At 42.3% G+C, this 144,179-nt stretch overlaps 1 protein-coding gene across 4 annotated transcripts; it reads left to right on the forward strand.

Annotated features, from left to right (window-relative positions):
• The first annotated feature begins 35,702 nt into the window (after positions 1 to 35,702).
• On the forward strand, positions 35,703 to 111,817 carry LOC307231489 (cryptochrome-2-like). 4 transcript variants are annotated; one of them, XM_080002225.1, is made up of 14 exons: positions 35,703 to 35,968; positions 50,425 to 50,533; positions 50,784 to 50,926; positions 59,931 to 60,115; positions 68,479 to 68,567; positions 68,694 to 68,831; positions 70,252 to 70,377; positions 70,472 to 70,657; positions 74,997 to 75,148; positions 76,662 to 76,864; positions 91,424 to 91,504; positions 92,234 to 92,690; positions 108,768 to 108,874; positions 111,682 to 111,817. In XM_080002225.1, exons 1-13 carry the CDS (start codon positions 35,811 to 35,813, stop codon positions 108,817 to 108,819), a joined length of 2,079 nt encoding a protein of 692 aa, XP_079858351.1. In that variant the 5' UTR covers positions 35,703 to 35,810; the 3' UTR covers positions 108,820 to 108,874; positions 111,682 to 111,817. The 4 variants fall into 4 exon arrangements, with proteins under 4 accessions (XP_079858351.1, XP_079858349.1, XP_079858352.1 ...); XM_080002223.1 differs by having other exon boundaries at positions 68,479 to 68,831; XM_080002226.1 differs by lacking the exon at positions 70,252 to 70,377 and having other exon boundaries at positions 68,479 to 68,831.
• The last annotated feature ends 32,362 nt before the right edge of the window (positions 111,818 to 144,179 follow it).

Here is a 144,179-nt window from a genome sequence, read left to right on the forward strand (position 1 = left end):
CGGTTCTCGGCCAATAACGGCATTATCTGCACGGGGACCGAGCTGTCCCTCTTTTCCACCGCCGCGGTTATCAGGCGGATGCAGAGAGCACGACAGCACGGGATGTAACAACAACCGCAGGTGATTAACAGGGTTAAGAAGGTGGCCACGGACGTTAAGATGGGAAAAATTATCCTTTTCCACTTGCCAAACAACCCTTCTAACCAGCGGCTAATGGGGTTGTCCACCCCTGATTGTTCTTTCATGGTATCTGCCAGGGCTCGCAGACCCTCCAACGCCCGGGTCACCGACCCGTCCGGTGGGCTCGCAGACCCTCCAACGCCCGGGTCACCGACCCGTCCGGTGCCGTATTGTTGGGGATGAACGTACAACAGACTTCCCCAAACCTGTGACACACTCCGCCCTTCTCTGTCAACAACATGTCAAGGGCCATGCGGTTCTGTACGGCCATCAAGGAGGTGGCGTTCAACTGGGAGGCCAGTCCGGCCACGGCATCTCGGGTGAGGTTGGCCAGCCTTTGGACATTATAATGGACGTAATTAATGCGGTCAACATTCTTATTGGGAGTCACAGGGAATAAGGCGATTATGGGGATATTTTCCAACCCGGTCGCCACCTGGTTGGCTAACATACTCATCGGGCACTCCCCGGGGTATGCCGATGGCGTTGTTGTAGGTGGGGGAACCGCGGGTGAGGTCAAACTGACCCGAATCTCGTTTTCGGAGAATTTACCCGTGTCCTGGAGCGGTCAAGCCCCATTTCCTTTAGAGGGCCCTGGGGGCTGTGTCCTTTCCCCTATCAACGTTAGAGGAGCCACAAGTCTAACCATGGCACAGATCCCTATCGATTTACTAGGGATACGAGTCAACAGCCGTTGACCCCCGCAGTAATAGTAGAGGCCGCCCCGAGCGCAATGGCCGATAGCGCTATTTCCCGCTCAGGTGGTGTTACACCAGTCCTCCGGGATCTGTCCTAGTTGAAACTGGGGTTTATCATATGTCAAATTGAAACAAGTGTAATTACTGGCGCCCTTATGGGGCGTAAACGGTCCCGTATGTGTTTGGTTGTCAATGGGAGGGAATAATCGAGCAAAGGTGGTGCAATTCGGTGGAGTCGCCTCGCGAGTCAATCCTAGCATACAACCATACCCCCCGGCGTCCTGAGGATAAAGCGGCACAGGATCGGTGACCAGGTAGGGACGAGCCGCCGAACACGCTATGCAGTTCCCCAGCCCCTGCTCCTGGGCCGTCTGGGCCAACCAACTCATCCAGAGATTACTCTCTCGGTATCCGGTGGCCATCTGAATCACGTCTAGGGGTTTTAAAGTACCATCGATTATGGCCACGGATCCGGAGCCCGGTCATGCGGAGGCGCGGAATTCCCCCCGCTAGCCTCAGAGATAGTGGGGATGCGCTGAGGGGGCAAGACACAGGGCTAGTCCCCCAACCTTCATTCTTGCGATTAACGTCTAGTGCAGCTGGTTGTTGCCGGTCAGTCCCAATTTCAACAAAGCCAGCGCCAAAATTATACCTACACACCCGCCGGTAACCTAAATCTCGTGATTTGGGCCTTTAGCCCCTAAATGTTTGGCTTCCTTACTAAAAATTATAAAACATCCACTCCCTCTGGGGTCGGGCTGTGTCGTGGTGCTGTAAGGATCTGGTCGTTGACCGCCACCCGTTTCTCTGGGGTCGGGCGGTGTCGTGGGGCTGTGAGGATCTGGTCGTTGACCGCCACCCGTTTCTCTGGGGTCGGGCGGTGTCGTGGGGCTGTGAGGATCTGGTCGTTGACCAACCGGGGTTGGAGGCTGGGGCGCACTGACTCCAGTGATACCACGTGTCTCCTTTCCCCTCGAGCCGGACGGTGCGGGAGGTGTGCTCGGTGACCCGATGTGGTCCCGTCCACTGGGGGTCCGCCCACTTTCGCTTGATGACCCTCAGCAGGACCCATTCGGCCGTGTGTAGTTCGGAGTCACCTGGGCCTCCCCTCATCTCCTCCACCTGTGAAACAAAACTGGCAACAAGGGCTCGCAGGTCGTTAAAGTATGCTTTTCTTAGCAACATTTCAGGGAACTGGCGTCCGGTAAGTAACTCATACGGAGTGAACCCGGTTCCCCTATTAAGTGAGCGCCATATGGACATGAGCGCGATTGGGAGGGCGTCCAGCCAGTTGAGGGAGGTCTGCGCGCATATTTTGGCCAATTTAGTTTTTAGCGTCTGATTCATTCTTTCGACCTTGCCCTGCGACTGTGGGCTGTACACCGTCCCGAACGCGTGTCTAAGACCTAGTGCCGCCTCCACCCTCTGGAGGTCTTTATTCCTAAAATGGGTCCCGTTGTCACTTCAGACTTTGCGCGGGAATCCGTGCCGGGGGATGTACTGATTTATGAGAGCTTTCCTTCCTCTTGGTGGGGCATGCTTCTGGCCAGCCGGTCAGAGCATCCACACACACGAGGAGGTACCGCTGTCCCCTCACCGGAATCACGATTTCTTCCCCTGGGCACTTGGGAAGGGGGAACTTTCGCAATTCCGGCCAGATCCCCGGCCGGGGGTTGTACATGGTGCACACCGGCAGGACCGCACATACTCCTTGATTATGTCGTCCAAATAGGGGTGCCACCAGTGGCAAAGATTCCGTTTCACCTGAGCCACTCCCACATGTCCCAACCCATGGGCTTCTCCCACCACACTCTGTTGGAGTCCCGGTGGTAACACTACCCTACCATCCGGGCTTCTCCACAATTCTCCCGCAAATGTCGCTCCCCTTTGGGCCCACAATGCCTTTTCCTGGTCTGTCGCCCCTTTTTGGGCCTCACTGACCGTGTCTTTGTTTAACTCTTCTCCCATGAGGCCATCCTCACACACCATCTGAACTCCACGTGGTAGCCGGCCGCAGCCTTTGCCGCGGCGTCTGCTTGTCTGTTCCCTCTCGCTACCTCACTGTTCCCTACCTCATGCCCTCGGCATTTCACCACTGCCACCTTTCGCTGGAGGAGGAGCGCCTTTTCTAAGTCCTGCATTTCACGAGCATGTTTGATGGGTTTTCCTCCTGCTGTGCGGTAGTCTCCCCGTTTCCATAATGTCAACTCCACCTGGGCTGCCCCTACTGCGTAGGCCGAATCGGTATAAATGGTCACAGCTTTCCCCTCTGCCCACTCCAGGGCTGCAATGAGTCCCATGACTTCCGCCCTCTGGGACGATTGCTGCCCTTCCATTTTAACTGATCGTATCGTCTCGTGTCCTGTCGGGGTCAGTCAGACTACCGCGTCCGTAGTCTCGAGGTCGAGTCTTATTTTAAGCTCTGTCTGTACCAGCGCCTCATAATGGTGGGGCTTTCCTCCCTCTTCATCCATGTGGTCTGCCATATTGATGACCTTGTATGAACAGTAAGTTTGGTTCGGTCAAAAAACCCCGTGTCCGCCAATCGGTGGAGAACCGTCAATGTGGCGGTTAAGCAGGAGTTGACGTCGGGGGCGGCCAGTAGGAGGTCATCAACATACCTGATCAGCGTGCAGCCCTCCAGGTGGGGGCACTTGTCCTGGGCCTCGCACAGGGCCTGATTTAAGAGGCCTGGGGACGCCGCGAACCCCTGAGGCATCCTGGTTTAACGTAATTGCTCCCCTTTGTAGGTGAACGAGAAAAAAATCCCGGCATTCCTGCACTAGTGGTAGACAGAAAAACGCGTTGGCCAAGTCAATGCAGGTGAAATACTTATGCGTGGGACTAAGACTATTTAGCGCAGTGTAAGGGTTCAGAACCGATATAATCGGGGTTTTCAGAATGCTATTGATTGCTCGGAGATCATGTGCCATGCGGTATTTCCCTGTTCCTGCTTTCTCCACTGGGAGAAAAAGTGTATTTCATGGAGAGGTGGAGGGTTCTAAAACCCTGGATGCTTTCAGTCCTTTTATTTTCTCGGCTATCCCTGCTTCAGCCTCCGGTTTCCTGGAGTACTGAGGGAGCCAAATGGGCAGGACCAGGCCAGGCCGACGTCCGTCGGTCCGGCCGACCACAGGTGGGGAGGCAAAGTTTCCAGAGCCTGCGCCAACCTCGGGTGGTCAGTTCTCTCACAGCCGTGGAGCTACTTCGTCGTGTTCTAGACAGACAGCATCGCGACCTGTTAGTGAGATGCAGTACATCTTGGTCGAGGGGGAGTAATACACCTGGGGGATCTGTGTTTGAGTCCAGTGACACGGCGGTCTTTGTCATGGGCCCTAGGTCCTTAGCGTCATGGTCGGGGTGTATGGCTAAGGATACATGGGGAACCGCGGTGGGAGCCATTTGATACCAGACCACCTGTTCGGGCGTGAGGTCCACCGCGGTTGCGACACCTAGGGGGCCAGCGTAAATATTGTGAGTGACAATTTCCCACTCAGTATCCTCAATTTCTCTGAACAAATCCGCTTATACTTCAGTTTGGTCTCGATGGTAAAATAATGTGACATGGGGCGGATCGGGGGGAACGAGGTAGGGTGCCATCAGAGAAATCCAGGGTTTCCACCGGGTGAACTGGGCGAGGATTCCTTCAGGATGTGGTCTGCCGGGGTAACAATTAAACCCCAGTAGATATCTGCCATCGGGGGTTCGGGGGAGGCCAATAGCCACTGGACTCCTTCTGTCAGGGCATGGCCGCAGGCCAGTTCAGTTCCATCGGGAAGAGTCACAATTAATCCATCTGGAGAGCACAACACGCTGGCCCCCAATCGTATTAGTAGATCATGGCCCATGAGGTTAACGGGTTTGATTCCCCAGTCTGGTTGGTAATGGCTTGGTAACGGGCAGTTGTTGTCCTACCCCAGAGAAACCCACAATGTTCACAGTGTTGCGAGATATATGGTGTGGCGGCACAGGCCGGTTGAGAGTCGAATGGGTGGCCCCTGTGTCTACCAAGAACGGCAGCGATTCGCCTAGCACTTCCATCGGGAGCATGGGGTCTGCCTGGCCCCCTGCTGTTGGCTTTCTCTGTGGGGTGTGTCACTGCTGGTTCTCAGGGTCTTCCCATCCGTAATCCCGGAGCGGGAAGGCTCCTGCCACAGGGCCAGGTGCCCGGTGGGGGTTAGGGGCCACTCGACCCCCTCGGTAAGGTCCTCTGGACCCACGCATTACCCGGGGGTATTGGGGCTCCTGCCCTTGATATGGACATTCCTTTGACCAATGGCCTCTCTCTCCACACACGTAGCATCCGGTTCGCATCGGTTGCCCCGGAGGTCCCTCTCTCATACCTCGCTGTCCCCATGGTCGACCCCCATAGCCCCGCCCCTGGCCCCACCCATGCCCTCGAGGCCCTGGAGGGTAGGGGCCCTGTTCCTCCCATAGTGGGATCTGGTACAAATCAGGAGTGGCTGGACCCGGTGGGCCAGCCTGTGCGGACATTTGCTTAGCGGCCCCTGCCTTCTTTTTATCGGTCGCATCCCGTCGGGCCTTGTCTAGTTCTAATTTTAGTAGCTGCAGCTGCAGGTCCTTGACCGCGGAGGCCTCTTTCTCCTTAGATTCGAGCGCTCGCTGCATGTGGTGTACAAAATGTCTTTCCCAGGTCATGGAAGGGCATCCCGGGATGTCGGAATTGGCCATCAGGGCGTGCTTTACTGTCCCCGGGGCCCCCTCTAACACCGCCCTCCGATACCATTCAATTGAGTTTCGGTCCTTTTCAGGGTGACTACCGGTCAAACGAGTCCATTCGTCCTTAGATGCCGTCAGGTGCTCTCTGGGGGACCGTCCTTTCTTCCAGGGAAACTTAGGGACAGTGGAGGCCACAGTAGGGGGAAACCGCTTGCGTCTGGCGTCATTAAGTGGTAGGGCAATCATGTGTAAAAGTTCCTGATCGGCCGTGAGCGTGGTTTTAGCGTTGTATTCGATCTCTCACGCCTCCCTCATACACCGCGATGCCACCTTGCGGTAATCGCCCAGGGCTAGGGGCGTTAGGCCGCTTAATTTTTCCATCCACACCATGCCGCCCTCCTATATGGGTGGTAATTTGTCCGCTAGGGCCTGGAGGTCACTCAGCCCATATGGTCGGTACACCGGAGGACCTCAACTTTCCTGCATTAGGGGTAACATTAAGTGGGACTGTGAGCCTTTGGGCCCGTAGGGTCATCCGGTACGAGTGTGGGCCGGACTGGTCGCTCCCCAGACGTCGGGTACGAGCAGTGAGTGAGCCTGTCGTCGGGTAGTATCAGTATCTTTGGGGCGCGGGGCGGGCATGTGTTTGTGCGACGTCACTATCTTTTTTTACAAGTCCGCTATTTCCCTTAACACCTTAGTTTCCTCATCCTCTGTGTCGTCATTGGAACTGCCCTCCTGGGAGGAGCCATCCGTCACTGTCACCGCCCCTCCATGTGCACCAGTTGTCCCTCCCCTTTTTTTCTTCCTCAGTTTCTCGTCGTCGGTGTCCTTTGTGTCGTCATAAATGCCCGTCAAAACCCCTCGAACAGTGACTTGCCGGCCTCGTGTTTTAATTCCTCCCATCGGGCGATATTTGCGACGCGCCCTCTCGCGGTCCTCAACTTACCGTTTTTGTTCCCGTGTCTTATTCCTAAGTCTGTTCAACGCCATTTGTTCCCACTTCACAGTACATGGCAGGGGCCCCTGGGGAAAGGCTTCCCCGGGCGGCGCCTCCATTTCGGGGCCCGGCCGGTTTACTGTCCCTGGCCCGCACGGTGGACAGTCCTCGGCCCTCATCAGCGGAGTCCGTGTCCCACACCCGTCAGACCCCCTTTCGGGCCCCTTCTCTACCTCAATTTGGAATCTGCCCGAGTCTTTTCCAATATTGAATACATCGTACTGGGCAACGGAGGCGCGGTTGGCCTCTTCCTCCATCTTACTCTGTTTCTTATTCTTCATCTGATGAGCCATCCCCTGCCAAAACATGGCCCACGAAAACCACTTGCATCTGTGTCTCTCTTCCTCGTCTCTGACCTTCTGCAACTTCCTTTGTGACTAGCCACAACTTGCCCTTGCCCGCCTCCTCCGCTTCTTCTACCGCTTTCCTATACTCTCTTTCCTTCTTCCACAACACTGGCCCCAACGGCAATTCGTCCGTATGGTTTACTCCCTGCCGCGTCAATTCAAGATCTAACTCGCCTTTCATGTCCTTCCTAGGACCCCATTCAGCCTTATTGGCCCCTTCCAGAGCCATCAACAACAACTCTAATTGGACAGTAATCGGTTTATATCCTCCTGTCGACATATTGTCAAACCTTACCTCCCTGTCCACGCCACCGAAAACCAGGGATCCTCCACCCACAGACACACGGCCAAAACCAACCTCTTGATCCACGCCACAGAAAAACAGGAATCTCCATTATTTAATCGAATATTTAATTCATCCAAATTTTTAACAATTTTTTAACAGTATAACCGTATCCGTTGTCCGTCTTTAACAGTATAACGGTGTCTTTGTTGTCCGCCCGTAACAGTATAACAATTTCTGCTGTCCGCCTGTTTTATCTAAACAATTTTAACAGTATAATGGTGTCTGGTGTCCGCCTGCTACAGTATATTGGTGTCTTTATTGTCAGCCCATAACAGTAATTTCTGTTGTCCACCTGTTTTATCTAAACAATTTTAACAGTATAACGGTATCCGTTGTCCGCCTGCTACAGTATAACGGTGTCTTTGTTGTCCGCCTGTAACAGTATAACGATTTCTGTTGTCCGCCTGTTTTATCTAAACAATTTTAACAGTATAACGGTATTTGTTGTCCGCCTGCTACAGTATAACAGTGTCTTTGTTGTCCGCCTGTAATAGTAAAACGATGTCTGTTGTCCGCCTGTTTTATCTAAACATTTTTAACAGTATAACGGTATCTGTTGTCCGCCTGCTACAGTATAACAGTGTCTTTGTTGTCCACCTGTAACAGTAAAACGATGTCTGTTGTCCGCCTGTTTTATCTAAACATTTTTAACAGTATAACGTATCTGTTGTCCGCCTGCTACAGTATAACGATGTCTTTGTCCGCCTGTAACAGTAAAACTGTCTGTTGTCCGCCTGTTCTATTACCCGGCCGGGATTTGAGAGACCCCAAATTCTCCATAACTCTGAAAAAAAGGCTAAGTTTAACCACACGTCCGTGCTACGCCCATGCGCACACGCAAACGAGAGACACCCAATCCTCCGCAATGCGGACAAAAAGGCCAAGTTCCTTGTTTCCAATATATGTTTTCATAAATGTCCTGTAAAACGGCTCATATGTTTATCAATTAAATTTATAAACGTCCTGGGAAAGGCTCATATATTTTGATCAATCAACTATGGGGCAGATTTATAAACGTCCTATAAAAGGCTCATATATTTTTATCGATCAATTATGGGACAGATTTATAAACATCCTATAAAAGCCTCATATATTTTTATCAAAGTCCGTAGACAGGCTCATACAAACAATCATTACCAGAGGGGCACGAGGGAACATGCCGGCTACCACTTCACCACATATGTATTAACAGCCACAAACTTCAAAATTCTTACACGTGATCAACAGACACTGTATGGACGCCATGCCCTATTCTGGGACCTAATCGGCAAACTTCTACAGATTCTGAAGGAAAACTGCCGCCGACTACTGGGGGTTCTATCCCAGTCCGACAAATAGTTTAAATACATGTCTGTGTATTTTACAACCAACGCACAACATTGCATAGACTCAAACATTTACATTGCAACCATCTCAATCTTTGCGTAGCTTTAATTTCTCTCTCCCGGACCCCTTTCTACTTCCGACTCAAAGTCCAATATGCACAGGTTCGATGTAACAGGCCAGTGCTTACCTTTAGATGTGGTCGACCAGAGTCATCAGTAGACAGAGTCCGGGGCAACTTGCGGTCCGTCAATCTCTAGAACCTCCTCAGCATCCCAGACGAGCCCCCAAAACTGTTGGGATCTGGGAAACCGATCCCTCCCAGGTTGGTTGATGTCGGGAGATTCCTCAATAAGATGGAGACGGGTGCAATGCAAAATGGATCCTTTTATTGGTGCAGCGACAAAGATCAAGAGCGGAGCCGAAAGCAAGAGCAAGCCAGAGAGAGAGAGATGACAAAAGCTTCATCCCTGATATAGTCTCTCCTAAGCAAGTTGTCATAAAGGCTATACGGATGTGAGATGTCACAAAGAGACATTTTCTACGTTGGGCGCCATTTTAAGTAAAACGCCCTGTCATTTCTATCAGCCATTTAGAGCGCTATACTATATCCAACAATAGATAGATATTAAAGGCTCTCTTAAAGTGCTGTAAATCGCGTAAGGCATAAGACAAAATCATGAACAAACAAGTCATATTAAGAAATAGCACATTCATAAACTCATAAACAAATAAAACACACAACTCTACCAAATCAATACATTTTGATTATGTCTTGCTATTTGTTCCATTTGTTCATAGATAGATAGATAGATAGATAGATAGATAGATAGATAGATAGATAGATAGATAGATAGATAGATAGATAGAGACACTGAATTTGGGGTTTTTATTATCTATAACCACAATCATCAAAATCTCAAGAAATAAAGGCTTGAAATATTTCACTCTGTGTAATGAATCTATATAATATATGGGTTTCACTTTCTGAAATGAGTGACAAAAAATAATGAACTTTTTCATGGTATGCTAATTTTATGAGTTGTGTGTGTGTGTGTGTGTGTGTGTGTGTGTGGTATATATATATATATATATATATACACATACACATACACTGTATCTATTATTTTCAGGCCTTGCCTTAGTATACAGTGATGATCAGTAGGTGCGCAGTTGAAACCTTCCAAATAGACAAGAAACAACCTTTTTTCTTCCCCGAAGGAATACTGTTTTTCAGTCTAGTCACCATCCTGGCTCACTAAATACAGTGGAGATCCTGCACATCACACCGAATAACTGCTGCAGAGGCAACGACAGGTGTCGCCCCTCGAGGTTGTTGTTGGTTGTTGTTTTTTAATGCCTTGTCCAAAGGAAGGGAGCAGATAGCCCTGCCACTGGCACACTCTTATTGGCCTGAACTTGTCACCTGTCATGAGTGTTTACCTGTTGTAAGTCACTTCACCGGTCAAGTTTTTTGGTGTAGTTTAGTGGATCCTGTCTGCCTTCCTGCCTGCTTCGATCCTGCTTCCCAGCTTTCCAACATCAGAATTCTGCGTCTATTGCATTCAACTGTGTCAGCAGCATAATCACGAGTAACCGAGGACTCAAAGGGTCGATTCATTCGAAGGAATTGACTCATGCTGAACGATGCTGCCGAGCAATTCGATGCTGTGCGGAGGTTGAAGCGTCATATCAATCCCAAAGATCAGTGGTTCTGAAACTTATTTTTAGCTGCGCTAAGATCTTTCCTTTGGCTGAGTCCCCCCTTCACTGGCTTTTAGAGTAAAAAATGAAACTGACATCAATTATGTACTGTATGTGTGTGTGTGTGTGTGTGTGTGTGTGTGTGTGTGTGTGTGTGTGTGTGTGTGTGTGTGTGTGTGTGTGTGTGTGTGTGTGTGTGTGTGTGTGTGTGTGTGTGTGTGTGTGTTTTAAACTTTATTTATAAGCATTATTTTTTAACAGATTTCTTTTTAATTTTCAGAGTACCCCCTGCAGTACCCCTAGGGGTACGAGTTTCAGAAACACTGCCATAGATACTTCTCTAAGAGAAGATAAGAATAAGATAAGTGTGGTTTTGGGATGGTATGGATTGAGCAGCGTCACCTGTCCTGGGTCAAGGTAACTGGGAACCAGGATCAGTGTGGCTGTATACCTGTTGCTCGTTGATTGGTCTAACAAGCAACAGGTAAAACCCCCATCCCCACACACACACAGGAGAGGAGCCCTTGTCATGACATGCTGTCTATCTGCTCCAGGGCTTGTTCCATTTAGCCCTGTCGCTATAATAAACTTGTGTTTAATACCCCGTCGTCTGTGTCTTTGCTGGAGGGACTTGGGTTGCGTGTGGCCAGCGAAATTGCTAATATTAATAATTTGATTCATTTTTTCTTGGCCGATTGACAAATTATATTCTGATTTCCTAATTATTTTTGTTCTTGTCATTCAAACATTATTTGTCCACTACCTCATTAATCAGCATTGAATTACATTATTTCATTTAATTTAGTTATTTAATTGATTTAATGATTTTAATTAGATTTGGTTTCCAGTACACGTTATCCAAGAACCTCCACTGAACTCATTATAATGAACATACTAATAATATACAATACAAAATAATACTCAATAATATACAGTAAACTAACAGATTTACAGAAAGGCAATTCAATTCCAGTTTGACTTATAATCATCAGTTTTTACAGTTAATGTGTTTATGATTTTATGCTGTCATTATGACATTGATATGAAACGTTACTTTCTCACAAGAAAAACAAGCAATAACATCCCTCAAATTACAGACCCTTAGATACAGACCTTCTATTGTAGTACTGTAATATTATATTTTGTATTTGTTTTCATCTGAAAAAAGTTAACTCTGGCTCTCACACTTTGGCTCTCACACTCTTGTTGTCTTGTTTCTTTTAATTTTTTTATAATTATTCACACTGTTGTTATCTTGTTAGTGTTAGAGCTGGCTCTCATACTCTTGTTATCTTGTTTCTCTTTATTTATTTTTATTTATAGAATAGAAACTTTGTTTGAACGTCAAAATGGGAGTCTTCTTCAGAAGATGTATGCTCTTACTTTTCTTTATTCTGTTTTATTCTGTTTCAGTGATTTGAAATATTTTTTTCAAGTATTACAATTCATAATGCCTTAGTTGCCGGGAAGTTTCGAATTCATTGGGGGTTTTTTTTTTATAAAATTTTCCTGGGAAAAAAAAATAGTAATCATCGGAGACAAACATCAACCTCGGGAGAGGCAGCCGACGGCTCAGGAACTGGGGAGGCCTGGACCTTGGGAGAGGCAGCCGACGGCTCGGTAACTGGAACTGACTGAACCTCGGGAGAGGCAGCTGACAGCTCCGGAAGTGGAACAATAGGAGCCGCAGCAGGATTGGCGGAGCTTGGGAGAGGTGGTCGACGGCTCGGGAACTGGAACAAACTGGACCTCGGGAGAGGGAGCCGGAGGCTCGGGAACTGGAACGGGCTGGACCTCGGGAGAGGCTGCAAACGGCTTGGGAACTGGAATGGACTGGACCTCAGGAGAGGCAGCCGACAGCTCAGGAACTGGAACAGGGGGAGCCTCAGCAGGATCAGCCAACAACTCAGGAATGCACTGAGCCTCGGCAGGAGAGGCTGACAGCCTCTAGACTCAATAATTAATAATCAATGATTCAATTGGAAATACAAGAAACCAAGAATTAAACCAGCAACACGACAGAAAAACAAAGACTGTGGAGGCTGAGCAGCCCCAAACTTCAGATACTACGATAATGCAAACCATCCAAAATTTATAATTAAATGGTTACAACCAGAGCAACAATTGGGGCCGTGGATGGCGAGACATTGAACAAACGAATGTCAGGAGTTATCAATATCTGATCTCCCATTTCAAGATTCAAGATTCAATTCTGACTGAACCAATAAGGAAACATAATTGCTTTAAAAAACCTTTCATTGCAACATCTCTTTCAGCCTGGTGGAGATTTCTCAAACTAAGTGGTCACATTCTATCTCCAAACAAATTCATCCCAATCTGGCACAACCCAGATTTTCTGGTTAAAAAACAGACAAATAATCTTCAGGTCTTGGAAAAGACAAAGAATTACTCATCTGGAACACATTTTTGAAAACAATTCGCTTACATCCTTCCCAAACTTAATCCAAAGATATAATGTCGTTGGCCACAGCTTCCTTCAATTTGTTCAACTACATCAGGATTCAAGATTCAAGATTCAAGAGGTTTATTCGTCACATATATACATACTTTCATAGATATATGCAGTGAAATGTAATGCAACGCACCCGGTGATTACAGACAATATGTCCTCGACAGAACACAGTAGCTCACCTAAGAAAATTTCTTTCTACAAGACCAAATAACTGATTCCTAAAACATAATACAGTAAGTCGAATACTTATAGAATAAAATAAAAATATATAGAATAAAATAAAATAAATAAAATAAAATGGAATAGATAAAGGGAATAGGCTTACGTATATGGGATAGACTTATGTATATGGGAAAGAGAATTATGTATATACAGATATGTGCATTAAAGTGGCATGTAAATAAAGTGAGGTAGTGCTTGTGGGATAATACAACACAGTATACAACAGTACGGCGCAGCAATACGATAACACAGAATAACCCAGAACAGTGACACAGTATGTGGTACAGTATGCTACATACAGTACAGTAAGGTAATGGAGCCTGTGTGTGTGGCTCAGTGAGGACCCCTGGTGAGGTCAGCATTGACAGTTCTAATGGCTTGCGGGAAGAAACTCCGTCTCAGTCTCTCTGTTCTCGCTGTGTGACTGCGGAGGTGCTTGCCCGACCGCAGCAGCTGGAACAGTCCGTTGTTGGGGTGATGAGGATCCTTCATGATCCTGCGGGATCTGCTACTACTATCCTGGTGTATAAGTCCTGCAGGGAGGGGAGGGTATTTCCAGTGATACGTTCAGCTGAAGGCACCACCCTCTGCAGGGCCCAAACCAGGCAGGCAGTGATGTTGCCTGTCAGGATGCTCTCCACCACTCCACAGTAGAAGGACATGAGGATCCTCACCGAGACCCAGAATTTCCTCAGCTGCCTGAGGTGGTAAGGACGCTGCCTCGCCTTTCTCACAGAGTGTCTGTAAAGTCAGTGTTTGTAAAGTCCATGTTAAATCCTCTGTGATGTGGACTCCCAGGTACTTGAAGCTGCTCACCCTGTCGACAGAAGTCCCATTAATCACCAAGGGCGTGTGCGGTTGTAATCCTCGCCTAAAGTCCACAGCTCCAAGTCCACAGCTAAGGAGCTCCTCAGCTCCTTAGTTTTGCTGACGTTCAGGTGGAGGCTGTTGTCCTGGCACCAGAGTGACAGGTCAGCCATCTCCTTGCGGTAGGCCTTCTCATCGCAGTCGGTGATCAGGCCCACGACAACGGTGTCGACAGCAAACTTGATGATGGTGTTGGAGCTGGACCTGGCCACACAGTCATGTGTGTACAGGGAATACAGTAGGGGGCTGAGGACGCAGCCCTGGGGGAATCTTGTATTCAGGGTGAGCGAGCTGGACATGTGCTTCCCCACCCTAACCACCTGGGGCTGGGCTGTGAGGAAGTCCAGGATCCAGGCACACAGCGGAGTATTCAGTCCAAGCTCCTTCAGCTTGAGAGCCAGTCTGGTGGGGACTATGGTATTGAAAGCTGAACTGTCATCGATGAACAGCATTCTCACGTAGGCCCCCTTACGGCCATCCAGGTGCGTGAGCGTGATGGGCAGTACCTGGGAGACCGCATCATCCGTGGATCTGTTCTGCCGGTACGCAAACTGTAACGGGTCCAAGGTGCGGGGGAGGGAGGCACAGATATAATCCTTAATCAGCCTCTCGAAACACTTCATGACCACCGAGGTGAGGGCCAACGGACGGTAGTCATTCAGGCATGCAGGAGAGGCGATCTTCGGGACAGGGACGACGGTGGACCTCTTGAAGCAGGACGGGACCACTGATTCAGCCAGGGAGATGTTGAATATTGTGGTGAACACCGGCGCTAGCTGGTTAGCACAGGTCTTCAGTTCTCGTCCAGATATGCCATCTGGGCCCGCAGCTTTCCTGGTGTTCACCCGCATCAGAGCCTTCCTGACGTCATGCACTGACACTGAGAATGCGCGTTCATCCCTGGCAGTGTAACTCCAATTAGCCGGCGAGCTAGCGGTGCTGTTGCCAGACTCAAACTGCGCATAAAAGGAGTTCAGTTCGTTGGCTAGGGAGGCGTCCCAACTCGTGGCTGGGGAGGAGCTGCTCTTGTAGTTTGTTATCGTCCGCAGCCCCTGCCACAAACGTCTTGTGTCTCCCTGCTCCATCTGTAGCTCCACAATCTCTCTGTACGTCCGTTTAGCGTCTTTCACTGCCCTCCACAGATTGTAAGACGCCGCTTTGTAATTGTCCATATTACCGGATACAAGTCCGTCGTTGTAAGCGGTCAGTCTCAAAAACCTCTAATAAAATTGACAAACAACAACAATATCCTACAACCACCTCCGATGATTGAGGTGGTTGAACATCTTATAGGTCATTTAAAAATTCATTTTTCCAGAATATACAAACTTTTATTAAAAACAGATGACACTTTATCTTCACCTACTATGGCATGGGAAAGAGACGTTGCTGTTTCCACCGATACCAACCTGTAGAAGCTTATTTGCAACAACACCTTTTCTATGACCCGCAATTCCAAAATGCAGCTGATCCAACATAAGGTTCTGCACAGACCTCATATCACCCAACACAAAATGTTCAAAATGGGCTTTGTGGCTTGCTGTTCCCTTGATACCAGAGATGACTACTTTCATGCCACTTGGCTCTGCCTGTCTATCCAAACATTCTGGACCAACATCACCAAGAAGCTATCAGTCCTTCTGGGTCACAGCTCCAGGGGGGTGCCTGCGGCTAGTGCCCGTGTGTTGGTTTGGGGTGTGGTTCCGGGTTTGGGGCTCGGGTTGGGGGTGGGGGTGCCGGTTGTGGGTTCAGGTCTTGGACCCGTGGTCGATTGGTCGGCACGCTGCTGGGGTCGACTGCCCCATGGGTGGGTCATGTGTGTCCTTCTGTGTCCCGTGGATGGCCCATGGTGCCGGGGTTGGTTAGACATTTGGTCTGGTCAGACGTTTGGTCTGGTCCTGTGACCTTGGGGCCTGAGACTGGCCGGATGTGTTCGGCGCGGAGCTCTCCATATGGCAACCAACCTGCTTGGTTATATCCCTCTCCTTTTCTTCCTTATTTACTGCCAAAACTATGACAGGGAGAGGCCATGTGTCCAATTGCTGTTCTAGTTTTCCTGGGCTTAATGTATACATTTAATACTTATATATTAAAATTTTAAATGCATGGGTTTATACCTCACCTATCACAAAATAAAAGCAGGATACTCGTTTCTCTTTTACGCTATTGAATGGTTCATTAAATTCAAGGTTAGAAATAGGGTCATACCCTCAGTATGAATTTCATTTATCACAATTTCACTGGATATAAATGTCAGTGTTTGCGCACCTGGGTACCCATCAGGCAGTGCGGTAAATATTTTCATGGCAACAGCAAGCTCCACCAATTAGAGACTCGCTGTTACACTTACACATAGGACTATGGGTAGTGTAGTCTCTATTACTTTGTAAATAAAACATGTTTTTCGTAAAACAAGGTTGATCTCATAAAGGCTTGTGGCTTCTACAGGAGCAAAGACAAATTATGATATACATTGTGTGATATTTACATGTCAATTTACATATGTAATTTGGAAAGCACAATTATTATAAACGTTTCAAACCCTAACCATAGCCAACTACGAAGATGACAATTCTGTGCCATTTTGTTATGCATCTTGATGCAATGGCCTCATGGGTAAAGTAGTCGTATTATTAAAAACCTAAAAATGCAAAGCCCTGTATTATATGTCAGGCCAATTTAAGTGGCCCCTCTTAAAGTACATGTTGACGGAATGTAGTGTACCGATGATACGACTGAGGAAAGAACAAACAAAGTCAGTAAAGGGTTCGTAGAGTACATATATTTATTTGAACAGGTACAGAGCAATGGTGCAGACTGGTCTCGATATCATGACATGAGCCCCAAGACAAAGCTCAGTTTTACCTTTATAGCCTACATGAGTGGGAAATGACTGGGAGGACGGCACACAAGTCAAGTGGTAAATCAGGGGTCACCTTTGAAGCCCTAGATCTCAGTAATTATAAGAGCTAAGAGCTACACATAACAACAAAATGGTACAGAATTAAAGTCTTTGTAGTTGGCTAGGGTTAAGGTTAGGGTAAGGGTTTGAAACGTTTATAATAATTGTGCTTTGCTGATTACATATGTAAATTTACATATTGTAATGACCCTGTATGCGTTGGTGACTTGTTATGGTTGTTAGAATCTGTTGTAGGGTGGGCGCTTCCAAGTCTTGCGAGAAAGGGGGCGGGGGGGTGTTGGAGTTGTTGTGTTGAGTTTGACGGTCATGTTATGGCCCGGACAATGACCTGGAAGGAACAATAAACCACAGTGAGTTATAAACCCCAGTGTGTCTTCTTCGGCCAGTCGGAATGTTACATTGGTGTCAGAAGAAGAAAACAAAAAAGAGTGTAACACCTCTGAGTTTTAGTACCAAGTGCTAATACGAACTGCGGACCATGCTGCCGGAACACGTGCATGCGGAGAGAGAACGGCAAATGCTTTCTGAAGACTTGCCCGAATTTTAGAAGGAGGAGGAGACGGGGCTACGGGTAGAGCGGAGCGTATGGTGGCCGGCTACCCAGAGCCACACCAGGGAACAGTCAGCGAGAGTAAGAGAAATGACTAAAAAGATGGTGGCTGCGGTGGGATTCAGCGCTTCCAGGACACATGTAAATGCGGGAAGCGCTGCCCACATCAGTATCCCACAGACAGTTAAAACCCCAAAATATTCAGGTAGAGTTAACTGGGAAGCCTTCCATTCCCAGTTCAAACGGTTAGCATATGCATGGGGGTGGACTAATGAACAGAGGGCACCTCAGCTGGCCATGTGCTTAACGGACGATGCTTTTTCGTGCCTGCTGTCACTCAGCCCCAAAGAGAGACACGACTATGAGACTTAAGTCGGGGCTCTGCTCCGTTGTTTTGGCCAATATGTGGGACAGGGTCTGCTGCGCTCTGAACTGAACAACTGGCACAGACAGCCAAATGAACCGTTACGGACATTGGCAAATGACATTGAGGGACTCGCCCGTCAGGCATACGCACACATGCCACCTGTAAGAGAAAAATGCATATGATCAACTATTTGAATGATGTTTTACATGTTCATATAGGATAATATCCTTTTGTATGTTACGTGGTTTTAAAACATTACCTCTGGGTTTTTAAGGAGCCTCTCAGACTTTATATGAAGAGACTTCTTTCTCAACAATGTCAATTGTAGTTTTGAAGAACCAGATCACATTCCATTCTCAATCAACCTTGTGTGGAGATAAGGATAACCCCAGGGGGGCTTGAAAGAGCATTGTGTGTTTGTTTTACGGCATAGTGGGATTGTACCTGCGATTGGACTTTGACTGTAAAATCACTGTTTGAGTGTAACACCTGGGGAGATAATTGAGGGGCACAGTCTTGTAAATGACACCTGACCAATGGCACACAACCTCTCTTTGGTATAAAACTCTCAGGGTCAGTAGTTGGGGTAGACTGGTCAGAATACTGCTTTGAAGCATTACTGTATCTTTCCCTTTATTCTGCAGAATAAATATCTTTAATACTCTCAGTTTTGTTTTCCTGTAGCGGGCAGATTAACCCAACCGACCACGCAGAAGAATTTCTCCAACACACCTGACATACAAGGGGATCTCGCAAGGAACCAATTCCTTCAAGCACTGTCTCCCACCGACCTACGCACCCAGACCCAGTTGGCCCACCCAAAAACCTTGCATGAAGCCCTGGAAGTGGCTATAGAGAGGGAGCTGGTCTGGTCTGGTACCACTGTGGGCAGACTAGAAGGCGCACACGCAGTGAGAGTTGCGAGAGAGGTTGGTGTGGTCCCAATAAAACCTGATTGGGCAGAGAAATTGATTCTACTACGTTCAAGCTGCTACCCTACTAGCCGGGTGAGGCCCGCGTCTGAGAGTCTGCTGGGAATGTGGCCAGCCTGGCCATCTCCTCAGACAATGCCTGAAGTCCACCGGGCCTCAGGGAAACGGCTTAGGGGGGACAACGCAGACCCCCATCACTGTGTGCCAACTTGCATTACCCCACCAGAGAGATCAATTCAACAAGGAAGAGAGTCCTCTGTATCCTCGGATCGGACATTTTGAGGGAGTTAGGTGGTTTTCTTCCTGAGACAAGGGAAAAAGGCAGACAGGCTATTAGAGAGCTATGGGAAAAGAAACTGTGAGGGCCTTAGTTCAAGATTCAAGATTCAAGATTCAAGATTTTTATTTGTCACATACATATACATACTTCCATACATATATGCAGTGAAATGTAATGCAACGCACCCGGTGATAGCACACAATAAGTCCTAGGAAAAAGTACAAAAATAAAATAAAATAAAAAGTAGAAAATTCCTTTCTAATAGACCGACTAACTGACTCCTAAAACGTAATACAGTAAGTGGAATACTTATAGAATAAGATAAAAAATATCTAGAATAAAATACAATAAAAAATAAATTGAAATAAAATGGAATAGGTTGAAGGAATATGCCTATGTATATACAGATATGTGCATTTAAAGTGGCATGTGAATTAAAGTGGCATGTGAATGTGAATAGTGTGAGGTAGTGTTTGGGATAATACAGCACAGTATACAACAGTACGGCGCAGCAATACGGCATCACGAACAACCCTGAACAGTGATACAGTATGCGGTACAGTATGCTACATACAGTACAGTAGGTAGTGGAGCCTAGTGCATGGCTCAGTTAGGACCCCTGGTGAGGTCAGCGTTGACAGTTCTGATGGCTTGAGGGAAGAAACTCCGTCTCAGTCTCTCTGTTCTCGCTGCGTGACTGCGGAGGCGCTTGCCTGACCGCAGCAGCTGAAACAGTCCGTTGTTGGGGTGATGAGGATCCTTCATGATCCTACGGGCTCTGCTACTACACCTCCTGGTGTATAACTCCTGCAAGGGGGGGAGGGTAGTTCCAGTGGTACGTTCAGCTGAACGCACCACCCTCTGCAGGGCCCGCCTGTCCTGAGCAGTACAGTTCCCAAACCAGGCAGTGATGTTGCCTGTCAGGATGCTCTCCACTGCTCCAGAGTAGAAGGACTTGAGGATCCTCACGAGACCCGGAATTTCCTCAGCTGCCTGAGGTGGTAGAGACGCTGCCTCGCCTTTCTCACCAGAGTGTCTGTGTGAACAGTCCATGTTAAGTCCTCTGTGATGTGGACTCCCAGATATCTGAAGCTGCTCACCCTATCGACAGAAGTCCCATTAATCCACAAGGGCGCGTGCGTCCTCGATTGTGATCCACGCCTAAAGTCCACAATCAGCTCCTTGGTTTTGCTGACGTTCAGGTGTAGGCTGTTGTCCTGGCACCAGAGTGACAGGTCAGCCACCTCCTCGCGGTAGGCCTTCTCATCGCAGTCGGTGATCAGGCCCACGACCACGGTGTCATCAGCAAACTTGATGATGGTGTTGGAGCTGGACCTGGCCACACAGTCATGTGTGTACAGGGAGTACAGTAGGGGGCTGAGGACGCAGCCCTGGGGGGATCCTGTGTTCAGGGTGAGGGAGCTTGACATGTACTTCCCCACCTTGACCACCTGGGGGCGGCCTGTGAGGAAGTCCAGGATCCAGGTGCACAGCGGAGCATTCAATCCTAGCTCCAACAACTTGACAGCCAGTCTGGTGGGAACTATGGTGTTGAAAGCTGAACTATAATCAATGAACAGCATTCTCACATAGGCCCCCTTCTGGCCATCCAGGTGCGTGAGCGTGGTGTGCAGTACCTGGGAGACCGCGTCATCCGTGGATCTGTTCTGCCGGTACGCGAACTGCAACGGGTCCAAGATGCGGGGGAGGGAGGCGCAGATGTAATCCTTAATCAGCCTCTCGAAACACTTCATGACCACCGAGGTGAGGGCCACCGGACGGTAGTCATTCAGGCAGGTTGGAGAGGCGATCTTCGGGACAGGAACGACGGTGGACCTCTTGAAGCAGGACGGGACCACTGATTCAGCCAGGGAGATGTTGAATATTGTGGTGAACACCGGAGCTAGCTGGTTAGCACAGGTCTTCAGTACTCGTCCAGATATGCCATCTGGGCCCGCAGCTTTCCTGGTGTTCACCCGCATCAAAGCCCTCCTGACCTCGTGCACGGACACTGAGAGGGCGCGCTCGTCCCCAGCGGTGTAACTCCAATTAGCCGGCGAGCTAGCGGTGTTGCTGCCAGACTCGAACAGCGCATAAAAGAGGAGGAACTCAGAGGAGTTCTTGTTAAAAGTTCAGAGGAACTTAGCCAGCTGTGGGAGGTGTTTGATTTCAAAGACATTTTTGCCCTGCGTGAAGACAACGTTGCTCGGACACACCTCACACATCACAACATGGACACAGGGGATGCAAGGCCAATAAGGATGAGGGCCCGTCGCTTCCACTGGCTCGTCAGGAGGCAGCAGATCTAGGCCTGTTGGAAATGCAACGGGCAGGCATCATTGAACCCTCTGCAAGCCCCTAGGCGCCCCAGTAGTGATGGTCTTGTTGGTTCTGTGTGGACTTCAGGCCACTCAATGAGGTAACCAAGAATGATGTGTACCCCCTGCCTCGTATCGACGAAACACTGGATGCTGTGGCAGAGTCTTCATGGTCTTAGGCTCTGACTCACAAAGCAAATACTGGCAGGTTCCCCTCCCCCTGAGGCCAGGCCCTTCCCCTAAGGGCTTGTGGCAGTTTCAGGTACTCCCTTTTGGCCTCTGCAATGCTCCCACCACTTTTGAGATGCTCATGGACCAGGAGCTGTGTTGCGTCTTTCATCAGAAGGAGTGCTCCACCCACAAAAGTGTCGCTTCATGCAGAGAGAGATCACGTTTCTGGATCACCAGCTCGGAGGGGAGAGAATCAGCACAGTGGAGGATAAGGTCCAGGCAGTGAAAGACTGACCTACCCTCAAAGACACAAGGCAGCTTAAGAGCTTCCTCGGACTAGCCTCATACTATAGGAGGTTTGTGAGGGGATTCTCCTGTGTGGCTGTTCCACTCTTCCTCCTACTGCAAAATGGCAGAGAGTTTGCATGGACAGAGGAGGGTCAGGCTGCTTTCAGTGCATTGCAAAGGGCCCTGGTGGAGGCCCCAGTACTCTCCCCCCCTGACCCTGCCCTACCCTTGGCGTACCATAGGAGCACATTTTCTAAACAAGAACGCCACTAATGTGTCACTAGACAGTAGCTGCTTGCAGTAGTCCAGGCCATCCGTCACTTCAAGTTCTACCTCGGGGGCCTGCCGTTCACCGTAAGGGCCGATCACCCTGCACTGCAGTGGTTCATGTCGTTCAGAGAACCAGAGGGACAGGTCGGACGGTGGATGGAAGTGCTGCAGGTGTATGACTTTAGGGTGGTACACAGGGCCGAACACGTCATGGAAATGCAGATACCCTCTCCCGCCACGCCTACACCAAACAGGACTGTCGCTACTGTTAGAAACAGGAAGTTAGACAGAGGGAACTCTGTATTGAGGAGGAGAGATGCACCGTAAGGGGTCTGTCCGAACCGGAAGCTGATCACTTCATTCAGGCTGTTGATGCAGCAGAGTTGAGGCAGCAGCAGGGAGAGGACATGGACCTCAAGCTTGTGTTGTGTTGGGTGAAGGAGCAGCAGAAATTTCCATGAGAAGAGGTTGTGGCTACCTTGCAAACCACCAAAGGGCTGTGGTCTATAATCGAGGCCCTGCGTTTCCAGGATGGTGTATTGCAGAGGGGGTGGAAAGAGCCAGCTACAGGGGAAATAAGGTGGCAAGGGGTGGTACCCACAGCCGTTAAGGTAAGAGTGCTCCACTCCGTATATGGGCCGCAAGGGACGGGTCATTTCGGGGTGACCAAAACCACAATAATAAAATCTGCGCCACAGATGTTATTGGCGGCAACACAAAAGGGACATGACAGATTTTTGCCCACCTACAACAGTTTCCAGTAGGAGGCCCAATCGAGAGGGTGGGGATTGATGTTCTGGCCCCATTGACCTGTACCGAAAAGGGCAACAGGTTCATTGTCACAGCCATGGATTACTTCACAAAATGGCCGGGGGTGGATGGCCCCAGAGAAAATTCACACTGACCAGGGTAGGAATTTTGAGTCCTGCTGCCATGTGTGACAGGTTAGGCTTACGCAAAACCTTCACCACACCCCCACATCCTGAAAGCAATGGTCTTGTTGAAAGGTTCAATCAGACTGTGGCGGAGCAGCTCGCCATGGTCACAGCCAAACACAAGCGAGACTGGGACCTACACCTTCCCCTTGTGCTGATGGCTTAATGGTCTGCTGTCCAGGATTATGCCTCCTGCACGCCTGCCCTCCTCATGATGGGGAGAGAGATCCGCACACCAGCAGTGATGGTTTTGGGTAGACCACCAGACTCCCCATCAGTCCCACCAGGCCCGGAGTATGCCAGACGACTGCAGGATTGCTTAGAGACGGCACACCTCTTCACCAGGAATCAGCTTCTGCAGGCGGGGCAAGGCAGAAGAGGAACTTTCGGGCCCCGGAGCGGCACTTCGGAACAGGGGAGTTTGTATGGGTGTACAGTCCCCAAAGGAAGAAAGGACGGTGTCCGAAACTCAACAGCAAATGGGTGGGGCCCTGTAGAATCCTGGAAAGACTGGGGAACGTAGTGTACAGGGTGCATATGCCAGTCGGGGGAAGGATTGTAGCTCTCCACCGAGAGAGACTAGCCCCTTACCAGGGCACAGCAGTCTCCAGCCAAGCCAGATCCAAGTCAACTCCCCCCCTGACACCCCTGAGAGAACACCCCTACAACCCCACAGTCAGTGATTGTTTTCGCCGCGCCTCAATCTCCCTAACCCGGCACTATGTTGTGTCCCCCGGTCCCGGGCACCTGAGAGCCTCCTATGTGCACCAAGGCATAGGAGGCCCCCTGACAGACTGATGTCTGGGGATCGTGGACTATTTTGCACTTTATTTCAATGAATGTGTGTTCCTCCTCCTGTGGCCTTGAAGGGGCCACAGGAGGAGGAACCCCCCTTCCAAGATGGCCAGGCTGCAGTGGATACCGAGTAACATTGATAAAATAATATGTAATACTAAAATGGTATTGTATTTCCAAGAGATTCCAAGAGGTTTATTTGTCACATACATAGACATTCGTTCATACATACAGTATATGCAGTGAAATGTCTTTGCAACGCACCCGGAGATTATGCACAACAGTTACTAAACCGAACATAATAGCTCACCTAATTCCTACCTAGTTAGCTAACTGAAACTGATTCCTAAAACATAATGCAGTTAGTGAATAGAATAATATAAATAAAATAAGACTCAAAAAGTTAATACAAAGTGGGGATACAAAATAGAAAAACTGAGTTCTGTAAATGGGCTAGACAATTTGTATATACAGATATGTGCAGTAAAGTGCATGTGAATAAAGTGAGTATGGAGATAACAGTACAATATACAACAGTACGACACAGAAATACAGTAACACCGAACAGCGCAGTAACCCAGAACAGTGATACAGTATGCTACATACAGTACAGTTAGGCAGTGGGTTTGTGTGAGTGACTCATTGCTTTTTGTTCGGACCCCTGGTGAGTTCAGCATTGACAGTTCTTATGGCTTGCAGGAAGAAACTCCGCCTCAGTCTCTCTGACTGCGGAGGCGCTTGCCCAGGTGATGAGGATCCTTCATGAACCTGCATGCTCTGCGACTACAATTCCTGATGTACAAGTCTTGCAGGGAGGGGAGGGTAGCTCCAGTGGTACATTGGAGAACGCAACACCCTCTGCAGGGCCTGCCTGTCCTGAGCAGTACAGTTCCCAAACCAAGCAGTGGTGTTGCCTGTCAGGATGCTCTCCACCGCTCCAGAGTAGAAGTAAGTAAGTAAGTAAGTAAAAATCTATTTATATAGCACCTTTCCAACAATAAATGCAACTCAAAGTGCTGTACAACACCGCATTAGAAAGTAAAAGATTTAAACATTAATCAGAGAGTAAAAGATTAAAATCAAGCCATTAATCATATACAATCAAGCCATTAATCATAAGAATTAGAAGATTCAAAATCAAAAACATTAATCATAAGAACTATTAAAAACAAGCCAAAGAACAGTTTCCGCAGTCGATGTCTACTAATTTAGACACCTAAAGATTTGTGGCCTATACATATATTTTAAAGCAACAAACTGTCCCTCAGTCTGTGTCTAGTCTCCTTCATTGGAATGTCAGTAAATGTCTGTAAATTTCTAGTCTCTATTTTGTAAATAGACACAACTTTCAAAATCACAATTGATCCGCGAGTCTCTAAACATTGTTTATGGACATTCAATCTGACTAAATCCTTCATTGGCACATTCTTTTTCTTTCTTAACCTCTTTTCTTCCTCCGCAATCCTTTCACCCACTTTCCTTAACTGTGTCATACTCAAGCTTCCCCTCGCGGGAAACCCCCCGTGTTCGACCCAGTCTTCCATACATGACATACATTTGTCCCTATGTTTACTTCTCATTTGCATACTGATCGGAGAACCCCAATCTGGTTTCTCCTTACTCGGCGAGGACCCCATATTGCATGTGAGCTTTTATTTTATTCATTATTTTCATTGTTATAAAACAATAAAAGTCTAGGTAGGCCTACTAGGTACAGTAGGTGCAGCCGATAGGAAATAGCAGTGCAGTGGAAATAGCAGTGCAGGAGAGCTCTAGTTGTAGGCTAGAGTGAATAGATACGTTTTTAGTTTTCTTTTAAAGATTACAAATGAGCCGGCTTTCCTAATATCTATAGGTAGTGCATTCCAAAGCTTTGGGGCATAAGTTTCGAAGGCTGCACTCCCGATTTTCTTCTGTGTATTACTTGGTGCTTCTTACAGGCCAGCAGTAGATGATCGTAGCCCTCTTGGGGGCACATAGTTAGTAAGGGAGTTGGTGATGTATTCTGGTCCTTGCCCATTTAGAGCTTTATATATGAGGAGAAGGACCTTAAAGTCTACTCTAGATGTAACTGGAAGCCAGTGTAAGGCAGCCAGGACTGGGGTGATGTGTTCTCTCTTCTTAGTTCTAGTTAGTAGTCGGGCAGCCAAGTTTTGGATGAGCTGAAGCCTTTCAGTAGTTCCTTTGGGAAGGCCAGTGAGAAGTGCATTACAGTAGTCAAGCCGGATTGATACAAAGGCGTGAATCAGCTTTTCAGAATCCTTTTGGTTTATGAAAGGTCTTACTCTTGCTATATTTCTAAGGTGAAAAAATTAAACTTTCGTCACCTTGTTAAAATGGGACTTGAAGCTTAGGTCGGAGTCTAGAATGACACCCAAACTTGGAACCTCAGGTTTTACCCAGGGTGCCAGTTTCCCTAGGTTTTTAAGTAGCATGTCCCTTTTGGGGGGGGGGGGGCAATCAGAAGGATTTCAGTTTTGTTTTCATTTAGCTTCAGGAAGTTATTACTCATTCACTTATTTATCGCTAGAAAACAGTTTGTGATGGACTGTATGGCTACAGTGTCATTTGGTTCTGTCGAGATGTATAACTGTGTGTCATCGGCATAGCTATGGAAGCATACATTGTGCTCTCTAATGGTGTGCCCAAGTGGGAGCATGTATAGTGAGAAAAGCAAAGGGCCAAGGCAACTTCCTTGCGCGACTCCGAAGCTGCTGTCATGTTTCTCTGATACATGATCTCCCAGCTTAACCTAGAACTTTCTCCCTATAATTTATGTTCTGAACCAATTGAGCACGTTGCCGGAGCGTTTCAAGACGATTGATTAGGATGTCATGGTCAATTGTATCAAATGTTGCGCTCAGATCTAGCAGGACAAGGATTGAGACTTTATTTGCATCAGCGTTCAGCCTGAGATCACTAACTATTTTAGTGAGGGCAGTTTCTGCGCTGTGATTTGTTCTAAAGCCTGACTGTAATTCTTCCATAATGTTATTTTCTTTGAGAAAAGAGTTTATTTGTACTGAAACTATCTTCTCGAGTACCTTACTGATGAAGGGAAGATTGGATATTGGCCTATAGTTTTTCAATTCGTTCACATCTAGATTGGCCTTCTTTAGTAGCGGTTTCACCACAGCTGTTTTGAAGGCGTCTGGAAAGATGCCAGTTTGAAGTGACATGTTTATGATCATCAGGACGTGACTCGCGACACTATCAAATACCCACTTTAAGAATGCCGTTGGTATAGGGTCAAGGCAGGAGGTGGCTGAGCTACATTCGTCAACAGTCTTGCAGAGGTCTCACAGTGTAATGCAGGTGAAATCCTTCATGGTTACTTCTTTTCTGTGAGATTGACTGATCTCGTCTAAGTTTACGTCAGGGCTGATGCTCGCTCTGATCATGGTTATTTTATCCTCAAAGAACAACGCAAACTCACCACATTTCCTGGCTGACTGCTGTGGTGGAAGTGGGGGGGGCGCATTTATCAGCCAATCGATAGTGGAGAAAAGCACTCTGTGGTTGCCTGTATTTTCTGAAATTATTTTGGAGAAATAATCTTTTCGTGCAAGTCGTATTGCTGTATTGTAAGTAGTCAAGGAGTCTTTGTATATGCTACAGTGAACTGTGAGCTTCGCTCAGCTGTCCTACACCTTCTTTTTGGTCTTTGACATCGGTGTTATTCAGCCAGGGGGAAACTATCAGTTTTCACCTTTTTTGATCTTTAGGGGGGCGACTGTGTATAGCACTGTTGACGGAGTGCAATGGAAATTTTGGACTATCTCATTCAGGGGGGGGTCATGGCACGGCCTGATTGATCGCATAATATTAGAGAATTTGGTCTCAGCGCTGTCGTCTAGGACCCTTCTGTGGACAAGGAGTTTGCTTCTGGACGTTTTCATGATTAGTTTTGTCTCATAGAACACGCAATAATGGTCGGAAATGGGCATTTGTTGCACCGACACATTCTCAATATCTAACCCTGCTGTTATTAGTAGGTTTAATGTGTTCCCATATTGGTGGGTGGGTTCATGTATATGCTGCGTCAGCCCAAAACTGTCGAGCATGTTCTGAAGCTCACAACCTTTGGGGTCGTTCTCCTTGTTAATATGAATATTCAGGTCTCCATTTAAGATTATTTTATCATATCTAGTAGGGCAGATTGAGATAATTTCTGAGAATTCCTGTATAAACACTGATACTGAGTATTTTGGTGGGCGGTACAGTATCACACTGATTAATGGAAAGTGTGTTCTAATTTCTATAGCAAGATACTCGAATGATGGATATGTGCCCAAGTCAACGTTATTTGACGTAATCTGCAGTGCCATGATGGCGGCTATTCCTCCTCCTCCCTTTCCCCCCGGTCTGGTTGATTGATAAGATTTAAAATTGGGGGGGGCATGCTTCATTCAATATCCCAAGACCAGTGTCCTTGTCCAGCCAGGTCTCCACTAAAATTTGATCATTGATCAAAAAGGTTTTTTGTTTCAAAGCCCAGACATTAAGCGGCGCTAATTTCAGCTGAAATGAGTCTGTGGGGGAACAAGAGTCTGTTGGGGGACAGGGGGCGCTCTGATTTGGTTTAATACAGATCAGGTTTGACCCAGGCAGAAGGACATGAGGATCCTCACCCAGACCCGGAATTTCTTTAGCTGCCTGAGGTGGTAAAGACGCTGCCTGGCCTTTCTCACCAGAGTGTCTGTGTGTGTAGTCCATGTTAAATCCTCTGTAATGTGGACTCCCAGGTACTTGAAGCTGCTCACCCTTTCAACAGAAGGGTAATTAATCACCATTAATCACCAACGGCGTGTGCGTCCTCGGTTGTAATCCCCTCCCAAAGTCCACAATCAGCTCCTTAGTTTTGCTGACGTTCAGGAGGAGGCTGTTGTCCTGGCACCAGAGTGACAGGTCAGACACCTTGTCACGGTAGGCCTTCCCATTGTCGTCGGTGAACAGGCCCACAACGACTGTGTCGTCAGCAAACTTGATGTTAGCGTTGGAGCTGGACCTGGCCACACAGTCATGTGTGTACAGGGAGTACAGTAGGGGGCTGAGGACACAGCCCTGGAGGGATCCTGTGTTCAGAGTGAGGGAGCTGGACATTTGCCTCCCCACCCTAACCACCTGGGGCCAGGCTGAGAGGAAGAACAGGATCCAGGCACACAGTGGAGTGGTCAGTCTTAGCTCCCGCAGCTTGACAGGCAGTCTGGTGGGGACTATGGTATTGAAAGCTGAACTGTAGTCGATGAACAGCAATCTGACATAGGCCCCCTTCTGGCCATCAAGGTGCGTGAGCGTGGTTCTGTTCGGCCGGTACGCAAACTGCAGGAAGACTTGACTGGAAACTGGTATGGCTCAAGGTGCAGGGGAGGGAGGCGCAGATGTAATCCTTAATCAGCCTCTCGAAGCTCTTCATGAACACCGAGGTGAGGGCCACCGGACGGTAGTCATTCAGGCAGGCAGGAGAGGCAATCTTCAGGACAGGAATGACATGGACCTCTTGAAGCAGGACGGGACCACTGACCTGGCCAGGGAGGCATTGAATATCCTAGTGGACACCGGGGCTAGCTGGTTGACACAGGTCTTCAGTATTCGCCCAGATATGCCATCTGGGCCCGCAGCTATCCTAGTGTTCACACGCTTCAGACACAGACACAGCTCATCCATAGCGTAACTCCAACTAGCTGGCAAGCTAGCGGTGTTGTTGCCAGACTCAAACCGTGCAAAAAAGGAGTTCAGTTCGTTGGCTAGGGAGGCGTCCACTTGTGGCTGCAGAGGAGCTGCTGTTGTAGATCGTAATAGTCCACAGCCCCTGCCACAAGCGTCTGGTGTCCCGTTGCTCCATCTGTCGCTCCACTCTGTCCTTATACATCCGTTTAGCATCCTTCACCGCCCTCTATGCAATTTGGTCGTAGACAGTATGAGAGTGAAATTGCTGGGGCAGAGCACCGCAGGTCCATGCCTCTAGGGAAGTGGTCCTCATTAGGCCTGATCCAGGTTGGTCATAGCAGTATCATCCACATCTGGAAAGGATCATGACCGGTCTCTCCCTGGCTGGAGAGATAAGCAGAACACAGGGTGTTAATATCAATGACAAGAAATCACTGGATGATTAGTCATTCTCAAAACTTAGCTGTCAGGTCGTGGAAAGTTACTGGAAATGCTGTCCATGTCCTGACACAGAGTCGACTGGGGAGTCACACGCGGTGATGGGGGTGAGTGGGGCTACGTTCTTCCTGAAGTCCAAAACCATCGCCACTGTCTTCACAGTGTTGAGCTCCAGGTTGTTCTGGCTGCACCAAGTCACCAGATGGTCAAGCTCTCACCTGTAGGCGGACTCATCCTTACCAGAGATGAGCCTAATGAGATTGGTGTCATCCGCAAATTTCAGGAGCTTGACAGACTGGTGGCTTGAGGTGCAGCTGTTGGTGTACAGGGAGAAGAGCAGAGGAGAAAGAACGCAGCCTTGAAGGGAACTGGTGCTGATGGTCCGGGTCAGACAAGTGTTTTCCCAGCTGTCCGACAAGAAGTCTGTGATCCACCTGCAGGTGGAGTCAGGCACGCTCAGCTGGGAGAGCTTGTCCTGCAGAAAAGCCAGGATGATTGTGTTGAAGGTGGAGCTGAATCCTACAAACAGGATCCTGGCGTAGGTTCCTGAGGAGTCCAGGTGCTGGAGGATAAAGTGGAGGGCCAACTTTATTGCATCATCTACAGACCTTTTGGCTCTGCAGGCAAACTGCAGGGGGTCCAGGAGAGGGTCTGTGATGAATTTGAGATGGGAAAAACAAGGTGTTCAAAAGACTTCATCACCACAGAGGTCAGGGTGACGATGTTCCTTGGCTTCTTTGGGACTGGGATGATGGTGGCAGATTTAAAGCAGGATGGTAAATGGCATGTCTCCAGTGAGGTGGATATCAAAATACAATGAATACAAAATACAAAACAACAATATCAAAATACAATGAAAAGGAAGAATATCTTCTGCGTAAACAAATTAAATCTATTTCAGCTTATTTTAGTTTAAATAATCAATATGCAAATTCCCAAATAATTCTAGGTCGCAACATTTGCTGTCTGAGTTTAGCTGTGAACCAGGGCTTGTCGTTGTTATAACTCACCCTGGTGCGTGATGGTACACAGCTCTCCTCACAGAAGCTGATGTGTGATGTCACAGCCCCTGTGTACACAACCAGACTGTTGGTAGCAGTCCTGAAAACGTCCCAGTTGGTGTAGTCCAAGTACGCCTGAAGATCCTCCACCAGCTTCACTGGTCCACTTCTTAGATGTCCTCACCACAGGTTTACACAGCTTTAATTTCTGCCTGTCTGCAGGAATCAAGTGGACCATGACTCGGTCAGAGTGTCCCAGTGCAGCTCGGGGGACGGCGTGATAGGCACTGCTTACTGTGGTGTAACAGTGGTCTAAAATATTCTACTCTCTGGTGGGGCATTTAATACACCACGTTTTTCTTCAAGTCGTTTCTTCAAGTCGTTCTGCCTTTCAAGTCATCAACCGTTAGGGTATATATATAATTTGAATGTTGTTTAACAAACCTCCCAATGATAACAGTATATTTTTCAAAAATAAAAAAACTCAAAATTCACTGTTCCAAATTATTATGCACAACAGAGTTTCAAAACATTTTTTAGGTTGTAAAGAACTGAAAATGGTAATTTGTTTAATTTTCTGCATTAGGTCATATTTACTGACAGCCATTTCAATCAAAAACATCTTAACAGGCCAAGTTACAGGTTAACATATGACCCTTCTTTGATATCACCTTCACAATTCTTGCATACATTGACTTGTGAGTTTTTGGCAAGTTTTTGCTTGAATTTCTTTGCAGGATGTCAGAATAGCCTCCCAGAGCTGCTGTTTTGATGCGAACTGCCTCCCACTCTTATAGATCTTTTGCTTGAGGATGCTCCAAAGGTTCTCAATAGGTTGAGGTCAGGGGAGGATGGGGGCCACACCATGAGTTTCTCTCTTTTTATGCCCATAGCAGCCAGTGACACAGAGGTATACTTTGTAGCATTGGCATGCATGAAGAGGATTTTGCTACAGAAGGCACGGTTCTTCTTTTTGTACCGTGGAAGAAAGTGGTCAGTCAGACTCAGTCAGACCCTTAAGGGGCCTACCAGCTCTCTCCCCATGATTCCGGCCCTAAACATGACTCCGCCACCTCTTTGCTGACGTTGCAGCCTTGTTGGGACATGGTGTCCATCCACCAACCATCCACTACTCCATCCATCTGGACCATCCAGGGTTGCACGGCACTCATCAGTAAACAAGACTGTCTGAAAATTAGTCTTCATGTATTTCTGGGTCCACTGAAAGCATTTCTGCTTGTGAGCATTGGTTAGGGGTCGCTGAATAGTAGGTTTCTGTACAACTACAAGCCTCTGGAGGATCTTACACCTTGAGGTTCGCGGGACTCCAGAGGCACCAGCAGCTTCAAATACCTGTTTGCTGCTTTGTAATGGCATTTTAGCAGCTGCTCTCTTAATCCGATTAATTTGTCCTGGCAGAAACCTTCCTCATTTTGCCTCTATCTGCACAAACTCGTCTGTGCTCTGAATCAGCCACAAATCTCTTCACAGTACCATGATCACGCTTTAGTTTTCGTGAAATATCTATTGTTTTCATACCTTGTCCACCGCATAGCACTATTTGACACTTTTTGCCAGCAGAGCAATCCCTTTTCTTTCCCATATTGCTTGAAACCTGTGGCCTGCTTAATAATGTGGAACGTAGTAGTAGTTGTCCTTAAATTGGGCTCACCTGGCAAACTTATTATCACAGGTGTCTGAGATTGATTTGTGATCCAAAGAGCCCTGAGACACAATACCATCCATGAGTTTAATTGAAAAACTAAGACTAAAATGTTTAGGACACTTAAATCCAATTTGCATAATGATTTGGAACGCGGTGTAAACTGTCTTTATTTGGGGAGTTAATGGCTGAGGTTTGCTTCGTCGCCAAGGACAATACCTAGGGAGTTCGGATTTGTCCGTTCCACACACCGTATCTGGTTGGCGAGCATGCGCTGTGCGTCCTGCGCGTTGGCTTGCGGTGGTATGTAAACATCGACCAGTATGAATGAAACAAACTCACGGGGAGAATGGAAGGGTTTGCAGATAATGAAGAAAGATTCCAGATCAGGAGAACAGTGCTGTAGGATCACTGTCACGTCGTTACACCAGCTACTGTTAGTGTACCAACACAAACCTCCACCTTTTGTTTTGCCGCCGGAGAGTTCCGTGTCCCGATCCGCTCTGAAGAGTTGCCAGCAGCAGCGCATTGTTCGGTATCGTTCCACTCAGCCACGTCTCCGTGAAGCACAAAACGGTAGACGAAGAAAAGTCTCTGTTCTTCCCCAACATTAGTTGAAGCTCGTCCAAATGTTTCCCAGTGAACGCACATTTGAGAAATATTCCAGGTAACAATGTGCGATGTCCGGCTCGGCAGAGGCGCACAAGCGCACCGGTGCGTCTCCCTCTCCTGCACAAAGGTGAAGCGCACCTTTGACCAGAATGTTCAGTAATTCCATGGATGTGGCGATGAAAGTGGGGGTTAAATCAACAGGGGTTGTAGCCCTGTAGCTCCAGGAATTGTCACAAAAAAATAAATTAACAAACAAAATAAGACAACGTGCAGACACCGAGGAGACCGTACGAGGCGCCATCTTGGTGGTCTAAATTGTAGACATTCAGATGTTTTGTTAACTGCAGCTGGGTACACCTGCCGTTTTTTTTGTACTTCGTCTTTAGGAGCACCCTGATGAAGACAGGGAGTAAACAGGCTTTAAACCTCACATTTGATGTGAGGTGTTATAGACATTTGTTATGTACACAATTATACATTCCTCCAATAAAGGTTTAATAAATTTCATAGAAGTCTTGGACAGCTGTGAATCTTTTTTTTTCTCTAATGACATGTTTGCATGTGTGTCACAAAATACTTTTTTGCTGATGGGGCTCTTGTGCAGGCAGATATGAAGGAAGACACTGACAACTGCAATGTGGGGAAAACACTAGTGTCAAATCTGGACTACCTTGGAAAAAGAACACAAGGGAACACCATTGGAGTAATGAATATTTTACCCAAATAACTTTTTGAGGAAAGGACAGAAATAGTACGGTGGAGATGGTGACTTACATGTTGGCGGCTAACAAGTTAGCAGAAAACAGCTGATTAGGAAAGGGATTATGGTGTAAAATGGCTGCTGGGTCACCATGTGTTGGATCAATTCCCATCCTACCTGGACAGCTGAAGCTGGACAATGGCTAACATTTGCATCTGGCTTCTCAGGTCACTAATATGATGAGAACAGGAATACAGGAACAGCCACTGCTTTCACTTCAGCCACAAAGGGTGCCGGGTCATGGATGAAAGTGGAGGCCCATAAGCTCAATGACATATTGTAATAAACAGGAGAGAGCACATAACATAGCATATAGTTTGAGTAATTAATTTGGTCTCAACTGTTAACAAATTGTTACCAAAGTAACTGAAATTGGAAATGTTATGTTTCCTGCTTGTGTTTAATTTTATTACTCTGGCAAATGTAGACTTACACCTTGTTGTTCAGGTGGTGCCAAAATCTCGGCAGCGGGGCAAATGTGTTTGGAATCATGCATATATTAGTATAGAGATGAAAATTTCAGACAAATAAGAATGAACTAACCAGTAGTTTATTTGGTCTTTACCAACAACATGTTCCCCTCTCTTGGACTTTTGAAACTTTATTTGAAATTGCAGTTCTCCTGCTGCTTTCCTTGCTTGGGTATGCACAGAATTTTCATTGAAATGCAATGCAGCCGGGTAAAGCATGAAATTAGAAGGACTTGTATGGGATTCCTCCCAAAAAAGTTAAGGGCTAGAAGCTAAAATTTTCATTGGTGGCACCAGTGCCTGGAAGTTATAGATACTGGCACCAGCAAATAAAAGGGCAGCAGCAGATACACAAGTAATATGTAAAACTGGTATATTTCAAAATATTCTTTTTAATGTGGAACTGGGCAGGTCTGCACTTTACTTAAACTTACAAGGTATGGGAAGGCCACCTTTTTTTAGTGCGAAACACAGAATCGCCCTGTGGAACCCCTCCATTGCAGATGTTTGGTCGAGAAGACAACTTTTTCACATCACCAAGAACACGCTTATTCGTTTGCACCTTCTCGAGCTTGTAGGTGGCCTTTGTTGATAGAGGGGGAAAGAGAATGACAAATTCATAAAAGATAATGAGTGCATAGCAGCTGACAGTATATTACAGGATTGTAATTAAATGACATAATTACTATCAAATAGTGGCAAACCAGCCTTCAACCACTAGTTTTTGGGGAAGGGGGAGTGGAGGCACTTGGGGAAGAGTGGATTTTCATGGACATGCACATTTTGGATGTGGTCGAGAAGAGATGTCCACTTCTCAACTGTTTCTCCTCCAGTGAATGAACCGGATGCTGACCGGTAGAGATGATTTTTGATGCTCTTTGTCCACATGTTGACCTTCTTGCTGTCCTTAACTTTAGAAATGGCATCTACATTCTTGGAGAGTGCTTTTGGAAATATCACATTTAAAAAATATCACATTTTAATTTGTTTTATACAGTTGCACAAGATTAGAAAAAAATAGAAAAAAGATTAGAGAAGAAGATTAGAAAAAAAAAAATCAATAAACAACATTTCCAAATGATGCTACCTTTACAAAAATGCCACACATGATAAAAGTGGCCAATGTCTGGTTTGTGTTCCTGGATAAAACTCGTACGAAGATGAATCCGTCGACATCCGTGACGCAGCCGTCCACATGGATATTTATGACTTCCGTGATTCCACGTTCTTTATTGGCCACATGCAGAATCACGTCACTTATTTACCTCGTAAACGCGTCTTTTTTTGACGCGTTAACACCTTATGTACGACTCGTTATTTGCGCTTTGGCCTCGCACAAGGGAGGGGCTGTTGCGTGACGTTGGTGCAACAATGATCACGCCCACTGGCTGTTCCGTTACCCAGTCGTGTGATCTGGGTATTTTAGAAATTGACAAAGTGCGCCTATTTCGGCCTTCTCTCTGCGTTGTTGTTGGGCATTTTCCACGTCCCCCTTTCCGCTTATAGCGATGGACTAAGACCGTAAGCATGGCGGTCAACTCGGTCCACTGGTTTCGCAAAGGGCTGCGCTTGCACGATAATCCGGCGCTACTTGAGGCCCTGAGCGGAGCGGACTCATTGCGCTGTGTTTACGTCCTGGACCCCTGGTTCGCGGGCTCCGCCAACGTGGGAGTGAATCGGTGGAGGTCCGTGGCTTTTTCCTCATACTGGTTCCATGCAGCTGCTCTTTAACGCTGCTTCTCTTGTAACATATGCGTGGAATATGCGTTGGGCTTAAGATGTTAACTCGTCCTGTGGATTACATATAGGGCTCGACGTATGATGCGCTAAAATCAACGCCGACTAACTGGTCTGTCACGAAAGGAACATGGTTTATTAATAAAATAGACGATCTGCCGCCCTCTTGTAAAACAGTGAAACTGGCAATAGCTCGAAGTGTAGTTCGTCATGCTAATTAGCCTAGCTCGATAGCTAGCTAAAAGTCCCCCCTGCGAATTTGTTAAATCAAGTATTGCGTGTTAATTAACACTCGATAATTCATTTCAATAACACCACCGAGGTAGTGACCTAACCTAACCCTAACCCATTTTTCTTACCTGGGGAAAACGATTTAGTGTAAATTTCAAGCATTTTCATTATATTGCTCATGTGCTGTCTCGGTTGTCACTTCTCTCAGTTAAATTTAAAATTCTTTATTAGCATGCCACTTACAACAACTTATTTAACATAATGTCAAAAACAAACCTTACTGAAGATTGAATGCAGCAAAGCGGAAACATTCAGATAATAAAAATAAGTATTGCTTTATCTGTGTTTTTCTGACGAACTAATCATTAATGTGTTTAAGGCACAGAATCCAAATAACTGTATCTACCTCTGTCTAGAGGATAAGCATTACGAAAAAGCTTAACAATGAGAAAATAAAATAGATAAAAAATTGCCAAATATAAAAAAGAAGAAAAGACACCTTACATAAGCATTACATTGTCAAAGCAAGGTACCAGAACATGAATAAATAAGTAAATCTACAGGACTTTGACGCCAAGTAAGTCAGGAAGGAATCTGAAGAAAACAAAAAAGAAGAAAGAGTCTTTATTAGTCACGCAACACACCACACTACAACACATGCTTGCACACACACACATGCACATGCTTGATGGTGGCCGGTGAAATGGCTCCTCTGCTTTTGACCCATCCTGGCTTGTCCTTCCCCCGGTGGCACAGCCAGGAGCAGTGGGCAGCATACGTGGACGCGCCCGGGGACCAGGTGATAAGTGTCCATCGCTGGTCAGACGATGATGGGTGCATGTTTTTGGTGGGGGTCCTTACTGACGTGAGGTGGAGGAAACCCCATGTGAACACGGGGAGAACATGCAAACTCCACACAGAAAGGCTCCTGTTTTGGAAGATAACCCACCGGAGCACGGTGCCAACAGCGCCCCAGGCGGGAATCAAACCCAGGACCTTCTGGCTGTGAGGCAGCAGTGCAATGCACTGCGCCACCGTGCATCTGTTTTGAAGTCATTTATTTAAAAAGTCACATTTTAAATAACCCAATTCCCAAATCTTGCGAAATACTACTCAAATTACATTTTTTGAAACAACTCCAGTCTGTAATTATTTGAATTAACGAAATGCCCCATATCCAAAAGAATCTCAGCTGACGTAGCTGTTTGTCGTAGTTGCTACTGCTTCTCTTGGATGTTGTAAATGGATTGGATGCAGCTGGAGTTGTGCTTCTGGTGGTCTTGAGAAACTAGCCAATTTGGGGTTGTATACACTGTAGGCTGGGTGGTATAGTGATATACTGTAACATTTATATCATGGTATATTTTGAATCCTGGCTATTTATCACAGCATATGGTATCTGGAGTTGGTCCCACAGGACCCCAGACTAACTTTTCCACTACTAGTACCTGTGCTCCCTCTTGAAAATTGAAGGAGCACCAGCACAAAATTTAGGAGCGCCACTGAAATCAACATGCAATGCAACACATTGATATTTTTTCTTGTTTCTTTCTATGTTTATCATATGTTTCTTTTTTCTTGTTTCTTGACATTTTAACTGTAAGCCTGGTTTATAGTCGTCTGAGCCGTGGTGTCGTTTAGTCTGCGCTGGAGTTTCCGTTATCCGGTAATTACCGTTATTTGAACGGGAAAATCGGAGAATGTTGAAGTCCGATGTCTTTAAATCTCTCCGGTCATAATATCCGGTGAAATTAATTCCCTCTAAGCACAATTTAAATTAGTTTTCTTTCCTTGATGTCAAAATAAAATAGACCCGATCATTAAGATAAAAAATTCCGCAGATCTGTTAATTTCCGTGTTCGGCAAGTTGCAACGGAAAGCCATTCAGTTTGGATGATCCAAAGCTGACCTGACTGGTAAATATCCATTGTGTTGTAAAATATGTCGACGAGACATAAAAACCACAAACCTTATTATTTATTTAGACCTACTTGCCATATTTATTTTGTCTTTCATTTTATCAACATTTTGTTAAAAACGTGGTACTTATTGTTCACAAACCAAAATTATTTGATATTATTATTAGTTTATTATTATTAGTAATTAGATTCAAGTAGTAATATACGTAATATTAATGTATTTTTTTAAAACAGTGTTAACTGACATTATTTATGTTCCATTAAGTCAAATAGGGCTTTTTTGGCTTTTATGGACCATAATGAGAGCCTCAACAAACAATCTGAATCGGTTTAGTTTCCCATTAGCTTCCTGTTTCCCCGCCCCTCCTGGATGGACTCTTCCCTCCACCGACAGAGCTGGGATAGAGCCCCCGTCCCTAGACGCAATAACCCTAACCCAATGTATTAAATCAGTGTGATCATTTTCAACCTGTCCTACACTCTCTGCCTCTGGAGAAGGAACGTTCTCCACTAGGTATACTAATTTAGAAATTTTTTTCTTACTGAAATCCGACCCTCGTTAACCGATCATTAATCGTTATCGGACAAGATTAAAATGTACTATTTTGAATGGATGAATGTAAAAACTTCATATCTTGATAATGGCAATACTCCGACCTGTTGACAAGCTTAAGGATGGGCATGAGTACTTGAGTACTTGACTTGGATGTCAGTATTCATTAGGGATGCAGCAGTACAGTGGGCTCACGGTTAGGTATGTATCACAGATTTTGGGTTAAACAATGCAAATCCTTTTTCTTTATAGTAGTCTGCCACAAATTACTAGTGTAATGATCTGTGTGTATGACTGGGGGGATGAGGGAGACGGGCGTTAAAGTTCATTGGTGGGTTGTTATAATTTGCATAAGTTGGTGTCCAGGATAGTGGATAATTCAAATATTAATTTCCGTTCATATTTATTTATATACACATAATATTTTAACGTTTCACAATATAGTTTAGTACCATAATTTCCGGACTATTAAGCGCACCTGAATTTAAGCCGCACCCACTGATTTAAAAAAAAATAATTATTTTGAACATACATAAGCCGCACATGTCTATAAGCCACAGGTGCCCACCGGTACACGGAAACAAATGAACTTTACTTAAGCTTTAAAGAAACACGGTTTGTAACAAAAATAAAAAAAATAGCAGTAAACAGTAGCCTACCAAGAAAGTCATTGGTCACTATCTCCCTCCTCCTGCGCACTGAAACCACTGAAGTCATCTCCTTTGGTGTCGGAGTTGCATAGCCTCAGAATTGCTTCATCCGATGTCGGGTCGTTTCATTGTCGCTCTCGTCACTTTCATCCGGAGGCAAATTCCCCGCTGAGCTCATGCTGCCCTCTTCAACACGCAGCAGTCCAGACTTTCGAAACCCGTTGATGATAGTGGATTTATTGATAATGCTCCACGCTGTCAGGACCCACTGGCAGACACCACGATGGTCCACCTCTAAAATCCTCAAACTTCATTGTGGTGGCGATTGTTTTGGCTTTCATTCGGATCTGCACAGTTGAAACACCTCGGCCGTCTGCTCTCTGTGTGTTGACCCAGTCTTCAAGCTCATTTTCTAGGTCCGGCCATCTGCTTTTCTTCCCTCTGAAAGCTTTTGTTGTCTTTTTGCACTGAGTCAGTTCCTCGCGCTGCTGTTTCCAACGTCGTATCATCGACTCATTAAGGCCAAGCTACCGTGCAGCAGCTCTATTTCCTTTTCCCTCAGCCAGATTGATCGCCTTCAACTTGAAAGCTGCATCATATGCATTTCTTTGTGTCTTTGCCATGATGAGGGTGACAAAATGACTACCGTAAATGATGGGAAGTTTGAGTGCGCTCGATTTAATCTAAACAGTAAACTAAACAGTTACATTGTTTCACCTTAACCCGTTCGGCAATTTCATTGGTCTAATGAAAGCCTTATGCCGCCAAAAAACTGAGCACCGTCACATAATGTGTGTTTTGCTCAGTTTTTTTGGTGGCATGGAGCTTGTGAAAGCGGGAAAAATCCATAAATTAGCCGCGTCATTGTTTAAGCCGCGATGTTCAAAGCGTGGGAAAAAAGTATCGGCTTATAGTCCAGAAATTACGTTACTACTATAGTTGGTATACTATAGTTTAAACAATATTTTTCACAAATAAATAATCATAGTAAAATAACTTACTGATATAAAACCTTGCAGTGAACCTGACATGACAGTAGTGGATGTGCTCCTTTTCAGCCAGGGCACCTTCCAGTGTGGGAGGAGCATGGCTATATCTTACATGGAGGGGAAAACATTTGCCGGTGGCAGGAGACGGCAACTTAAACGAACAACATAACACAACATAAAGCTGTAACCCTAACTTGACAAAACAACAACTGCTTATCACCCAGCGAGACTCCGTTCCCTTCATTCCTACAAAAGAGCCTTTCAAAAGAATCAAAACATCCCTCCCTGTTGCAATGAACTTCCGATGACCTAATTATGCATAATAATTAGCTATGTGCTTCTGTTTGTTTGACAAACGACAGACAGATGACGAAAGACAAATTTGCCTCAGAGTAGATTCAATCTTTTATAATTATCATTTGGAATGTTTGTTTAAATTATAGTTTAAATAAAAAAATTGTAAACTTGTTTCACATAATACAGAAGCACATGGCCAATTTTTATGCAGAATGACTCATCGGACCTTCCCAGGGGGCAATGGAACTTTTTTTTAACTATTGGACTTTCAGAACTGCGCTGCACCTCTAACTGTAAAAGACACGTTTAGGGTCTGAGTGTCATTTTTAAGAATTTAAAGAATGAAATTTTGCCTTCTCTGGCCTTTTTTCAATGTTTCTTCCTTTTTTCCCATGATATTGCAGATTTTTGCAGTAAAGGAATTGAACCTGGACAAATCATTTCATTAGTATTTGGACATAAATTACTACATGAACTCACAATATGTTACACAATAGGAGGTTAGCTTCACTGCTAACTTATAATACTGTTATTTGTAGAGAAATCTCATCTGATATAAAACAAAATAAATTGAGTGAAAAGGAAATGGCAGCATAGAGGGTCTCAGTAAGTAGTCCATTGGCTACATCCTAAAGAGGAGGAACAATTATGTGGATATGTTGGTAAGTGGCTAAAATAAATTAATATTTTAATTTTTATTTAATATATCCACCATCGATCTAGTCTTTTTTTATGTTTACTGTTTAGTCTACTGGTCAAGCCCCCAACATGAAGTAATCACTGTTTTTAAAGACATATTCACATTTTTCAATTTGTTTATTATTTTTTATGGAATTAAAAAATATATATTATGTGGAAGAAATTCTTCCGCAATGATCGGTGAGGTTAATCTGCCCACTACAAGAAAACAAAACTGGGAAATTTCAAGATTATTTATTCTGCAGAATAAAGAGAACAGTTCAGTACTGCTCCAAAGCAGTGTTCAGACCAGTCTGATCTTATTTCTGATCAAGAGGGCTTTATACAACAACAGAGGGTGTGGCTTGGGTCAGAGGTCTGAGAAAGACAATGCACCTATAGGCTCCTCTGTTGAGTTTCTTCATCTCCATAGAACAGGGGTGTCCAAACTTTTTGCAAAGAGGGCCAGATTTGGTGAGGTGAAAATGTATGGGGGCCGACCATTCAGCCTGACATTCTTTGAACAATTACCATTGTAAATTAACATGTAAATATGTAACTATATCACTTTGTACAGTTTGTTGTATACGTGTTTATTTGTATTAGCTTTTATTTTGATTTGTTTGACTGTGCTGTCTGCAGCTAGGTTGACATTGCAAATGAGAATCTGTTGTCAAATGCCTTATAAGGATATATAAAGGTTAAAATAATAATAAATTAAATGCAAATGAACTATTTTATGAAATCTGACTCCGAAATCTTTTTAGAAACATGTATTTATTGATTTTGTTTTAACAAATCACATCAAAGTGCATTTTGACAAAGGATAGTATAGTCAAATTAAATGACTGAAATTTGACAAAACTGTGTTTTTTATCATCACAAAAAATTTATTCACTGAGACTTTAGTATTTATTCTCCTCAGAAGAATAAAAAAAAAAATTGACCTACATTAATGTGATACTGAGATCTCGACTGCAGTAAACAGGGCAGGTCTGGCTCAAAAACAGTGGTTTTGATGCGCAAGATGTCACGCAGGTGAGTCACTTAGTCTTGTCCTCACGCGGTTCTTGTTAATGTTCATAAGCGAGAACGTCTTCTCGCACAAGTATGTCAAGCCAAACAAGCTCAGCATTTTCTCAGCAAATGTTAGAATCTCTTGGAAGCTGTCTTTGTCCAGCCGGCGGTAAAAGTTTACAAGAGGGAGTTGCAAGTGTTGACTGTGACACTCCGCGTCACACTGCAGCTCAATGAGCTCCAGCTGCAGGTGGGCTGGAGCGTCGTTAGGATCCACGGAAAAAAGTGTGATCTCCTTTTCACTAGCTGCAAAATCCCTGAAATGCTGTTGAAACTACTCAGCCATAGATGAGATGTTTGCCGTTAGCGTATCGTAGTTAGCATGTTTCGTCTGATAGTGCCGCTTAATATTGAATTCATTGAAAACAGCCACAGTCTCTTGACAAATTCGCATGTCAGTGGAAAAAATACTCAGATTTTCCACTTGTCCTGGAAACGGCGGCCCTCTTTGTCAACTTTCCTTTTTTTAGTTCCAGTTGGCATTTTAGAAATGGGCTAAGAATATACCACAGTGGAAAAAGTTCACACAGGGGTCACCCGGTGAGAGTGCGGCCACAAGTCTACTGCCATCCTCTGGTGAAATATAAAATTGCTTTTTTTGTACGCGCTGGCGAGCCACATATTATTGATTTTATGACAGACGCTTCGGGCCGGTGGAAATTTAGACACGGGCCGGATTTGGCCCGGGGGCCGGACTTTGGGCATGCCTGCCATAGAAGGTAAACAGGGCCAAATGTGCTCTGTTCTTTCATGTTAGAATTGAAATTGTAGGGAGCAAAAACATTTCTCATAACAAACTCTGGGGGGTTCCTGGGGAAACAGAGACAACTGTTTTAAAACCCCCCCTCTTGAGGTAGAGGCCTTTTGTCCTCATTTAAAATAGTTGATCGAATGCATTTTTCTCTCACATTTACTCCTCTTGTTCCTACTAGAACAACACCATCAGGAAAAATGAATTAATGCTAAAATTCCATATAATGTAAATTGAATACAATAAAATTATACTTCAGAGATATCGTTTAATTCTATCTCATTGGAATCTACTAGTAGAATCCATATCTAATACTAAATTTAACTAATTGAACTCATAACCTCATTCCAGGTATAATTCAAGGATATCTCCACCTCAAATTGGCCAAACCTCTCTTCTCACATTTGGCTGGAGAAAAATAAAAGACCAGTCAGGGTTATCCACTATACTATGACAACGCACAGGACAAAAACCCCTGGTCATACAAAGGAAAAATCCTGTGTGGCCATTTTACAATTCTAACTAGAAAACACACACAGAAGAAAATTTATCATGAATCACATAATGAAATAAACAAAACAAACATAGAGATTCCACTAATACATAATGCTATGCAGATTAATCAATGGTTATCACTTAATAATGACAACAGCAAAATGCATTGTGCACGTAATGACTAACACATGCTATAAGTAACGATAAACATGATTAGACAAACATCTCCATATTTCAGCATCTCAGCGTCTCAACCTGTTCATTAGAGATAGATAGGTGAATATTGCTATAGGTGATAGATAGGTGCTACATTATCACTTCAGGTTTCAATATCTTTATCAGTGGAGAAATTTATGGCCCTAGTGCATTTCTTAGCCAAGCAAATGGTCCCAAGTGTTAGCTTGGTCTTTCATTAAATCATCACGTAACTCTTTCATAGCTTGTATGGCTAAAAACAAATTTCCTGATTCTACATCATTGGCGGGAATGTATGTACAGCACGACTCACCTGTCATAGCACATACACCTCCCTGAGCAGCTCTCATTATGTCTAGAACCATTAAACGGATCTAAGTTAATTCTTGTTTCTAGCTTCTTTTGCTAGGATAGTTGTATTAATGAACAGTAACAACTTATAATGTATGATATTTAGCCACTTAAAAGCTGTAGATGTACCTACAGCGCTAATTTAGACGTAAAGAAATGTTCTGCTCCACCTACAATCCTATACTCAGCTGGAACCAATGTCATGGACATATATGTTCCTGATCGTCTTACACGCACATCTTGATCGGCCTTGGTCAGATTATACATGTAAATTGGCATAGAAAGAAAGATGATCACACAGGCGTTTCCAATCTTTTCCTGTTGATGGGCCGTCATTCTTTTCAAGTAGAAATACTGTAGTGGCATATTCTCTTCACGGGACCGAGGTTACCAGCACATATCCCGCAAGGGTCGTGATCTCATTTCACGTTGGATGATTCTCCGTTGTTGTCGTTTATCTGGTGCTCTGGAAGGTTGCAGACTTTCTTGCAATGGGACGCGTGTACCCACGATGGTCGTTCTGCCACCTTAACTGCCACTGCGGTGGTGAGGAGGATCTGGAACGGTCCCAGGGATCTGGCAGAGTTCCAGGTTTTCCTCCGGTAGTCGCTACCCAGGTATCTGGTCAGAGGTGGTGTAGTGGTCCTTCGAGTGGGATGGGTAGGGCTGCTTTGACCTGGGCACATAGACTTAAACACTTGGATGAGACACACATTTTTAGCATTGTTTGGTCTAGGTCCATGAATGTAAAATAGGGTACATGGAATAATTCTGTCATTACCTAAACAGTTATGTTGAATGACCGACTACAGACTCTGCACAAAAGTTAATATATGCATCCTAGTGTAACAACAATAATATTATCATAAGTCTAATATGTAGGAGACAATGTCCATAGAATCTCGATTAGGCTACAAAACAACTGACAGTGTGTCAATTATGCTTATCAAATTAATGCTTTTCAAATTTTCCTTGCCTGAACATAATCCCATTGACACAATCCATTAATAAAGTAAATCTAACAATGCTAAATACTAAACTGGACAATCTGATCACTACTGGTTCACGTGATGTAATTCATATGTGGCTTTTGTCGACAGAAGACAGACCTAACCGCATTGGTCTCCTGGTCAGCAATTCATGCTGGGACAGTCCTGTCGCACCATGTGATCGTCCTCGCATTCCCATCATCACTAATGGCAGGAATGAAAACTCACTAGAGCTTACCTTTACTGGGATTCCATTCTGAAAAACATGTCTATCACCAAACAATATTTAAATCATGACAAAGCGTCAGCTTGTTAAGTCCATCATGAGGTTCCTGCATTGTTCTAAGCACAATCATTATGTTTACTTAATTCTCTCACTATATCCCTCCTTTTTGACAAATGCTACCTACCATATGTCAAACAAGTAAAACAATGGGAAAAAAAAAAACTTGTGGGAAAGATACAGCTCAGTACGTACTGTACCAAGCGGTTCTGCCACTCCAATAATTTAGTGCAGGATGCCTTTGAGTAAAGGAAAAAACAAAGTTAGTGAGCTTGTGTCCTCATCTGTGGAGGAGACAACCATCATAAGACAGAGCAAAAATTGGGTACGGCGGCTTTGTTGGCTGCATTGGCTCCAACATTTCCTATAGAGATGGGGTCAAGTACATTAATGTAAACAACACAAATAGGAAGATCAAAATGGGGGGGTTATCACATGACAACATTAAACAGATGTTCTGTACGTCTCATCAAACAGCTACACCACACTGTATCACACTTGCCTGTACATATTCATGCAATCAAAATATAAACAAAAAACTGTTTACCACAGATAGAAACACAAACACAACCGGTTGTACAAAGATAGACACACACTGTTTTATACAAAAACAGATGACTGACCAACAAACCAAACAAAAAACCCTCCTTTTGTTGTACTCATGAGTTTAAATCATTGTAGTTGAACTTTTCAAGAACTTCAGTAGCAAGATCTGGGCAAAGCCACAAGGGCTATCGCTGTCAAGCAATCATGTGAATCTCTATAAGTTGGAGTAAGCAAAGTGAAGGTTGCACATGTTGATGGTGGAGAGGTGATGTCTGAGAGAAGCAAACTGGTTTGCTTTGTAGCAAGATAAAGGCTACAGCATGCAATCAACACAATGACCCTGGCACAGAGTTTCCGAGCATAGTATGCAACAAGACGTAATTCATTTCCATAAGATTGCAACAACACAGCTTTCATTAAACCATGTTATTCATCCACAGTTAAAGTAATACAGCAAACCCAACAGGGAGCTGGTGCAAAAAAAAAAAAAAAAAACTGGTTCGAAAAGCAACAAAAGGTTCTACCGTGTAATGGCTTGGCAAGCATTGCCTTGTTCCATGATCCAAAAACAACAATAACCACAACAGCCAAGAAAAGCCATGCCAGGGTGCCACCCTAAGGATACAAAATTAAAATAGAATAAATGTCATGACTCAAATAATAAACGTTCTTTTGTGCCGGCTGGAGTTATAAGGGGGAAAAAAAAGAAACTGTAAACATCTTGTTCTAAGTATTTTAGGAATTCCTGTGTATCTACGTCACAAGTAGATCAATAAACTACAATATTGTAATAAGTGTGCTGCCATTGATAAATTGAAAATCAGTCAAAATAAATTTCCGTAATGTGGCAGAAGAAAACATTTCCGGAGGCTCCACATAACTTCAACAATGAGTTAACACAACTAGAGAGGGTAAGGAAAAATGTGATTCACATACTAAAACATTTTAATATTTAGCACTCAATACTATATTCCCATTTGTATTTATTATTTATTTATTTGTATAATTCTTACTTATACCCTTAAAGGTACAGTTAATAACACCAAACAATAAGCCTGAGATGTCAGCAGTCACCAATATAATAGAACCTTAACATCATCAATATAATAGGAGCCTAACTGGCGTTGATAAATAACATTTGATCAACTATCGATTTCTCATGGTTCATTTATGTTATTCAACTCCTAAAAATTACATATATTATGTGCTAAGCTTTGAACTGCTAGTCTTACCTTTTGGACAGGGAGTATTCCACTATAAGTCCCATCATTCTGCAGTCTGATTAGAGAAAAATGGAGAGCTTATTTGGCATTCCAATCAAGTTAACACGTTTTTAAAACAAATATATATGTATAATGACAATAACATAGCCAGCATTCAAATTGAGACCATCTAAAACCTAGAAGGGCTATTAATAACATATTTGTCAATTAATGAAACAATCACTTTTTATCTATAAACAGTGCCAAATTATGTCTCTACTTAATTATTGAATTTACAAACTATTCAAAACCTTTTTCTAAAATTTTGGAAAATTATTTATTTTAAATAAATCTTTTAAATATTTTAAACTTAATTTAAATATTTTTACTAGAATGTAGTTTTTCTTAGAGAACATGAAATAATCTGTGTACAACAATCAGGATAGACTGATTGATAAAACAATGGCTGAGAAAACACAGAAGCAGTCCTTATGGTAATCACGCAGATATCATTTCCAGCAGGACTTCAGGTGGTCAGTCATTCCACAGCTCTCAGTTGGAGAAGAAATTCCAATTGCAGTCATTCAGTTTCATCGTGTCTGATGCAGTGAGGTGCTTAATTTATTGTTCTCATTCATTATCATAAGATGAAAGGAAAGGTCTACCACTGTAAGAAGCAGTGTCATAGAGATAATCACTCCAGGGTGCTCTGACAACAGTGTCCCTGAGTGTTAACACAGTAATCGTTAACTCAGCTTCTGAAGATTGTTTCAACAACTAGACCAGAAAACTAGAATGTCATATTAAAAAAAGAACTAATCAAGAATTATTCTGGTTCAATAATGCACTCTATAATATCTGACATTTTTAATCATTTTAACGATTGAGCTCAATATGGGATATAGAGCTAAATCCAATCATGGTCTCTCCATTTATATACTTGCATGCATATCATCTCAAAATAATTCCAATTGAGCCTATTAAAAAAATCAAATTTGCAAATCAGTTAAATACAAATAGTAATAATATCAATAATGTACAAGGACCTTTGAATGCTGGACATGTTATGGCCTTACTCAATTGTAGAGCAATTCTCTTTGATCTGATCTCTGTCAGTCCTCCAAGTCTTCTCAATCAGATGCAGTCACATCTACTCTGCTTAAAACTGTGGAAATAAAACACTGAATAGGTGGGTTGGTTAATTCATCAATATATAATTACAACATTAATCGAATCACAAGATATTTTCAAGTTTAAACTTGAAATTTTTTGAATGTCCAAATAAAAAAAAAAACATCTTAATGGCCAACGTATTTCACATTTATTTAAATGTTTCAATTTTTAGTAAGCGAACGTACACAATCCATTACCTCTATTGTATACAAAACAAAACAATTTTTCCTCTTTGTTAAACTACTTGTTAAATTTTATACTGTATATCAACATCTACCTTATTCAATTAATAGTATTAATAATGTTGTTCGATCCACTTAAACAATCACCAGCCCTACTGAGAAAAACAAAGAGTAACCGGTAAGGATTCAAACATACAAACACAGTTGTATATCACACCAAAACTAACAATTCAGTCATCCAATATCATGATTTAATGTATGTACATGTTATGTACAGCACACATACCAGGCTTATCTTGCGTTTATACATTCACTTGTTTCATTGAGATTTTATCAGCCAGGAGGCTAAACAAAGCACAAGAAACTGATAGAATCTCTCCGAACTCATTTCATCCATATGTGTTCCAGAGTGAATCAATCGGCCAGACACCAATTTGATCACACAGGATTCATGTGAAAGTGTATTATACTGCAAATAGAGTCACACAGTGGGCCCTTGAACTCTTCTCCTAACTAATTAAAAGTTACTGAAACTAGTTAGAAAGTAAGTTGCATAGCTGGATTATCAATACCTCCAAAATGAAATCTAAACAAAATAGTAAAAACCATAAACAAAACAATAATTTCAATTACGATAATAACAATTATTATTATTGTCTTTAATTTTATTTTTATTCCCTTTTTCTTTATAATCAATTTTACTCTAGTTATTAATTAAATGTATTGTATTTCTACAACACCAGAAGTTTCTAAACGCTTCTGCTAGGAGGAATCAACAATACTCTATAATATTATGTATTCAATAATGTTGAGTTATTATTGAATAAAAAAAATATATTAAAAAAATAAAGATAAACAAAAATCCACGATCATCTTGAACAATTCAATATTGGCCACTTTCGCAGTCGTCCAGACCTAGTTGCGCCGCACGCAAACAGGCCATACGTCTATGTGGGGGGGGGATTTCTGAGTTCACAAAGAGGTTTTACTCAGAGCCATTTCTTACACATTAGCTTTTCCTTTGATCTTCTCTGATCGGTACAATATCTCAGTTAGTCCTCACCTTAATTTTTCCAAGATCTCATGTTGCTCTCTGCTGGATCTGCCAGTCATGTCCAGATGACTCCTTCTCGGAGTCAAGCAGAGATCCTGCCGACAACGCCAAACTGTGGAAGAAATTCTTCCGCAGTGATCGGTGAGGTTAATCTGCCCACTACAAGAAAACAAAACTGAGAATATTCAAGATTATTTATTCTGCAGAATAAAGAGAACAGTTCAGTACTGCTCCAAAGCAGTGTTCAGATCAGTCTGATCTTATTTCTGATCAAGAGGGCTTTATACAACAACAGAGGGTGTGGCTTGGGTCAGAGGTCTGTGAGAGAGACAATGCACCTCTAGGCTCCTCTGTTGAGTTTCGTCATCTCCATAGAAGGTAAACAGGGCCAAATGTGCTCTGTTCTTTCATGTTAGAATTGACATTGTAGGGAGCAAAAACATTTCTCTTTACATAAACTCTGGGGGGTTCCTGGGGAAACAGAGAAAAATGTTTTAAAACCCCCCTCTTGAGGTAGAGGCCTTTGTCATCATTTACAATAGTTGATCGAATGCATTTTTCTCTCACAATTATTATATTTCCATGTGCTGAAATTTCCTTGTTAAATGCTTTTTTGTTCATTATATATATATATATATATATATATTACATTTATATTGTGGTTAAGTGTAAAATCAGGATAAACAACAATAAATTAGGAGCTCAAGATTGATGTGATATTTACTGCAGATTTTCCTATGTGTGGGTCAATTAATTTTTTTTGGTTCTCATCCTCATATAACCCTGCAGGTTTTTGTTGGAGTCTTTGGAGGACTTGGACAGCTCTTTGAGGAAGCTCAACTCAAGATTGTTTGTGGTGAGAGGGCAGCCCACAGATGTCTTCCCCAGACTGTTCAAGGTCCGTATTATACTTTGTATTATAACCTTACAGTTGTCATCAACTGCCCTCTGTTCAGGCTGTTGATAATATGAGCAAATACATTATGATAACCCCTGGAAGATCGGTCTATATGCAGTGCTTATCTTGTGACCATTCTAACAATTTATCTTCCTCATTCTCTATTTTACTCTCTCTCCCCGCCCCTTCGGCATTGTTTCTCATTGTGTCTCTTCACTGATTTTTACTTTTTCATAACATCTTTTCGCAGGAGTGGAAGGTGACTAGGCTTACCTTTGAATATGATCCAGAGCCTTATGGGAAGGAGAGGGATGGGGCCATCATCAAGATGGCACTTGAGTTTGGAGTGCAGGCCATTGTCAGAAACTCACACACCCTCTACAATCTAGACAGGTTTGTGTGATGTGCTGGTGCTATAGAGTCTTAAGTCGTATGCAAAGCACGGACATATATAGTATAGTAGGCTTTGGCTGATAGTCGTTAATATCAAATATCACGATATGCAATATTTTCACAGTATCGAAATATTGCATCCGTCCGACAACGAGGGGCAGCCGACGGAGCAGCAGAGTGCACAGACAGAGCTCATTCACTTGCGCACACAAATAGGATGTATGGGCGCAACAGCGAGGAAGCAGATGCAGGATTTAGATGTGGTGATGCGAATGGTCCAGTGATTAAGTTGCTTTTCCACATTATTTCTTGCATTACTAAAATTACATTATAAAACGTTTTTTTTTAACAAGTGTTATGCAGAGCTGCCAAGTCTCATGCTTTGACCTTTGACCTTCAGACTGTCCTGTGTCCTTTAGTGTTGTAGGCTTAAAACAAAAATTCAGATGATCCGTTTCGAACACAAAAGCTTTGTGTTGTGGGCCTCACGGCAATGAACATTGTTCCTTTCGTGACATCAGTGTTCAAAACACGAGGGCCCGGGCGGTCCATCAGGGCCAAAGAAAAATAATCCAGATTTATAACGAACGAATGTTACATTCTATAGTTGTTAGTGGCATAATAAAAAAATCATTCAAATGTTGAAGAAATAAATAAATATATTTGTTTTGCTCCTTTCAAACACAGACAAATTTCAAATTTATAAGATAAATATAACAAGGCTATAACATGAGGAGGTACAACAAAGTTTTTTTTTTTTTTGGCTAATAGCAGAAAATAGGGTTGCGACGGATCACAAAACTCACGGTTCGGATGGTATCACTGTTTTGAGTCACGGATCATATCAGCAAAAAAAAAGAGGCAAATTTAACTTTGCTTTGCATTTATTCTGTAAAACACTAAAAGCAAGGAACTTTAGCCCATGGTCTTAAGTAAAAAGAACATGCAAGATGTCAAATGGTTCAATAAAATGTTTAAAAGCATAAAATATTCAATACTCAATTGTTAAACTACACTGCATGCAGAGGGTCAAAGCAGAGGAGCCATTTTACCGGCCACCATCCAAAGAGTGTGTGTTTGTGCATGTGTTGTAGTGGTGTGTCGTCTGACGAATAAAGATTCTTCTTCTTCAATATGAGGCATACATCATACCTTTTTTCCTTTCAACATGGTAGTCAATGAAAAAATATGATGAGATATGGCCCCAGTAACTGAATTTAATTCCAGTATTATGTTATATTTCTCACATTTATAACAAACTAAATTTCATGAAAATTGGTTCAGAATTAAGAGAATTACAGAAAATGTTGTATAGGAGTCTGCATCTCTCAATACACATTATATGTTTGTATGTTGTTAACTAGCGGATCTGGATGGCTCCAATATGGCGGACAAGCAGAAGCATAGTGGCCATTTGCTTCACGATATTTCGTAAAGTAGAAGCAACATAGCATGACATACCGTAAACCAATCATTGCGCTTCAGAGTAAAACACAGCACGCGTCTTGTCTATCTTCTTTTAACTACAACTCTGCATCGAGATTTATGGAATTATTACTTTAAAAAAATTGTAATGTAGACACAAAATTGTAAAATTGTAATTAGTCACAGAAATACTGCCAGCATGTTTTCATAATTCATAGAAACTTAACCTATCAAAAATGTAATCCAAGGAAAGAAGTCACCACTAAAATTCCGTAAATTCTATTACCTTTGTAAACCTCCTTAAATAACGAATGAGGCACCCTGTTAAATCTTGTTCTTGTTTTGGTCCTCGTCCTTCAGAATGTGTGACGAGGAACCTATTGTTATTGCTCTGTTTATTAGGATCCTCGTCCTTGGGAATGTGGGACGAATAACGATTGTTATTGCTCTGTTTATTATTATTCTTGTTAGGGTGCTCGTCCTACAGAATGTGTGACGAGGAACCTATTGTTATTGCTCTGTTTATTAGTAAAGTCAAGTCACACTTTATCTGTAAAGCGCATGTCATACCAGGGCAACACAATGCGCTGCACAGAGAAATACAATCACAACATACAGAACAGACATATACACACAGAACTCAGTCACACAGAACTCAGTCATAGACTGTAGTGAACAGCAAGATTTTTAACCTGCTTTTGAATGTGTTCAGTGTGGGGGCCTCTCTCAGGTCCTCAGGCAGGGTGTTCCATTTACTTGGGGCATAGTGTGAAGGAAATTCTTCCGCAATGATCGGTGAGGTTAATCTGCCCACTACAAGGAGACAAAACTGAGAATATCCAAGATTATTTATTCTGCAGAATAAAGAGAAGGATTCAATACTGCTCCAAAGCAGCGCTCGGATCAATCTGATCTCACAGAAAAAGACAGGAGGCTTTATACAGAAGAAACAGGGTGTTTTCTAAGTCTGCTTTTGACAGGAAGCCTCTTAATTTTGAAATCATTTTTAGATGGGAGAAGGTTGGTTTTGTATTGTAATTGATATGGCTCTTAAAGAGCCATATCAATTAGATCACAGTCTACGATTACTTCATTCTAGCTCTCCAGAGACAGAGAACTGAGAGGAGCTGCAATTTTCTGTCTCTGAGCCAAAAAATTGTATTTCTCCTTTCTCACCTTTGTTCAGTTGTAAAAAGTTCTGTGACATCCGTGCATTAATATCAATCATACACTGAGTGCGGGATTGTATGGGGTGTAGGTCATCAGGAGATGGGGGGTATGTACAGTTGTGAATGATCTGCATAATTATGGTAACTTATTTTGTGTTTCTTTGTAATATGTGCAAGTGGGAGCATAGAGAGGTTAAACAATAATGGTCCAAAATTCGAACTTGGGGCACTCCACATATAATATCCACTTTGTTTGAGACAAAATCTCCAATGGACACAAATAACTGCCTGTCCTGTAGGTTTTGAGCCAGTTTAGAACCGGGCCAGATAGGCCGATCCATTTTTGTAATCTCGCTAATAAAATATGTTTGTCAACAGTGTCAAAGGCAGCACTGAGATCCAGGAGCAGAAGAACAGATTGTTTTTTTGAATCAGTTTTTATATGCAGATTATTCACAACTTTAATAAGTGCTTTTTTCTGTGCTATGGTGAGGTTGAAAACCAGATTGATAAGTGTCTAAAAGGCTGTTTGATGTTAGATAGTTTAGCTGAAGGTAAACTGTTTTTCAAGTAATTTGCTGAGGAATAGCAGGTTGGAAATGGGCCTAGTTGGCAATAACTGTTGCATCAAAATTGCTCTTCTTCAGGAGTGGTTTAATGACAGCTGTTTTAAATGCTGCAGGAAATATACCTGATTGAAGAGAGCCATTTATTATTTCTAATACCTCATGTGTTAGGCAGTTAAAAACTGTTTAAAAAATGTGGTAGGGAGAGGGTCCAAGCAGCAGGTGGGGAACCTGAGCTGACCAACAATATCGTCCAGTTTGTTTTATGTCTAAAGGTAAAAAAGTGAGACATGGCTGCAGTCATATCACTGGAGAACTGGAGGGTAGGTTCATTTCTGGATGTTGAGGTACTAATATTCTGTCTGATATAATTTTGTTATTGAAAATTGTAGCAAACTCTTCACATTTTTCAGTGGAGAGCATCTCTGATGGGGTTGTAGATGGTGGATTAATAAGTCTATCAACAGTGGAGAAGAGCACTTTGCTATTGTTGATATTTTCATGATTCATGATTTTTGAGCAAACAAACTGTCTGGCCTGTTTAATTGTTGGACTGATTGTCTATCTTTGTAAATTTCATGGTGAACCTGAGGTTTTGTCTTTCTCCATTTTCGTTCTGCCTGGTTCCTTGTGCTACAGAATGTGTGACGGGGAACCTATTTCTATTGCTCTGTTTATTCTTCTTCTTGTTCGGGAACTCGTCTCCAGAATGTGGGACAAGGAACCTATTGTTATTGTTCTGTTTATTAGGGTCCTCGTCTACAGAATGTAGGACGAGGAACCTATTGTTATTGCTCTGTTTATTAGGGTCCTCATCTACAGAATGTAGGACGAGGAGGATCCTATTGAAAAATGATATTGCCCCCATTACCTAAACCCAACAGGAAGTTGGCCATTGCATGGGCGTGTCAAAATGGCATCTTACGCCCCCCAAGAATTTTTCTTTTTCTAATCAAACCTATTCACTTTTTTCCATGAAAACTCACGAAATTCGGTACACATATGTAACATCCCTAGAATTAAAAAAAAAAAATAAAAATATATTGCCGCCATGACCGAAACCAACAGGAAGTCGGCCATATTCGATTAAAGGTGCAATTTTAGTCACATTTTCGTAATTTTTATACTTTGTACTTTTATGAACTCCTCCTAGACGATTTATCGACTTGACTTCAAGCTTGGTGAGTGTCACATTGATACATTCCCGATTAAAAGTTATAAACATATTTGGTTTTCGTCATACTGTGTGGACGTGTCACAGCCTTGAATTTCATGTTGGAAAAAAGGCACTGCTTATGGGACTTTTTTGTCGCTTTTTGGTGATTTTCATGCTCCGTACTTTTGAGGACTCCTTCAATACGATTTATTGGGTCCCGCCGACACTTGTGCTTGGAGGTGATCGCTGCTTGCAGCTTTTTTTTTTAGGATCCACATCTACAGAATTCAGGATGAGGACGTCGTACTTTTGGGGGCCTTAAGAAAGTCGAAAACTCACCAAGCTTTGCACACACGTTAGTCCCGGTCCCATGCATGGGGGTGGCAAAATGGCCGACCACACCCACTTTAAATTTTCTAAAAATCAAACCTATTTACTTTTTTGTAATTTCGCAAACTCCTCCTAGGCCATTTGTCATATCAATTTCAAACTGTGAGTGTCTATAAGACACATTCATGATTGAAATTAATTTAAATATTTGTTTTTCTCACACTGTGTGGGCGTAGCAGAACCTTGAATTTCATGTTCAAATATAGGCACTGTGTACGTGAATTTTTTGTCGCTTTTTGGTCATTTTCATGCTCCGTACTTTCGCAAACTCCTCCTAGCTGATTTTCAGGGTCACACCGACACTTGCACTTCGAAGAGCCGGACTGCACTAATTGCAGTTTTAATTATTATTATTATTATTATTAGAATTATTATTATTCCCTGTAATTCGCTGCATTTTTGACGGGCTTGGGATGCTGTTACTCACGAAAATTGACACGTCATAACTTGTGAAAATTGTAAAGTTTGGCAGTGATTGGGCTCGGGCATGGCCAGCGGCCTCCATTGCGCCCCGAAACACAGGGCAGGTTTGGGATAAAGTAGCTTTGATGTTCACGAAATTCGTGGGGGAGGGAGGGGTCATTGACATTTTCTTGCCCAACAGGAAGTCAGCCAAACTACCGCGTTCCAAATTATTATGCAAATTATATTTTTCTCTGATTTTCCTAAATAGTCGATGCAAATGACAGTCAGTATAATTTTCAAGTATCAAGTATGTATGATAACAGAATTTTTTTCAAAAATAATAAACCCAAAATGCACTGTTTCAAATTATTATGCACAACACAGTTTCAAAACATTTTTTAGGTTGTACAGAACTGAAAATGGTCATTTATTGAATTTGCAGCATTAGGAGGTCATGTTTACTGAAATCAAAATCTATTTCAATCAAAAACATCTTAACAGGCCAAGTTACATGTTAACATAGGATCCCTTGTTTGATATCACCTTAACAATTCTTGCATCCATTGAACTTGTGAGTTTTTGGAGAGTTTCTGCTTGAATTTCTTTGCAGGATGTCAGAATAGCCTCCCAGAGCTGCTGTTTTGATGCGAACTGCCTCCCACCCTCATAGATCTTTTGCTTGAGGATGCTCCAAAGGTTCTCAATAGGGTTGAGGTCAGGGGAGGATGGGGGCCACACCATGAGTTTCTCTCCTTTTATGCCCATAGCAGCCAATTACACAGAGGTATTCTTTGCAGCATGAGATGGTGCATTGTCATGCATGAAGATGATTTTACTACGGAAGGCACGGTTCTTCTTTTTGTACCATGGAAGAAAGTGGTCAGTCAGAAACTCTATATACTTTGCCCAGGTCCGGCCCAAAACATGACTCCGCCACCTCCTTGCTGACGTCACAGCCTTGTTGGGACATGGTGGCCAACCACCAACCATCCACTACTCCATCCATCTGGACCATCCAGGGTTCCATGGCACTCATCAGTAAACAAGACTGTTTGAAAATTAGTCTTCATGTATTTCTGGGCCCACTGCAACTGTTTCTGCTTGTGAGCATTGGTTAGGTGTGGCTGAATAGTAGGTTTATGCACAACTGCAAGCCTCTGGAGGATCCTACACCTTGAGGTTCACGGGACTCCAGAGGCACCAGCAGCTTCAAATACCTGTTTGCTGCTTTGTAATGGCATTTTAGCAGCTGCTCTCTTAATCCGATGAATTTGTCTGGCAGAAACCTTCCTCATTATGCTTTCATCTGCACGAACCCGTCTGTGCTCTGAGTCAGCCACAAATCTCTTAACATTACTATGATCACGCTTAAGTTTTTGTGAAATATCTAATGTTTTCATACCTTGTCCAAGACATTTCACTATTTGACGCTTTTTGGCAGCAGAGAGATCCTTTTTCTTTCCCATATTGCTTGAAACCCGTGGCCTGCTTAATAATGTGGAACATCCTTTTTAAGTAGTTTTCCTTTAATTGGACTCACCTGGTAAACTAATTATCACAGATGTCTGAGATTGATTTCAGTGATCCAAAGAGCCCTGAGACACAATACCATCATTGAGTTTAATTAAAAAACAAAAAATTAAATGTTTATGACACTTAAATCCAATTTGCATAATGATTTGGAACGGGGTGTAGTAAACACCTCGAATCGATGACCCATTTGGGCTTGGATGTGGCACGTCGGCTGTATAGCATCCCTAATTACTTTTAGCCTTTGAATGCATTTTTGAAGCCCTTGCTATACTCAAACTCATGAATCTTGCCGCACACACCAGAACTTAAGGCTCTGGCATCCGAATTATGGCTTGTGCATGGTCAGAGGGCTCCATAGAGCCCCCTAATAGTCGGAATATAGTTGCTCTGATGTTTATTTGATTTGCACATTATGCTCATCATTTCGGTCCTGCCCAATTGGAAGATGGTCATTTTTTTTTATTTTGTGATTCTGTATTTTATACAAACTTTTCCAAACTCCTTCTTGGAGGTTAATCAGTTCCACCTCAAACTTGCTCAGCTTATATAAAACACCTTAACAGTGAAGTTATTAAAAGTTTTAAGTTTTCCTTGAAGGGCGTGGCGAGGGGTCAAATTGACATGTTTCCTTGGCCATAAAACAGGAAGTGGTTTGTAACTCGTACATGGTCAAATCTGACCCAAACTTCACATTTTTCATAAGAGTCCCGGCCTAAAGACATGAACTTGCCAATATTGAATTATGGTCAGAGCGCCCCCCTACCGGCAGAAGTGGTTTGTAACTCAACTGTATACGGTCAAATCTGCCCTCAACCTAAATTGTTGATAACATTCCCGGCCTGAAGTCATTTACTTGCCAATATTGAATTATTGTCAGAGCGCCCTCTAGTGGCAGGAATTGTGTTTAAACTCTACTGTACATGGTCAAATTTGCCCCAAATTAAAATTGTTTGCTAAGAGTCTTGGCCTGAAGACATTTCCCAGCCAATACAGGTACTCTTCACTTAATGATCGAGTTCCGATCCTAGGACCAGGTCGTTAAGCAAATTGGTCGATAAGCGAGGACCCGTGTTATTTCACGGTAAGGGGGCGATTGCGAACGCTAGTTTAGTGAATACTGACAGACTGCGGGAATGAGACTGAGAACAGTGATGCACGATGACATGCTTGATGCTGAGACACCGCGCACGCAGCGTACAATACCGACTGGTCGAAGAGCTCGTCGTGAGTCCGAACGGTCGTTAAACAGGTAGGTGGTTAAGTGAGGAGTACCTGTATTGAGTTTTGGTCATAGCACTGCCTACTTCCTGGACGTGGTTTGTAACTCGACTGTATATGGTAAAATCTGACCCAAACTCCACATGTTTGCTCAGAGTAATGGCCTAAAGACATTTATTTGCGTATATTGATCTATGGTCATAGTGCCGCGTACTGTCAATAGAAAATTAAACGAGTGTGTGTTTAATGTTTGTTCTGGCCTGGTGGCCACGCCTGGACAATTTTAGGGGAAACACTGGAGAACACCCCAGGACTCATGTATGAAGAGCTAATGGCTGTGATGCTCAGAATGGGTGTAGCGAAGATGATTATTCTATTGGACTGGAAATCATCCATCCCACCCTGCTTTCAAAAATGGCTTTATGAGATGATTGTAATGGAGAGAATCCGATTCCATAGGTCCAAGTCAGCCAGGAAATTTACTAAAAGGGGTCCATTGAAGAGAAACTGTAAATGTAGATCTGTAAATGTAAAAATATGTATATAAAGGCTGATCTATACTGTCTGGCATCTGTTAGTTTGTATGTTATTTGTTTATCCTTTCTTTTTTGTTGTATGTGTTTTATAAGATGTTGTGTATGTGTTTACTCTATGAATCTTGAAAAACCTGGAAAATTAAATACAAAAAAAGCATTACACCATTTATGCAAAGTCACTGGTAGTCCCTTTATATGGCTTCCCTTTTTTGAAGGTTTATATTGGAAAATCATATTGTAATAACAGTAAAAATACGATACATTGTGCAGCCTTAGTTGTAAGTCGAGAATATGTTATTTTGAAATCCAATGCATAGGGCAGTATAGGTACCAAGAACTGGTGCCGATTTGGAAACCGTTCCTGATTGGTTGGAACAGCAATACTGGTTATCTCTGAACCGAACGCTCATGCTAATCAGTATTAACCTGTCAAATGTATTTAATTCTAACAAGTGGTAGTTGCCATAGTGACACATAATCATAACCTGGTGGATGGATTGAAATGCTTTAAAGTTTGGGCCCATCAAAATGTATTTTATTCACAAAAACTCGCATGCAGATTTGCATGTTAGAAGGTTTAATTTGTATTTTTTTTATTTTTTGCAGAATTATAGAGTTCAACAACAACAGTCCTCCGCTGACCTTCAAGCGTTTCCAGACTATTGTGAACAGAGTGGAGCTACCCAGAAGACCTCTGCCCTCAATCACCCAGCAGCAAATGGAGAAATGTAAAACTCAAATAGCTGAAAACCACGACCAACACTACAGCGTACCTTCACTGGAGGAACTCGGTAAGCTGGTGCCAATTATCGTGTCTTTTATGTCTGGAATATAGATTGGGTTACTTGAGTAAGCCTACAACACTCTAGGATAACGATCCGGGGGCCAAAATTCGGGAACATATATACAGCAATTCTGTCAGACATTGTGAGTGCGAAACAGTTATCACAAAATTGGTGGACAGGCTTTAAATCATTTATGTCATTTATTCGGCATAATAACTTCACATTTACGATCATGGTTTTTCGCACATAATTATATTAATGCCATGCCATTATTTTAATCAGTGGAAACACTTCCAGCTCGAGAAATGAAGTCGCTGCAATGCCTTTGCGCAAATTTCACCTTTGAACTTGGCACACGTGGATTTGTGGTTTGAACCAATAACAAAACTGTGGCCATTTTGACCTTTGAAGGAGTAGTCTATTGGGATTGTCCGGCATGAGGGGGATTGCTCAGATGTTCTGGCCCTTAAGAACTGAACTATAGAAGGTTTGTCTCAATATACCAAGGGTGAGTAGTGGGAGTTACTTAAAAGGGTGGTTTTAAAACTATGTTGGATGCATGCAATTCTAAGATCTACTCAAGATGTAAGCGTGTACTTAGTGTGTCATATGTTGTATTTCTCTGCAATCATTTTGTAATTTAAGCAAAATTAACTAAATGTGTTCCTGACCTACATATAAGTCTAAAGATTGCCGGATTCACCATTACTCCTGTGGTCACTGTGCGAAGAACAATAACCAAGATTTTCTTGTTTTCAGTTCTCCAAAGAGTTTCCAAAAGCCATTTCTGACTAAAATTTAAGCAAATTGCAACGTCCCATGCTAATAAAAAATCAAAAACAAAAACAGGAAAAACTTTGGTGAGTACAATGTAGGCTGTCAATCTTTTCAATTATAATTTTCATTATTTCCTTCACAGACATCCAACAAGGCAGTCAGATGCGTTTTACAGATGGATATGCACAGAAAGGGGGGGCGGGGGGTGTAAAAGGAAGCGCAAACAAATGAAAACTAGAAAGAACAGCAACAGCAGGTTCAAATAAACAGCAGGTACAGATAAAATAAAAATTGTTAAAGCTACATTAAAGTTAAAGATTAAAGTTACAGCGAAAGAAACAAACATTTAATAATATACATTGATGTACACATGTACAGTGTATGTATACAGCACATACATATACACTACTCACAAAAAGTTAGGGATATATGGCTTTCGGGTGAAATTTACTTGACTAAACATTTTATCTATGGTCTGAAATGTGGTCATTGGTAGCTCGGGGGTAATCATGCTGAGAATGTAGTTCCGTTTGGGAGCTATAACCATTTTTATAGCTTGGATTCTCCCCGATAATGACATCTGTAGTTTGTCCCAGCCCTTGAGAAGTAGTTTCAACTTGTTCCAGACTGGGTAGAAATGATCAGATATCATGTTCTCAAGTCCTGGGTTTAGAAGTATCCCCAAATATTTTCGATTTTTTTAGTACTCACTGAAATTTACAATTTTGAAAATTACTTCTGTAACAGTGTTTGGATAAAGGAATCACCTCAGATTTGGACCAGTTTATCTTATATCCCGATATAGCCAAAAATTAGTTCACTACATCCAACATCGGGTTACAGATCTCTGTGGGTCTGATATCAGAACCAGAATGTCATCAGCAAAAATTAGCATTTTGTTTTCCCGACCACCCATTGTGATACCCCTAACAGAGGTCTAAATCCAAAATCTTTTAGAGTGAAAATAAGATAACTCCAGCCTCCAACTCTAGTCTTCCAGATTTAATGAAAGAGGCATCTGAGACTGTCAGAGGAGGCCCTTCCCTTCACAAACCCCACCTGGTCTGGATGTATACGTGTTGTTATTACATTATTTCCTCTCATTGCAAAAAACTTTGTGAACAGCTTGCCCTCACGGCACAGGAGGGTCGGTAACCTGCCCATCCTAGAGGGTCTTTAACTTTTTCAATATAATTTGTGATGTCATTGAGGGTGGGAGTTTCCCTGCGTCAATCGTGCCATTGAATGTATTTAGAATCTCAGGGCTAAGCTCCTCCACAAACTTCTTATAGAATTTGCTGGGTATTCCGTCTACATTATACAGTATGTCCTGTTTTTTAATTATTGCTGTTTATTCTATCACGACTCCCCACAGCTCCATTATGAATTAAAAAAAATGGGTTAATGTGGTTTTGAAGGTTTGCACAAGACACCTCAAGGACACTAGTATTCATCCGCCAACCAGATCTTTCTCCTGCCACTCCAAACGCGATGACTAGGTCAATGGGGGCATCATCTGTCATAGCTGTTGTGCCTTTACTGCTGGCTCCAATGCTTTCAATCAGAGAGTGTGAGATTAAAAAAATTAGTTAATCTGAAAATAAACTGTCTCTTTGAAAATAATTTGTATTCGCAAGCAGTTGGATTCAAAAGTCTTCATGCATCATATAGTCCTGTATCTTTACATTAGGCCCTTCAAGATTCAAGATTCAAGATTCAAGATTTTTATTTGTCACATACATATACATACTTCCATACATATATGCAGTGAAATGTAATGCAACGCACCCGGTGATAGCACGAAGTCCTAGGAAAAAGTACAAAAATAAAATAAAATAAAAAGTAGAAAATTCCTTTCTAATAGACCGACTAACTGACTCCTAAAACGTAATACAGTAAGTGGAATACTTTAGAATAAGATAAAAATATATAGAATAAAATACAATAAAAATAAATTGAAATAAAATGGAATAGGTTGAAGGAATATGCCTATGTATATACAGATATGTGCATTTAAAGTGGCATGTGAATTAAAGTGGCATGTGAATAGTGTGAGGTGGTGTTTGGGATAATACAGCACAGTATACAACAGTACGGCGCAGCAATACAGCATCACGAACAACCCTGAACAGTGATACAGTATGCTACATACAGTACAGTAGGTAGTGGAGCCTAGTGCATGGCTCAGTTAGGACCCCTGGTGAGGTCAGCATTGACAGTTCTGATGGCTTGAGGGAAGAAACTCCGTCTGTCTCTCTGTTCTCGCTGCGTGACTGCGGAGGCGCTTGCCTGACCGCAGCAGCTGCAACAGTCCATTGTTGGGGTGATGAGGATCCTTCATGATCCTACGGGCTCTGCTACTACACCTCCTGGTGTATAACTCCTGCAAGGGGGGGAGGGTAGTTCCAGTGGTACGTTCAGCTGAACGCACCACCCTCTGCAGGGCCCGCCTGTCCTGGGCAGTACAGTTCCCAAACCAGGCAGTGATGTTGCCTGTCAGGATGCTCTCCACTGCTCCAGAGTAGAAGGACTTGAGGATCCTCACCGAGACCCGGAATTTCCTCAGCTGCCTGAGGTGGTAGAGACGCTGCCTCGCCTTTCTCACCAGAGTGTCTGTGTGAACAGTCCATGTTAAGTCCTCTGTGATGTGGACTCCCAGATATCTGAAGCTGCTCACCCTATCGACAGAAGTCCCATTAATCCACAAGGGCGCGTGCGTCCTCGATTGTGATCCACGCCTAAAGTCCACAATCAGCTCCTTGGTTTTGCTGACGTTCAGGTGGAGGCTGTTGTCCTGGCACCAGAGTGACAGGTCAGCCACCTCCTCGCGGTAGGCCTTCTCATCGCAGTCGGTGATCAGGCCCACGACCACGGTGTCGTCAGCAAACTTGATGATGGTGTTGGAGCTGGACCTGGCCACACAGTCATGTGTGTACAGGGAGTACAGTAGGGGGCTGAGGACGCAGCCCTGGGGGGGATCCTGTATTCAGGGTGAGGGAGCTGGACATGTACTTCCCCACCTTGACCACCTGGGGGCGGCCTGTGAGGAAGTCCAGGATCCAGGTGCACAGCGGACCATTCAATCCGAGCTCCAACAACTTGACAGCCAGTCTGGTGGGAACTATGGTGTTGAAAGCTGAACTATAATCAATGAACAGCATTCTCACATAGGCCCCCTTCTGCCATCCAGGTGCGTGAGCGTGGTGTGCAGTACCTGGGAGACCGCGTCATCCGTGGATCTGTTCTGCCGGTACGCGAACTGCAACGGGTCCAAGGTGCGGGGGAGGGAGGCGCAGATGTAATCCTTAATCAGCCTCTCGAAACACTTCATGACCACCGAGGTGAGGGCCACCGGACGGTAGTCATTCAGGCAGGTTGGAGAGGCGATCTTCGGGACAGGAACGACGGCGGACCTCTTGAAGCAGGATGGGACCACTGATTCAGCCAGGGAGATGTTGAATATTGTGGTGAACACCGGAGCTAGCTGGTTAGCACAGGTCTTCAGTACTCGCCCAGATATGCCATCTGGGCCCGCAGCTTTCCTGGTGTTCACCCGCATCAAAGCCCTCCTGACCTCGTGCACGGACACTGAGAGTGCGCGCTCGTCCCCAGCGGTGTAACTCCAATTAGCCGGCGAGCTAGCGGTGTTGCTGCCAGACTCGAACCGCGCATAAAAGGAGTTCAGTTGGTTGGCCAGGGAGGCGTCCACACTCGTGGCTGGGGAGGAGCTGCTCTTGTAGTTAGTTATTGTTCGCAGCCCCTCCCACAAGCGTCTTGTGTCCCCCCGCTCCATCTGTAGCTCCACGGTGTCTCTGTACGTCCGTTTGGCGTCCCTCACCGCCCTCCGCAGATTGTACGACGCCGCTTTGTAATTGTCCATGTTACCAGATACAAGTCCGTCGTTGTAAGCGGCCGTGCGCGCATTCAGAGCGCAGCGGATGGATTTATCAACCCATGGTTTCTGGTTTGGAAATATCCGAACTTTCACCGTGGGAACGATTTCATCCGCGAGCGTAGCCACAAAACTTACTACAACCTCCGTAAACTCGCTGACGTCACTTGAGCTCGCTTGGAACACGTCCCAGTCTACGTCAGTCAGAGCGTCCTGAAGCGCAGCCTCTGATTGGTCCGTCCACCGCTTCACTTCCCTCGTCATCACCAGATCCCGCGCGATCAGAGGCCTGTAAACAGGAAGCAGCGAGATCGCGGTGTGATCTGATTTCCCGAAAGCGGGAAGCGACACGGGCTTGTATCCGTTCCGCCCTTATAGGATTCTGAGTACTGGATGATCTAACAATGCCAGACCCAGATTTGTCGGGGAACACATCAATCACTTTGTTGTAGCCACCACCCCAAATCCAAAATTATCTTTTGAAGTTGAAGAAAGAAGTCTGGATCCTCCACATTTGGTTCATATAGATTGCCTAAAATTTTATTTTTCTCTGATATACTGTATGAACCAAAAGTATTATTATTTGCCCGTCTTTGTCTCCAGATTCTTTCTCTACCCTGATGACATAAAACTTTTTTTAAATTAGTATACTGTAGATACCCTCCTGCTTTTTTTGATTGAAAGTGTTATGGTAGGCCCAGCCAATCCATCTGTCATGAATTCTAAAAATATCCATTTCCAAGAGATGTTTCCTGAAGCATCATCACATCTGAGTTGTTTCAGGTAGCCTAGCACCTTTCGCCTTTTCACATACAGTAATGAGCCCAGACAATTTACATTCCAAGAAGAAATCTAATGTAACTTTCTATATTGGATTATGATGGCACAGTGAATTGTCCAGTTGTGTAGACAATGTTAAAATAGCAAAGAAATTATACAGGTCCCAAAACTGCATAAATCCGACTGTCTGGATTTTTCCAGAAGTTAAAATGTTTAGCCTACCAGTGTAAAATATGATAGGCTATGAAAAACAATGAAATGAGAAATAAGATAAATTCAAATAGGGCATACAAACCGGGATAGCATACTCTAGCATAGAACTAAACAAACTGATTTAGAAGCTCGATATCTCCATATAAACCATACCATGTTAAGATGAGTAGCCCAATGCAATGAAAATTGTACTTACATAGTGTCCCTGTTTCGCGTTCAGTAGCATTGGCTACAAGGTGTGATACAATACAGTCTATATTAGCTCAGGTCTATTCAGCTTTCTCTGCCAGGTGGTGGTTATCAATACTCCTCTTTGGTGCTGCTGCATCCTCAAAGCGGTGCCTCTTTTCACCGACTGTAGCCCAGAACCCTCCTGTATACTACATTGAGTATTGCAATCTCTGTTTCATGCATATGCGGCTGACCTCCATGAATTTGTTTCTCTTGTCCTGTACATCCATGGTAAAATCTGGGAAGAAGTCCACTTTAGCACCTTTCCACTGAAATGTTCCAGCCTCCTTGGCTCTGAGTCGTACGTGTTCTCTGTCGGTAAACCGTAGAAATCTCACCAGGATGTGACGGGTGCCGGTGATGCGTCAGTCCTGTGCGTTACGTCTTAATGTTGTGGCTGTCCGATGCGCCCTTTCAATTATCATGTTGTCCACGTCTTCTAAAGTACTAGTAAACAGAGACCGCAACAAGTCTTTCACAGAGTCCATCACTTTATGCCCATTTTCTGTCTTCTGGTCCTGATCCGGATGTTGTTTCTTGTACTGTAGTTTTTCCTGGGATTCGAAGAGAGCCTCAAGCTGTGCAGGTTTGCTATCCATGTTTTGTGACAGGTTGACCAGGCAAATATTCTCGTCTTCCATCTGTGAGATCCTTCCCTCGGCCTCGCTAGGTCTGGAGCCTAGTTTAGCTATGTCTGATTTCAGCGAGTACAGGTTATCTTTAATCGCTGTCACGTCATCTCCCCTTTTTTGCATCATTTGAAAGTGGAGAATCAGAGCTTCCAAACAAGGTGTCACTCGTGCAAATCAAGGAAATATTTTTAAAGCTATGACTTGTTAATGACAAGGGTGTGGCAAACTGTGATTCTGAGATAATCAACTCCAAAGCCCGGTCTGCTAAATGCAATGCAATGCAATGCAATGCAATGCAATGCAAAGTTTTACCCACACCAACTTTATTCATCTAACTCCCATAATGCAAATGGTGTTGGCGGACAAACAAAGCCTCATGGCTACTTAACATACTACTGAATGGGCCAATGATGAACAGCTCAAGCAGCATCAACAGCTCAAAATATTCTGTTTCATCGTCACATTAAGTTTGAAATCCGCTGTTTGAAATTTCCTCCAAGTCCGGCGTACTATCAGATTTAGCATCGCTGTCATTCTCCATGTCGCTGTGGGAGAACTGACTATCATCGCGGAAAATGAAGTCCATTACGCACTGCTAACATTGACTTGGAACTATCGCACTGGTCAGATTAATGTCCGAAATATGATTCATAGCTTCCGCCAACCGCTTCGCATAATCCATAATGATATGGAGAAGAACGTTTTCACAGACAAGTGAGACCGAAACACCCCTTGCTGTGCTTTAACCGCCTGTTTATGGAAGTGACGTAGGTGTGTGACACATGACGCGTTTCTTCGTCTTCTTCTTCTACACCCCTTTTTACAGCTGTAGCTCCGTGTGTGTAAAAGTACTAAGATTTAAAGGTTGAATTCTATCAAAACGGTTTCACATTGTGACTTCACATCACATGGAATATGGATGAATGATCTTCACCTGGACGCTCGCAGTAAAGGAAATCATCAATCAGCGTTATTCCTCACTTTTCCGCGTCCTGGTAAGTGAACTGTGTTTCCCCATATAATCTAACGGGAATATTTAACTCCACGGTTTAACATTTTTATACTATTTATAAATCGTTCTCAGTTTTGAAAATATGTTGAGAGATTTAAAAAAAAAAACCACAAAGGAACACGAATCTGGAAAAATCGAATTTTCCTTCAAGAATGTTTTTTCAATTTATTTGGCTGCTCCTGGCGATTTTTGAAATGCGCGAGTTTTGCTGTGGTGTGTGTGGTGACACATTTTCAGTTGCAGATCTTGATTCATGTTGCAAATTTCGTTCAAGCTATGAGTTGACCATCCTGCCTTGTCGTATCTTTGATGTTAGCTATGCTGCTAGCTTCGCTGCTGGTGTTAGTTTTTTTCTTGTTACTTTGCTAGCCTGGGACTGCTTCAAAAGCATTAGAATGATTTCTGTACTAGGAGTGTTTCTCGTTTGAGTTTTTCAATTGACTCATGAGTTCTATCTCTTAGACATTTTTGAGTATGAAATAATACAGTTGGCAAATATAATTAAACAAATACGGTTGAAGCAGTCTATATACCTCTTCAGCAGGCAGACCCGCGTCACCACATCGTCCCCGAAGTCCATACTATCAATCTTTGAGGAAAGGGTTAATTTTCACCTACTTTTCCAGTCTCAGCAACCGACCTTGAATAAAAACTCTCTTAATAGATAATTATCAGCTTGCTTTCTGTAAGAATTAGTACTGAATTTTACTAAGATTGGTGAAAGTAATGCAATATCATCATGGTATAGAATATGTGGTCAACCGGATATCGGTTTCGTTGACAGTTTTTCCGACAGTAGTGTATGAAAGGTGTGTTTTTTTTTCCTCATTAGGTTTCAGAACAGAAGGTTTACTTCCTGCCGTTTGGAAAGGCGGAGAGTCAGAGGCCTTGGATCGACTCAACAAACACCTGGACAGAAAGGTAGAACTTGTGATTCAAAGCCCTCATTTCACTATTACAGCTGTCAGCCAGTGTGTGTGTGTGTGTCTGTGTGTGTCTGTGTCTGTGTCTGTGTCTGTGTTTCTGTGTGTCTGTGCGTCTGTGCAGGCATGGGTGGCGAACTTCGAGCACCCCCGGGGCATGTGCTCTCTCTTTGCTAGTCCAACTGGTCTGAGTCCCTACCTGCGCTTTGGTTGCCTATCCTGCAGGGTGTTCTACTACAACCTTAGAGAACTTTACATGAAGGTATGTTACAATATGTACTGTTAGAAGTTTTGCATGTAGCGGATAATGAAACCACACTTTTTTTTTTTCTTTTTTTCCTATTGGAAAGCAATTTGTGTGGAATAATATGACAGAAAAAACATTGGGAGAGAGTTATAATGAAAGGAAATAGTTTAATCAACAGAACACAAGTTGACAATCTTAATCATTAGTCTTGTGTTGTTTAAATAAAAATATGAACTATTAAATGCTGTAGTCACTGTGTTATAGGCTGAATACCAAACCACGAGATGGTGTGTGGCCTCTGTGCTGTTAGCAGCACTGCAACTGTCTTGAAAGGTTTTATTAGCATACACAGTTGCATGCTGGCTAAAAAAAAATAACAGTCAGGAGCTGTAGATCATTAAAAAAACAAATGTAATTCTGTGCTACAATTTAAGTGTTTATTTATTTATTATATTTTGTACATTTATGTTTTTAAACATACATTTTCTATTGGTGCATGGGATATAAGAAATACACTGTTTGATAAGATATGATACAACTTTGTTGAACAAGGTGGGATTCGTGAAATTGACTTTAGATAGATGACACCGTAGGTAAAGTATGTCATGGTCTTCACATCACTGGCGTCAGACCATTTCATCCCACCAATAAATGTGTTTTTACAATGCATCATGGCATAGTCTTCTTTATAAAAAAAATAAATAAAAAATCACCAATCAGAAATTGCGATTTTTATATATATCATGATAACTATTGTTATCGAATAGTATGAAATATTTTATCATGATAACATTTTTGGCCAAATCGCCCAGCCTAGCCAAGTTTCCCCTTAAATATAAACCGGTACTCAAATTAAAAACGGTAAACAAGGCTGAATCTGAGTCATTGTGTGCACCGCACATCCCATGCAGTTCCTGTGCTGGTTTTCCTGTGCTTTCATTTTAGATCTATTGTTTTCGTTAGTTTCTACTTTTATCATATGGACATTTTAAACCAAGGGACATACTGCCTTGGATCAGGTCAGTGGATTGCATAATGGAGAGCGATATCTGGTCCACTGTGCGCCCCGGCTCTTCCCGTGTCACTATTTGAGGAAATATGGGTCCTGTCAATAAATGACATTGAGTTTGATTTGACTATTTTTTCTTTTTCTTTTTTTCATTTTTATGTAAAGCAAAACCACTCCCACTCCCTGTCGAGTTTGTGCTTCTTTCACTGCAAAGTTATTATTGAGTTCTTATTGAGTATTCTGCTGACGGTGTTCGGGTGTTCTGTTTTCTGGGGGTTCATCGTTTGCTCTCACGTCTTTTTAAGTTTGTCTTCATCTTTAAAAGATAAGTTCAGATATAACTTTACCAGGAATTCTGGTCTCTATATCTGATTGGACCCCTGTCGTCCTCTTTCTTTTCTCTCTATTGATTTGTCCTGCTTTTAGCTACGTAAGCGCTGCAGCCCCCCAATGTCCCTGTTCGGCCAGTTACTGTGGAGGGAGTTCTTCTACACGGCCGCCACAAACAATCCAAACTTTGATCACATGGAAGGAAACCCCATCTGTGTTCAGGTTGCTAATGCTCAATATTATAACTGATAGCATGAACATTTTTCATACTCAGGTTGTGAGAATCAATTTGTTATCTGCCCCATTATTTCTCTAGATACCGTGGGACCAAAACCCAGAGGCGCTGGCCAAGTGGGCAGAGGGGCGGACTGGTTTCCCCTGGATCGACGCCATCATGACTCAGTTGCGACAGGAGGGCTGGATCCACCACCTTGCACGACACGCGGTGGCCTGCTTCCTCACCCGGGGAGACCTCTGGATAAGCTGGGAGAGTGGCATGAAGGTAGCACAGATACAGGCTTGTCGGTCAGAAAGAAACCACTGCTGTCGAAAGAAAATGTAAAAGCCGATACTTGTGGGTGGATTGATGGCATTGAGGCAGGGAGTAAGCATTATCAAAGAAATGGAAAAGCGAGCCTGAGTTTACCACAGTGGTAAACTACAGAACAAGTTTTAAATGTTTGGGAACATTTTCATTTGGAAAGAGGTGAGAGCATGTTGGTAGCTGCCAACATGTAGCATTTCACGCCCACCCCTCGTGAGAAAATCATTTATTCACTCTGCCTCAATTTGCCTGAGCGACACATCTTTTTCATGACAAGTCTATTGAGGGAGCTAGCTATTCATATTGAAACATCCTTGCCCCTCAAGCACAAAGAGAAATTAACTTAAGGTGGCCTATCAGTTCAACCACCCCCGGTTCCAATCCAGTGTTGACGAACTAACTACCTTTGTGGGAAGTTCTGGTTGGTTGTGCTTACAGTTACATTTAGTCATTTAGCAGACGCTTTTATCCAAAGCAACTTACAAGGGAGAATAACATTCAAGCTACATTGCGACAGAGACATTAGTGTAACAATAAATACTGCTAAGTAGTGCTAAGTAATTGTAAGTTAGGAGAGGAGATACTCCCTGAAGAGCTGGGTCTTCAAGTGCTTCTTAAAGACAGAGAGGGAGGTCCCTGCCCTGGTCGTTTATGGCAACTCGTTCCACCAACTTGGAACTACAAATGAGAATAACCTGGATTGCTGTGGCTGTATGGCCGGCAGAGCCAGGCGACACTCATTTGATGAGCGCAGCATCCGGGGGGGTAACATGTGCTTTTACAAGAGCATTTAAGTAGGTGGGAGCATTCCCAAAAATCACTCTGTAGGCCAGCATAAGAGACTTGAACTTGATGCGAGCGGCTACAGGTGACCAGTGGAGCTCGATGAGCAGCGGAGTGACGTGCGCCCTCTTTGGCTGGTTGAACACCAGTCACGCCGCCGCATTCTGTACCATCTGCAGTGGCTTCACTGCACAGGCCAGCAAGCCTGTTAAGAGAGCTTTGCAGTAGTCGAGACAGGACATTACCAAGGTTTGTACCAGCAGTTGAGTGGTATATTGGGTCAGGTACGGCCTGACTTACTGCTAACACCAGATGCAACCATAGCGCCACCCTTCTAAGCACTCTTGAAATATGGATGCAAAACCCGACTTGTCACGCATTTCTAAAATCACCACGAGCCGCCAAATAAGTTGAAAAAACCTTTCTTGAAGGAAAAATTTGATTTTACCAGATTCGTCTTCCTTAGTGTGGTTTTTTTTTATCTCCCAACGTATTTTCAAAACAGAGTTTGATTTATAAATTGTAGATAAATGTTAAACCGTCAAGTTTAATATTCCCATTAAATTCCATGGGGAAATGCAGTTCACTTACCAAGACGCTGAACAGTGTGAATGCCGATCGATCGTTTCCTTTAAAGCAACCGTCCAGATGAAAATCATTGTCCATATTCCATGTGATATGAAGTCACAATGTCAAACCGTTTTGATAGAGTTCAACCTTTAAACATTACTACTTTTACAGACACACCTGGATTCATTGTTGTTACAGTGGAAGAAGTTGATGACTTGATGAAGTCTGTTGAGGTTGGTGATGCAGATTATGAACAAGCAGCAATGGACAAGATTCTCAAGTTTACCTGCAAATGCAGCCAGGGGTGAAAATAAATTGAAAAGAGGCCCCAAACAGGCTCTCAGAGTGTAGCTGAGGTAGGGTTGGGGTTAGCCCACATAATAACTCCAAGAACTTTAAAGATATTTGGCATACACACATTTATATATTAAATGACACACCGAGGTTGATATACAAATACTAATATTATTGACAGACTGTACATTTTGTTGTGTTGTCCGCACTTTTAACCCCCTGGAGTCCCTGCTGAATTCAGAGAACCGTTGTGTTTTTGGTGTGGTCTGATATTTATCTAAATGTAATCAACTTAACACACTCTTACTCCAATGTGGTTGATATATCTCAATTAAGGAAAATCACAGCTACATTGATATGCAATCAATTGTTCGGTCAGTATCATTATGCAGCTTTTAGATAGATCTAAATCACACAAGGTATAAAGAGTATGTTTTTGTATTTTGTGTTGCCGCCAGAAATGTTGTCATAGCACACACTAGAACTATATTGACAAAAAATGTTGTCAATACAAAATTTGTTTATCAAGGTCTTGGGTATATAATGAAGTCAAAATAGATTATCAAATCTGATGTCTAAATAGGTAAAAACAAGGATTTATCACAACTGCTCACAACTGTATTTCAGTTGACCCAAGGTGTGAAATGAGACATTAGCTAATGATCTTAAAATGCATGACCCCCTGGTGGGGGACATTAGAGGTGTTGATCTGCAGCAGGCTGGGCCCTCTCTCTGTCAGACTCTCAGACAAAGGAATGAGGCTGTAGGCTAGTGGGGGTGGGACAATGTAAGAAATGTTTTTAGTTTTGAAAGATTTATTGAAAACATCACACAAACTTTATGCAAAAACTACAAAGAATGGTTTCAATTCATGATCAAAATATACAGTGTGTGTGTGTGTGTGTGTGTGTGTATGTATATGTATGTATGTATGTATGTATGTATATATATATATATATAGAGGAGTAGTAGCATGCCGTCTTGGCCTGCTAGCTGGTGTAGGTGCAAGAGGATTTTCTGTGGCAGCTTGTAGAGGTGCTCTCATACTGTAAAAATTAATTAAAATAAAAAAAAGTGTAAGGAAATGTGATATTTACATCAGACATATCACTACAGACTACATACATCACACCAAGCAGGGGAATGCCACATATTACATACAGCTTATAGACTGCATGCAAACACACACACACACACACAGTGTAAATTCATTGGAAACAAAACATGCCTTCGTCTAGGAAGACTGCGTGGCTGTTGTGTGGCAACTTGGAGTAGAGCTGTGTTTGTCACTGTAACCATAAGTAAAACAAAAAAGGTTGTAAGACGCAGGCTAGGGCTAAGTGGGGAGGAGAGTAGAGCTGCATAATGGCGGCGTTCTACTGTTTATATTTATCACCTGGGTGTGCTGTACAATGATAAGCTGGTTTAGCAAAAGAAGGATCCCATCTCTTTAACCTGTAGCAATGCCGGTATTGTTAGCTAACTTGACAGTGTTTATCGTCGCGGCAAACAGGATTCCATGAAACGGTCTCTAGCTAGCTTAGCTAGCTAGTCATCCACCTAGTACTCTGGCAAGCTAACGTTAGCGTTACTAAACAGGTGTATAAGACGCAGAAATCATTTCAACGTTAGCTTGTGCTAGTAAATAAAGATGTTACTTACTTATAGTCAGATATTGCGTCCTCCGCTTGGTTAATTCTCAATTAAAAATGCTGTCTTTCTTCCTCAATATCAGGACATAACGATATATCGAATCCGTACACACGTCACAGCAGGTAGCGCATCATTATGCAAAGCAGCCATCAGGGCTGAATGGAAAGGATGTGGATTCGGGAGCCGCAAATCCATTGACATAATAAATAGGTGTTGGTTTGGAAAGACAGATAGAGGGAACAAATGCAAGGTCTAACTTAATGCCAAATCTAACCTTATTTTATGATTATCATATTATTCTGAAGCAGAAAGTCGCGATTCTAATCTTTCAGGCATTTTTTTTGCCGCGTGCCTATGACAAAATCACGCGGGGGAAGAGAGATTTATCAAAGTCACTTTTATTTTCCCTGCATGGCGGGCGCGATTTTCGACCTCAGAGTGTTATACTCCTTAATAATTCCACTTTTGTAAAAGTTTTCTTATGTAGGTTCTTACTGTTAAATAAAATATATATATTTAAAAAAAAAGATGTGTGTCGGTGGCGCTGTTCAACATTCCCTCTAAACACAAGAACAATGCAGAGATTGCCCGATTCAGCAGGGTGTCCAGTCCCCGTTCACATGGTGTCATGTGGCTCTATTGGTCCTCTAACCATCTGCATTCTGGGAGCTGGCTGAATGAAGCCAAGTGTGGGCAAAACTTTGAGGGTGATTATCACAGTTTGCCACACCCTCGTAATTAACAAGTAATGGCTTTAAAAATATTTGCTTCATTCACACAAGTGACACCTTGTTTTAAAGCTCCGATTCTCCATTTTCAGATGACGTGAAAGAAAAGTCAAACGGCACCAAAAGTACCTAAAATCTGCTGTGGGTCACATGTTCTTTACTGCCACAGCTGGTGTGGTTCAGTTAGACTTCCCTAGTTTTAACATCTCTGATTAAAGCAAGAATATTGGACGAATTTACTTATATTGCCTGTCTCTGTATGAATCTAGGTGTTTGAGGAACTGCTATTGGATGCAGATTGGAGTGTGAATTCTGGCAGCTGGATGTGGCTGTCCTGCAGTGCCTTCTTCCAGCAGTTCTTCCACTGCTATTGTCCCGTTGGCTTCGGACGGCGCACTGATCCATCAGGGGACTACATCAGGTTAGTTTCACACTCTGAACCCCCATATTGTTAACTGTAAAGGCTTTAACGCTAATGCCCAGCCACAACTCCAAAGGTTGATGTAAAAATGTGACACGTAAAAAAAGGAAAATTATTTGTCAACCAAATTATGATGACTAATTGATTATTTTTATATCCAGGCATAAAATTGCACCAGAGATATCAGGGGCTCAGCCCCGGCACACAGGCTACTGTCTACAAATCAACATCAAGAGATATTTTCCTATTGTGGAAAAAAACATTATTTGAAATAATTATTTTTGCCAATGACAAAACTTAACAGTTACTCGTTTAAACTATTTAATTGTTTTAATGATCTGGCAGTCAGCGCTCACTCTAATGTCGTGACTTATGTGCGTAGACTGTAGATGATAGACATTGTAAATCGAGTCGTCGAGTCTTTGTTTCTGTCAGATATCCTGATCTTGAGAAAATCCCTTGACTATAGAATAGCAACGTGGTCAAGTGTTAGAATGTTGCGCTCCGGAGCTTTAACATGAGAAAATATTAGAGTGATTAGGTGAGGGAGAGGTGAGAGCAGTGTGTGTGTATAAGATGTATGTGAAAGCCGTTGGTGAAACAAGTAATCTAAATGCCAGCAAGCTGCTTGAAGACGGATTACCTATTTATTTGATTCTACCAGCCGGTAAAATCATTTCATGGGAGGTTATTCTAGGGTTAAATGGCTAACCTAGATCCTCCCCTGATTAACTGAGACTAGACTATGCTGCTCACTGTATTACCCAAAACACAATTTCTTGAATAATAAAACAGAATTGTGTCTTTACATTTTTATAGTAACGTATGCCTATATGTGTTGACTGTGTAGGGTTAGGGTTAGCCTAAGGGTTAGCCTAACCCTGTTCACTGTTAACATTAAAATCACATTAAATAAAACAATTCATAAAGAAAAGTTTCTTTGAGCATTGATAAAAGCGCTATGCAAATGAAATGTTTGTCGCAAGCCAAGAAGTGTGCGTGTCGCAAGCCACATAGGCTAAACATAGAGATCCACCAAGCAATGCACATCAAACTGATGTCTGATGTTTCTGAAGCTGAAAAGAACCGTTTGACTCGCAATACTCGGATAATGAAGGGAGATTGGACTCAACATAAATTTTCATTGTTCATTGTAAGCCGTGTGAAAATGCAAAAACAAGGTCATCTTGTCGCAGGATCCCCTGCACACAACATTTTTGGCCTAACAATGTGGCCCAAAGTGTGGCCCAACAACATGTGGCTAAGACCGACCATAAATAATGATTTTATTGATTTGTGGTAGTTATTTGGCAACATGATAGCATGCATAACCTTTCTGTTGTTGGCATGTTTTCTCCATGTTCACATGGATTCACACTCCAGGCAGGAGTGGCATTGGCTCTATCTCAGGAATTGGTCCCCGGGTGCCATGCAGGAGCTGACCACTGCTTCTAAATAGTCAGCATCTAAAGTAATTCTAGAATTCATGTGTTTTGCTTTATTTTCCCGTCAGGCGATACATCCCCATTTTGAAAGATTACCCGAACCGCTACATCTACGAGCCCTGGAATGCCCCTGAATCCATCCAGAGGGTGGCGAACTGTGTGGTGGGTGTTGACTACCCCAAACCTATGATCAACCATGCCGAGGGCAGCAGGCTCAACATAGAACGGATGAAGCAGGTCTACCAGCAGCTGTCCCATTACCGAGGGCTCAGTAAGTCAAACTAGGCCTCATTCACACAACTCTACTACCTTTTCTATCTAGTTAGTCTTGCTTTAGTTAGATAGATACTTGATTTATCCCCCGAGGGCAATTGCGAATTATTTGTGTAACATGAATCTATGAGCCCCTTAATTTTGTGCATGCTTCAGGTAGGGCTGTGACGGTATGAATTATGAAAGTATCACCGCGGTATTACGGTTTACCAACGGGGGTGTGTATTACAATAACAGGATAAAACAGATAGAAGCTTTAAAAAAATGTACAGGTATAACATTTCAATGAGCAATTATAAATAAGGGGAATCACAAATATATATTCATAAGTGTGAAGCCTCCGGAGACGGCTTTCCGTGTGCCCCGATCGTGGAGAGCGGTGCCCCGTTCATCCAAATAAAAAACTAAATACAGCGTGTTTTTAGTTGTTTTATTTGGAGGAACGGGGATGGGACACAGCTGTTCCTCCGTGCACACTGCACATTGAACAGCGAAATTTGATTTGACTGATATAATTCTAAGTCGAGTAGAGCCCTAGAAGTAAATAATAATAATCAGACATACTAAAGAAGTCTCCCGTATGTTTAAGGGTCTGTCCCTTACCCTTGCACGTGGCGTGCAAAGCTGAAGTGATGAGCGAAGCAACTGAAAAGTTTTGTTTCTCCAGAAGGCCTTGAAAATAGGATGGAAGACAGTCAACAATGATAACTAAACAATTAATTATTATTAGGGTCCTCATCTACAGAATATATGATAAGGATCCTATTGTTATTGTTCTGTTTATTAGGGTCCTCATCTACAGAATGTAGGATCAGGATCCAATTGTTATTGCTCTGTTTATTCTTCTCCTTGTTAGGGTCCTCATCTACAGAATGTAGGATGAGGATCCTATTCTTATTGCTCTGTTTATTCTTCTTCTTCTTCAGCCAAATTGAATCGGCTTTTTGGGGGCCTTAAGAAACTCAAAAACTCACAAAACTTTGCACACACGTTAGTCACGGTTTCCCCATCGATATTATGTTGATCCCGTGCATGGGTGTGGAGAATTTGCCGACCACAACCTGTTCCCTTTTTTCCATGAAAAATATATATATTGCCGCCATGACCGAAACCCAACAGGAAGTCATATAGAATTTTCCTCACTTTTTGGTCATTTTTATGCTTTTTACTTCGCGAACTCCTCCTAGACCAGGGGTCGGCAACCCGTGGCTCCAGAGCCACATGTGGCTCTTTCATCCCTCTGCTGTGGCTCCCTGTGGCTTTGAGAAAATAGTGTGAATAAATAATGGCTATTTAATTTAAATAAATTTTATTCTATTTAGTTAATTTTTTTAATGTAATAGTTATGATTCTGGAGATTTGAACTTGTAGCATTGAAATAAAACGTGTTTTAATATTTTGTTGATCAAAATATGCGTCGCACCTTGTATGCGCCTGTTGCCGACAGGCTGGTGACTTATTTTGAGCTCTCGAACCCTGGTAAGCTAACCATGGATATATCCAAAACAGGAAAAGTTTCTGGGGAAAATAGAACGTTAAAGTTAGTTTCATGGAATGCGGAGTGGAATCGAGACATGGAATGCCATTCCTGACACCTATTTGAACATGAACAAGTACGCATTTGGTGTCCTGTCCATCTTTGGATCAACATACTTGTGCGAGCAAGTGTTTTCCACTATGAACTTCATTAAAAGCAGAAATCGGTCGTGATTCACTGATGACAGCTGAAGCTCAAAGTTACATCATACAGCCCGGATATGTAGAAGCTCTGTGGTGAAGTTCAGGGGCAGAAATCACATTAATCAGGTGAGAGAAACGAGCTATTGATTTTGCAAATATAGATATAAATATTGGACCCTGAATTGATGTAGTTGTGTTTCATATTCAGGTCGATGGTTGACTGTGGCACGCGACTGAGGAAATAGTCGCGGATGACGGCGCACTAAAATAGACTTAAGTCGTGATAAAACATAAACTACGATTTTTTTTGCCCCTTATAATTTAAGTGAATATTTCTTTTTTTCAAATCCACAAATAAGTGAAGGACCTGCATTTTGTATTTTATTTCAAAGAAAAATGATAAGTGCCAGTATTCTTTTTTTTTTTTTTTTTTAGAGTTCAAAAGAATTGTGTTTTGCTGTCTCAAGCACAGAAAAAAATGAGTCTTTATCAGTTTGTAGTTCTTTTATTTCATAAATGGAACAAACTACAGGTCTTATATACAGTACATAGCACAAGTGTAATAACACCGGATATACAGTATAGTTTTATCTTCATTATAGCGGTCAAATGGGTTTTGCGGCTCCAGGTGGGTTTTATTTGGTGGGAATCACGCCCAAATGGCTCTTTTAATGCTGAAAGTTGCCGACCCCTGTCCTAGACGATTTATCGGGTCCCGCCGTTACTTGCACTTCACTTTGAGGACCTGGTCATCGCTGCTTGCAGCTTTTATAAGGGTCCTCATCTCCAGAATGTAGGGTGAGGATCCTATTGTTATTGCTCTGTTTTTTCTTCTTTTTAAGCCAAATTGTGTTGGCTTTTCGAGGGCCTTAGGAAAATCTCTGAAACTCACAAAACTCTGCACACACGTTATTCCCGGTCCCCCCATCAAATTTATGAGGGTCCAGTGCATGGGCGTGGCAAAATGGCCGACCATGCCCTCTTCAAAATTTCGAAGTCGCAACGCGTTGAAATTCATTTTGGGAAAAAGGCACTGTTTACGTGACTTTTTTGACGCTTTTCGGTCATTTTCATGCTCTGTACTTTCACAGACTCCTCCGATCCGATTTACCGGGTCCCATAGACACATTCACTTTGAGGACCCAGTCATCGCGGCTTGCAGCTTTAATTCTTATTGTTCTTCAGCCAAAATGCGTTGTCTTTTTGGGGGCCTTAAAAAGGGCGAGGCAAAATGGCCGACACGCCCTCTTTAAAATAAAAAAAAAAGATCAAACCTATTCACTTTTTACCATGAAAACTCACAAAATGCAGTACACTTATTTCACTAGAAAAAAAAAAAAAAAATGATATTGCCGCCATGACCGACACCCTACAGGAAGTTGGCCATATTGGATTAAATGTGTAGTTTTAGTCACTTTTCCAGTCATTTTCATGCTCTGTACTTTCGCAAACTTCTCCGAGGGGATTTATCGGGTCGACTTTAAACTTGGCGAGTGTCTACAGGACACTTTGGGGATTAAGTTATTAAAAGATTTAGTTTTTGTCACACGATATGGGCGTGGCAACGTGTTGAATTTCATGTTGGAAAAAATACATTGTTTACGTGACTTTTGAGGCCTTAAGAAACTTGAAAATCACGAAACTTTGCACACTCGTCAGGCCCGGTGTGTCTTTTCCTATTCTATGGGTCCTAAAATGGGGCGCTGATCCACCAACCATCCGTGCAACGGCCCTAGCCCTGTGCTTCTCCACAGCTGAGTATGCATGTTCAAGCTGGACCCACTCCCACCACACCAAACTGGTGGACACGGCCCTCAACGACACATGCCGCATTTTCACAGGCTGCATTAAGACAATGCCAGTCCCGTGCCTCTATGCACTAGCCGGCATTGCCCCCCCTCACATCAGACGGTCCATCGTCACCCAAGATGAGCGGAGAGCACAGGAGTCTGACATGAGGCCCCCCCTGTACGGACACACTGCACCCCCATCCAGACTGAAATCCAGAGCCAGTTTCCTGCACACAGTCCCCCTTCTCAGGTCCACCAAAGAAACGGCACGGACCAACATCTGGAGTGTTGAATGGCACCAACTCAACACCCGAGCCCAAGAATGGATGGAGAGAGGAATAACACCAACTGAATGCCTCGCCAACGAATCTCGGTACGCATGTCACATCACCAGACGTAAAAAAGTAAATATTACCGCCATGACCGTGACGATGACCATGCAATTTTAGTCACTTTCTCATAATTTTTATGCTTTGTACTTTTGTGAACTCCTCCTAGACGATTTAGCAGATTTACTTCAAACTTGGTGAGTGTCTACTAGACATCTTCACCATCAAAAGTTAACAAAATATTTTGTTTTCGTCACGCTGCATGGGCGTAGCGAAACGTTAAGATTCATGTTGGGAAAAAAGTCACTGTTTATGTGACTTTTTTTAAGCTTTTTGTTCATTTTCATGCTCCGTACTTTCGCGGGCTCCTCCGATCTGATTTACCGGGTCCCGCCGACACTTGCACTTTGACGACATCGCTGCTTGCAGCTTTAATTCTTCTTGCTCTTCTTGTTCTTCAGCCAAAATGCGTTGGCTTTTTGGGGGCCTTAAAAAACTTAAACTCACAAAACGGTCCCGTACATGGCCGTAGCAAAATGGCCGACCACGCCCTTCTTCTTCTTCTTCTTTCAGATGCTCCCATTAGAGGTCGCCACAGCGGATTATCTGCCTCCAATACCTTCTTTTCTGCGTATCTTCCTCCCTTACACCAACCGCCTGCATGTCTTCCCTCACCACATCCATAAACCCTCTCTTTGGCCTTCCTCTTTTCCTCTTGCCTGGCAGCTCCATCCTCAGCATCCTCTCCCAATTTAACTCTCATCTCTCCTATACACGTGTCCAAAATAAAAAAAAAAAATTAAACCTTTTCACTTTTTACCATGAAAACTCCCGAAATTCGGTACACTTATATCACCAGACTTAAAAAAAAAATTATATTGCCGCCATCACCGACACCCTACAGGAAGTCGGCCCTATTGGAAAAAATAGTTTTAGTCATTTTCCAGTCATTTTCTTTTTTTTTTTTTTTAACCTGTGCTGGGCATACAACATAGAGTATTTATATGCCATTGCATCCAGGACAGAGTTTGTCTGCAAGTGGAGTTCAAGTTCTCAAACTGCAATGCAACTCTGCATCAAGAACTGCTGCAATAACTCCACTGTCCTGTGGATGACCTGTAGAATGACAAGAACACAGTTTTTTGTTACAGAGAGCCACCACCAACCCGCCTCTTTGGAGAACTATTTATCATGTTTAGCTCTATAAACAACTGATCACTACTGCAAGAGGGGGAGAATCACCATGGGTGAGACAAATAAACATAGAAACAAACAACATTTACACAAAAACATAAACATTGGATGACAACATGTATTGAAAAACAGTGAATTAGGTCCAGGAAAACTGGAACTACAATTGGTCAATTGGCCTTCTTCCTGTCATAATTATGGCAGTAAAGGAGGGGGGAAAGGAGGGGGGGGGGGGGTGTGTGTGTGTGTGTGTGTGTGTGTGTGTGTGTGTGTGTGTGTGTGTGTGTGTGTGTGTGTGTGTGTGTGTGTGTGTGTGTGTGTGTGTGTGTGTGTGTGTAAGATGTCCACCGGTGAGTGTACATGACTTGGTCTTGTACTGGTACTGGTGTAGAAGGTCAGTAGTATGTCGCGGCGCCTCCAAGCAGCGGAAGGGGGCCTGAAGCCCCCCCCCCCCCCCCACTCCGCAGCCCCGTAGACACCCTATGGCTGCAGGAAGGCCCCAAGTACCGTGCCCTGCGGCCACAGAAGGAGGCCCGGGCCCCCAGAGAAGCCAGACGGCCGTGGAGCAACCCCCACGCCCAGCCCCGAGGGCATGACCCAGTCCTAGGGAGCACGAGGAGACCCCGCACCCCAAGGGCGCACATACTGTATACAACCAACCCCTAGGTGCAGGCACAGAACCCACGGCCCACGCCCTGCATAAGGGGAAGGCCCGCCCCACTGCAGCTGACCAGACGCCCCACCCGGCATGAGTGCCAAGTGTCCATTCACGTAGCAGCGTGGGGCACCTCGATGTTACACCCCACCCACCCCCCGGCGGATGCCGGCAGGCCGCCAGGTATACAGGCCCTCTGCCACCCCCAGCACCCGGGGGCCCCCGCCACAGGGAAGCCGCGCCGCAGAAGCAAAAGGCCAACAGCCACACCCCAACCCACACCCACAACGGAAAGCCGTCCCCCCTGGTGCTCTCCGCAGCCCCGCCAGGTCGCAGCACATCCCAAGCCACCAGGCCCAAAGCGTCAGGACTCCAGCCAGGCCGGGGGGCCGGGGGGGGGGCCCACCCGACCGCCCCCCTGCCAACCATGCCCCTACACCGACCCGCCAGCGACCGGCCACCCTGGGGAAAAAAAACCCAGTGCTTAATGTGTGCTGTTGGTAATTGAAGTTAAAATTCCGGGGTTGGGGGTGCAAGTCCTTCACGCAAGTTGAACCCGAATCACTCGCACCCCTCCTGCCCCGCAGACCCTAGACCGATGGAGGGTTTTTCAGAGTAGGATTGATGTGCGAGTGTATGTGTTCTAAGCTAATGTGAGCCCATATTTCATGAAATGAATCAACATTTTTTTTGGATATTGGCAATAGTTTTTCCATTGAGATGTAATCTATTTATAATTGCAACCATTGGGATGTGGTGAGATTATCTCTTTTTCCAATTGAGTAATATTGTTTTCTTGACAATTGTTAAGGCGATCAAAATGGGTTGGTGGTGTTTCAGTCACTGAGAAGACATATAGACGGGGAGACTGGAATGCTGCGACCCAGAAGGGTTTATAGCTTCTTGGTGATGTTGGTCCAGAATGCAAGGATAGGTGGGCAGAGTTAGAAGGCATGAAAGTAGTCATCTCTGGTATCAAGGGAACACTGAGAGCAAATGTCTGCATCCACAAAACCCATTTTGAACATTTTGTGTTCCATGATATGGGCTCTGTGCAAAATCATATAATGGATGAGTGGCACTTTGGAGTTGCGGGTCATAGAAAAGGTGTTGTTGCAAATAAGCTTCCACAGGTTGATATCAGTGGGGACAGCAAGGTCTCTTTCCGATTTTATTGTAGGTAAAGATAAGGTGTAATTTGTTTTTAATAAAAGTTTGTATATTCTGGAAAAGGGATTTTTCAAGTGACCGATATGAGTGAGTAATTCCTTGTCTTTTTCAAGACCTAAAGATTATTGGTCTGTTTTTAACCAGTAAATCTGGGTTGTGCCAGATTGGCGTGAATTTGTTTGGAGACAGTGTGTCCACTGAGTTTGAGGAATCTCCACCAGGCTGACAGAGTTGTTGCGATAAATGGGTTTTTAAAGCAATTATGTTTCCTTATCGATTCAGTAAGGAATGGGAGATCGGATAATGATTACTCCTGACATTCAGATTGTTCAATGTCTTGCCATCAATAGGCCAATTGTTGCTCTGGTATTAACCATTTAATTATAAATTGAAGATGTTTTGCTAGATAGTAGTATCTAAAGTTTGGGGCTTCTAGGCCTCCACAGTCTTTGTTTTTGTCTAGTGTTGCTAGTTTTATTCTCGGTTTCTTGTATTTCCAATAAAATTTGTTGACTATTGAGTCTAGAGTATTGAACCAATGTACTGTTGGTTCACTGGGGTCATTGAAAATACAGTGGGGCAAAAAAGTATTTAGTCAGCCACCAATTGTGCAAGTTCTCCCACTTAAAAAGATGAGAGAGGCCTGTAATTTTCATCATAGGTACACTTCGATTATGAGACACAGAATATGGGGAAAGAATCAGATAATCACATTGTACAATTTTTAATGAATTAATTGGTAAATTCCTCGGTAAAATAAGTATTTGGTCACCTACAAACAAGCAAGATTTCTGGCTTTCACAGACCTGTAACTTTTTCTTTAAGAGGCTCCTCTGTCCTCCACTCGTTACCTGTATTAATGGCACCTGTTTGAACTCGTTATCAGTATAAAAGACACCTGTCCACAACCTCAAACAGTCACACTCCAAATTCCACTATGGCCAAGACTAAAGAGGTGTCAAAGGACACCAGAAACAAAATTGTAGACCTGCACCAGGCTGGGAAGACTGAACCTGCAATAGGTAAGCAGCTTGTTGTGAAGAAATCAACTGTGGGAGCAATTATTAGAAAATGGAAGACATACAAGACCACTGATAATCTCCCTCGATCTGGGGCTCCACGCAAGATCTCACCCTGTGGGGTCAAAATGATCACAAGAACGGTGAGCAAACATCCCAGAACCACACGGGGGGACCTAGTGAATGACCTGCAGAGAGCTGGGACCAAAGTAACAAAGGCTACCATCAGTAACACACTACGCCGCCAGGGACCCAAATCCTGCAGTGCCAGACGTGTCCCCCTGCTTAAGCCAGTACATGTCCAGGCCCGTCTGAAGTTTGCTAGAGAGCATTTGGATGATCCAGAAGAGGATTGGGAGAATGTCATATGGTCAGATGAAACCAAAATAGAACTTTTTGGTAAAAACTCAACTTGTCGTGTTTGGAGGAGAAAGAAAGCTGAGTTGCATCCAAAGAACACCATACCTTCTGTGAAGCATGGGGGTGGAAACATCATGCTTTGGGGCTGTTTTTCTGCAAAGGGACCAGGACGACTGATCCGTGTAAAGGAAAGAATGAATGGGGCCATGTATCGTGAGATTTTGAGTGAAAACCTCCTTCCATCAGCAAGGGCATTAAAGATGAAACGTGGCTGGGTCTTTCAGCATGACAATGATCCCAAACACACCGCCCGGGCAACGAAGGAGTGGCTTCGTAAGAAGCATTTCAAGGTCCTGGAGTGGCCTAGCCAGTCTCCAGATCTCAACCCCTTAGAAAATCTTTGGAGGGAGTTGAAAGTCCCTGTTGCCTTGCGACAGCCCCATAACATCACTGCTCTAGAGGAGATCTGCATGGAGGAATGGGCCAAAATACCAGCAACAGTGTGTGAAAACCTTGTGAAGACTTACAGAAAACGTTTGACCTCTGTCATTGCAAACAAAGAGTATATAACAAAGTATTGAGATGAACTTTTGTTATTGACCAAATACTTATTTTCTACCATAATTTGCAAATAAATTCTTTAAAAATCAGACAATGGGATTTTCTGGATTTTCTTTTTCTCATTTTGTCTCTCATAGTTGAGGTGTACATATGATGAAAATAACAGGCCTCTCTCATCTTTTTAAGTGGGAGAACATGCACAATTGGTGGCTGACTAAATACTTTTTTGCCCCACTGTATATAGTTTATTTTTGGAAGTATATTCATTTTCACTGCTGCTATCATACCAATTAGTGAGATGGGTAGGTTGTACCATCGAATGAGGTCTTCTTCAATGGATTTGAGCAATGGAGTGAAGTTAAGGGGAATCAAATCTGATAGATTGGTGGAGATATCAATACCAAGATATCTAATATTGCTTGTTGTGATGGTTAAGTGAAGTTTCTGGGTGGCAGCATTACAGTCCCCCCCCATTTAGTGGTAAGACTGTAGTTTTAGTCCAATTAATTAAAAAGTCTAAAAGCTGAGAATTTAGATATAAGATTGAACATCTCCGGTTGGGACGATATTGGGTTCCGTATGTACAACAAGATATCGTCTGCATACAAACTGATTTTGCGAACAGAGTTTCCTGTTTGTATGCCTACAATATACTGCTTTGATGGATGGCCGCCGCGAGGGGTTCAATAAAGATGGTGAATAGTAAAGGGGAGAGCGGACATCCTTTGCTTGTGCCGCGTTGTAGAGTGAAACGCTGTGAATTGTAGCCATTGGTGACGACAGAAACAGGTGGAGAGTTGTAGAGGATTCTGATCCATTGAATGAGGGACTCTCCAAAGCCAAATTTGTTGAGGATTGAAAAGAGTATTTTTCAAAGACAGTTTGACTCTGTCAAATGCTTTTTCGGCATCCAAAGAGGCAATAATAGTATTAAAGTTGTTCCTTTGAGATATGCTGATCAGACTGAATAAACGCATATTGTTGGATGAGTGTCTGCCTTTGACAAAGCCTGTTTTGTCTGGGTGAATTATAAATGGAATTACTTTTTCGGTTCTGTTGGTTAGTGTTTTAGGTATAATCTTAAGGTCGCAATTAATAAGGCTTCTGGGTCTGTAACTGGAGGTGAGGGTTGGGTCCTTATTGGATTTGAGCAAAACCGAAATAAGAGCAGTATTCATGTGTGGAGGCATGGTGGAGGTTGACTTGACCTCTGTAACCATTCTGATGAATAATGGGGAGATAAGTGGCCAGAAGTGTTTATAAAAGTCCACTGGGCTGATTTATTTGCTCAGAGGATGAGTGGGCTTGTTGGGAGTGCAACTCCTTTAGTTGCTGTTCGAGTTTATTTTGGCGTTCTTGTCCTTTCTTTTTCTTGTGAGTGGAGAATTAAATAATAGTACCTCTTAGAACTGCCTTAGCTGTTTCCCAAAGTCAGGATGGTGATATTTCTGAGGAGTCATTCGGTTCAATGAAGGAAGTCCATTCTCTGGAAAATAAATGGTTAAATTCTTTATCTGTCAAAAGTGAGGTGTTAAACCGCCACCTGCCAGCAGGATTCCAGTTTGTTTCATTTATCAGGTTGAAAATAATCCTCCCGTGATCGGAAATTACAATAGGGTGGATTTCTCGATTAGTGATTTTGGACAGTGCGGAGTTACTTGTCAAGAAAAGGTCGATGGGTGGGTGAATATTTTGTGTATTCTCTAGAATGTGGGTTATTTGATCGCCAACAATCCCCAAGAGCAAGATCACTCATATATTGTTTTATAGTGTCCGAGGAACGCCATGATTTGTGAATATTTCTGGCTTGAGAACGGTCTAAATTTGGATCCAGTACTGTGTTGAAGTCTCCTCCCAATAGAATAATTGATTCAGAGAATTCTTAAGAGTTTAGAAAATATATGTGAAAGAAATTTGGGTCATCCTCATACATTTTAGCTATGGTTAATTTGATGTTACCTAAAACCCCATTAATCATTATGTAATGTCCTTCTGGGTCTGATATTGTGGTTTTATTTTGATATCAGATAATTTTGATGATCAATATAGACACCTTTTTTTTGAGTTGTATGATGCGGAAAACATCTAATTAACCCATTTTGCTTTGAGTTTGAGGGGCTCAGATGCAGTGAGGTTGGTTTCTTGCAGTAGACAGAAGCTGGGGTTCATGTTGGTGAGGTGAGTTAGGATTTTGCTACGTTTAGCAGGTGAGCCCAAGCCTCTCACATTCCACCTAACAAACGTAATGGGTGTCATATAAGTTAGTTAGGGGCTGATTGCACAGTGCATCCAAGGCAATAGCTATACTACCATTTCCGTGCTTTCCCATAGATAAATCTTGGATTTCCTCCTTTACATTCCTTTTCACTGCCATAGTATTGTGGGAAGTTTGTAGGGATACATAACTACACAAACACATGACAAGTAGACAAAGATAAACACAGAACATTGCCGGATTAGACATACATAAAGTGAGAGACATCATAGAGTGAGACTGATAGAAGTAAGGAGAGAGGGATTAGGGAGGTGTGATGATGAGAGAAGTAGGGAGGGGGAATTAGGAAGGTGAGATGAGAGTGAGCGATATTTTAAATCCTGACATAGATAGCATGCCTATTCCTTCATCTTGCACTATATAATAACGACAATTACAATAATACATACATAATGATCAAAATAACCAGGGTGTGGTGGAGGAGTCTCGGTATATCAGACTGTTTATATATAGTTTATCAACAACCATCGCTACGTGTTTACCCTTCTGCCGACAGGATACAGCACCTTCGGTCGGTCATTGATCTCCCGGGGGAATTGATTGTTCATACCCAGCGCTGTTCCTTTTAGCTCCCGTCCTTTGCTTTTAACCAGCTCTTTGTGCTTGAAGTGCTCAAACTTAGCAATGATGGAGCGGGGACGGTTCCTCACACAAGTATTTCACCATATTTTCTGGGACTGGGTGTTGTTCTCTGGGAACCCAGAAAAGATGAGGTTGTCCCGCATACTTCTGGATTGTATATCCAGGATAGTCTCTGTCATTATTTTATTTTATTTTTTTACATCTTCCATCTCCGCTGTGAGATGCTTCGCGCAGGTTTTTAGATCTGCGTTGTCTTTTTGCATCTCGCCGACCGTGTGGTGCAGGAAATCAAGACTGGCTTTGATCTCGGTAATGTCTCGGAGAATTGGACCAAGCATGTCCAGCTTCTTGTAATCTCATTCAAGACACTCACCTCTACAGTACCCGGTATGAGATTGTCTGTGTCCGTTGCTGAGTCGGTCTTCTTCCTATTCGCGGGATTATTGTGGTCCTGGTCATCTTCCATCACGTATGCGTTGTAAAAAAAATCCATATAATCCTCGAGGTCCTCCACTTTGGTTACGCGCAGTGTTCCCTTTTTTTATATATATATAAATATTATTTGCAATTCGCTTGGTAATTTTGTCTGCGGTAGCTGCCGGTGTGTTAGTTAGTGTAGCAGGGCGCCGCCATGTTGGGTCTGCACTCACTACTCTTTTCCGCTTCCGTCTTTTTGCAAGATCACAGCATGCTCCTGTCTCCTCACATACACCTTTAGCAATTGCAACATCCCTTTAGCAATGGCATCGTCTCCCTTTAGCAATGGCAACATCTTTCCAGTCATGTTCATGCTTTGTACTTATGCGAACTCCTCCGAGGCCATTTTGCCGATTGACTTCAAACTTCGGGATTAAAAGTTATTGAAAGATTTAGATTTCGTCACACGATGTTGGCGTGGCAAAGCATTGAATTTCATGTTCTAACAAAAGCTGTGTTTTCGTGATATTATGGGCACTTTTTATGTTTTGTGCTTTGGCAAACTCCTCCTTGGGGATTAATCTGATCGACTTCAAACTTGGTGAATGTCTATGAGACACCTTGGGGGATTAATAGTTATTCAAAGATTTAGTTTTCACACGATGTGGTCGTGGCCACGCGTTGAATTACTCGAAAAACACTAAACAATGAAAAATCTATATAACTGCCATGACCGAAACCCAACAGAAAGTCGGCCATATTGGATTAAAGGTGAAATCTTTGTCACTTTTTTGTCATTTTTATACTTTGTACTTTTGTCGGATGATTTATCGAAGAAACCTTCACCATTAAAAGTTATTAAAATATTTTGTTTTCATCACACAATATGGGCGTAGCAACGTGTTGAATTTCATGTTGGAAAAAAGGCACTGTTTACATGACTTTTTTTGACGCTTTTTGGTCATTTTCATGCGCTGTACTTTCGCAGACTTCTCCAATTCGATTTACCAGATCCAGCACACACTGGCACTTTGAGGACCCGGTCATCGCCGCTTGCAGCTTTAATTGTTAATATTTCATATCACACACAATACGCACTATTGTAACTTTCACCAGCAAAAAAATGAAATGCAAAAATGTTTTGTATATATGTGACCCACATTTTGATTCTTATGATTTTGATTATGATTTTTGTTACATTTGGTGCCGTTAGCCTTTTTTACAATTGAATTAGAGCTTCAAAACAAGGCATCACTTATGCAAATCGAGCAAATATTTTTAAAGCTATGGCTTGTTAATGACAAGGTTGCGGCAAACTGTGTTTCTGAGATAATCACCCTCAAAGTTTTCACGACACTTGGCTTAATTTAGCCAGCTCCCAGAATGCAATGCAAAGGCTTTAACCATCTGTTTACGGAAGTGACATTAGCTTTTCTTCTTTGTTGATATACGCCGCCTACACAACAATGTAACGAGGTGTGTGTAAAACCAATACGATTTAAAGGTTGAACTCTATTAAAACGGTTTCACATTGTGACTTCACATCACATGGAATATGGAGGGATGATCTTTACCTGGATGGTCATTTAAAAGGAAACAAAGTGAACGAAGTGAACGGTTTCCCCCCATGTAATATTATGGGAATATTTAACCCGACGGTTTAACATTTATCTACTATTTATTAATCAAACTCGGCTTTGAAAATACGTTGAGATACAAAAAACACAAAGGAAATCTGGAAAATCGAATTATCCTTCGAGAAAGGTTGCTTCAACTTATATGGCGGCTCGTGGCGATTTTAGAAATGCGCGACAGTGCGGGTTTGCGGTGATGACAATAAATGAGTTCAACCCTGCAGTGACGTCACGTGACCGTGGTATTGCAATAATGAGTTTATTGCCACAGCTAGCCACCCTAGCTTCAGTTGCAGCAGCTAATCCCAAGCATTCCTAAGCAGAATGTGCCTGCCTTTCATGTTGATTTGCACAGGTGGTCACCCTGTCAACACCATAAAAGGTTGTGCACAAATAAACTCAAGGTTTATTTGGTGAACACACAAGCAAGAGAACTGCTCTCAATGAAAATATGTGGTGAGCTGCGCTCTCTCTCCATGGCATAGTCTGCCCTCATCCTGGCAGCGCTGGGGTCATACCAACGACAAACAAGGAATTAAAACGAAGAAACAAACCGTGCAAGCACACAGATGGAATTCACCAAACCACAGATGGTTTGGTAAATGCAATGTTACAGTGTGGACTGACACCAATATTATGCAAGAGTTTGGGCATGCGCATGGCCTCCCAGGCACAAAAGGCAAAATTTTTGTCTTACTCCCAAAAATATATTTGAATATGGCTTTGTATGATTTTATTTGCACATAAAATGGCTTTAAATAGGATGCCAAACATTTATGGCCCAACTCCAATTTATGGTTTCAAAAACTGAGCCCTAAAGTAGCCCTGCACTGCACGCCTCAGCCAAACAGCAGCTAAAGGATTTACAGTGCATGTTGTATTCCTACACATCAGGTCTTCTTGCTTCTGTGCCGACGATCCAAGAAGAGGCGGAGCCACCATTGACTGACGAGTCCCAGACCAGCAGTGGGTCCGGTAAGAAACACACACACAAACCCACACTGCTTTGTTATGCATGATATTTCGAAAATTGAAGTGTTTTTTTTTTCTTGTTGTGTGACTTTGGGGGCTGGTGAAAATTATATCCGCAAGTTCTTTTTTTCTTGTTGCTTTTTTACCTGTGCTGTCAGCAGGCTTGGCATATAACACAGGGTATTTGTATGACATTACACCCAAGACCGAGTTAATCTGCAAGTGGAGTTCAAATTCTCAACCTGCAAAGTCACTCTTTATTAATCATCAGGAACCGCATGCAATAACTCTGTCCTTTGGACGACCTGTGGGATGACAAGAGCACAGTATTTATGTTATACATGACCACCACTAATCCCCCTCTTTTGATCACTGAACAACTAGTCATCATTACTTCTCCAACAAGGGGAGAATCACCACGTATGAGACAAACATTTCAATATTGTATTTGTCACATAAATATACATACAAGCATTCATATATGTAGTGAAATGACATTGCAGCGAACCCAGTGCATGCGTGTAATTGGTCCAATTAGTTCTGGTGTAAAAGGTCAGAATTATATCGTAGTGCCTCCAAGCAGGGGAAAAGGCCTCGCAGCCACCCATGAGCCCTGCCGCCATACAGACACCCCATGACTGCAAGAACGCTCCAAGCACAATGCACCATGGCCTTATCCACTGCTTCTATGTGTGTGTTTGTTTATTTATACATTTTTTGCTTTCCCCCTAGAGTCCCCACTCCAAGAAGCTGCTGACAAGGCGGAGTGCCGCTCTATACTACCAGACTCTTCTACAGGCTCAGACCTGCACCGGCCTGCAGACATCATCTTCTTGGTGGTAGGATCACAAACCAAAACCGATACAGAAGAAGGTGCAGCGGGATCAGAGAACAGGACCTCCCCTCCTCCATCCTCCCCAGCACCAAACCAAGCCAAGGGCCCGTTTCTGCGTCCCAAACCTGCGGCCCAGTTCCCGTACATACCCACAGCTCTGCCCCCATGCCTGGCCCTGGCCCAGGCTCTGCCTGGGGGCCCAGGGAGAATTAGTCAGCCTCGCAAGCTGCGACACAGCCAGAGGCACCAGAGCCCGCAGACCTTCACCCCCCTTGCCACGGCAGGGGAGAGGAATGTATCGGACGAGGAGGAAATGGAAGAGGACACGATGGAGGAGACGCCAAACAATTTGCAGTGAGTGAGTGAGTGAGTGAGTGAGTGAGTGAGTGAGTGAGTGAGTGAGTGAGTGAGTGAGTGAGTGTGTGTGTGTGTGTGTGTGTGTGTGTGTGTGTGTGTGTGTGTGTGTGTGTGTGTGTGTGTGTGTGTGTGTGTGTGTGTGTGTGTGTGTGTGTGTGTGTGTGTGTGTGTGTGCATATATATACACACACACACAGCGGGGGAAATATGTATTGAACATATTTCTGATGGAGCTATTGACATGAAATGTTCAACAGATGTCGGTAACAACCCAAGTAATCCACACATACAAAGAAATCAAAACATATATGTCCATAAATTACGTTATGTGTAATAAAGTGGAATGAAACAGGGGAAAAGTATTGAACACGCTTGCTGAAATTTATTTAGTACTTAGTAGAAAAGCCTTTGTTGGAAATGACAGCTTCAAGACACCTCTTATGAAGAAACTAGTCGCATGCATTGCTCAGGTGTGATTTTTGCCCATTCTTCCACACAAACTGTCTTCAAATCTTGAAGGTTCCTGGGGCCTTTTGATCTTCAGTTCTTTCCATAGATTTTCTTTTGGATTCAAGTCAGGTGATTGACTGGGCCATTCTAAAAGTTTTGTTTTTTTCTTTCTCTGAAACCAATGGAGAGTTTCCTTGGCTGTGTGTTTGGGATCATTGTCTTGCTGAAATGTCCACCCTCGTTTCATCTTCAGCATCCTGGTCGATGGCAGCAGATTCTTATCAAGAATGTCCCGGTACATTTCTCCATTCATCCTTCCTTCAATTATGTGAAGTCTGCCAGTACCATATGCTGAAAAACTGTTTCCACCTCCAAACTTCACTGTTGGTATGGTGTTTGTAGTGTGATGTGCAGTGCCATTTCTCCTCCAAACATGGTGTGTCCTTTGACATCCAAGCAGTTCAATTTTGGTCTCATCTGACCAGACTATTTTATCCCAGTATTTCATTGGCTTGCCCAAATGTTGTGCAGGAAACTTTGAATGAGCCTCAACATGCTTTTTCATCAGCAATGGTGTCTTGCGTGGAGAGCATGCATAGAGGCCATGGCGGTTGTGTGCATTACTTATTGTTTTCTTTGAAACAACTGTACCTGCTAATTCCAGGTCTTTCTGAAGCTCTCTGCAAGTGGTCCTTGGACAGCACTTCTAATTATTCTTTTGACTCCTCTGTCATAAATCTTGTGAGGAGCACCTGGTCGGGGACGGTTGATGGTAAAATTATGTTCTTTCCACTTCCGGATAATGGTCCCAGTGGTGTTCACTGGAACATTCAGAAGTTTATATATATATATATATATATATATATATATATATATATATATATATATATATATATATATATATATATATATACATACACACACACACACACACAGTGGGGCAAAAAAGTATTTAGTCAGCCACCAATTGTGCAAGTTCTCCCACTTAAAAAGATGAGAGAGGCCTGAAATTTTCATCATAGGTACACTTCGACTATGAGAGACAGAATCCAGGAAATCACATTGTAGGATTTTTAATGAATTAATTGGTAAATTCCTCGGTAACATAAGTATTTTGTCACCTACAAACAAGCAAGATTTCTGGCTTTCACAGACCTGTAACTTTTTCTTTAAGAGGCTCCTCTGTATTAATGGAACCTGTTTCAACTCGTTATCAGTATAAAAGACACCTGTCCACAACCTCAAACAGTCACACCCCAAACTCCACTATGGCCAAGACCAAAGAGCTGTCAAAGGACACCAGAAACAAAATTGTAGACCTGCACCAGACTGGGAAGACTGAATCTGCAATAGGTAAGCAGCTTGTTGTGAAGAAATCAACTGTGGGAGCAATTATTAGAAAATGGAAGACATACAAGACCACTGATAATCTCCCTCGATCTGGGGCTCCACGCAAGATCTCACCCCGTGGGGTCAAAATGATCACAAGAACGGTGAGCAAACATCCTAGAATCACACGGGGGGACCTAGTGAATGACCTGCAGAGAGCTGGGACCAAAGTAACAAAGGCTACCATCAGTAACACACTACGCCGCCAGGGACTCAAATCCTGCAGTGCCAGACGTGTCCCCCTGCTTAAGCCAGTACATGTCCAGGCCCGTCTGAAGTTTGCTAGAGAGCATTTGGATGATCCAGAAGAGGATTGGGAGAATGTCATATGGTCAGATGAAACCAAAATATAACTTTTTGGTAAAAACTCAACTGGTCGTGTTTGGAGGAGAAAGAAAGCTGAGTTGCATCCAAAGAACACCATACCTACTGTTCAAGATTCAAGATTCAAGATTTTTATTTGTCACATACATATACATACTTCCATACATATATGCAGTGAAATGTAATGCAACGCACCCGGTGATAGCACACAAGTGAAGCATGGGGGTGGAAACATCATGCTTTGGGGCTGTTTTTCTGCAAAGGGACCAGGACGACTGATCCGTGTAAAGGAAAGAATGAATGGGGCCATGTATCGTGAGATTTTGAGTGAAAACCTCCTTCCATCAGCAAGGGCATTGAAGATGAAATGTGGCTGGGTCTTTCAGCATGACAATGATCCCAAACACACCAAAGGAGTGGCTTCGTATGAAGCATTTCAAGGTCCTGGAGTGTCAGTCTCCAGATCTCAACCCCATAGAAAATCTTTGGAGGGAGTTGAAAGTCCATGTTGCCCAGAGACAGCCCCAAAACATCACTGCTCTAGAGGAGATCTGCATGGAGGAATGGGCCAAAATACCAGCAACAGTGTGTGAAAACCTTGTGAAGACTTACAGAAAATGTTTGACCTCTGTCATTGCAAACAAAGGGTATATAACAAAGTATTGAGAAGAACATTTGTTATTGACCAAATACTTATTTTCCACCATAATTTGCAAATAAATTCTTTAAAAATTAGACAATGTGATTTTCTAGATTTGTTTTTTCTCATTTTGGCCCTCATAGTTGGGGTGTACCTATGATGAAAATAACAGGCCTCTCTCATCTTTTTAAGTGGGAGAACTTGCACAATTGGTGGCTGACTAAATACTTTTTTGCCCCACTGTATATGATTTTAAACCATCTTCCCCAAGATTGTACATTAATAAAAAGAAATTAACCTGACAGTTGTTCTTTAAGTCCCAACAGCGATCACATGAATCTCATCTATAAATACTTTTTTGTACACTTTGTTATCTTTCTACTTTCATTGTTACTATTTGATGGCTTTTTAATGTAAAGCACTTTGAGTTGCATGTTGTGGATGAAAATGTGCTGTTCAAATTAAGGTCGTTATTATTAGTCAAAAGGGTCCAGCTGCAGACCTCTCTCCTGAGGCCCATTCTCCCTCCCGAGGTCCCAGGACTGTGAGCCAATGGGGTTTGAGCATCACCTCCCTCCTGAGGCCGCTAATTCTTTGAGCCATCGCCTGGTTGGAGGATGTATTGTATTATATTTCCAGATCATAGTTCACAAAATAAAATTATATGAAAACGATATATTAGAAATCTAATTATAAATATGTGAAAACTTTATATACTGTATATTACAAATATTAAAAGACATCGATATTATTTAAATAATTATTGATGTGCAAAAACAAATACCCATATATCCATATCATTAATATGTTAATATGTATGAGTGCCTTTTCAATCATTCCAAACTACAGGGGATAGGTATAGGCTCTGAAGCTTCACAAACTTCCATTACATTGATAATTGTCACCCAGTTATGTAAAACCTATCAGGGTAAAAAATTACAAATTCCAGTGTAGCTGCTGGTAGTTATCGTAGGGGTCCAAAGACAAAACATTCACAACGCAATAGGTAGGCTTATGGCTCCCAACAATTTTATTTTATGGCCTAGTAAAGCTTGCACACACAGGAATGCCAAGGGTCTCTGACTTCCGACATGAACAACGCGCAGTCATCTTCAGGTTCAGACTCAAACAAGAAATTCCCCATCAACTCTTGACGTTCTTCATCGTGTGCTTCAAGCTGTTGTTCTTTTACTTCCCTTTGCTGTCTTGATCCCAGCATGAGATGGTGGCTGGATGTTGACATACTGTAGGCAGAGGTGTGGCAGTGTTGCTGGATGTTACCACAGGCAGGGTGCTGCCCCATTGCAGGATTGCAAATGCCTGCACATGTCATTATTGTGACATGTCAAAAACACTATGCAAATCCAACATGGAGGACCTTGAGGATTATATTGATCGGTATGGAGGAGGACCAGAACCGTAACAACTCGGCAAAGAGGAAGCGACGGACTGAGCCACACACACCAACCCACCAGATCTACTTACCACTGTTGTATAAGTAAGTGTCTTGGATCAGATTAACAAGACACTGGGTATGCTGGATATGCTTGGTCTGTTTCACCAAGACTTTACCGAGATGAAAGCCAGCCTTGAATTCCTGCACCATACAGTCGAGCTGCAAAAAGACAACGCGGATCTGAAAACCTCCGTGATGCATCTCACAATGGAGGCTGTAAAGAAGGAAAATATAATAGTGAAAGTGACTATCCCGGATATCCAATCCAGAAGTATGTAGGATGTGGCAAGTAATTTCATTATGAATGCATTGTCAATGAAAATCATTACATGAGTATAACCCCTAAGTACGAGTTCTTAAAGGTATTTAGCCATTTATTTTTATCATGTTTGGTATTATCTAAGAAAAAATGCTATCATAGATAATAATAAAATAGAATAGACAAGTACTAAGCTAATGGTACTTGTCTATTTGGTACTTGTCTGTCTAGGTCACTGAGTGGCCCGAAAAGGACGGTGACAGATGAGCGCAAAAACTCAAGAAATTCGGTATACATATTTAACATCACTAGACTTAAAAATATTTTTTTTGTCGCCATCACCGAAACCCAATGAAAGTCGGTTGTATTGGATTAAAGGTGCAGTTTTAGTCACTTTTTAGGGCATTTTCATGCTCCATACTTTTGCGGACTCCTCCAAGCCAATTTATCAGGTCCCGCCGACACTTGCACTTTGAGGACCCAGTCATCGCTGCTTGCAGCTTTAATTTTTTCTTGTTTTGTGTTCTTCTTGTTCTTGTTCTTCAGCCAAATTGCATCGGCTTTTTGGGGGCCTTAAGAAACTCGAAAACTCACAAAACTTTCCTCACACGTTAGTCCCAGTCCCCCCCATCGATATTATATGGGTTCCGAGCATGAGCATGGTAAAATGGCTGACCACGCCCTCTTTAAAATTTAAAAAAATCTAACCTATTCACTTTTTTCCATGAAAACTCGGTACACATATTTAACATCACTAGACTAGACACTAAAATATATATATGGCCGCCATTACCGAAACCCAATGGTAAATCGGTCATATTGGTACGTGCACCCCTGCTTATAGATGATCAACAGCCAAATGGATAGGGGAAGGCGAAGAAAATGATTTACTAATTAATGATATAGACTGTTCAGATGCTGCTCTAATCTCCGAGGAGATATGCACAATTTAGAGTAATCTTTAATTATGTTTCAAATTATTTGCCAACATTTTAAACAATTTACAGTATGAATAATTAGATTGATTAAATTACATTGATTCAGTCATTTAAAAGTTTCCTTCAGTTAAAGATTAAAAAATAATAATACAAAAATGAAGAATATGGAAAACATTGAGAGAACTTTTTTTTTTTTTTTAGCCCTGAAGTAATCAGACTATCTAGCTGGGTTTATAAATATAAGTTCTATGCACAACAATGTTAGGCTTGTACTCAATATCTTTGATTATAAAGAGGTTATTGAAGCATTTGTCTTTTTTTTTTTTTTTTTGTATTTTTCCCATTTTCTTCTCATTATTTCAATTTTATTTAAATAATGGAATATTGCAACATTAAAGGCACCCCACACCTCACCCTATTATTATCAACCAATTGGCAGATGATACTACCACATTCCTGAAAAACACTAAACAAGTCCTAACTGTTGATGATGATGCCATCATTTCTAAAGCTTCGTGTTTGATTTTTAATCTTAGAAAAATGTCTCTCTAGATGTGTCTCAGCATACTCTCTTGTATAAAATAAATAAAGAATTTAAGTAATCAATGTGCTTAACTTCAATGACATATGGAGAAATAAGACGTCTTGAGTACATTTATGGAACCTTTAAAATCAACTGGCTGATCAATTGCCTAAACAACAGAAATATAACTTACAAAAACAAATCCTAATTTTGGAAAGAATGGTATGAAGCACATGTAATACACATTTTAATATGGGTAATTCCAAAATAATTATAAAAGCAGCATATAGCTGTTAAAAAGCTTATTTTTTTATTTCAGCCAAATATGTTGTACACAAATCTATCTAATCTGCAGCTTTTGTGATCTTTGAAAAGTAATTGCATATATCTTATCTCTTAATGAGCTGAAATGAGTGCAAACAATGTCAAATGATGCATTTTAATCTGCATAACCTCTTTAATGTATCATCATGAGTTTTCGAGTTTCTTAAGGCCCCCAAAAAGCCGATGCAATTTGGCTGAAGAACAAGAACAAGAAGAACACAAGAACAAGAAAAATTAAAGCATCATGTATGTATCATAAGCCTCCTTGTGGATGAGGATCTGTCTGTTGTGATCAGGTCAATGTCATCTCTGTAAAGCGCAATTTGTTCAGTTGTTCAGCCCACATTGGAATCATATCTCTACAGAACTCCTGCATTCTGTGACCACCTACCTACCTATAATATCACATTATATTCATTCCATCCTTACTTAAGTTAACAAATGATTATTTCTGAATCACAACGGTCATCTTTGATATTGTGTTCAACTAAGATAATGTCACAAAAACTATCGGTGCATACATGTTCTGAAATATCATTTTTTGATCAATGTGTGACTGGAAATGCTCTTATAAGGTGATGATTTCCATGATGATTGACTTTCGGTATCAACATGCAATAAACTATCAAACATTATGTGTCAACGTGTTTATTAATAGATAGATAGATAGATAGATTTGGCCGCTTTAAATTATTTCCATGAGAAATTTATGTGCTAATAATATTGTTAATAAAATTGTTCACCTGGAATTAGTTCCAATCAAATATCAATTGTAATTCTGCTACACTATTTATATATTTATATAGCCTTATATATTTTGAAAATGAAGTCCCGTACAAGTTCAGTAAAACAAGGTTTAGCTTGTTTACAGAAAAATAAAGACGATTTGAAACATTTCATTTCTGTATTGCACTGAATTTGCTCAGTAAGGTACTTTTGTCACATGGTTAAGGTTAATGGCAACTGCCATTGTTACAATGTATGTATGTCAATATATCAGTGGAATCGTATTGTGTGTCATCTAATCGATGTAATTTGGAATTTCAATCGAATCCTGACTCTTCATATCTCATAAAATCTTGAGATATTAGTCTGCCTCATTTGCATTCATTGAAATAAACTCTTCTTCTGTAATAATAATAATAATAATAATAATAATTATTATTATTATTATTTATTATCATTATCATTATTATTATTGTTGTTATTTGTCGAACTCTTCATTCCCATGTGTTTCCGGCGGTCAGGTAAAACCGTTGCACACTGCTGGCGTTGAGAAGGTAGGAGGCGATCCACTCGTTATGTTATTGTATACTATCGTTTTCTTTACTTAGACGGTTTTGAGTATATTATACTAACGCTTTTCATGCTTTCGTGACTCGTAGTGCATTCTGGTACGTGTTTTGAGTAGCACGTCTTCTTCGTAACTAGTGTTTTTTTTAGCTGCGTTCATGGCCCTCGACATCTGGATATTTAAACTCAAAGTGACAACAGTCTTGCTGTAACGTTAATCCCTGAAACGGTTAGCCCATCCAATGCCTTTCGCGAGTGCATTTTAAGATGATCGGATTGTTTTGATCAAATATTAGAATGGTTCAAATCTTAAATTGGGTTCGGGTTCTGACAATGACATACAAATGGGGATCCCGAGCCGGGACGCCGAGGTAAAGATAGCGTGATGTTCGATATTCGTCAGACATTCAAATTTCAACTTGAGTTATTTACAATAGTTGGCTGATCTTGAACGAAGCACACTTGCTCAATTTTAAGGGTTTTTACTGTTTAAAAGTGTAAAGATAAATCTGAAATGTGGCCTAGTTACATGGTGCGTTCAGGAACCTCGGAAATCTGAAAACTTCTGCTAAACAGATATAACAAAATCTGTTTTTAGACTGATCAGAACTGGCCTCGGTTATCATGCTGAACCACATAGAATTATCGTTAACATCATTCAGATTTGTGAAACCTTATTTCTATTTATGTAAACAGACTCAAATAGGACATCAGAATCAGAAATACTTTAATAATCCCAGGGGGAAATTACTTTAATGGTCCATTGTTCAAATCTGGCCTGATTACTCATATGGACCGTAGAGACCAATAATACCATCACTCATATTTGTGCAACCCTTTATTTTTTTATGAAAACAGCCAGAAATAGAAGTTTTGAAAATTTCCACTACATAGACCACTTAAGACCAGGTTTAGATTTTAAACCACTATAAAGAGACTAAAATATGTTAGTCTTTCAGAGACTGAAAGATTAACTCTGCACTGGTTACTCATATGAACACTAGAGACCTATTATAGCCATGTGTCAGTTTGGTGAAACATTTTCTTTATTTGTGAAAACAGCTAGAAGTATGATTTTTGAGTATTTGCACTACACAGACCACATCAGACCAGGTCTAGATTGAAAACCGCCATAAATGGTATATGGCCTACATTTATATAGTGCTGTTCTAGACTGTTGACCCCTCAAAGCGCTTTACAGTACATGCCTCACATTCACCCATTCACATATCGATAGCAGCGGCAACCGTGCAAGGTGCACACCAGCTCATCGAGAGCACTGGAGGGTTCAGTGTCTTGCTCAAGGACATTTCGACGTGCTGCCAGGAGGAACCGGGTATTGAACCAGGAACCTGCTCTACCTCCAGTGCCACTGTCTAAATCAATCTTGATAAGTCTCTGATTTTCAATTGAGACTTGATCCGATTTGGTCTATGTTATAGCATTCATGTTTTATGGATTCAGGTGCAAAGAGCCAAGCAGAGTTTACAGACAATCATTCAATGAGGATTTATCAAATAACATCTAGACCACCCAAACTACACAGACTCAGCACAACTGCTGATTGCTCTTCTATTATAGTTTGTTTATGTTTTGCAAACGGTGGCTATTATATTTGAATTAGGCTTGGCCAGATTTACGATTAAATTGTCAATCGGCGATCGACTCCACTGATCGTGATTGACATTCATGACAGACAATTTAAAAAATAATAATTTATCCACCATGAACAATCCGAGCATTGAAACGGAACAGGTGCCATTTACAGTGTTATGAAACTGGAGTGTAGAGGGAGAGAGTGAGAGAGGGGCACTCACCTTCTCTGCTCAGAGCTGTCGAGTAACCACTTGTGATTAGAATATAATAATATATTATATAATCTCATAAAGAAAGATTTTGATTTATTTTATTTCCTTAGTTTCTATCTTGTATGGAAAATGAAAACCGTAAACCTAACTCAGAGAATTGGAGCACAGTTTTTTTTTTTTGTTTTTTTTTTTTCCTCCAGACAGCATCGACTCCCATGCCTGTGTCTTTATTTTAGTTTTATTTATTTTCAGTTGTTGCCTACTTGTATGAAACTACAATTTTCAACACCACTGAGGGACCGAAGGGACTGTCCCGTTCCAAAAAAAAACCCTGAGCATCCCCACTGTTTGCCCGTCTCCCCGTTGGTTTCCGTTTCTATGGGACATAATTTAATAATAACTGGATATATAGTGTAAATACTTCATTTATGAATAATAAATCCTGCACTTCTGTAACGGGGGCCGCATTTGTTACATTACATTATGTTCTATGTGCGTGCACCCCCCGTTAAAATCGTCAATTGGTGGTCGCTGCCTCCCAGCGATCGCCGATTGGAATTTTGCATGATCGCGCAAACCTAATTTGAATACACAAAAACAAAATCATATATCTCAATCCACAAATCTGTATTTAGATTTTTAAAAGAAAACAAACCGAAAGTTTAATATCCCACTCCACCAACAAATAAATAATGTCTCTTTTAACTAAACTATTCAACCTATTTACTGTTATTAATGTGAGCACATCCACATTCATCTCTTGAAGTTTTCCATTGTAGTTTCTATGTAGCGTTACGGTCATTTTACGGACATTGTCGCTGTTGACCAGTCAGAATCAAGTATTCCACAGAGCCGTGTGATTAAGTTTTGTGTTAAAAAAATGCAATGATTGATGCTTTCTTCATATAACCAATGCATGCGTGCTTCGTTCATATAACCTATGCTCACATAACCTCCCAGTTATGTCTGTTCCTTGTTATTCTCCAGCTTGTCAAGGCCACACCACACTCCCTTGTTCTCCAGTTTGTGTGTAGAGATAAGACAATGTGATGTTCACTCACACCAGTACTTTTAATTGCTAAAGTAAAGCTAGGTGCATGAGTTTTGAGACATCCAGAACGCTCCTTACAACTCCCAGATGTTGCTTCTCATGGTTCTCATAAAAAGAAATAGTCATTGTAATGCTATAGTTATTCTGTCTAGTTTTAACAATTTTTTTTAAATGTTTTAATTTTTGGTTTAGTTTTTATTAACTGAACAAAAATGCAATTTATGGTGAAAAAGTCTAAAATATGCTTATAGTGGAAGCCGACAGTTCGAAGCCGTCGGCACATTCAAACCGCGTCTAACGTTATATCAGAGAACGAGTCCACTAGTTAATCGATTGCGGATGGTGTCATTCTCTCGGTAGTTCTCTCCCTTACTGTAATAACCTTGATCTACTTACCACTGGTGCCAGTGCGCCCGTGAATCAATGCACGTGCAGCGTTCGTAATTAAATATCACGAATGCAACAAATGTTTATTGCGGAGTGCACCTTTTGCAGTTTGCTCTCCTTATTTTCTATGTTAAATTGATTGCCAAAGGGGGCAACCACAGGCAAAGAAATGGTTGCCAATTGACTCAATCTGGTTGACTCGGTAACCGTTACTATCAAGCCCTGCACAAGACAAGGCCCAGCTCTTTCTATGTATACTGTAACAACTCCCTCCAGAAAAATTGATGGTGAGAGACTACTGTATAGCTGTTACAAAGTTTATTACTGTAATACTCTCCTGTTTTGCAAAATAAAGTACATTCTAGCCAACTTAACAAGGGTCTCACCCTTTACGTTTACGTTGTCGGACCTGTTCAGGTTATATGCACAGCGGCGGTCCAGGACCAACCATAAGACATCCGCTGCTGAGCGATAGTCACTTGACGAGACTAAGTCATTTGACATGACAGCAGATCCGGAAGAAACAATACTAGATCCCAAATAAATTAAGGTGAGAACATACTGAGACTAACAGAGTAAAGAGGGTCTGCCCCAAGGCATCACACATAATGCTGGTGGTCACAGAATAATTATTTAACTTGTATCATGAATTTAAGTAAGTAATTTAAGTAATTCAATGTTCGGTTTCCAGGACTTATTACAGTGCCAATCAGTGCGTTTCCATGCGCTAGAGTAAGCCAATCACACTCGGCTTATTCCTAATATTGCATATATTTGACCTGGAAAGAGTTGTTTCGGCAACAAACAACGGACACCATGGCAACCGTCGATAAACACGTGTACTTTTGGTCGGAAAGTGAGACCCTTTTATGTTGAGTTTAATGAGGGAGCTAAATATAGTGAGATGCATTGGATACAAGAACCAAAATGGTGACATTCTAGAAAGTGTCCGAGGATCGTAGATGGAGGTTTTCCTGGACGGTAGAGCAAGCACTTCCCATTATCAGTAATTGCATTATTCCAAATGCATATTAACTCCTTCAACGCATTATTGTCTTAACCCAAATATTGAGCGTAATCTGGGTATTTAGTGCATGTAAACACACTGACTGTGTCACACAACTTCAAAAGCCTTTTACAGCATTTTATCGTAAGCATCTTAAGATTCTGTAAATCAATTTGGCATTTGAACATAAAAGGTTTGAAATTACTGGACCCATTTTTTCCAAGTTTTGGGTCTAATATTAAAGAAATGAAATGCCAAGGGGGAGAGGCAAAAAATATAAATACTTGTGAAAGCCTTGTTTCCAGGGCATAAGATTGATTTTCTGCCACCAGTGGTCACTTGCTGTAGTATATATTGCCTTAGTAGTGAACATATTTGCCAAGTTTGGTTGCTGTAGTTACGGTCTCTGAGATCCTGATACCTTTCAGATAGAATAATTATAATGAGAGCTGCAGGCAGCTATGAGCGGGCCCTCGCTTTGCGCATGACAGGGGCACTGGCGGGATACCGGTTTCGCAGCCGCGCACTTTTGTAACCATTGGACACTGCGCGAAGAGGTAAGATGTTATTAGGAGGAGTACATCAAAGTATAAAACATGTAATTTTCTATTGCCAGCAGGAACCACTATGACCATAACTCAATATTGGCACGTAAATGTCTTCAGGCCGGGACTCTTAGCCAACCTGTCATGTTTTGGGCAGATTTTACAAGGTACAGTCGAGTTACAATCAACTTCCTGCCAGCAGGGGGTGCTATGACTAAACTTGCAATACAATGACTATGACTATACTCGCATATTAACGTCTTCAGGCCGGGACTCTCTGAAGCTTGGAGCAGATTTGACCATGTACAGTCGAGTTACAAGCCACTTCCTACAAGTAGGGGGCGCTATTTCCATTACTCTATAATGGCATATAAATGTCTTCAGGCCGGAATTCTGATGAAACATTTAAAGTTTGAGACAATGTACGGTGGAGTTACATTCCACTTCCTGTTTCATGGTGAAAGAAACATGGAAATTTGACGGCTCGCCACGCCCACACCGTTCAAACTTAATTTTTAACAACTTTTCATAGTTAAGGTATTTTTATATATGCTGGCTAACTTTGAACTGGATTTAATTAAACTTCTTGGAGGAGTTTGGAAAGTATGGCGCCTAAAAATGACCAAACATGGAAATTTGACGCCTCGCCACGCCGTTTCACAAAAACGAAACATTTTAACAACTTTTAGTCCTCAAGGTAATTTATATTCACTGTGCAAGTTTGAGCCGGATCTCATGAACCCCCTAGGAGGAGTTACTGAAAGTTTGCATAAAATACCTAAAAAATGTACAAAACTCAAAATGGCCGACTTCTGGTTGATAGGAGCTAATGAAAGCCAGTGTATAATATGTCCGAAATGATGGGAGCAATGTGCGTACCAAATTTGGTGAATATCAGAGCAACTATATCCCGACTTAGAACTGCTACACATTAGGGGGCCGCTATGGAGCCTGCTGACCATGCCCAGCCAATTCTCTCAATATTCTCACAATGTTAACAGGTTCTGTTTGCGCCAAGTTTCATGAGTTTGAGTCTACCAAGAGCGTTAAAAATGCATTCAAACACTAAAATAATTAGGGGGCGCTATAAAGCTGACATGCGACGCCCAAGCCCAAATGTGAAATCAATTCGGGTGGGGTTTACTAGTTTGAACATGAGTGCAAAGTCTCATGAGTCCTAAAGGCCTCAAAGATGTTTTTGTAAAATGAAAAATTACGTATGGTATCCAAAATGGCTGTCTTCCTGTTGGGCAATTTTTTTTTAAAGAAATTGAGTATGTTCTTAAATATGAGAGCAATGATCCCTCCGAATTTTGTGGACATCAAAGGAACCTTATCCCAAACCTGCGCTGCATTTGGGGACGCCATGGAGCCTGCTGGCAACGCCCGAGCTAAATCACTGCAGAACTTTTCCATTTCTGCCAGTTCTGACATGTGTGCCAATGTTGTGAGTTTTCAAGCATTCCAAGCCCCTCAAAAATGCAATCTAAGACTTGGAATACTTATGATAATTAGACATCTGGCCACGTCCTCACCGCTCGACTGAAACTAAAACTTTTAACAATTTTTTATTGTTAAGGTCTTTGATACAGCATACACTGCCTAAGTTTAACGTGGCTCTGACCAACCTCCTTGGAGGAGTTTGCAAAAGTATGGAGCACAAAAATGGCCAACATGGAAATTCGACACCTTGCTCGGCCCACGCTGTTTTGATGAAAACGAACAAATTTGAATTTGTTTTAATCGTTAATGTATTTTATATGTGCTGTGGAAGTTTGAGATGGAGTTGCAAAAGTTTGCATGAAATATATGAAAAATGCACAAAAATAAATATGGCCGACTTCCGGTTTGGCTAATGAACACCAATGTGAAATATGGCGAAATGATGAGAGCAATGTACCAAATTTCGTAAATATCGGAGCAACTATAACCTGACTAAGACCTGCTATGCATTAGGGGGCGCCAAGAGCCCGCTGACCAAGCCCAGCAAATTCGCTAGATATTCTCGCAATTTATACAGGTTCTGATGTGTGTGCCGAGTTTCATGAGTTTGAGTCTACCATGGGTGTCAAAAATGCATTCAAAGCCTTAAAGTAATTTGGGGGCGCTATAGATGACTGAAACGCCCCGGTTCCAATGAATCCCCAACCATGTCCGTGGCTTCGGCGATTGTTGTGTTCGAGACACTTTCAGCCCCAAAAATGCCAAGAAGATTAATAATAACAAAAATCTGAGCAATAAGGCAGCAATGCATGGGATCCAGGTTAGTCAGTGTGACGTGCGTCTCCCGGATCTGTAGCTCTGTGCTTCGGCGCTTCTGGGTATCTGATCCACGAGCAGCTGCTGTGCGTGCTGAGGGTTGACTTGCAGGTGATGTCTGCTCAGACAGTTAATAAACTGCTTGTATTTCTGGAGTTGGTGTCATTGTTAATCCCAGTATCTACCACTGTTTCTTTGCTGTCTCAGACTTTCGGCTTTTCTGCGTCATCTGGAGGATGAAAACACAAAAAGAATGCAATTATTTCATAACAATTAATACATGTTACATTCACTGTTAAATGTATTATGGTTATTTTTATAAGTAACCACAGTTCAGGAAGATATATAACCAAATTAATTGTCTGTAATGGAATACACCTTTGTTATAATCACAGATCTGATTTTGACTATGAAGTAGAACATTTGTCGTATACCATTAATTTGGCTTAATATCTAAGGACTTATACAAATGTATGCTGGGATATGCAGGTAAATAGAGACATAGGTATCTGTAGAAATATATATCAATGAAATTTCTATAAATTCTGAGGGTTAACTCACTGTGGTACGTGTCATTATACAGCTGTCCTCACAGTAGCTAGCGTCACACGTCTCTGTATTCATCCAAACTGTAATTACGCATTGTGGACAGTGGTGTTGCGGTGTTTTGCGTGTTCTCTCTGCTCGGACAGTTAATAAATTCCCTTTTTTTAAAGACCCCCGAGAACGATAACTAGTGAGTCCGGGTGCTGTCTCTCCGCAGCCGAGCACCCACGGCACGTCCTACGAGGTGGTTCTGGATGTGTCGTGTCATGCAATAATGACGCCGTGAGACAGTGACTCTTCTCTGTGACAAATCAGTAGTCTGCAATGTGTTCATGTGAGCTAAGCAGGGGAAAAAAAACCACTGTTTTTTTGTAACTCCTTCCCCAAATTCAACCTGATGTGGATGAAACTTGGATGACAGCTTGTCTGGACTGCCCCGAATACAACTATCTATCATTCATGTCCGTGGGTTCAGATATTTCTGAGCGCCAGACATTTCCACTGCCATTTTATTCCGAACAAAAACAATAGGGCTCCCGCCCCTTTGGGCTGGACCCCTAATAATTCAAGCAATTCCAGAGGTTTTCATACCTGCACTGGTAAGACCCCTAAGGAATCTGTGAATGGAGGCTATGGAACAATGTTTTCACCATTTAAGGGATGCAACTTTTTCTCAGATTTTGTCTTTGCCTTAATTTGATAACATATTGTTCTGTCAAACTAGTACACGATTAAAGGTGCCCACCCATCGTTCAGAGAAGTGTTAAATTAATGCATGTTGTTATATGTATTGTGCATGAATTTGTGATTTCCCTGCTATCCAAATAGCAACAACATTGTGTTATATTGAGCAATACATGTACATGTGTTTTGCAGGGATGTCTGCGGAATCACCTCCAAAGGACCTCTATTCCATTCTTGGAGCTAGGCCCCCTGACTCACTGCAGCAGCTTAAACACAAATACAAACAGCTGGCCTTAATGGTAACTCTACTCTTTCTTCTGAGCCAGAATAATCATCACTTACATTTTGCTTGGAGATTCTTGACATCAATCATAATATTAACCAGGAATCTGTGGTCATTACAGTCTTTTGAGGTAGGATTATTTGAATCTGCAACTTCATACTCAATTTCTGATCCCAGGGAAACAAAAAAAAAAACATACTTTGAGGAGTTTGAGTTGGTAACCACAACATTTACCCAGTCCTTGCCACGTGGCTATCTAGCAATTTTATAAAATCACTTGGCCTAGTCCAGTCCCAAAATGGGAATCATGATTTTATATACACTACTTACAAAAAGTTAGGGATATTTGGCTTTTGTGATATTATCAGTGAGAATACAGTGATATTATCATGAAAGTAGGGCATTTAAGTAGAAGCATGCAATGGTGATTTGCTCATCTCAACTAATTTATTGAAACAAAAGCCAACAACAGTGGTGAGTATACCACAACAAAAATTGTCAGTCTCAATAACTTGTCATATGCCCTTGAGCATCAATTACAGCTTGACAACGACGTCTCATGCTGTTTACAAGTCGACTTATTGTCTGGGGAGGCATGGCACTCCACTCTTCTTGAAAGGCGGCCCTCAGGTCATTGAGGTTCTGGGCTACAGAGTTACGAGCCTCTATATGGGACTCAGCTGATCCCATAGGTTTTCTATGGGATTCAGGTCTGGAGAAAGTTCAGCCTCTCCATTTGAGGTACCCCAGTTTCCAGCAGCCGTTCCCAAATGATGCAACCTCGATGAGCTGGAGCATTGTCGTCCATGAAGATGAAATACACATAATTATATATATATATATATATATATATATAAATATATATATATATATATATATATATATATATATATACACACACACACACGAACACACACATATATACACACACTTACGTACATATATATTAATATATATACTGTATATATACAGTGTACACACACACCAGCCACAACATTAAAACCAACTGCCTTATAATATGTAGGTCCCAATCGTGCCGCGAAAACTCTGACCCATCGAAGAATGGACTCCACAAGACCTCTGAAGGTGTCCTGTGGTATCTGGCACCAAGACATTAGCAGCAGATCTTTTAAGTCCTGTAAGTTGCGAGGTGGGGCCCTTATGGCTCGGGCTTGTTGTTCCAGCACATCCAATTGATGCTCGATTGGATTGAGATCTGGGGAATTTGGAGGCCAAGTAAACACCTTGAACTCTTTGTCATGTTCCGCAAACCATTCCTGAACAAATTTTGCAGTGTGGCAGGGCGCATTATCCCGCTGAAAGAAGCCACTGCCATCAGGTAATACCGTTGACATGAAGGGGTGTATTTGGTCTGTATTTGTATTTTGGTACATGTCAAAGTAACATCCACATTATGGCTGGGCGGTATGGCACGGTATAGTCAAAATCCATACTGTAGGGCAAATTCATACCGGTGTACTTTCTATACCATTTATACCGTCCACCCCAATCCACATCTATGCCAGGACCCAAGGGTTCCTGGCAGAACATTGCCCAGAGCATCACACTGCCTTTGCCGGCTTGCCTTCTTCCCATAGTGTGTCCTGGTGCCATCTCTTCCCCAGGCAAACAATGCACATGCAGAATGCAACTCGATATGTTGTTATACTGTATGTAAAGTAAAGTAATGTACATGATGTAAACGAAAACATGACCAAGCCACCTTCTTCCATTGCTCCATGGTCGAGTTCTGTCGCTCATGTGCCCATTTTAGGCACTTTAAGCAGTGGACAGGGCTCGGCATGGGAACTCTGACTGGTCTGTGGCTACGCAGCCCCATACGCAGCAAGCTGCACTGTATTCTGACACCTTTGTGTCATAGCCAGCATAAACTTTTTCAGCAATTTGTGCCACAGTAGCTCTTCTGTGGGATCAGACCAGATGGGCTAGCCTTCACTCCCCATTCTCCCCACGCTCATCAATGAGCCTTGGGTGCCCATGACTCTGTCGCCAGTTCACCAGTTGTTCTTCCTTGGACCATTTTTGGTAGGTACTAACCACTGCATTCTGGGAACACCCCACAAGACCTGCCGTTTTGGAGATGCTCTGACCCAGTTCTCTAGCCATCACAATTTGGCCATTTTCAAAGTCGCTCAGATCCTTACACTTGCCCATTTTCCTGCTTCCAACACATCAACTTCAAGAACTAAATGTTCTTGAAGTACTGCCTGCCTAATACATCCACCCCTTGACCTGTGACATTGGAACAAGATGATCAATGTTATTCACTTCACCTGTCAGTGGTTTTAATGTTGTGGCTTTTCGGTGTATATACACTACTCACAAAAAGTTAGGGATATTCGGCTTTCAGGTGAAATTTCAGGATGAACCTAAAATGCACTATAGCAAAGTTGATGGCCATGTAGCTCTTATATGGTAAAACATACAAAGTCATGCCTCTTGACTCATATCTCGCTTCTGGACAGGAAGTGGCGGTTGTGTAACTTTCCATGCTGTTCTGCTTTTTTCTGGTTTAATATTTTTGCATTTAACTGGCATCACCATCAATGTTTTGATATCTCCTTTAACCGAGGCCTATTCGATGTATAATACCTTGCACATGTCAATAAAGCACGACTGATTCTGTCAATCCATTTGTTTCAAATACACAGGAAAATTGAAAATTAAGATTGCATCTGTTTGCTTGTCTGCCTATGTTAACATCTGAAATGTGAATGTATATTGAGATGAACTGTATGTTTCTTGTACTTCTCAAAATTGAGTTATTTCTTAATGGCTATCCTTCTGCACTTGTTCCACAAGTACCACCCAGACCGTCTTGGAGGCCTGTGCTCTTCCGAGGCAGCCTTAGGTCTGCGAAGGTTCCTCGAAGCTGAAGAAGCTTGGAGGATCCTCGGGGACCCAGTTTCAAGGAGGGATTACGACTTGCAGAGAAAAGGTGAAATCTATGTACATACATATTTCTTATGTTTCTTCAAACATAAGTTTGAATAAAGAGATAAAACAGTTTTGAAGAAACTTATCTTTCCAAAATGTTTGTTTATTTATTTATTTTGCATCAAAATCACACACACACACACACACCATCATATGAATCTTTCTACCAACCAACGATGAATATATTATCAGTAGGTTTCTGTCATCAGTTGTAAAAGAGAGAGAGAGCTTTATTTGTCACATACTGTCGAGTTATTTGGGTTTTTTACTTTCAATGCCTGCCTAAACTCGACTCGGCACAGAAACCTACCGATGACGCTGGACAACCACACTTTTTTCCTTCTTTAATTAGTAAATAAGCGAATCAGGTGTGTTAGGTGTCTCTGCGGTTACCTAGGCATTGAGTAGCTCTTCCATGGGCTTGTTTCTCCCTGCAGGAGCACACCCTACTGAGCAAACAAAAGGAATCGACACCTGCCCAGCCCTCCTTATCAAAGCTGCTCTCTTTCTCCCTACCTGCACGCCAGGAGCCTGAGCTGACAAGGTGGCTCGATGCAGCCCTCTTGCACTGCTTCAATATTATTATCATAATTATTAATATTATTAATTGATTCCTTCGGACTAGACTACCTAAATATGAGAGAAAAGTGGGAGAAAAATAATAAAATAAAACAAAACCATTCATAACTTAACACCTACCACTTGAGCTCCTGGTTTTTGAACCCAAGGAAATCATGACAGTCTTTAAATTTTCTTGTTTTTCAATAGTAAATAGGACCACCAAGCGGCTGACGTCCCTGTACAGGATTATAGCAGGAATCTTAGCTGAGGTTTTCCTTCCGTGTCCAACCGATGCCTTCTTTGAGGTTAGCCTTCTGACTGGGACAAGGTAGCTGGGAAAGGTCCTCACATTTACATCTATAACGATGCCTTTCTTGTCAGCGTTGACATTGACCACTCTGTCCAACCTATATTGACTCCTCAGTGCGTTTTGGTCAGCCAGCCAAACCACATCTCCCACAGAGACATTCCGCTCCTTGGTGTGCCCCTTGTTCTTTATGAACAGGTTTGGACCTGCTAACTGGCACCATCTGTTCCAAAATCTGTCTCTCCTTGGATCCTTTGGAGTCTCTTGTATGGGTAGCTCTCAAACTGGAAGTCTCCTGGGTCCCCTCTCGGGCTGGCTTGTCCCAACAGAAGGGAATTGGGGCTGATGAACCCCATACAGTCGTCCTGGCTCTGTACTCTCACATCTATGGGCCTTTCGTTCACCAGATTTGCTGCCATAAAAAGGGATGTCTGGAATTCACCCCACGTGAAGCCCATCACCTCCGATGCTGTTTGGGGCCCGCTTCGCTAAGCGGACTGCTGCTTCTGCTGCTCCATTCCTGTGTGGAGAGTCTGCTGGGTGGATCTCCCAAGACCACTCGGTTCCACTTTGTGAAGCTTCTTCCTCAAGCTCAGTCTTTTTCAATTTACCCAGAAATTTGTGAAGCTCCTCAAATGCAGGCTTTGCCCCTACAAAATTTGTGCCAGGATCTGACCACAGCTTCCTGGGGTGTCCTCTGAGGGAAGTGAACCTCTGATACACAAGCAGAAACCCTTCAGAAGACTGGTCGCTGACGACATCAGTGTGTATGGCCCTTGAAGCCATACAGCAGAACACAATGCACCAGACTTTAAGCAAGACTCTTTTCCTCACCTCATCCTTTACCTTGTAAGGCCCAAACAGGTCCAAAATGGGTTGGCCGGGCTCACTCTCTCAGGCGGAAGGTCACTCATAATTTGTTGACATCGCTTTGCTTTGGCTTTCCTGCAGGCCACACAGCTGTTCACCACTCTCTTTGCGAGTCTTTGACCTTTTACCACCCAGGCCCTTTTCCTAATCCTGAGAAGAGTTCCAGCTATGCCTTCGTGGTTGGCTTTGTGGGCCTCTCGTGCTACCAGTGTAGACAACTGTGCTTCATATGGTATCATAGGAACAGCAGTTTTGTCTTCATTGAACATCTGGATTCTGTCACCACAGACTGAGTCCAGAGCCCACTTCTCTGTACACTACTAGCCTGTTTAAAGCTGTGTCTGGAAAAGTGGCACTTTCTGGGGCAGCGAGAAAGAGGTCTCTGAGGGCACCTTTGAGTTCTTTTGGTGTCAGCACAGCCTCCTTTTCCTTTGCTTGCCCTCTGCTATTTTCCTTCAACTCCAGCCACTTTTTAGCAGCGTGCAATGACATTTACTAGTCTGGATAAGCTACTGAACTTTTCCACCTCCACAAGGTTCTTTATTCTCCAGCCCGCAGGTGTGCTACCTGCCCTAGTAGTTGGGCCTACTTCCTTTTGAATCTCCTCCTTCGGGCTTGCCTGTGTAGACTGAAGGTGGTGGTCATTGACTGTTTGTTTTGCTTGGGCTCTGGCTACTGCTGCTGTGAAAGCTTTTCTCTGGAGCTTATTCACACTTTCTCTGGCTGATTTTTTAGGCCACTCCTCCACTGGCCACCTCAGAAACTCTGGTCTATTTTGCCATGTGGAATTCTCATTCAGTTCTTCAGCAGAGCATCCTCTTGTCATGACGTCAGCAACATTTAGTTCTCCAGGGATCCAGCACCAGTCTTCCACCGGCCCAGCGCTCTGAATTTCAGCCGCACGGTTTGCAAAAAAGGTTTGGTACCCATAGCTTTCTCTTCGGATGGCTCCCAAAACTGTTTGACTACCGACTAGATGAATCCACCGCTCCACTTTCATTCCTCCATGCTTCTCAAAATATTTCTTGAGCCTGGCTGCAAAGACGGCACCACAGACTCAGCCTTGATTGCATCCGCCGGAGCACGGTGCGCTGTTGGCACCGTGCTCCGGCGGGTTATCTCCCAAATAGGAGCCTTTCTGTGTGGAGTTTGCATGTTCTCCCCGTGCTCACATGGGGTTTCCTCCACCTCACGTCAGTAAGGACCCCCACCAAAAACATGCACCCATCATTGTCTGACCAGCAATGGACATTCATCACCTGGTCCCCGGGCGCGTCCACGTATGCTGCCCACTGCTCCTGGCTGTGCCCCCGGAGGAAGGACAACCCAGGATGGGTCAAAAGCAGAGAATCCATTTCACCGGCCACCATCAAAAGCATGTGCATGTGTGTGTGTGTGTGTGTGCAAGCATGTGTTATAGTGTGGTGTGTTGTGTGATGAATAAAGACTGTTTCTGTTTCTGTTTTCCCCTTTCTGGTCCAGTGGTGTTAGCTTGGCTTTGGATTCAATGAATCAGATCTCAATTCCTTGCCCGGTGTCCCACCTCAAATACATCACAGCCAGATAGGTTTTATCACTTCCATTTGAGAAGGTGATTCCCCACGGCTTCCCTGCACAGTCAGCTGGTGTAAGGCTCCGGTGGAATTTAATTTGTCCAAGCTCCACATACTCTTCAAAGGGCTTAATGGCTTTTTATCTGAGGCCCTGAGAGTGGCTTTTCCCAGGTTTCTCTGGTTAGTTTCCCACCACCTGCTTCCTGGAATGCTTTTCTTACAAGGATCGCCCCCTTCTGTTTGGTTGGGGTTACTAAGGCGATCGGGTCATAAAGTCCAGCTACTTGACTCAGCAGCTCCCTTCTAGGCAGTGGGTCAGGTGAGTTGATTGATGTCAGCATGTGAAGCTTGTCCTCTTCCACTTGGTATCCAACACCCAGAGCTTTGTCGTCTTCATCTCTCATCTGATTTGGTAGAACAATGAGCCTCCTTAGCTTCATTGTTCCTCCCTTTTTCAGGACTTCTTCTGTAGTTGTTTGCCTCCCACTTTGCCCTGACCGAATCCATGGTTTCAGACAGAAGCCTTCAGCTCTCCAAATTTTCTCCACTCCTGGGATTTTGTCCAGTTCCTCCAGGCTGTTATGGGAGGTGAGGGTGTCATCCACATAACTATCCTCTTCAAGGACCCTGCGTTCCTCCTAGCTGTGCGATGCACCCAGATGGTCTGTCTCCCATGTTGACCCAGGTTATGGCATACTCTCTTATTTCTTCCTCAGGTTAATCCCTCCAGAAAAATCTGGGCAAGTGCATTTCAAGTTCCTCGAGCCACACTGAATTGTACATATTTCACCAATGGCTGCATGCACTCCTTTTCTGAACCTCAGTTAAACAGCTCTGATTGGGTTGAGTACCTCTGGGCCTTTCAGCCGAATTTTTTTCATACTCAGTCCCTTGATCTTCTGGCTGCTGTTCCACACCAGCCTCACCGGAGTTGTCACAGAATGTGGGTTCGGTGCCACTAGGTGGCTTATGTACCAAACTGGCCCTTTCCGGTCCCTCTTGATGTCTTCCGTGAGCTCCATGGCTGCACCTCGCTCAACCATGTCATGGACTTTGGTTGTGTATGCAGCTTTCCACTCTGGCTCTCTCTCCAGTTACATTACATTACATTACATTACATTACATTTCATTTCATTTATCAGACGCTTTTATCCAAAGCGACTTACAATTGTTCAAACACCGACGGACGCAGCCATCAGGAGCAATTAGGGGTTAAGTGGCTTGCTCAAGGACACTACAGCATGCTAGCAGGAGGAGCCTGGGATCGAACCAGCAACCGTTAGATCACTAGACCACCAGCTCTACCGCTTGAGCTACCACCCCCCCCCCCAGCAGTTGTTTTTCTGGTCTTAAGAATGTGGCCTTTACTGCACTTTTGGGAGAGCAGAACTAGACTACCTAGATATGAGAGAGAAGTGGGAGAAAAATGATCAAATTGAACAAAACCAGTCATAACTTAACACATACATGTACATACGTTCATACATTTATGCAGTGAAATGTCTTTGCAACGCACCCGGAGATTATGCGCAATAGTTATTAAACCGAACATAATAGCTAACCTAATTTCTACCTAGCTACCTAGCTACCTAGCTAACTAACTGAAACTAACTGATTCCTAAAACGTAATGCAGTTAGTGAATAGAATAATATAAATGAAATAAAAATAAAATAAGTCTCAAAAAGATAATACAAAGTGGGGATACAAAATAGAAGAGAATAGAGTTATGTATATGGGATAGGTTATTTGTATATATAGATATGTGTATGTGAATAAAGTGAGTATGGAGATATATAGGACAGTATAGTCAAGTCAAGTCACACTTTATTTATAAAGCGCATTTCATACCAGGGCAACACAATGCGCTTTACAAAGAAATACAAAAGAGAAAGAGAGAACATAGTTGTCAGCCGGTCATTACAAAAGAATGCCTCTGAAACAACAGCAACAACAAAAGCAACAACAAAGACAACAAAAACAATTATAAAAGGGACTCCAACCACAGTGGCAGCAACAGAAAACAACAACAACGGCAGCAGCAACGTACACGCAAAGACGACACCGGAACCGGAAGTGGTAGCTCTCACCGGAACTGGAAAGGTCACTCGGGTTAGAGATGGTTAAGTCGAGGTATAAGTTTACATTAAGTTGAGGTGTAAGGTATAAGGTTAGCAGGAGCACGACAACACCAGTTAAGGTATAAGGTTCAACAGCAGCAGCAGCAGCAGCAACGACAACACCAGCAGTGACAATACCAGCAGCAGACAACAACAGCAACAGCGCACAAGCGAAGACATCACTGGAACCGGAAAGTGGTAGCTCTCACCGGAACCAGAAATCTCCATCTGTATGGAGTCAACAGTGTGTACCGTCTCATCTCAACGAAGTAACGCAGAGCAAAGACGTCACCGGAACCGGAAGTGGTAGCCCTCACCGGAAACGGAAATTTCAACTGTCTCATCTTAATCCAGTCACGGTCCTTTAAAATTTCAAATTTCAACTGTCTCATCTTAATCCAGTCACGGTCCTTTAACTAGCGTCCTTAAATTACGGGTCAAGTTTTCATTCTGACCTCGGGAGGGAGATCCTTTTGACTATCTCTCTGAAAACACACCCTTCTTATAATCCTCTCACTGTAATATCACAACAGAAACTACAACAACAGCAACAGAAATAGCAGCAGCAGCCACAAAAAACAACAGCAAAAAAGACAACAGCAACGCACACTCAAAGAAGTCACTGGAACTGGAAGTGGTAGCTCTCACTAGTAGTCACTCAAGTTAGAGACGGTTAAGTTGAGGTATAAGTTTAGAGGTGTTTAAGTTAGGGTATAGGGTTAGAAATGCTTAATTTTAGCCATAAGGTAAGCAAGGGTTAAGTTTAGGGTAGAGGTTAGCAGCAGCCACAGCACCAGCACCAGTAACACAGACAGACAGGCAGACGTCAGTCTGAGTGTAGCGGACAGCAAGATTTCTAACCTGCTTTTAAAAGTATTCAGTGTGGGGGCCTCTCTCAGGTCCCTCATTAGGGTGTTTCATTTACTTAGGGCATAGATACAGAAAGCAGCTTCTCCTGCTTCAGAGTTGGTACGAGGGATAGTTAAAAGACCACTGCCTGTGGACCTGAGACTTCTTGCTGGTTCATGTATAATTAGCATTTATTTTATATACTGAGGTGCAAGGCCATTAATAGCTTTATATACAAGTAGCAGAATCTTAAAATCAATTTTAGTTTTGACGGGGAGCCAATGTAGAGATCTAATACAGGTGTGATATGTTCAAATTTTTTTGTCCCAGTGAGAACGCGTGCAGCTGCATTTCTGATTAAACTGTAGCGACTGCACAGCTGATTTCGGGAGTCCTGTGAATAGGCCATTACAGTAGTCCAATCTACTCATTATGAATGCATGGATTCATTTTTCGGAGGTCTGCTTTTGACAGGAAGCCTCTTAATTTTGAAATGTTTTTTAGATGTTAGAAGGCTGATTTTGTGATTTGATTTATATGGCTCTTAAAATTTTGATTGCCGTCTATGATTACACCCAGATTTTTGGCTTCATTCTTGCTCTCCAGGGACAGAGAAATAAGATGGGCTGCAATTTTCTGTCTTTGAGCCTTTACACCAAAGATGAGTATTTCTGTTTTGTCTTTGTTCAGTTGTAAAAAGTTCTTTGACATCCATGCAATAATATCATTAATACACTGAATGAGGGAGTGTTGGGGAGTAGGTCATCAGGAGATAAAGTACAATTGTGAATCATCTGCATAATTATGGTAATTTATTTTGTGTTTCTTTACAATATGTGCCAGTGGAAGCATATAGAGGTTGACAATAATGGGCCCAGAATCGAACCTTAGGGCACTCCATATACAATATCCACTTTGTTTGACACAAAATCTCCAATGGACACAAAGAACTGCCTGTCCTGTAGGTAGGTTTTGAACCAATTTAGAACTGGGCCAGATAGGCCGACCCATTTTTGTAATCTCGCTAATAAAATCTGATGGTCAACAGTGTCAGCACTGAGATCCAGAAGTAGAAGAACAGATCGTTTTTTGCATCAGTGTTTATGTGTAGATCGTTCAGAACTTAAATAAGTGCTGTTTCTGTGCTATGGTGAGGTCGAAAGCCAGATTGATAGGTGTCTTAAAGGCTGTTTGAGGTTAGATAGTTGTTAAGCTGAAGGTAAAATGTTTTTTCAAGGATTTTGCTGATGAACGGCAGGTTGGAAATGGGCCTGGAGTTGGCAATAACTGTTGCATCGAGATTGCTCTTCTTCAGGAGTGGTTTAATGATAGCTGTTTTAAATGCTGCAGGGAATATACCTGATTGAAAAGAGCCATTTTAAATTTCTAATACCTCATGTGCTCGGCAGTTAAAAACTGTTTAAAAAATGTGGTAGGGAGGGGGTCCAGGCAGCAGGTGGAGAACCTGAGCTGACCAACAATATCGTCCAGTCTTTTTATGTCTAAGGGGATGAAATGAGACATGGCAGCAGTCATATTACTGGGGAACTGAAGGGTAGGTTCATTTCTGGATGTTGAGGCACTAATATTCAGTCTGATAGCTATAATTTTGTTACTGAAGAATGTAGCGAACTCCTCACGTTTTTCAGTGGAGAGCATCTCTGACGGGGTTGTAGATGGTGGATTAATAAGTCGATCAACAGTGAAGAGAACTTTACTATTGTTGAGGTTTTCATTAATGATTTTAGAGAAGAAAGACTGGCCTGTTTAATTTCTATATTGTATCGATTGAGTCTATCCTTGTAAATGTCATGATGAACCTGAAGCTTTGTCTTTCTCCATTTTTGTTCTGCCTGGCGACACTCTCTCTTAAGCTGCCTAATAACTGCTCCATTTCTCCAGGGGGCTTTTTGTTTTTCTATGTTTTTAGTTTTAACAGGTGCAATCTTATCAATGATATTTTGTATTTTGGAGTTGAAGTTGTTCACAGAATCCTCAGTTGATGATGCCTTGAACAGCGGTAACTCATTTTCAATTCTCTTAAAGGTATTATTGGTATAATTGTTAATGATACGTTTTTTAATTGTTCAGGTACACGTCTGTTGTACCGGAAGAGCAGACACGTCAAAGAAAATGCAACAGTGATCTGAAATAGCAACATCCATGACATAGGGTACAGTGATATTTAGTCCTTTTGATATGACTAAGTCCCGAGTATGCCCCTTATTGTGGGTGGGTCCTGAAACGTGCTGAGTGAGGTCAAATGCCTCCAATAGGCTAATTAAGTGTTGAGCATCTGGGTCTGTTTAATTGTCAACATGAATATTAAAATCACCTGAGATAATTACACAACCATAATCAGTGGAGACCTTGGACAGTAGCTCAGTGAATTCATCAAGAAAGCCACATTTAGATTTTGGTGGCCGATAGACAGCAGTGATTAAAATCGGGGCACTGGAGTTTATAGATATAGCAAGGTGAATTCTCCGAGGAGGATTTCCTTGCAGGTATAGATATCAGAGAAGGCAGCAGCTATTCCACCGCCTCTCTGGTCAGCTCTAGTGGTTTGGATGAACTTGAAATTAGGAGGTGCTGTCTCAATGAGTGCGACTGAGCCATTTCTATTCAGCCAGGTCTCAGTTAATAGAGCAAAATCCAGGTTATGAGTAAACTCATTAACTAAAAATGACTTGTCAGTTCGTGACCTTACGTTTAATAGAGACTTTTTTATTGTTCTGGGTGCATGGCTTTGCGGGGTACTGAGAGTTTGAGTCCGAGCCAGTAGTAAATTGTTTAGATTCCTGTATGTTACAGGGAAGTTACGTAATTTCGGTCTATGGTTTATAAGTAAAGGAATTTGTAGAGCAGAGTGACAGTCATTAATGTCAGAGTGGATCGGACTCACCAAACATCAACAGCGAACAGAATATTTCAGCGTTAGTTCCATGAATAAGGCGAGGAGGTGTGATCCGTGAACGTTTGGATGAACTTGCTTAAGTTCAAACCAAGCATCAGAATGGGAAAGAAAGGGGATTTAAGTGCCAGACGGGTTGGTCTGAGTATTTCAGAAACTGCCGACCTACTGGGATTTTCACACACAACCATCTCTATGGTTTACAGAGAACGGTCCGAAAAAGAGAAAATATCCAGTGAGCGACAGTTGTGTGGACGAAAATGCCTTGTTGATGTCAGAGGTCAGAAGAGAATGGGCAGACTGGTTCCAGACAATAGAAAGGCAACAGTATCTCAAATAACCACTCGATACAACCAAGGTATGCAGAATACCATCTCTGAATGCACAACACGTTGAACCTTGAAGCAGATGAGCTACAGCAGCAGACTACCACACTGGGTGCCACTCCTGTCAGCTAAGGACAGGAAACTGAGGCTACAATTGGCAGAGGCTCACCAAAAATGGACAATAGAAGATTGGAAAAACGTTGCCAGGTCTGATGAGTCTCGATTTCAGCTGGGACATTTAGATGGTAGGAGAATTTGGCGTAAACAACACGAAAACATGGATCCATCCTGCCTTGTATCAACATTTCAGGCTGGTGGTGGTGGTGTAATGGTGTGGGGGATATTTTCTTGGCACACTTTGGGCCCCTTATCACCAATTGAGCATGGTTTAAACGCCATAGCATACCTGAGTATTGTTGCTGACCATGTCCATCCCTTTATGAGCACAGTGTACCCATCTTCTGATGGCTACTTCCAGCAGGATAATGCACCATGTCACAAAGCTCAAATCATCTCAAACTGGTTTCTTGATCCTGACAATGAGTTCACTGTACTCCAATGGCCTCCACAGTCACCAGATCTCAAGCCAATAGAGCACCTTTGGGATGTGGTGGAACGGGAGATTCGCATCATGGATGTGCAGCCGACAAATCTGCAGCAACTGTGTGATGCTATCATGTCAACATGGAGCAAAATCTCTGAGGAATGTTTACAACACTTTGAATCTATGCCACGAAGAATGAAGGCAATTCTGAAGGCAAAAGGGGGTCCAACCCAGTACTAGCAAGGTGTACCTAATAAAGTGGCCGGTGTGTTTATAATTGCCTACATTTGATTAAATTAATGAATTTAAGTCGCCTTGGACAAAAGCATCTGCTAAACAATGTAATGTAGGGTTAGGGTTAATTTATTTAATTGCAGTGCTGTACTAATTCATCAATTCCAACCAGAATATCAGCTCTGGTTGATCAGTTTGATGTTTTTGTGCGGTTCACAGAATAGTTACTTCATTATAAAGAGTATGCCATGGCAGAAAACGGTTTGGGGACTCTGATCTGAATTTCCTTCTCTCAGGGTTAAAAAATTGATTTCCTTTCACATCCCCCTTCAATTTAGAGCTCTTAACATTAAACCCTTAATTATTCTTCAGGTAGTATAATACATTAATTCAGGTTTAACACTTGCATTGATTACCATCAGTTCAAACTAATTATTGTTACAACAGACTGTACTACCTTATAATGACTGTCGTTCTGACAGTCGACTCCACCTATCAACATGTCTGTCCAGATATTGATTCATCCATATTTTGATCAACCCTCAGGACATGCAATGGCCCCCACCCGCAACAAAACAGTTACGCTTCCTAGTCCATGCACCCAAATGCAGATTTTCAAAGAGATCCATCCTTAAATCTTCCGACAATACTAGAATGTAGAACAGAGTCCACATGTTAAAGTGGTAATCCGTAAGATTATTTTGTTGAGGTAAAAAAAATAAAAAAAACTCCATCTATGACCATTTACTGTATTTCAACATACACTGTTTTTGCATTATGCATGTGATTTGGATGAGCGTTCACAAATAAATAGGCCCTCGGATGAAAGAATATCCCCACTCAAGTGACTAAGAGAAACAAATCAATCAATCAGAAGCCATTGTTTTTGACTGGTTTGGAGCAAAAAACAAAAGTAAACCAAAATGTTGAAAAAGCATGATGGTTTCAGATTGGAATTATTCATCATCTACCTGACACCAATCTTATCGATTTCCACTTTAACGATGTATGTAAATGTATCAACTACAATTATCCTTTGCTTTCACAGCCAATGAGCTACGGCAGGTTTGGCCCATGGATTCCTTAATCTCTGTACAGGACATGACATTTGACCCAGGTAATCCCTCACACTGAACACGCTCACTTACCTATACTATACTATATACTACACTATACCTACACACTCAGTCAAAAACAGCAGTAGCTATTGTCAACAACTTCCATCTGCATAGCAACAGTAGTATTTCTTTATTCAGCTTTATTCAACCTATCATATGTATCTGCAGCAATTTCACACGTGACTAGGGCTGTGACTGTATAAATCTTTTCTTACCGCGTTGAAAAAGCAATGTATCCCCGCAGGATTGAGGTTTACCGATTGGAGCGCCACTGTCCCAGAAGGAAAAAATATATATACAGTATATAACGGTCTTTTTTTTTTTTATTATTGGACTTTACAGTCCATTTATGCTATTTAAAAACATGTACAAACAGAGTCACTAGTATGGGCGAGTATTGTATAGTATGCCACTGTATGGGCATTACCACATACTGTAAGAGAAGTGTTCGCTTTAAGCACAAAATCTAACTCGAACTGTTTACTTCTGTTTTCTGTATTGTGTGTGTGTATATATTCAATTGAACCTTATCTGTAGATATCACAAGTACTCAAAGCAATAATTAGGGCTGCGCTCTGAAAGTCGACGAGTTGAATAATCAGTCGGTGACCTGTCAGTCGACTGAGATTCCTCAAGTCAAATAGTGTTTTTTTTGTTTTATTTTTATTTTTTGTTAGTCAGAGTACATTACAACAACAGGACAAAACAGATAGAAGCTTATAAAAATGCACAGGGATAACATTTTATTGAGGAATTATAAATAATATATCGTCTGCATCCGGACACGGGTCGCGAGCCTTGCCCCGTTCCCCGTACAACTAAAAAATCGGTGTCCCTCCATTTGTTTGTATTCCATATCACACACCATATGTACTCCTGTAACTTTCACCAGCAAAAAACTAAATACAAAAAATAAATATATATTTTACTTTATCATTTGCGGTGATGACGGTAATGAGCTCAATCCCACAGTGACATCACAGGACTGCGGTATTTGCAGTAATGCGGTTATCGTCACAGCCCTAGGCAGGACTGCAAGAAACAGCTAGATGTTTGTATTTAGTTTAGTTAGTAAATTACATGATTCCAGTGTTATCTGTTGTCTGCAACAATTCTGAATACGTTTTTTATCAAGCAGTTATTTTTCTAAATGATTTTGTGCCTACTTTAAATGCTATTTTGCTTAGCTATTAACTATTTAGCTATTCCGATAACTAGCTATTCCAATAGAAAATCATTACAAACTGATTCATCAGATCATCACTGGCTACTGCAAACTGCAGCTGACTAGTGGCAGTAATAGATAGTCAGACGACAATGGTAGGTTGGATTGCTTGCTATGTGCAAACAATGTGACTTCCCGTTGTTGGTTATTAAGCAAATTTATCCTATTTAAACATCTGCAGCTTTTCTATCTTTCATTTGAATATTTCATTGGGTGCTATTGCAACAGTTTCAAAGGACCGGAGTGTAGGCTTGGGCCGATTACGATTAAATCTCTATCGATGATCAACTCCATTGATTACGATTGACATTGATGACAGATGTTTTTTTTGTTTTGTTTAGTTTAGTTTTTTTCCGCCAGGAAAAAACGAGAATTGAAACAATGTCAGTGCAGTTTACTGTGTTCTGAAACTCGAGGGAGGAAAGGAAGGGGGGGAGGGAGGGGGAGAGATGGTGGAGGCTCTTGCCCTCTCCACTCAGAGCTGTCCAGTAACCACTGGTGATCGGGGTCTCAGTCTCGTACAGAGATTTTTAGGGGCAGGTGCTCAAAAAGAAAAGGCACATGGGCCCCCAAACAGGGCAGCACAGCGGAGCCGCTGTGCGCACATCCCAGGTGCGGCGAGGTGAAAGGTTCATGAGGAATTCCTCATGAATATATTATCCCCGGACAATCTGCTACCTTGACACCCATTAATTAAAAAAATATAAATATAAAAATAGCGTGCTTGGTAAGAGGGGCACCGTGGGGTCCATGGGGCAGGTGTTATGGTGACACCCACCCGCACGTACCTGCCACTCAATATGCAAATCTTGTGATAATAATATATCAATATATAATATAATCTCATCGAGAAAGATTAAGATTTATTTTATTTCCTTAGTTTCTCACATGTATGGAAAATTAAAAACCTAAACCTCGCTTAGAAAGTTAGAGCAGTTTTTTTTGTTTCTCCTCCAGACAGCAGTGCGCGCAGACTCCCATGCCTGTCTTTTTATTTTAGATAATTTTTTTTTGTTTGTTTCCGAAATGTATGAAACAAATTTTTCATACATGTATGAAAGACAACTGAGTCAAAAAAAAAAGTCTCCCCCTTGCTTTCTGTTGCCATGGGATTTAATTTTCTCTTGAATTTGAACTAATTTAGTAAAAACTGGATGTTTTGTGGAAAGACTTTATTTGTAAATAATAAATCCTGCAGTTTTGTAAAGGGGAGACTGCATTTGCACATTCAATTATGTTCTATGGACGCGGTGGGGTTCACACGTCCATAGAATGCGGAAAACCCCGCCACAGGCACGCCCCCGATATAGTCGTATATTGCTGGGGGGCAGCGATTGGAATTTTGCACAGTTTCCTAAACCTAAGCGTTTGTAAAGAAATCTCACTGAATCCATAAGAAATATTATTAAGATGTTATTCTAGCACCACAGTCAATATGCTTCATTCAAAATATATTGACCTGAAAAATCTAAATTACCTTAATGGCAAATACCAAGAACCAATATTTTCTTCCATGATTGGTTCTACATATGCATTTAGCCAAGTACAGTAAGATAAGATAACCCTTTATTACACAGAAATTAACCAAATATCTTAGTTGTAATTTTATATTAATATGTAGGTGTGTATGCATGCTTTTAGATAACTTGGCGTTTACATATGCTTGCCGTTGCGGAGGAGAATTCCATATCACAGAGGAGGAGATCGGGAGCGAGAGGGGTGTGGAAGAGAGAAAAAAGGATGAAGACGACTCCAGAGGAGTGGTGGTATGCTGTGACACATGTTCCCTTAGTGTGTGTATAACAGGGATGAGGACACGCTGTAGTTTGTAGCAAATAAGAGTCATTGCAACAAAGGATCTGGCAGAAATATGCATTGAGAACGTGTTGGTACTTGTTTTTTAAAGTATAAATTGTTCATTTTCAACCCAGGCCTTATTAAGGTAATTTCCAATCATTTATTTAACATGGCTTTTAACGTTTGCTTTTAAGAAACTTATCGCTCTGCTGCAGCTTCCCACTTCGCATAAATGCAGTAAAATGAGCAATTAATCCTTTAAAAAAACATGTTAGATCTACGATCTACAAAAACTTAAAGCTCACAATATATTGTCAGGTGTTGGGCTAAAGTTTGGGAAAAATTGTCGTAAACTGTGCATTTTCTGTTTTGCACTTTATAGCACTTACAAACTGTAAGAGACTAGAAACAGAAAATTGCACTTTATCCTTCTAAACACCTACTGAAGCCGACATTTACGGTTTGGATGTTGGCAAAAAAGTAGTTCTATATAAAATGTGATATTACTGTTATTCAAAATGTGAAATTGCCATTTTTGAAAAGGAGACTTTCATGAGATGGAACAAAAGGGATTTAACATGTTTTTGTCTGCTTAAATTTGTGCCCAATGAACTGCATTTAAGCACAGTGAGAAGCTGCAGCACAGCAGTAAGTTTCTCAATTGCGAAGTGTTAAGTGAGGTTGTTGTATATAACATTTCTAGATGATGGGAACCTTTTAATGAGGCCTGAGTTGAAAAGATGGCGAACCTATCCTTGAAGAGTTTCTGTCTTGTGCCATTGCAGTAATGCTCTTAGACTGATCAATGCACTGACTGAACAACCAAGTTTCCGTCACTGGCCTCAAGGGTGGGACTTATTGCCTTTCAAACCCCAATCAACAAAGAATTATAGCCACGTGCTTCGGCTAACACGCATTTTATGTCCTTCATGATGTTGTCTTCAACCTACTCTATGTAACATTACATTGATCAGACGCTTTTATCCAAAGCGACTTACAATTGTTCAAACACCGACGGACGCAGCCATCAGGAGCAATTAGGGGTTAAGTGTCTTGCTCAAGGACACTACAGCATGCTAGCAGGAGGAGCCTGGGATCAAACCAGCAACCGTTAGATCACTAGACCACCAGCTCTACCTCCTGAGCTACCATCCCCCATATGTAAATAAAGATTTTCAGAAATGGACTCTTGTGCTGAATTTGTATCTCCTAGTTTGAAAGGAAGTGTGCATTACAACTCTGGTCAGTGACGTCAACGAGATGGAAACATGGATACATGGAAAATTGTTCAGTTTAATTCTGTGTTCATGAATTGTAGATGCCCATATGCCTTCAACCAATATGGCACTTTGTTGAAATGTTGTTGGTTTATTTAATAAAGAATGTATCAAAACAAAAACTGAAGTGTGTGTGTGTGTGTGTGTGTGTGTGTGTGTGTGTGTGTGTGTGTGTGTGTGTGTGTGTGTGTGTGTGTGTGTGTGTGTGTGTGTGTGTGTGTGTGTGTGTGTGTGTGTGTGTGTGATAGAGTAAGAAAATAGTTAAATTAAAGGACAAACAATGAAACTCCCTCAATGAACTCCCTCTCTCACTAATAATATTTATGAGAAAGAGGGAGTTTCATTGTTTAAATAACTACTAACTACTATAATAAATATTATTTATGTATTATGTAAATATAATTTTACATGTAATCTGGGGCTTTATGTGGGCTGACCAGAAACAGCTATTTTAGGAAAAAACCCAAAACGTCAGTGAAATCTCAGGGGGATGAGTCATGTGAAAAATATACCAAAACACGTTATCTTTGCAGATGATTCAATTTTTGAGGGTAGGTAAAGAGTTGTGATAAATATTGATTTAAAAGGCAAGTCTAGGTTGGTATGGTAAGTAAAAAAAAATGGTTAAATTCACCTTGTGTCGGGGTCTTCTGCACGCTCAGAATGAAGTAAGCCCCTCGGAACGTCTGAATTTATTGGGCATAGCTCCAACCATTTTTTGAAATAAACTCCTTTTTCTTTCTCTTTTTTCTTCCAATAAAAATCCTGATTGGCTTTCTTACCTCCAGTTAACTTGGGGATGGGTTTTAACTAAGTAAATTTTCTTTCATTTGAATAAACTTCCTTTACTTGCCTAAATTATATGACATTTTTGCATTTTCCTTGAAGTATTGTTCCAATAGGAACAAAATGAGGGCGTGTGAGAGAAAAATGCACACAACTAATCTTGTGAAGGATGTTTTATATAGGACAGTAGTCTTTTTTATGTTCCGTTACTTTGACACCAGATTGCCTTGGGGTTTTTAATGAGTCTCTCAGAGTTTATATGAAGAGACTATATGTTTTATAAACAATGCCTATTGTTGTGCTGAACAACCAGATACCATTACCAGATAATTTTGCCTTTCCACAAACTCCACAAAGAATGAGAACGGCAGGAGAGATACACCGTGTGCATTGAAACGTCCACGCCTCTTGGAGGGCATAATGCATTCTTTGCAATGGGGGGCATCCCCTTGGCTGAATCAAGAGGCCAGTCAGATACCCCTAGCACTTAATCGAGTCCACTTCATGGAGCAGATCCACGAGGAACCTCATCTGTGTGAGGTTCTTAACATGGATCACTGAGAAGTTGTCTAGCCTTGCAAACAGCGGCCGCTCTATGACCTCTGGCGTGCCGTAAATCTTAACCAACCACCACCATGCTCTGTCCCGGCCGGCGGTTGGATCATTGAGCTGGGCCGCCCTGACCCTCTTGACATACTCTAATGCCCGTCCAGAGAGCCACCTGGTAAGCATTTTTAACTCCTCACTGGGTTTGAGTTTCAAGTCTTCTGTGGCATTGCGGAAGCTTCCCTTCCAAGATAGATAATCGTCCGGGCGGTTGCAGCACTGTGACCCTCAATCATATCCCTCGGTGTTACTCCCAAACAGTCTTACAACACAACACTCTTTAAAGCCCCCCTTGGGGTTATCCTTATTTCCACACAAGGTTATGGAATGTGGTCTGGTTTTTCCAATACTACAATTGACATTTTTTAGACAGAACAGTCTCTTCATATAAACTCTGAGAGACTCATTAAAACCCAGAGAAAATTAGTTTTAAAATTACATAACATACAAAAGATTATTGTCCCATATAAAACATGTAAAACATTATCCAAATAGTTGATCATGTGCGTTTTTCTCTCACACTCCCTCATTTTGTTCCTACTGGAACAACACCTCAAGGAAAATGCAATAATGCTATAATTTCATATAATTGAGTGCAAATTTCCCCGTTGCGGGACTAATAAAGTTTTATCTTATACTGCAGAGTTATCCTTAAGAATTCTATATTGTTGGAATCAGCTGGGAAAACACACATCTAATACTCATAAACTCATAACCAAATATCCTAGACAGAATTCAAGTATACCTCCACCTCAAATTGGCCAAACACTATACTATGACAACCCACAAAGAAAAAAAAAAAAACCTGGGTGAAGCATTCTACAATTCTACCTACAAAACAAAAAAAATCATGAATCACATTATGAAGTAAATGAAATAAACACATAAAGATTCCACAAATACGTAATGCTATCCAGATTAAGAAATGAAAAAAATCCACATTCACATGCCACTTTAATTCACATTCACATGCCACTTTAAATGCACATATCTGTATATACATAGGCATATTCCTTCTATCTATTCCATTTTTTTCAATTTATTTTTATTGTATTTTATTCTATATATTTTTATCTTATTCTATAAGTATTCAACTTACTGTATTACGTTTTAGGAGTCAGTCGGTCTATTAGAAAGGAATTTTCTACTTTTTATTTTATTTTTATTTTTTCCTAGGACACATTGTGTGCTATCACCGGGTGCGTTGCATTACATTTCACTGCATATATGTATGGAAGTATGTATATGTATGTGACAAATAAAAATCTTGAATCTTGAATCTTGAATCTTGAAATGGTTATCACTCAATAATGACAACAACAAAATGAATTGTCTAATGACTAACACAACCTATTATTAAGGGTAAATATAATTGGACAAACATCTTCACATTTCAACATCTCAACATTGAGATGTTAATGTTAACATCTGCGTCATCATCATAAGGTGGTTGCCAATCATCTAGTGGTATGGAGATCAACTGTTCTGCCATCAAGCGTAGAAATTCATGGCCCCAGTGCATTTCTTAGCCAAGTAAATGGATATTTCTATCAATAGGATTATATATTAGTTTAATCATATTAGTATAGGTTGGAAAATTTGTAGCCCATGCTAAACATTTAGATTCTTCCCATGATGCTGATATACTGTAGGTGAGAGAAGGAATGGTGCTTGCACTGAGTGAGGCATTTTAGTACACACATAACATGAATGATCTGCACCATACTCTTCTTTATTTGAATGATTTTCAAAACCTCCACCACATACTTTGTTGAAATGAAAGTCCAGTGGAGTAAACATTTAACAATGGGTGGACTACGTTCATGACAGAATGTAAATTTCTCATTTGGGGCCCTTCTTCTGGATCTGATGTGAGTGAGAGTGGGGCGTGGGAGCGGCTATTTTTCAAGTCCTGCTGTGGAACTTTGCTCCAGGGGTGGATGATCAACAGGACAATGGCAATGAGGATGAGAAGGATGATCACACAGACATGACCAATCCTTTTCAAGTACTGTAGTGGCATATCCACTTTGTGAAGACAGAGGTTACTAGAACATACTCTGTTGGGATCGTGATCTCAGTTCATGTCCTCTGGAAGGTTGCAGACTTTCTTGCAGACAAACCAAATCAAAACCCTCCGTGTTGTTGTACTCATGAGTTTAAATCATTGTAGTTGAAAGAAGAGAAAATGGAGTACGCAAAGTGAAAGTTGCACATGTTGATGATGGAGAGGTGTTGCCGGAGAGAAATTAGCAGGTTTGCTCTGTAGCAAGATAAAGGCTACAGCATGTAATCAACCTACTTACCATGGTACCAAGTTTCTGAGCATAGTATGCAACAAGACTTAAGTAATCTCCATAACACCGCTAACATAAAACCATCTCCCTCATCCACAGTTAAAGTAATTCAGCAAACCCAACATGGAGCTGGTGCAAAATCTTGTTTGAAAAGCAACAAAACGTTCTCCCGTCTAATGGCTGGATAAGCATTGCCTCATTCCATGACCTGAAAACAACAATAACCACAACAGCCAAGAAAGGCTATACCAGGGTGTGACCCTGAGAAGAAAAAAATGAATAAATAAATAGAATAAAAGTCATGATTCAAATAATGAACATGCTTTTGTACCGGCTGGAGTTATGAGGGAAAAAATAAACTGTGATCATCTTGTTATAAGTATTTTGGGAAGTCCTGTGTATCCACGACACAAGCAGATAAATCAGCCATCAATATTCGAATTGGTGTGCTGCCATTAATAAAATCTAAATCAGTCAAAATACATTTCCGTAATGTGGCAGAAGAAACATTACGAGAGGCTCCACATAACTTCAACAATAAGTTAAGCAACTAGAGAGGGTAAGGAAAAATGGCATTCACATACTAAAACACTTTAAAATTTAGTGTTCAATACTACAGTATATTCCTATTTTTTTTTATATAATACTTACCTATACCCTTAAAGGTTCAATTGCACAATACAACTGCAAACAATAAGCCTGAGATCTCAGCAGTCATCAATCTAATAGAAGCCTAACTGACGTTAATCAATAACATTTGATCAACTATCCATTATCTCACAGTCAATTTACAACCAACTCCTAAAAATCACATATATTATGTGCTAAGCTTTGAACTGCTAGTCTACCTTTTGGCCAGGAAGTATTCAACTATAAGTCAAATCATGCTGCATTCTGATTAGAGAAAAGTTGTGAGGTTATTTGGCATTTCCAATTAAGTTAACACCTTTTATTTAAAAAAAAACAAATATATATATATAATTCTGTTTCTACTTTATAATTTCATTTACTAACTAATCAAACCTGTTCCTAAAATTTTGGAAATTATTTAATTAAAATTCGCAAATATTCTTACTAGAATGTAGTTTTTTCTGAGAGAATATTTAATGATTTCTGTACTACCAGGATAGACATTGATAAATCAATGGCTGAGAAAACACAGCAGCAGCCACCATGGTTGTCACACATCTTTTTCCAGCAGGACTTCAGGTGGTCAGTCCTTCCATAGCTCTCAGTTAGAGTAATAAATTCTGATTGCAGTCATTCAGTCTGATGTTTTGTCTGATGCAGTGAAATCACAGAATGCAGGTCCAAAGGAGCACAGTTGATTAGGCTCCTCAACAGCACAACACCTTTTTTAATTTGTGCGTCCGCTGTATTTGGAGGCCAAACACTTCATGTTCGATGGTGGAGGGGAGGAGCAGCAGGAGTCAACACTTGCATTTGATTTCACATAACAGAGCTTTGTTCGTTGTCCAGAAAATGTACCAATTTATTGAGCCTAATGTTGGCCAAACTGGATCTCTATATAAAAGGTCTTCACAGACCTTCTCGGAAATGCAGGAGTAGGCATGTCTCTCAGCAGGATATCAGGAAAATGGGAACTTCCTTTGGGGCTGTGTGAAGCCCTGGGGTACTTAATGTATTTGATCTCAGACATTATCAGAAGAAGAAAAGAGAGGTCTACCACTTTAACTGGCAGTGTCATAAATATAATTACTCCAAGGTTCTCTGACAACAGTGTCCCTGAGTGATAACGCAGTAATCATTAACTCAGATTCTGAACATTGCTTCAACTTTCAACTAGACTAGACAACTAGAATGTCATATTTAAATAAGAACTAATCAAAATGATTCTGGTTCTATAGGCCACTCAATAATATCTGATGCTAGTACATTTTTAATGATGGAGTTAAATATGAGGTATAGAGCTAAATTCAATCATGGTCTCTCCATTTATATGCTTGCATGCATTTCATCTCACAATAATTCCAATTGAGCCTATTAAATAATCAAATTTGCAAATCAGTTAAATACAAATGGCAAGAATATCAATAATTTACAAGGACCTTTGAATGCTGGACATGTTATGGCATTACTCAATTGGAGAGCAATTCTCTTTGATCAATCCTGTTGTCAGTCCTCCAAGTCTTCCCAATCAGACGCAGTCACATCTACACTCGTTGAAACTGCAGCCAGTGGATTCCTGCTTAAAACTGTGGAGATAAAACACTGAATAGATGGGTTTGTAAAATTGATCCACTATTTTCAAATTTAAACAAAACATCTTTTGAATACCCAAATTAAAAACCACTGAAACGGCCAACATATTTCACATTTATTTTAGTGTTTCAATTTTTAGTAAGTGAATGTACACAATTCATTACCTCTCTAGTGTACAAAACAAAATAATTATTCCTATTCCTTTGTTAAACTACTTGCTTTTTTTTCTACTTGAGTTTTTTTTACTGTAAATCAACAGCTACCTTATTCAATGTCAAATCGAGTTTGTTTCTAGAGTAAAAAAATTAAATAATAATGCTGTTTGGCTTATATACTTATACTGACCTATATACCAGCCTTACTGAAAAAAAAAAAAACGGTAAGGATTTGAAACCCACAAACACTACTGTTCACACAAAACTGACAATTCAATCATGCATTATTACGGTTAAATGTATAGTGTTTAATCTATACCATTTACTTATTTTTCATATCCTTTAATTTAGTATTACGAACTTAGTAATGCTTCATGCAATTATGCCAATTTGTTACTGTTGTAACACTGCAGACTACCCCAATGTAGATAGATAAAGGATTATCTTATCTCACCCAACAGATCACTTTAACACAGGAACATGTTACAGAAATTAAAGGGTAGCTTTAATCTGCAATTTGCCAATCAATGGTTTTAAATAAAGAAGCAGACAGACGTTGGTTTTACTTGTGTAGTTTCTTGATGAATTTGATGTGTTGATTTACATTTACATTTCCATTTTGTCATTTAGCAGGTCACATTGATGAAGAAGGAGTGACCGCTGACGCTGACTTGAGTAGAATAATAGGTTTATTACAAAAGAACAGCATTAGAGCAGACTTGCCATGGACATCCAGAAAAGAACCAAGCCGGATGTATTCTCTGTCGAATGAAACTCGGGCGGGTGCTTTTATGCTTGTCCAGAGACAACGTTGACCATTTGGTTCCCCTACATAGGTCACAGGTCACATTCCACCTCCCTTATCGCCGCGACCCCTGGCAATGTGCTGGTCTGTCAGTTAGTCTGTCAACTAACTTTACAGCTTTCTTACCTTGTTATAATTTTTTCAAATAAATGTAAAGCCTTAAAGTATCCTTTCCAGCGATCCTACCAGATATTTCGATTATAACGCTACTTTTACACCAAGGACTCATGTGTGAAACTAGTTTGACATGTTATGTACAACACACATACCATGCTTATCTCGAGTTTATACATTTGCTTGTTTCATCAAGATTTTCATCAGCCAAGTAGCTAAACAGACCCCGAGACACTGATGGAATCTCTCCGAACTCATCTCATCCATACGTGCTCCAGAGTGATCCATCGGCCAGGTGGTCACATGCCCCAGACACCAATTCAATCACCCAGGATTCATGTGTATCACTGAAAATACAAGTCACACAATGGCCCCTTTTTCTAAATCCCATGAGAGCGTTGTCTTTATTTACAAACCTGTGTCTGGTTCCTCCTGCAATCTTTAAGTTTACTCAGAGCTTTTTCTTTCGAGCTTCTCTGGTTGGCACAATAGCTTTTTCCTTCAATCTTCCCTAATCGGTACAATATCTCAGTAAGTCGTCGCCTTAATTTTTCGGGAATCTCGTGTTGCCTTTTCTGGACCTGTCCAGACGACTCCTTGTTAGATATCTTTTGGAATGACCAATTTACTAATGCTTCATGCAATTATGCCATGTCTAGGTTGGTATGGTAAGTTTAAAAAAAAAGGTTAAGTTAAATTGATAAGTATTTTGAGGTGTCTTGTGTTCTTACCTTGTGTTGGGGTCTTCTGCAGGTTCAGAATGAAGTGAGCTCCTCGGTACGTCTGAATTTATGGGCCATAGCTCCACCCATTTTTTGGAATAAACTCCTTTTCTTTTTTTTCTTCCAATAAAAATCCAAATTGGCTTTGTTAACTCCAGTTAACTTGGGGATGGGTTTTAACCAACTTCATCTTTCATTTTCATAAACTTCCTTTACTTGATTTTTCTTTAGCATCAGGGCTAGAGTGAAGTTACGGATTGGGTTAGGTGAAGGTAAGGGTTGGATAAGGTCAGGTTTAGGAGTTATGGTTTGGGTTGGGATAGTTAATTTTAGAGCAAGAATGGGAGAGAAAAACTTCTATATGGAGAGTAAGATAGAAGCAAGTAGAGGAGTCTGTTTGGACTAGGACTCTCCCCCACTGGATCGGGCAGTACACTCTTCCTTCCCCCACTCCCTCATTTTCATGAAGGAAAGGAGGAGAGAAGAGAGAAGATAACGCATTTTCAGCTGATTTAAACGCTGAAAAGGCGGTTAGGTTTAAAGCTTCAGTCATTCAGCCAGTATGTGCTGGTAAAGTTTTGTTTGTCACACAGTTTTAGGCCCGTCAAACATGTATTTCTCCAGTTATGATAATTTTCGTCAAAGTGTGCACACATGGGAGAAATGCATTTTCAGGCAATTTAAACGCTGAAAAGGCATTTCAATTAAAAGCGTCAGTCATTACTCTGTGTGACAGGGTCAGACAGTATAATACTATTATAAAGTAGTATGTGCTGGTAAAGTGTTGTTTGTCACACAGTTTTAGGCCCATAAAACATGTATTTCTCATGTTATGAGCACTTTCAGAACATGTGACAGACAGCTCTCCATCTGAATCAGAGAAATACCAAACCATTGTCTGTCAAAGTGTGCACCTGTAAGAAAAAACGCATTTTCAGCCGATTTAAATGCTGAAAAGGCGGTGGCGCTTGGTGGTGGCGCCCGCTCCTTTTCCTGAGTTGGGGGGGCGTACTCCGTCTGCTCCTGTCAACCGGGGTCCCATGTGGCTTACTTCGGTGGGGGCCGGTCTCCTGTTGTCACACCGGGCTGCCGGGATACCTGTCCTCTGGAGCGCTCGGTGCTCGGGACACTCGTCACTGGGGGGTTGGGCTGTGGGTGGGGGTGCCGTCTGCCGCCCTCTTTTCTGTGGTCAGCATGCTTGCCGGCTGGGGCTGACCAGGGGCCTGATAGGGGTGCGGAGCTGCCCGGCATGGCGGAGGTGGATGGTGCATCTGCGCCCGTGGCTGATCGGTGTAGGTTGGCTGCCACCAGGTACGGAAGGTGAGTGTGCTAGGGCACGGTCGGGTCCGGGGGGAGGGGATCTGCGTGGTTGCTCCCCAGCCTGCCGCGCCCTGCATCCATCTGGTCGCGATTTGCCTCTCTCTCCCAGTGCCAAAACTCATACTCAGCACATACACCACACAATAGGCCTAGGGCTGGGATGGGTGGGGTGGAAGCTATATGGGTGGGGATACGGTGGGCAGCTGCCATCTTGCCTGTCACACTCTTGTCCCAGTGTGCTTCCCGTCTGTCCCAAAATTTTAATCCCACTCATATTAGCTTAGAACACATACACTTGCACACCAATCCTACTCCGAGCAACACTCCACCAGACCAGGGTCTGCAGGGAAGGAGGGGTGCAAGTGATTCAGGTTCAACTTGCCTAAAGGACTCGCACCCCCAACCCCCCAATTTTAACTGCAATAGCCAACAGCACACATTTAGCACTGGGGAGTGACCGGAGTGGCCAGTCGCTGGCAGGTCGGTGTGGGGGCATGGTTGGCCGGGGGGCAGCCGGGTGAGCCCCCCTGCCGGCTGGGCTGGAGTCCTGTAATGGCTGGTGAAATGGCCATTACAGTAGTCCAATCTTCTCGTTATGAATGCCTGGATTAATTTTTCGGAGTCTGCTTTTGACAGGAAGCCTCTTAATTTTGAAATGTTTTTTAGAATGTAGAAGGCTGATTTTGTGATGTAATTGATATGGCTCTTAAAATTTAGTTTAATTTATTCTTGCTCTCCAGGGACAGAGAACTGAGATGAGCTGCAGTTTTCTGTCTTTGAGCCTTTGCACCAAAGATGATCTTTGTTCAGTTGTAAAATGTTCTGTGACATCCATGCATTAATATCATTAATACACTGAGTGAAGGAGTGTATGGGGAGTAGGTCATCAGCTAAAACCGACTTAAAATCCAGATTTTGAAACACCTGGGCACGGGACCCATAGAATATGAAATGACACACTGGGCCTGACGAGTGTGCAAAGTTTCTTGATTTTTCAAGTTTCTTAAGGCCCCAAAAGTCACGTAAGCACAGTGTTTTTTCGAACATGAAATTCAACGCTTTGCCACGCCCACATTGTGTGAAGAAAACTAAATTTTTTCATAAATTTTAATCCCCAAGGTGTCTTGTAAACACTTGCCAACTTTGAAGTGGATCCGATATATCGCCTCGGAGGAGTTCGCGAAAGTACAAAGCATGAAAAAGACAGAAAAGTGACTAAAATTACACATTAAAATCGATATGGCTGACTTTCTGTTGGGTGTCGGTCATGGCGGCAATATAATTATTTTTAAGTCTCGTGATGTTACATAAGTGTACCGAATTTCGTGAGTTTTAATGGTAAAAACTGAATGGGTTTGATTTTTTAAAATTTTAAAGAGGGCGTGGTCGGCCATTTTGTCACGCCTATGCACGGGACCCATATAATATCGATGGAGGGACCTGGGACATGTGTGCAAAGTTTTGTGAGTTTTCAAGTTTGTCAAAGCCCCCAAAAAGACAATGCAATTTGGCCGAAGAACAAGAAGAACAAGCAGAATTAAAGCTGCAAGGAGCAAGGGTCGGGTCCTCCCCTTTTTTGCTGCTGCAACAATGTAAATTTCCCTGTTGTGGGACGAATAAAGAATAAACATTTTTGTGAATCTCTTGGAACATGAAATTTTATGTGTTGCCACGGCCACACCTTGTGCCAAAAAAATATATATTTTAATAACTTTTAACTGTGAAGGTGTCTTGAAGACACTCGTCAAGTTTAAAGTCGATTCAATATATCGGCTAGGAGGGGTTCGCGAAAGTACAAAGCATAAATATGACTAAAAAGTCAGGAAAATTCAATATGGCCGACTTTCTGTTGGGTTTTGTATTTTGTATATACTGTATTTTGTTAAGTCTAGTGAGGTTACATATGTGTACGGAATTTCCGGAGTTTTTGTGGAAAAAACTGAATAGGTAAGATTATTATTATTTTTTTTCCTAGGGGGCCTAGGCGGCCCTTTTGACACGCCCATGCAGGGGACCCATAGCATATGAAATAATACACTGGGACTGATGAGTGTGCAAAGTTTTGCGATTTTTTTGAGTTTCTTAAGGCCCCAAATGTCACGTAAATAGTTTTTTCAAACATGAAATTCAATGCATTGCCGCGCCCACATCGTGTAACAAAAACAAAATATTTTAATAACTTTTAATTGTGAGTGTCTTGCAGACACTCACCAAGTTTGAAGCCGATTGGATAAATGGCCTCAGAGGAGTTTGCGAAAGAACAAAGCATGAAAATGACCGGAAAGTGACTAAAATGACACATTTAATCCAAGATGGCTGACTTGCTGTTGGGTGTCAGTCATGGCAGCAATGTCATTTTTTTGTGTCTTTCTAATCTAGTGATGTTACACAAGTGTCCCGAATTTTGTGAGTTTCATGGTAAAAAGTGAATAAGTTTGATTTTTTTTTTATTTTAAAGAGGGCGTGGTCGGCCATTTTGCCACTGCCATGCATGGGACCCATATAATATTGATTGGGATCTTAATGGAATCCCAGTAAAGGTTAGCTCAACTGAGTTTCATTCCTGCCATTAGTGATGATGGGAATGTTAGGACTATCACAGGGTGTGACAGGACTGTCCCAGCATGAAGTGTTGACCGGGACACCAATGCGGTTAGTTCTTTCTTCTGTCGACAAAAGCCACATATGAATTACATCACGTAAACCAGTAGTGATCAGATTGTCCAGTTTGGACTATCACTTTTAGATTTACCTTTATTAATGGATTGTGTAGATGGGATCATGTTCAGGCAACATTTGAGAAATGTTTCAAGGAAAATTAAAAACCTTGCATGATTTACACAATTTTGGTTATTTTGTAAGCCTAGTCGATATTCTGTGAACATTATCTCCTACATATTAGACTTTGTGATAATATTATTTTGTTGTTACACGAGTGTGCATACATTTATTTTTGTACTGATTCTGTAGTCGGCTATTCAACATAACTGTTTGGGAAATCACAGAATTATTCCACGTACCCCATTTTACAATCGTGGACCTATACCAAACAATGTTGTCAAAATGTGACTCTCATCCAAGTGTTTAAGTCTATGTGCCCAGGTCAAAGCAGCCCTACCCGTCCCACTTTAAGGACCTCTGCACGACCTCTGACCAGATGACTGGGTGTTGATTCGCGACTTCCGAAGGAATAGCTGGAACTCTGCCAGATTCCTGGGACAGTTCCAGATCCTCCGCACCACTGCAGCAGCAGTTAAGGTGGCAGAACGACCAATATGGGTACACGCATCTCATTGCAAGAAAGTTCCTACACTCCTCTAGGTACTCGTTGAGGAGACAACATGAGTGTACGCCGAACGCTGCTCACCCTGCAACTGCGATGGAACCAAGTCAACCACACCTACATAGGCTACATGGGTTACTGCCATTCCCCTTACCACAGCTGAAGAAATGTGTGTTTTGGAAGCAGTTATCGAAGGGGCTTTCTATACCAACATTGGCGCCCCACAGTGTGCTCCACCGCTGGACTTCTGCTCCACATTTGATTATGCCTGGCCACTAACCACCTTGTTATATGGTCATCTTTTTCCTTCGCCCCTTCATCAAAAGGACTTCCTGGGTTTCCTACTGGGTTTTGCGGGACGTCAAGGGCTAGGTTTTTTCTGATAACCATATACAACGCGTTAATTTTAGGCATACCGTTTATTTCTTGTGTAACGATCATTCATTTTGTTGCATTTGTTCCCGCTTTATTCTTAGTATACATTTACATGTACCTATTGTTGCTGGTTTGGGGTATATTTTTGTCTTTTTGTTTTTAGTTTTGGTTTTGTGTTTCAAGGTTGGTTGTTGGTTTGTTTTCTATTGTGATGTGCGTGTGTTGTCATAGTATAGTGTAGATAACCCTTATTGGTCTTTTACTCTTCTCTAGTCAAATGTGGGAAGAGAGGTTTGTCCAATTTGAGGTGGAGATGTCCAGGGATACTCTCTGGGATGTGTGTTTCCCCAGTTGAAAACAACGAGATAGAATTCATTGGAAATCTCTGTAATAAATAAAGTAATGTAATGACAAATGATTGCACATGTATTACTATTTATCGTCAGCAGAGGTATCATATTTTGCAATGCACATATTGCAATGCACATATTTTCCAATCTGTTTTGTAAAGTGATGTACCTGAAATCCTTGAAAGAGTCTCCATCAACCACATTGACATCACCATTTTCATAGTCATCACCCTACTCAAACTCCAATTCCTCTCCATAAAATGTGTTGTTTTGGTAATTCAGAGACACACAACAAAACTTGCCCCCTTCTAATCTTGCCGATATCTCGCAAATACGTATACAACTGGTCACCTGACAACAGAACCGTGTCCAGATCTTCTATTTGCCAGGCAAAAACACTTTGAAGCATATGTTTTGCAAGGCTTGCCACCTGTTCCCCTGATAGATCTGACATCACTTGGTCCCATGACAGAACTGCTATAAGCTCAGCTGCAACATCAGAAAACACTGTAGCACTGTCCATATCAGGATGATAAGGAGCAGCATCACTCTGACCTTTAATGAATGTTTGAGAGCGCTGCTTCTCCTTCAGAAGAACTGGCACAGCACTGGCAAGTGATGACTTTGAAGACACCTCCACAACGGTTGGTGCTGCCTTCCCCTAAAAAAAAAAGAAATAGAATGAAATGCATGGACAAAATAAAACTAAAATTAAGTACTACTATCAAAAATGTCATTGTAGCCCATCTACTCAAACTGTCCAACAAACATTTCCAAATAAGTATACTATTGCACAAAAAAAAAGAAGAAATAAACAGAACAAAGCAAACCTGCTTCTTTCCCAGTGTCCTCTAGGAGGTAGTAGCTTTCTGCCAATGTCCCACCATGGCTTTCTAATGTAAGCAAAGCAAAATGAACATGTTGAAGCCATATTTGTGTCATACCTCATAGCTTTTGGACAACATAGGCAGTCACGACTGTTATTAATTTACAGTGCGGCACGAAGAAGGAATCACTTCAAAAGATACACTTTGCATGCCAATTAAGCTCTTTGCCGTTTGGAACATCTCCACACTACACAGGGCTAGAAAGATGCGATGGAATGAGTTGATCCATCGCATCCAACATGGCACTGCTGAACCAGACAGGAGGTAGCGGGATGGACCATTCCTCCGACGCTACTGGTGTTGTGTTCACCTGTAAAATCATATAGGAAAATGAAGATTTAAGACTTTGTCTTGACAAAAGGCAAACTACACACATAATAAACATATCAAAATTGTTTAAAGGAAATAGGTACACTTTGAGTGAATATCAGGGAATATCACAGTTTCCAGAGGGTCTTAACCCAACAATTCCAATTTGCAACCCATTACCTTTCTGCCCTTTCCAACCAGTCTCCACTCAAAAGGGTTAGGTAAAGGATGAGGCACGATGAGCTCTCCCTTCACAACCACTTTTGGAGAGACATTTGGAAGTGACCTGCCGGGAGAAACCTTTGACTTTGGTGCTGTTGGCAGTGCTGTTGTCTCCAGTTGGCGACACAGCAATCTTACAAGGAACTTCACCCCCTCAGCCTTACTCAGGTGTACCTGCAAAAATAACTATTGAAACATTAATGCATAAAAGCAGATTGACATCATTACAGGTATAGGGTATTTCACAGTTACCCTCAATGTGTATCTGCCATGTACAGAACTTGTATCAACTACAAAGAAGGATATATGAAAGTTTTCCATTTGCCGTGACAAATGTACAACAAATTGTACAATTGTGCTTACACCATCTCTGCTTCACAGCTCTGAGTGGTTCAATGGGAAGTAGTTGGTTGCAGAAAAGTACTACCTAAAAACAACGATTATGACGAATAGAAATATGCATACATATATGTCAACTTTGTTAATTCAAAAAATATTTATTTAATTGGTTTGTCTAAAAATATATACTGTCCCATGCATATACTGTATACCCATGCATGCCGCCACATAATGGTATTCCTCATGGAGCAAATCTTGCAGCGCCACCTCTGTAGTCAGACGTGGAGGGAAGTCAAGCAAAAACCTATACAGACACAAACAAAGAAAATGTGTTTATTACAGTACATTTGTTTTCAAAATGTAAAATATGTTCTGCAAGAGCTCACAAAGCAAAAGTATTTATAGTACCGATACTACCAAAAATGTAATAAACATCATGCGTACCTTTGACCAGTGACTGCGGACACTGACCAGGAGGTTGAGAAAGTCTACTGCTGCCTCGTCGATGGTCCTGTTGGCCATCAGGTCATTGCTAGGGGCTACAACACAAACTGTGTCAGGTCTCCGACACAAAAAAGCATTCAGTACTTCAGTCCTGAACTCAGCTGCACAGGCCCCCGGTGTCGACATGCAGCCGAACGAAAGTCCTCCCTCTGGCATCTTCACAAATCCATCCACAATGCTCCATAGATGGGAGTCACCAACAAGAAGTACAAACTGGAAACATAGAAAGTCATTTTTTTATGTAAATCACAACTTATTCATCAGAACAAGTATTGTTCAAAAATAATCAAACAAAAATAATTTCTTATCAGGCGACTCTGCTGGAATGACCAGCTTGTGGCTTTGTCAAGTCACGGTGGAAATTGGCCACAGGCACACTTTCTGGCGATCACCTGTCCTGCGGCCTGTTTATTAACAGACAAAATCCCAATATAAATACTATTGAACCTTTGCAAAACCCAAATTATATAAACACAATTACAAGAACTTCCTGCTAAATAAAAAAACACAAGGTTTACAGTGTAAACATAGTTTACAGTCATGTAATGAATGGTTTCCTACATAGGTGCAGAAGTGGCAGTGCGTTGCTGAGGTTCAATGGGCACAGAGCGTTGCTCCTCCATCCTCCTCTTGGCTGCTTAAGAACAATGGTAGGACTTTCCACGAGGCATCTAAAGGTGTGTAGGCACAATAGATAAATAAGGACAGCACAAGACATTAATTTGACAATAACATTTTGAAATGGCTCCATAACTTAGAAACTGATCATTTTCTAGAACAAGTGTACTGCAATTTAAAGCATCCAAAAACCTTACTGCTGGCTGTTTATGTTAAACAACTTTTTCAATTGATTGGTCTATGGACTATCATATCGGCGAGTCGATTAACTCTACAAGTACCGACAGAATGTAGAGAAATAACAATAAAATAAACAATTAACAACAAAACGTGGACAAATAATAGACAGGAATGGGAAGGTACGCCTTGCATGCTGGGGTTTTCTCGTGGCGTACCCCATACTAACGCGTCCTTGTGTCTTGTAAAATGTTTAGCGCTGAGTACATAAATGACGGGACATTATAAAAAAACGTAATTGTCGGTGTTTTTCTGGAATTTGAATCGTTTAAATATCCGGCTCTAGAGGGGACAGCTGTCTTTTCTGTGACATGCAAAATGACAGGGGGGGGGGGGGGGGCGGGGGTCGTGTATACCACAGGATTTGAGCAGTGTGTCAGTGCGTAATTGCGTAGTAGATGACGTAAACGTTCTACATTTGTATATATATATATATTTACATATACTGTAATAGAAATTAAAGGGTCCCTTTAATCTGCAGTTTGTCTATCGGTGGTCTTAAATAAAGAGGCAGATAG

Source organism: Zeus faber, assembly GCF_960531495.2.
Source record: "Zeus faber genome assembly, chromosome: 6".
Lineage (NCBI taxonomy): Eukaryota > Metazoa > Chordata > Actinopteri > Zeiformes > Zeidae > Zeus > Zeus faber.

Bases quoted from the DNA above. Each gene is read 5' to 3' on its own strand.
- LOC307231489 (XM_080002223.1), top strand. From the start codon at position 35,811: ATGGCGGTCAACTCGGTCCACTGGTTTCGCAAAGGGCTGCGCTTGCAC. The intron at 68,832-70,251 runs GTATGTTACAAT...TCCTGCTTTTAG, and splicing joins TTAGAGAACTTTACATGAAG to CTACGTAAGCGCTGCAGCCC. The intron at 70,658-74,996 runs GTAGCACAGATA...GTATGAATCTAG, and splicing joins GCTGGGAGAGTGGCATGAAG to GTGTTTGAGGAACTGCTATT.